This window comes from Perognathus longimembris, chromosome 2, assembly GCF_023159225.1.
Source record: "Perognathus longimembris pacificus isolate PPM17 chromosome 2, ASM2315922v1, whole genome shotgun sequence".
In the NCBI taxonomy this organism is placed as follows: Eukaryota; Metazoa; Chordata; class Mammalia; order Rodentia; family Heteromyidae; genus Perognathus; species Perognathus longimembris.
In genome coordinates, this window is record NC_063162.1 from 91,345,338 (window position 1) to 91,489,516 (window position 144,179).

General features: G+C 36.6%; 2 protein-coding genes across 3 annotated transcripts; both read left to right on the forward strand.

The window, feature by feature from the left end:
• Nucleotides 1–24,803: 24,803 nt before the first annotated feature.
• Tmem196 (transmembrane protein 196) lies at nt 24,804–77,656 on the forward strand. 2 transcript variants are annotated; one of them, XM_048337825.1, is made up of 4 exons: nt 24,804–24,968; nt 69,143–69,199; nt 73,473–73,727; nt 77,597–77,656. In XM_048337825.1, the coding sequence occupies exons 1-4, from the start codon at nt 24,804–24,806 to the stop codon at nt 77,654–77,656; spliced, it is 537 nt and encodes a 178-aa protein (XP_048193782.1). The 2 variants fall into 2 exon arrangements, with proteins under 2 accessions (XP_048193782.1, XP_048193783.1); XM_048337826.1 differs by having other exon boundaries at nt 24,804–24,950.
• A 15,142-nt stretch (nt 77,657–92,798) lies between these two features.
• Polr1f (RNA polymerase I subunit F) lies at nt 92,799–101,187 on the forward strand. The gene is made up of 4 exons (XM_048339724.1): nt 92,799–93,074; nt 95,391–95,532; nt 98,997–99,205; nt 99,637–101,187. Exons 1-4 carry the CDS (start codon nt 92,821–92,823, stop codon nt 100,043–100,045), a joined length of 1,014 nt encoding a protein of 337 aa, XP_048195681.1. The 5' UTR covers nt 92,799–92,820; the 3' UTR covers nt 100,046–101,187.
• Nucleotides 101,188–144,179: the final 42,992 nt, after the last annotated feature.

Sequence of the window (144,179 nt, forward strand, 5' to 3'; positions counted from 1 at the left end):
TAAACAAATGATATAACTTGGAAATAAAATTTCACTGTATAAGAAAGGCGTACATTTTGCTGGGCCGTTCTTCTGGACTCCACCACTTATCCCAAAGAAAATAATCAGTACATCCACTAAAAGAAAACCAATGCATACTATCACTGTAATTTCTTTGGGTATATTTTCACTTGAAATCTTAAATTATGGCTGATTTGTAGCTTTGAATCCAATATTTCTACTTCTTTAGATTTTACAACGCAGTTTAAAATGTTTTATCTTTGCAATTTCATAGCTGCCTCCTTCTTCCAACTATTAGTTCCTTTCCATGCCCTGAGTAAGTAATGTAAGATGACAAGCTACATACCAAAATTATAATTATTAGAACAGGTATCAGTAAAGTTGAAAACACAAAATAAATAAGAATACCAATAAATCAAAATCTAGTCCTTTGGAAAGATCAATAAAATTGATTCAGCAAGACTAACCAAGAACTAAGAGATAAGTACAAACACAATTTTCAGAAATAAAAGATGTATTAGTCTCTGTCCCACTCTACATGCAACTCTCTGCTCACACACTGATAAATAAGAATAAATTATTCAATTTCTTTGGAAGACATGAGGCCTGAAAACTCACACAGGAATTAAAAATCCATCTGAATATGCTTATATCTTAAATGATTAAATAATACTTAATAACATTTCCCCAAGCCCCAGTAGGCCCAAATAGACTCACTGTGAATTTTAACAGTATTTAAAGAAAAAATACCCATTTGCCTCCAATCTGTTTCAGAAGAGAAGCAGAATAAATATTTGCTAACTCATTTAACAAAATAAATATTGCTCTAATACTAAACTCAGAAAAAAAAAGACTATATGAGAAAAGGAAACCAAGACCAATTTCCCTCATAAACAAAAATAGAGAAAAAGCTTGCCACATTTCATCAAATCAAATCAAAAAAGGAATAAAACTACTAGCTCAACATGACAAAGCAAGATTTATTGAAATTTTACAAGCCTAATTCAATGTTTAAAAGTCTATCTGGGGGGCTGGGAATATGGCCTAGTGGCAAGAGTGCTTGCCTCCTACACATGAAGCTCTCGGTTTGATTCCCCAGCACCACATATATGGAAAACGGCCAGAAGGGGCGCTGTGGCTCAGGTGGCAGAGTGTTAGCCTTGAGCGAGAAGCCAGGGATGGTGCTCAGGCTCTGAGTCCAAGGCCCAGGACTGGCAAAAAAAAAAAAAAAAAAAAGTCTATCTGTATGTCTAGCACATCTACAGCCAGAGATAATAATCATATGATCATATCCTTTAATGTAGAGAAAGAATCTATCAATACCCAAATCCAGGTAAAACAAAAGCTCTAAACAAACCAGGAACACAGTAAAATTACCTCAAGTTGATAACAAATATCTTCAAAAAGCTTTCAGTTGATAACGTAATTAATGAAAAAGAATGGCATCATTTTTCTCCAAGACCAGGAAAAACACAATGGTCTCTTCATTTGCCACTTTATATTCAGGATTTTATCAGAAGTCTTAGAGGAATGGTACCAAAAAGGAAAATAAAGGGAACAACTGAAGGAAAGAGGGAAGGGGAGGGGAGGGGAGGGGAGGGGAGGGGAGGGGAGGGAAGGGGAGGGAAGAGGGGGGAGGGGAGGGGAGGGAAGGGAAGGGGAAGTGAAGGGAGGAGGAAACAAGGGAGGAGGGAGGGAGGGAAGGAACAAGAAAGGAAAGAAAGACATATAGCCTAGGATGGAATAAAAAACTGTTTTGTTGCCAAATAGCTGTATTTTTTTTTACCTTTATTGCCAAAGTGAAGTACACAGGGGTTGCAATTTCATATGTTCAACTTGTTAAGGCCTCCCTCATTCCCCTCTCCCCGCTTCCTCCCTCCTCCTATCACACCACCCCCCCACCATGAGTTGTACAGTTGGTTTACACCAAATGGTTTTGTAAGTATTACTTTTGGAATGGTCAGTCATTTGATCCTTTGTCTCTCGATTTGGGTATTCCCTTTCCCTTCCCTAGTACACGTATGTACAATATCCAGGGTACTAAGATGAGATACAGTGATAGCAGGGGTAAAAACCCAGGAAGGGAATGTGAGAGGGGGAAAAAAGGGTACGGTTTCACATGGCATGTTTAAAATAATTACAACAATGATTTAACACTTGTTTCCTTAATGTGGAGTTCATTTCACTTAGAATTATCTTAAGTGTTGGTCAGGGCGTAGCTATTGGGCTGTTGTGATCTTCTGCTGTGACTACCCTAAACATGTATTAATTATCCGCTATGAGAGAAACCATAGAGTCCGTGTTTCTTTGGGTCTGGCTCACTTCACTTAGTATAATTTTTTTCCCGAGTCCTTCCATTTCTGTATGAATGGGGGGATGTCATTCTTTCTGGTAGAGGCATAGAATTCCATTGTGCATATGTACCACATTTTCCTGATCCACTTATCTACTGAGGGGCATCTGTGTTGGTTCCATATTTTAGCAATGACAAATTGTGCTGCTACGAACATTAGGAATCAATGAAGTTTATTTTATTAATAGGTTATTGTGACAAATTCAAGAAATAAAGTCAATTGCTTTCTTACACACCACATATCAATAAAGAATTTAAAATAGAAATATTGTAAAATAGATAACATTTCAAACAGCACCCTCAAATACAATAGTTGAGTATAATATAAAAATATTAGATGTTCATTACAGTGAATTATACAACTCTGAGAAACCAACTTCACAGATTTAAAAAAAAAGAAATACTTTATGATCTAAATTGAAAGACCCAAATAGTTTGAAATACTATACGCACAAGGAAACCCACATATGAGTGTTTTTTCAGTAACTTCAATAATAATTTCTGAAAGATAGAAGTAATCTTATATAGATCAATGGATGGATAAACTGGTCAAAGTAATTTAGACATAATTTAAAAGTAATCCAAATATATTGTTTTTAGGTTAATGAGTCCAATATAAAGACTCCAATACATTTAAAGTCAGGTAAGGTAATACTGTGTCCTAAATATATAGTGATAGGCCTCTGTGTTTGTAATATTCTATTGATTGATTGATTGATTGATTGTCAATCACAGGGCTTGAACTTTGGCTCTGGGTCCTGCCCCTGATTTCTTTTGATGAATGCTAGCATTCTAACACTTTGAGCCACAGTGCCACTTCTGGTTTTCTGGTGGTTAATTTGAGTCTCATGGACATCTTTGTCCAGGCTGTTTTGGAACCAGAATCCTCAGATCTCTACCTCCTAAGTAGCTAGGATTACAGGGTGAGCCACCAGTGCCCAACTGGCTGATGTATTTTTACTTGTGTGTATGCAGCATCCCTCAATCTCTTTTATAAAAAAAAATTGATCTCATTCATGAGAGTGGAACCTTCATAATTTAATCACCTCACAAACAGGTCACCATGGGATAGTGCTGTATTTGCCATTAAGTTTCAGTAAATGAGTTTGAAGGGACATCAACATCCAGATCAGACCCACAATAAAAAGAACAAGGTAGCTCACTGAAAGAAGCCATTCTTATTTTCCTATCTTAAATAAGCCATTCCAAAAGGCTGCATACTCTGTGGTTGCAAATAGGTAGTACTGTGAGCAAGGAAAAATTAGAAAGATAGAGTGGTAAAGTTACAAGTCCCAGGAAAAAGTCAAAGAAATGAAGCAAAGTGTTTGTTGGGAGCAATGAAGCTATTCTATGTGATATTAGTAGATATATGATCTTGTGAATCTATTAAAACTCAAAGAACTTTATAGCATGGAGAGTTAAGCTTAATGTTCATAATTGGATAAAAAATATTTGGAGCCAGGTGCCAATGGTTCATGCCCATAATTCTGGCTACTCCAAAGACTGAGATTTGAGGATTATGATTTGAAGCAACTCAGGGCAAGAATTTCCCTGAGACTATTGTATTCAATTAACTAGCAAAAAGCCTAAAGTGGAACTATGATTCAAGTGCTATCTTTGAGCAAAAAAGTTCAAGGAGAGCTTCCAGTCCCTATGTTCAAACACAGAAGACTACTACCAAACAAAATTATTTGGGAGGCTAGGGAATCCCATGAAATTATGATAAATCGATCTAGTGCTTCCATAAATAGAAAACAATCTCACTGATCAAGAAGGCAAAACAGGGGTCTGGGAATATGGCCTAGTGGCAAGAGCGCTTGTCTCGTATACATGAAGCCCTGGGTTCGATTCCCCAGCACCACATATATAGAAAATGGCCAGAAGTGGCGCTGTGGCTCAAGTGGCAAGAGGGACAGTGCTCAGGCCCTAAGTCCAAGATCCAGGACTGGCAAAAAAATAAATAAATAAAAAAATAAGGCAAACAGGTGCTTATCTAACGAATGAGTTCTCTAAGAGGAGAGGCAAAAGGAATCGCACTTACACAATGTAATCTAGATGTTAACAATCTCCACAAGTGTGCTGGTTAGAAATTCCAATGCTGGTTAGGTATGAACTAAACAATTAGTTAATGCATGGTGGATAGGGGAGTCCTGATTGTTAGTAGTATATAGGAATGTGTAAACAAGTTCAGGAAAGAAGTTATAATAATCAGTATGTTAATGATTAGTTCTACCATTTTATTCTTAATGAAGACACTGAAATTTGGATGATATATTTGTAGAAACCAATTCAAACAAATTGGTATATAAATTTAACCACATGCTATCTCAACTGAGTAGATCTATAAGTAGTGATGCTCATAGCAACTAGTACACAAAACATACAGAATTTTCTCTGATAGCACATTTTAACATAGGAAGCAAAGCTCCTTAGATAAAAGGCTTATCCTAAAAGAAAGGTTGACAGAGCCACTAAAAGGGCTCTTGCTAACCAAAGTTAGAACAATTTAAGCACCAAGTTAATTGTGTAATATTGTACTTTGATCTAAAGCATAAAATAAATATCTGTAAGTATATATTCCCTAATATATCCAAATACATTATATATAAAAATTTGAAATTCTAGGGGCTGGGGATATAGCCTAGTGGCAAGAGTGCCTGCCTCGGATACACGAGGCCCTAGGTTCGATTCCCCAGCACCACATATACAGAAAACGGCCAGAAGGGGCGCTGTGGCTCAAGTGGCAGAGTGCTAGCCTTGAGCGGGAAGAAGCCAGGGACAGTGCTCAGGCCCTGAGTCCAAGGCCCAGGACTGGCCAAAAAAAAAAAAAAAAAAAAAATTTGAAATTCTATAAAGTCATAAAAATGAATGCAACTATAATGAATATATATTTAACATAATAAATATATATATACAATGAACATATATATAGACAGAGAGAGAGAAAGGAAGAAGAGGAAAGAGAGGAAAGACATGTTCCTATAGAAAATTTTAGATATGTTATCTGATACTTAGGTATAAGATATGATATTAAGAATGACCGTTTACTACTAAACATAAAAAGGTCTGAAATAGACCTCTCAGTGGATCACAATAGCTCAACAGCTATGTATGTACGATCATATAAGACAAGGACAAGCAAACTCTATTGTTGACGTTATATTTAAAGTTCTAGGTTAATTTCCTTTGGCGTATGCCACATGGCTACTATATATGATTTTGGTACACTGGTATTGTATATATGCCTACCTGATCTAGGGAAGGGAAAGAAAAACAATGGTGTAAGATATCCCAAGAAATGTACTCTGCTCTATTATGTAGCTGTACCCCTTTTGCACAACACCTTGTCAACAAAATTTAATTAATAATAAAAAAGAATGACAGTTTACAACTCTATGCAGCATATTGTTGAATTTTGCAATCATAATATAAAAGAAAACTGATTAAAAATACAAACATAAGTAAAGTGTTTATTACTAGGATTCAGGACTGTGGTTACTGCTGAAGGCTGTGGGAGCTTTTGGGGGATCTTAGTCTGGGTGCCAATTCTATGAATGTGTTTAGTCTTCAAATCCTCATAAATCTGTACACTTAGGTAAATTTTCATGTGTGAATATTATACTTCAAAGTAAGTTTAAAACATATAGAGACACTATATTTTTTGTAGAGGATATGGCATCTGTGAGAGCCAAAACTACTTAACTTCTAAAGCCAAGTTTCCACAGTGTCAGTATGCTAAAGAATTATTGTCAAGATTAAATGTAGTGAAAACAATCAAAACAGATAAAAGCATAAAATAATTGCTGGGGCTGGTGATATGGCCTAGTGGCAAGAGTGCCTGCCTCATATACATGGGGCCCTGGGTTCGATTCCCCAGCACCACATATACAGAAAATGGCCACAAGTGGAGCTGTGGCTCAAGTAGCAGAGTGCTAGCCTTGAGCAAAAAGAAGCCAGGGACAGCGCTCAGGCCCTGAGTCCAAGCCACAGGACTGACCAAAAAAAAAAAAAAAATTGCTAAACAATAGTGACTATATGCAATAGGTTTCAGCCTGCTAAGTTGTCAATATCATTAATGTGGAGACAAGAATAGCATATTATTCATTTCTCATTAATTTCTGAATTCTTTATCCAGAGAATGATTATCTTCCAGCTCAGACATCCTGGGGGTCCTGTGTTTATGAACTCATGTCACAGGTCTGCTGAGAGGATATAAAGGGAAGAAAGATAAATAAAATTTGCTTCCTCCTGGTGTCAGAGAATGTCAGAGCTATTTTGGGCAGTATGTCCTGGTGAGAAGATTATTATCACTATCAAGATGCTGTTCGGGTGTACCTGGAAAAGATTTTGTTTCATTCTCATTTTGGGCAGTTTGGAAACCTCCAACAGTGGTTCATATGGCAGGGGTCCTAGGATATAGTTGAAAGGTAATCCATAACTTCTCATGCCTGTGAGGATAAAAGCAAAGAATGATGAGTTAAAAATACATCCAATATTTTTTCTCAGTGGCAATGAATGTAAGTATCAGAGGGGCATACAAAAGAATAAATATATATGGTCATTTGTAAGAGTGTATTGAGTTTTAGTAGAACATGAATTTGGGGAGGGGTTAATGCCTGTCCTGAGACTTGAACTCAGGACTAGGTGTTGTCCCTTAGATGCTTTTGCTCAAGGTTAGTGCTCTACCACTTAAGCCACAGCTCCACTTCTAGCTTTTTGGTGGCAAGTTGGAGATAAGAACCTAATGGACTTTCCTGTCTAGGCTGGCTTTGAACCAGATCCTCATATCTCAGCCTCCTGAATATATAAGATTACCAGTGTGAGCCAAAGGCGCAAGGCCATTTTTTCAAAAGAGAATTGTGGATAAATGTTGAATAAACACCAGAAAAACTCTTCTAGTATTCCAAGAAAAACAACTAATCAACCATGGCTTAGTTCTTTTACAGAGGAAGTATGATTTCTTTTCTTCCAGACAGTGCAAAGAAAGACAAATTCTACAGCAGGACATTGTGTGACAGGCCTGGAGGGGTGGGAGGGTGACCTTTAAAAAGTTATTGTAGTGAGTGTGACAGGTTTGGGGCTTAAACTCAAGGCCTGGCCACTATCCCTGACCTTTTTGTGCTCTACCACTTGAGCCACAACTCCACTAATATATTTTATGTTAGTCAATTGTAGATAAGAGTCCTAAGGTATTTCTTGACCAGACTGGCTTTGAACTGTGACCCTCAGATCTCAGTTTCCTCAGGAGTTAGGATTATAAATGGGAGCTGCCAGCACCTGGCAAAAGGTAATTCTTTATTGGCATGAGGGTTTGAGGATTTGATGTAGAACCCAAATCCCAAAATTGATCTCGTTTACACACACACACACACACACACACACACACACACACACACACACATATACACACAGTTTGGTTTTATTAATTTTTATTTGCTATTCAGTTTCTCATTACCTAATTTTTGTCACCCAGAAAGATAATAGATCTGTTTTATCAAAAAGATAAGGAGGTCCTTGCCACCTAATTTAAACTATATATTTTTTAAAGAAATTAAGTTTTGAAAAGCCTACTTTTTCCTATTGCCCATTCATAAAATAGTATATGGCAACTTGTACACTGGCAATATTTTTTTAGGTAAATGAAAATGTTTAAAGAAATACTTATACACCCAAATTAGGCCCATTATATAACCATAAAATGAATAAGTCACTATGAATGAGAAATCAAGTTTTCAAAACATATTGAATTCAAACTTTTCTTGGAGTAAATACTAAAACTAGTTCAAACCTTAATGTTTGAAAATCAATTCTTTCATCTTATTTCTTTTTTTGCTTGTTTTAAATTTATCTATTTATTGTCAAAGTGATGTACAGAGGGGTTAGAGTTTTGTAGGTAAAGCAGTACATACATTTCTTATCCAACTTTCTAACTTCTTCCTCATTTTCCTCCACCTGTCCACCCTCCATATCACCCTTCCCTCCTATGAATTTTACAGTTAATTTACAGCATATAGTTTTGTAAGTATTTCTGTTGCATTTGTTTGTCTTTATCCTATCTCTCTATTTTGATATTCCGCTTCCCTTCCCTAGTTCCAGTATACGTATATACAATACACAGGGTAACAAAGTCAGAGTGACATCAGGGGTAAAACCATGGGGAAGAAAGACAAAAGAAAAGGTTATATTTTCACATGGTATGTTGAACATAACAACAATGATAAACCACTTGTTTTCATGACTTGGAGTTCTTCGTAAAAATCACACTAAATGAAGTGAGCCAGACCCAAAGAAACTCTATGGTTTACCTCATCAGGAATAATTAGTACATACCTAGGATAATCCTAGCACAGGATCACAATAGTTCAATAACTATGTACATGTGAACATATAAGATGATGCTAAGCGAAATTCTTTTGTCTTATTTCTAAAAATGATTTGCAGGACTTTTGAAAGCACTCCAGGATGAATTTCCAATGTAGAAGTGACATTCCAATACGAATTTCAGATTTTACTGTTTCTGCCTACTGAAATTTTTGTAAACATAGTATTCCATATCCTCTGGGTGCTGATGGTTAATGCCTGTAAATCCTTGCTACTCAGGAGGCTGAGACCTGAGGATCACAGTTCGAGGCCAGCCTGGGCAGGAAAGTCCATGAGATTCTTATCTCCAGTTAACCACCAGAAAACAAGAAGTGGAGCTGTAGCTCAAATGGTAGAGTGCTAGCCTTGAGCTAAAGCACTGAGGGACAGCTCCCAACCCCTGAGTGCAAGTCCCATGACTATCACCACCACCACCAACAACAATATATATAGAACATATAAATAACATACAGAACATATAGAACAATAACATATAGATCTATATAACATATAACATATAGATATAAATAACATATAGAACAATAAATAACACCAAGGTTTTCATTTTGTTCAGGTACTAGTGTTACTCAGAGAAGAAATCTGTTTTCCTGCATTTTCCACCATCTCCTGTAATGATTACTATACATTTTATACAAAGCATGATAATGAAATAGGTGACATTGATCAAGATGCTCTGTATTCGTAAACTGCTCCTATGAATGGCAATTCATTTGTAGTACTACTGAAAAATAGTAATTAAAAAATCAGACTCCTAAAAGGCCAGTTTATACCTTCAGAGATAATTACGTTCTTGTGACAGTAATTTGTTTACTCCTTTTTCTCTTCTGACTTATGAATTGTCCATGATAAGTCACTGGTAAAAAAAAACAAACCTCTTTAAAGCTGATATAGAGATATCCTTCCCCTTCTGATGGGTTTATATCTCAATTAAGTTGATGTGAGCTCAAAATGGTATAAGTCAAAACTGCATTTAGTACATATGACTTCTAAAGGTTCATTGTTTGGCAACACCATAGGCAATAGATAATTATAGGTTATATATTATGATATTATATATGCTATATGATATGTTGTAGTATAGCACATTGATCATGTGCTCACTGGGACTTCTGGATCACTGCTCTGTTCAGTATATTGAAAAAGTATCCTACCTACTTCATGTCACTATCCTGGGGGGAAAAGTCAAAACTTAAAATATTGAATTACTTTTTAATTTAAATGCTCTGATTTAAATATCCAGAATTCCTGATAAAAGCCATTATTGGCAGAGGAGGACAGAATGGAGATATTTTTCTTGCCAAGAATTATTGCATTAAAATTCAAGAGAACATCTATAATGCAACAATGTTTCTTTTTCTTTTCTTGAACATTGTCCACTAAGAGAAAACTATTGTCCTATTACCCCCTATAGAGAATTCATTATATTTAACATCTAGCTTTACTTCTAGAGTGCTACATATAAACTATATATAAACCATCATAGGATCAATACAATAGGATCAATCAAGGACTTAATACTTTTGAAAAATTATGCTCTAGTGATATGAATTCATGCATTTTAGGTTAAGCCTAATCCTTGGCTATTCATGGCCTCCATTCATCTCCTCTCAGCCCCTGGGACATTGTGACATGTCCAAAGCTCATGCATTGGCAAACAGACTTGATGCACCACTCAGGTGCCTAAATCTGTGGGCACTACATGAGCACAGGGACCAAATTTTATAAGTCAGGGAAATTAATTCCTCTATTATGTCCTTAATCTTAAGAAATCCAGTCCTCCTCAACCTTTTAGGACTTCGAAGATCTCGCTAAATCTTTCTACCAGAAGAATGCCTCTTGCCTCTCCATTGGAACAAAGAAAAGTTCAATCACAGTTTATTCCTTGAACTAGGGAAAAAGAAATTACCTCTTTCTCTTCTTAGCATCTACTAAGAAAAAAGAGTGCAGTACAATTTTTTTTTTTTTTTAGTTCATCTGCTTGAACATGAGCATCTGAACTGGCTCCATGGCCTTCACTGTTACTTCCTTTCTGGATTTCTTCAAATATGACAGAGAAATGAGAGGACATATATGCTGCTGCACTGGGGAAAAATAGAGGTAATTTGGAAAATGTTAGAAGCTTGAAAGTTGCTTGACACAGAATAATTAGCATTAAAATGATATGAAGTGCTTATAAAATATTAAATTTAGATTTGTATACATTTGTATAAAATGTACTAATAGAATCTAAAAGATAATTTAATTTTCCTTAACATGAGTTCCTAACTTCAAATCAAAACTTTGTTAATATGATGCTTTCAAATTTTTGGCATGACATTTTATTTGGATAGAGAATTGATCATTTTAAATGATTTCTGTAAATAGTATGAATAACATTTGAAGTTTTAAGATTTATGTTAGTTATTTGTTTTCTGTATTTTACATGTTGTTTCAAAAAATATTTGTCCAGCATTATTAAATTAAAGTTTACCAAAACAAGTTATATATATTTAATGTGCACATTGTGCTGTTTTAATAGATTTACACTGTGAAATGAATACCATAATTAAAATAATTAACATAAGTGTCATATCTTACATGGTCAGCAATCCTCAACAAATGCCAAGTATATGATACACTACTGGAAACAATCATGCTATACATTCGGTCTACAGATCATCTCCAGAATACCTTCAACTCAAGTTAGTGAAACTTTACTTCCTTTTATCAACATCTCCTTTTCCAGATCTCCTACTCCCTGGAAAATACTATTTGCTGTATATATGTGAATTCAATTCCTTTAACTTCTGCAGATAAGTAAAAAAAAAAATCTAATATCCGGGCTGGGGATATGGCCTAGTGGCAAGAGTGCCTGCCTCATATACATGAGGTCCTGGGTTTGATTCCCCAGCACCACATATACAGAAAATGGCCAGAAGTGGCACTGTGGCTCAAGTGGCAGAGTGCTAGCCTTGAGCAAAAAGAAGCCAGGGACAGTGCTCAGGCCCTGAGTCCAAGCCCCAGGGCTGGCAAAAAAAAAAAAAAAAAAAATCTAATATCCATCCTTTTGTGGCTTATTTTACTTAGAATAATGAAATTCATGTGTATTTATATTTTCACAAATGGAAGGAATCCCTTCTGTTTAAGGCTGAAAAATATTCCTTATTCTATGGGAATAGTGAAAGATAGCCATTTGTGTTGGTGCAGTTTCCATTTATTTTCATCTGATGACCTTACCTGGAGTTTTCTTCAGGAAATCACCTCTCCGCTACTGCTACTTTCTATTCACATGATGTTAGGGAAGAAAATACCCCCACACTTCATGAATAGGCACAATTTGGGTGCCTTATATTTCTTTTTCTTGTTACTTAGAATAGCTAGGATTTGTTATACAATGTTGAATAGAAGTAATGAGGGGAATACCTTGAAGACAGCATGCCACAGTTAGTCCTATCAAAATGCATATTGACATTTAATGCTGAATGGACTAATAGGTGAGGCCTTTGGGATGTAATTAAGTTACAAGGGCTTTACCATCATGAATTGGAGTACATGCTTACAAGCTGAAGAGATCATGCTCTTACCCTCTGTACCTTCTATCATGCATTCTTTCCCTGGGGAGAAAGATGCAATGAAGCACATTCTTGGTAGCCCACAGCAGCTTTCATTGTTTCATTGAACAGTGACCATGTGTTTCTTGTGTTCTAGGATTCAAAAACATGAGAAACCATTTTCTGCTGCTTACAATGTACTCAGCTTATAGTATTTTGTTTAAACCACAAAAAGAAAGTCTTTATGTATGTTCCCCCCACTGATTATGTTGTAGCTGATGGATTTTTCACATTTGGCCTTTACTGAGTCTAGTAAAGTTTCCTCTATACCTGCCTTGTTCAAAGTTTCAAATATTAATTGAATTTGAACTCTTTCAAATATTTTTCCACATTTATTCAGATGATCATATTCTGTTTTGTTTTTCCTTTAATTTTGTTAATGTATGTGTTGAAGCAATTTAAAATGGAGATCAGGCCTAAAGTTGTCCCTGGAAAAAGCCAATTAGATGTGTTCATTAACCTTAACCTGATGTATACTATAAGAAGAAGTGAAACATAACCTGTTCTTGAAAACACATTAAAGTGGGAAACCAAGCTGACTTGAAAGAAGACAACTTATAGTAATATACAACAGATTTTTGAGTTATTAAGAAGAAATCAAACTCTATGACTAAGTTCGTCTTTATTTTGCTTTGTACTACATCTATAAATGATTGAGTTCTTCCTGATTCATATATGACTACTCAATCATGTAAAACTTTCAGAATTTTTATGGTGATTTATTTTTAATTCTAACAAATGTATTACTTTGATTCACTTGGTTTTGTTGAGTCATGCTTGAGCCGCAGAACTAAATTTACTTGTTCCTAGGGTACAAATCTTTTAGGTGTGATAAATTTAATCAGTATTTAATGCATTTTTTGCATTTACATTTACAAAAGCTATTGGCTAGTAGTTTTTTATTGTGATATTTTCATCTGGCTTTCATTTCAGGATGATACTAACCTCTTAAAATTATTTCAGAAGCAGTCCCTATTCTACTAAGAGTATAAGAACTATTGCTGTGAATACTTCTTTGAAAGTTTGGGAAATTTTACCCCAGATTCCATCTGAATCTAGATTCTTCTTTGTTCAAAATTGCTGGTTATACTAATACAATCTTCCTGTTTAGTATTGACTTTCAAGGCTTTCTATTCTGATGCAGTTTAGGTATAGTGTATGTTTCCAGAAAATTATCCATTTCTGTAATATGTATTTGTTGATTTTGGTGTTGGGTGCACATATATTTTTATTTATCGTATCTTCCTATGGAGTCAATCCTTTTATAATTATTAAAAGAGTCAACTTCTTGACTCATTTATGCACTTTTTAGTCTAGAATCTATTTGGATCTTTTTTCCTTCACTATGAGCCTATGTGTTTTCTGAAAGCTAAAGTGAATATCTTCTAGGGAGCTTATTATTGAAAATTTTTGTTGCATCTTTTTTCTTCCACCTTACTTTATTGTTGTTTTAGAGGTGACATACAATTGGGTTAACTTCCCATACATCCAAGAATAAGACCATTTCCTTTCATATAGTGTCATCCATTTCCTCATTCTCTCCCATTCTCTCCCTCCCATCTCCAGCCATGAGTTGCATAGTTCACTTTCATCAATGTCTGTATATGAGGTAAACTATACAGAGTCAACAAAAAACAAGAAACAAATGAAGAAAAAATTCCTGTGATTTCATATCTTTGAAGTTTGTTTCAGTACATATTTTATTTTATATGCATATGAGGAGGCACTTGGGTGTTGCGCCTTTGTGATTCTCTCCTAAGACTATCTTCTTTTGGTCCCACCCTAAATGGGTATGTAGAATCCTGTATAATTTATCATATCCCAGTGCCATTAAGATCTAATTTCCACCTATCAGGGAGAACATGTGCCATTTATCTCTCTGATTTTGGCTTACCTCACTAAACATGATTTGTTCTAGTTCCATCCATTTCCCTGAAAATGACATTATTTTATTCTTTCTAATGTTTGTGTAAAATTCCATTGTATATAGGTTTAAAAATCACTCATCCCCTTGGTGTTTTTATGTAAGGAAGGATAATATACTCATATTTGGAGTAATTATTGACAGGTAAGAACCTTACCTGACACTTTCTTGCTTTATGCTTTATAGATCTTTTATTACATTTCATCCCTTCTTGCTATCTTGTCCTGTGATATAAATGTGTGGGTCTTTATTTTGGTGGTGGTATGTTTTTATTTCATTCTCTTTACATTTTGTGTATTTAATACATGTTCTATATTTGTAATTCCCAAGTGGCTTACAGAAAACATTTTACATTACAGTAGTTTATTTTAAGATAATGACCATAATTGCACACAAAAACCTTTACATTTTAACTATCTATACATTTTATATCATTGACATCACAATCTATACCTTTTATTTAGCTTACTAATGAACTAAAGTATTTTACCTACAGACACTTTTATGTTTCTTTGAACTTTTACATAACAGTAAAAAAGTGGTTTAGCTTGATGCTGGTGGCTCATGCTTGCACTCATAGTTAGTTACTCAGGAGATAGAGCTCTGAGATCATGGTTCAAAGCTAGCCGAGGCAGGAAAGTTTGTGAGACTCAGATCTCCAATTAAGTACCAAGAAGCCAAGAGTAGAGCTGTGGCTCAAGTGGTAGACTGACAGTCTTGAGCAAAACAGCTAAAGGACGATGTCCAGGCTGAGTTCAAGCACAATACTGACACAGAAAGGAAAAGTAGTGGTTTATACAGTTATTTTCTGAACTTACTTATGTTTACCAATGAGCATTATAATTTTGTTATGTTTTCAAGTTATTAATTAGAGTCCTTAATTCCAACACTAAATTCCTTAGGATTTCTTATAAGACCGTCTGGTGGTGATGAGCTCCCCTAGCTTTTTATCTTCTTAAGATAGTCTTTACATCTGAGAGATAGCACTGCCAAATGTAATATTTGGGGTAGACAGGATTTTTCTATCATTATCACTTGGTTATTTTATCTCTCACTTTCTCGGTTTATGAGACTGCTGCTAAGATATTTGCAGGCAGTCTTGTATACCTCTCTTGGATGTGATGAGTTGCTTTCCAATCTCTGTTTTCAAATTTTTCTTTCAAAATTGACTTTCAATACTTTAATTACAATGTGTCTCTGTAAAATCTCCTGTAAATTTTTAGCTGTTGATATCACTTCCACCATTTTCTGTGCTTTTAAGACATTATACTTTTAAATATGCTTTGGGATTTTTTTTTCTAAAACTCCTGGGATACACATATTAGTTCACTTAAAGGTGTCTCATAAATCCTGAAGGCTTCTTTATACTTTTCATTATGAATAATTTTGAATCACTGTTTCAATTCACAGATACTTTCTTCTGCTCGCTTGAGTTTCCTGTTGATACTCCCTTTTAGAATTTTCATTTCATTTATTGAGCTACAGAATGTCTTTACATCTTTCTATATCTGTGCAAACATTCATATATTGTTGATGCATTATAATTCTGAATTCACTGTCTTTCTTATCTTATAGTTCACTAAGCTTCCTTAAAGCAGTTATTATGAATTCTTGCCAGATCATGTATAAGTTTCTATTTATTTGGGATTGATAACTAAAATTTTGCTAGCTTCATTTGGTGGTATTATGCTTGCCTGATTCTTTATGACATATGTAATATATGGCATTATATTGAATTTCTGCACTTTTAAGGTACGCATGCTCCTTTTTCTCTTCAGAGACTGGTTTTGGCAAGTAAAGAACTTAACTTCTCTTGTGACTTCCCAGATTGATGGGAGTGCCTCTTGAATAGCAGTCAGATGGAGCTAGTGGCATGTGACCACTTGCGTGTTCAGAGTGTACTTCCTACCATAAACAGAGATGAGACAGCTCACTTTAGCAAGCTAATATCAGTTCCTTGAATGCAAAGGTGGAACTGCATCTAGAACCATAGTAGAATGAGGCTAATGCCAGATCACAGGGTTGCATCAGGATCTACAGTGTGGTTTGAGGGCAATAGATCTGTAACCAAAAGCACAGATCAGCATGGCTCCTCCCAGAGACCCTGATAGGTAGAGCTAGTTGTAGAACTCTGGACACATGGGATCGAAGCCCAGAACAGTGGGCTGTTTTCATTTGGATGGAAACTACATTCAGTAATTCTTCCACTATAGCACAGGCCTTACTTCTAAAAGCAACTTTGCAGTCTTGAGCTTTGCAATCTCCTGGGTTTGGTAAAAGGATCCATGGATCCCAAACCTTCCACAAGGACACATTTTCTATTGTGGATTGTGATACTTGCTTGTGGAGAGACACATGAGTTGTGAATTTGAAATTTATCCCTGGGATATGAATGTTCTCTATATTAAGTATTTATTTTTAAAAACTTGGTGTTTTTAAATGACCTGTAATTGAAGAAATGCTACAAATTCAATTTTACAGGAAAAGTGATAACAGAAGCTTAGTATTGTTACCTCTAGAAAATTCTGCATCCTCCAGAAAATTCTATCTGCCCACTCGGCCAACACAGTCACCTTATTGTGATTCTTAGGTACCTACAGTTTTTCCAAAGGCCACTTTTGTCTATGGAGTATGTTTGTAAGTGACTTCTAAAATTAATTCACAGCAGAAAACATATTCTTGATAGTACTCACTACCACACAATGTATCAACAACTACTGGAAGTATACTTCTGACTTTAGTGACTGTCCATTGTATATAATAGTGAGAAGTATATAATAGTGTTAAGTATCTAGATCTGGGCATGGAGAAAGTGATGGGAGTTTGAGGGCAGTCTTCATCCATCCTGTAGTGTATCTTAAAAACCACTCTGAAAGTGGAGGAAATAAAAAGTTGGTGGCACATGAGTAGGACTATTATAATTCAATTGCACACCAGAACCAACTTCTGCCTTAGGCAATTTTATAGGAGCCTCTTTTCCTAATTGTCCCCTGTTTGGTTCCTTTGCCTGGTTTCAGTTTCTCAATCCTGCAATATATAATAAGATGGCATGAATATGGTACTCCATTGCATGATATTGTCAAAATGTACTTGCTACCAGCTTCGACACTACTTTTCTACAGCAAGCTGTCTTTTATTATCATAGAGGATTCTGTTTTTTTTCACTTGTGCTTCATTAGGGGTATTAAAATAGGGCTATTAAAATGTTAGGATTTTTAAAATATTAGATCATGTTATTCATCATATCAAAATATTTAAATCTATCCATTTAGAAGTAAGTATAAAATATTATCATGCTCAAGTGATCTTAAATAATGTGGTCTCTGACTACTTCTTTAATATCAATTCTGTCTCTGTTACACTACTTCACTAGACTTTTGCCATTGTGAAAATGTTCAATAGCCCTTTCTGTGCTTTGCTGATTAACTTTTTTTCCCCTTCACTCACAAGACTTCTCTCAGTTTCACCAAAGTCATGTGACCACATGTCACTTGTTCAAATTCTAAAGTTCTTATATATAATGTCTTTATTCTTGTGCCCTGATTTAATTTACTTTGCAGTCTGAAATTATATAATACTAGTTGTATTTTCTTTACTTATTCATCATATAAATCCACCTCAGAAGGTAGTCTGTATTACAGCAGATAAGTCTTATTAATGTATTATTTTTCATGGTTAGCATTATGCCTAGCACACAGGAAGTATGCCATAAGTAATATCTTGTATTCCTATTTGGTATTATCTCCTTAGTCAATCTTTTTTTTTTTTTGAACTCTTGCTCAAAATCATTTTAGGGTCTGAACTCACACATAGGACTCCATAAATATATGATATGTGTGTGAGGAGAAAAACTAATTAGAAAAATTCAGAAGAAATATTATTTTAATCTTTTTTTTTTTTTTTTGCCAGTCCTGGGGCTTTGACTCAGGGCCTAAGCACTGTCCCTGGCTTCTTTTTGCTCAAGGCTAGCACTCTGCCACTTGAGCCACAGCGCCACTTCTGGCCATTTTCTGTATATGTGGTGCTGGAGAATCGAACCCAGGGCCTCATGTATATGAGGCAGGCACTCTTGCCACTAGGCCATATCCCCAGCCCCTATTTCAATTTTTAATCTAACAAACCTTAGGTTTGTTATTAGTGAAGATGTAGCAAGTAAAACAGAGTGTCAATTTTATTTATAACTCAATGGCCTCAAAAAACTAACTATACCTCTGGTGTTTCTTTTGACTCACAACAATTGTCATATGTGCTAAGAGAAGGTAGAATTGGCTGAGCAGATAAAACCATCTTTGAAATCAAGAGAAATTGCATTTTCTCAAGCCCTGTGCATATGATCAAGTACAACTATAGCCTATTAGTGGTGGAATGAGCATTTCATACTATTATAATTTTATTATCTCCTTATTATTAAGAGCCTAAGAATATACATTCCTAAAAAATCAAAATGTTTTTTTCTTAATTCTCATGATTTTCTAAGCAAGTAGTATTCAGCATAACTTAAAATTTCAGATATTATTATTATTATTAATTAGTATTTTTCTCTAAATTTTAGTATGATGTTCCCTGGCGGTATTGAGATTCAAAGGCACTTCCCACCAAATTAAATGATCCTAAAGTAGTGGGCCTTTGTAATTCCTATGTCTTATTGCAATTTCTAATTAAAATATATTCTACATCTAGAATCTAGATATTATATTCTTTTTGTTCACAAACTGGAAAAATACAGAAAACCTGAAGATAAAAAGATAGTCCATAATCACTCCCTAATATTTTCGAATATTATTATATAGGACTGTATTAGGCCATCAATTTGTGTTTTATTAGATTAGAAACACAAAAGTTACATAACTGAGTCAAAGTATAAAAGTTTTAAACTCTTGTTAATTATTTCCAAATATTATGCCAATCTATATTCTCTAATGTGTTTATGAGAAGTGCTTATTTACCATTTTGAAATAAATATTGTCTGGCTCGAGATGTAGTCACTCTTATACTTTTTTTATTACTGAACGTAATATTTGTCATATGTTATCTAGCCATTTCTAATATTTTTATTGTGCTATAAAAGCTCATTATGGTATGTGCTTGTCCACCAGCTTTTCTTTCCTGATTTTAAATTGCTACTGTGGAAAATAAAACATAAATATATTGTGTTCCTTCCAAGTTTTAATATTCTCATTTAAGATTAAGAAGATCTCTTGGATGTAATCTATTGTAATAAGATGTAAGTAATTGATGAGGTTGAAATGGAAAGAGTCTGGGAAAAGTATTTGGACATGGGATGGATTGCAGTTCTCATGTCTCCAGCACAGTGCTATTTGGAGACAGTGGAAATTTTCAGGGATAGGAACTCATGGAAAGACTTGTGCAAAACAGGATAAAGATGTCTGAGATAGAGTCTCTTGTGCTCTTTCCTTTCTAGTGCTTTTGACCCCTCTCAGAACCAGAACTATAACTATGAAAATAAATTATCTATTTTTGGAAAGATAATTTATTATAATCAATTAAATCTTGCACCTAGGTATATACTAAGATAAGCATGTATTTTGAGGTAAATATTAAGAGATGAAATGTAAGAGATATAGTAAACAATAATAAACACAGGAATGACAGGAATCTAGAAATATAGAAAAGCAAGAGTCATAAATGAGCAGAGACTTGTTAAAAATGCCTTAAGATAATAAAAATGACAGCTTTAGAAATGTTGCACAAGAATGAGGTCAGAATAGGCCCACTGCTTGAGGGCTTATGACAATTCTGGAAGGAATAGCTAGTATGTTGAATAACAGAAAGAAGGTTCAGAAAGAACTCAGCAGGAAAAAATAGGGGGTCAAAGATAACAAGATGAAGTTAGATAGTGATAAATGATTTAACCTGTCTTTAGGTTAAAAGAAAATCCACTATACAAGATTGAAGGAACAGGACAGACCACAGGAAAAATACTCTAAGGTTTCTACTGATTACAAGCTCAGTATGAAACAGAACAACTGAAAATGACCACCACAACCATCAAGGAAACATTTACACAAATTTTGAATTAGATATAAACTCCACTAGTTTGTCCTTTTCAGAACATGTCATTGTACATTTATTGGTACATGCTATTACTTTAACACACCATTGCACAATATTTATTTATACCTGCTATTACTTTAGCGAAACAGATACTTTAGAGTCACTCATGGAAAGGGCATGAACATTTAATAGAATCTCTCCAAAGGACTTGGAATATTCTCCTGTAAGTGATGAATTCAATCCAGGGCAATAAAGTTTTAAAATGATTGAATGACTAGCAGTTACATAAAAATACTTTTTTATTTTCTCTCTTCTGGTCCAAAACATAGAACTGAAAGCAATGGGTGGAATTCAATATATATATATATATATATATATATATATATATATATATATATAATGAAGTGTGTTCTTACTTATTGGAGGAGTTGAAGAGGTTGGGAATAGGATAAGGTTTAAATACAGGGTTGAAATCTAACACAGGTTTTTCTATCCCTTTCAATTCTACCATTATATGTTAATCTACTTCTCATTTGGGCTAATAAAACCTAATAGCTTGTTCTTCTATCTCTTTTAATAATTATGCAAGTGATTGCTCATCTAATAAATAAATAATGCAAATGGTCTTAAATAGTCTTAACATTCACTTTAAAAATAGATCAATAGCTTTGTACATATGATTGTATAAAATGATGCTAAGTGAAACGAACTACAAGATATGGAAACAAGATTTTCTTTGTTGTTTTTAATGTATTATTTGAAGTTATTTCTTTTTTCTTTTAATTTTCCTATGGTTTATTCCTTGTTGTCACTGTATTTGATTTTGGTACTGTATGTACATTTTGGTATTGTATATACATTTATCTGAATTAGGGAAGGGAAGGGGAATGACAAAATGATGAGACAAAGGACTAAGGAAGAACCAACAGCAACAGTAATACTCATAAGACATAATTATATTGGAAAATAACTATGCTACTTGGGGGTGGGGTGGGGGAAGGAGGGAAAGGGGAGAAAATGAGGGAGGGGATAAAAAGTTTGACAAGAAATGTACTCACTACCTTAAGTGTGTAACTGTAATCCCCCTGTACATCACCTTGATAATTAAATTATTTTTTAAATGAACAAGTCAGTATTAGAAAAAGATGTAAAATACATTCCTTTCTGACTACAGGATCAGCAGAACACTTTAAATATCTGATTCTTATTATAATAAAAAGAACAGATATTTTTCATCAGTGATGAAACATAAGAACAGATAACACAATTTCTTGGTAGTATTTGTCCTACTTTTATGTCTTTGCTATCTTTTCAACTTATTATACCAATTGGACTTTAAAAATCTCCATACATGACTGCAGAATTTTGTGTATCTTTCTAATCCTATCAAATTTCCTCTCAGGTTTGAAATTCTGTCACTGAGTGAATCTCACATTTGTCAGTGTTCATGCCTTTATATTACTCTAGTAGACCAAGCAGTAAGATACTCAAATGGTATGAGTTGAAACAGCCTTCATTATATCAGTTTTTGAATGCTGTAGTCAAGGTGTTGGCTAGATCTGTAATCCTCTCTCTACTTGATTAGGCAAGGATTTGTTTCCAAGTTCACTGAAGTAGTCATTGGCAGGGGACCAAAAAGTCTAGTCACAATCGTTTATAAAGAAATTAGGGTAAATAAAGGCACAAGGAAAGTGTAATTTTTTATATCCAGCCAGAATTAGCCATTTTTTGGTGGTTTGATTAATTTTTGCTCCTGAGTATCTTTCACCTTGAAGACTGTGCTAGCTGTGTATAAACTTCTGGGCTTAATTTTATGTTGCTTTAAAAGCTTAAATGTCATTATACATTTTTCAGGTTTCTATGACTTCTAATTAAAATGATTACTTTTTGCATGCAATATGCCATTTGTCTTCATTTTGGATTTTAGGTAGTTGGCTTTGGCATGCCTTATATTATTTTAATGTCTTCACTGAAATCCATTAAGGTCTCAAAAGTTGAATTTCTTTCTCCACTGTTTGTAAAACTTTTAAGCATTCTCCTAATATATTTATTTTCTAATTCAGGTGCTCTACCACTTGAGTGACAGTTCTACTTCTGGATTGTGGGTAATTGGAGATATGATTGTCATGGACTTTTTTTCCTCAGCCTGCTTTGAACCATGATCCTCAGATCTCAGCCTTCTGAGTAGCTAGAATTACAGATGTTTGGCATAAATGAAAGCTTTTAAAGACCTAACAAGCTACAATTCTTCTTCCTTGCATTTTTATACTTAAAGGAAAAAGACAAACTTGATACATGTGGAGCAACTATATAAAAAGAAAATGAATTATAGCTCAGAACTGTATTTAAACAATCAAACAAATCCAAATTGGTTTTTTAAATTTCAACTTCACTCATGCCATGGAACTTAGGTTGTAAGTTATTCAGCTTTTGTGTTTGTAACATTAGGATCTCAAGACTAAGAACCTTCTAATCACAGAAAGCACCTCTTCTCAACTTGTTTCCACATACTCAGAAGTTAGAATGCCCTGGTCTTGTGCCACTCCTTCCTAATTTGAAGTCCTTTCCTTTCACTTCCTTCAATAAATTCACCTCTTATTGGAGAATGTGTGTGTGTGTGTGTGTGTGTGTGTGTGTGTGTGTGTGTGTTGCCTATCATGGGGCTTGAACTCACCTCCTGAGCACTGTCTCTGAGCTCTTTCACTCAAGGCTAATGCACTACTACACAGCTCTACTACCAGTTTTCTGGTGGTTAATGAGACATAAAAGTCTCAGGGACTCTCCTGTAAAGGCCGGCTTTGAACTGTGTGTCTCAGATCTCGGCCTGAGTAGATAGGATTCACAGGCGTGAGCCACCAATATCTGGCTGAGAACATAGTTTTTGAGAAAAATAATCCATGCCTCAGAACCTTCCTGAATCCCTCCAACCTACTGAATATCCTTGATATTTTGTCATGGGGTAAAATCAGGGAAATAAAAACAGGATGCAGGTCTAAAGATTCCCAAACATTTAGACTCCCACATGTATCAGAGGTGACTACTCCCTCCCCCCCAAAAAAAATCCAAGGCAAACTACTAGAGCTCCTTGCCCTAAAGATTTCTTCAAGAGCAGATTTCAAACGTAGTTACCTCTGGAACCAGTCTTCTTTTTTTAAATAATGTCTTCTCTAGTGTACTACTTGAGAACAGAGAGAGAGAGAGAGAGAGAGAGAGAGAGAGAGAGAGAGAGAGAGAGAGAGAGAGAGAGAGAGAGAGAGAGAGAGAACACTGCTATAACCATCTGAATATGCATATCGGGATGGGTGGCAAAGGGCCTGAATTTCAGGAAGCAAGAATCTCAGAGCTGGGAGTGGGGTTGGGGGCAGAGGCCAGATCACTGTGGAAATGTAGGCGCTTCTAGCCACAGCTCACAGCTCCTTTTTCCTCGTGAAAGCAGGTGGACAGACTTCCTTCATCGGGGTCCTAAGAGTCTTGGTGACCAGAGTGTTGTTTTTCTGCATCGGCCGCGCGCTCTCCCTTCCTTGGCTCTCTGCTCTCCCACACACTGGCGTACACGCAGAAGAAAGTTTTACACAGCAAGAGCCCGCGCTGACGTAGGCATCACCTCCCCTCCGGCTGGAGAGAAGCCCGGAAGGGAGCCTTGGGGGGCGATGTGGAGGTTGCGCTGATGGGGGTTACTTCGATTCCTATGGTTAGGGTCCAAGGGCGCAAGCAGATCAAGAGCCCCCCCAAGAGTCTTGGTTCCTAGACCCACAAATACATCAGGGCTTCTCCCTCCTCCGTCAAACACCTAAATCCCAATGAGGTCATAGCAATGAGAGAGAATCGGATCAAGAGAGAGGGGGAGGCAGAGGACGAGGACGAGGAGGGAGAAAAAACCCAGACTGAAAGAGGCCATCAGACAAGGTCGCTTTTTCTGGCGACACAGCAACTGCGAGGAGCGTGGTGCTGAATATCATCCGCGGCGCTGCTCTGGCTCAGCCTGGGACCCGGGACTCACAAAGCACTTTGCCTTATGAGGAAAACAAAGGAGAGGAGGCGAGGGGGAGAGGCTGGGAGACGCTGGGAGCCGGCTTCCTGCTGTCTTCTCAGCCTTGCAAGAGAAGGGAGTCTGATGAGTCTGGAAAGCTGAGCAAGGAGCGGATTTCCCTGCGGAGGTCTGAGACGCGGCAGAACTCTGGACAGCGCCCCAAGAGCCAGCGATGGGGCTCCAGCTCCCCGGGTCCTGCAGGTCTCTGATCCTTGAATGTTGGGCTACCAATGTGCTGTCTTGACTCGCACCACCCCTTGAGCCCAGGACCATCCATCTACGACTCCCCGAGAGCGAACGTGCCAGGAGGAGAGTCCTTCTTCTACCTCTGGCCAGACCCAGGAAGCCCCGTTTCCAGCTCCAGAAATCTAGCCCTTGTGGATATTGTGTCACCGTGAAGAAAGAAAAGTTTTGGGATCTGGTAGGGGGTGGAATGGGGTAAGAAGGATTGTGGAAGACACGAAGGTTGGCTTTCCTCTCTGATCTGGAAGGGATGATGACCCAAGAAGGATGTGCACCAGCAGCCAGATTATTGGGAGCCTCTTGGTGCTCTCCGTGCTGGAGATAGGGCTAGGGGTGTCCAGCGTGGCCGTGGGGGCGGTCAGCTTCAGCCTGGCCCTCCGAGAGCACAAGCCGCAGCTCGGAGACTCGTCCCCGGTATGGAGCGGGGTGTGTGTACGTTGAGCCATTTCACTCTTTACCTATTTAGGATGATGAGCAGTGTGCGTGCTTGCTGTAGTCACTGGGTCACTGGCTCCCCGGGAAACAAAATAGTGAAATCTCCTCTGGCTTTGCATGTAGGTCCCTGTCTGCCAGCTTTGCTTCTTGATGCCGTTCTGTTACTGGGGGTGGAGTGGGGGGGGGGAGGTGTATGCAGGGGAGAGGGGATTGTTCTGCTTACTTGGGTTTAAGAGCAAATTAACTGGCTTTTTTTTTAACTTGAGGGGAAGGGGTACAATCTCCACTGGCTGGTTGGGGGAGGGGTCGCACCTGTCAATAGCAGACTCACTTTTTAGTCTTTTGTGCCTTTGATGAGGAAAGTCAAAATGAGTGCTATATCATTTTCCTGTACCGGAACAAGCATGGCAGTTATCTGTTCATAAAGCTCTGTATAACAGTGCCCAGGGTAATCGAAGCAGCCCCAAGATCAGAGAAGGGGTGGCTGGTGTGTGTGTGTGTGTGTGTGTGTGTGTGTGTGTGTGTGTGTGTGTGTGTGTGTGTGTAAAGAAGGTGGATGAATATCACCCCAGAAATCATTGCTCTTCATTTTCCTTTGCTGGTTTTCTCATTCTTCACCTCTGCCAACTCCTGTAAGTTCTAAGTAATACAGTGATGAGAAAAGGAAAAACAATCTAATAATAGAACACCTCACCTTAAAGAATAGCTTGGGTAAATTCCATAATTTTCTTTAGGTCAAGTGGTAGATTCAACTAGCTTCTTGTTTAGTTCTTAGGATACATCTCAAGGACTTTTTTTGTACAAGAACAGGACTCAAACTCAGTACCTGATGCTTATCTCAATGGCTAGCACTATACCTCCAACCCCTCAAGAAAGTCATGAGGCCTTTTCCCTTCACCACAGACAACAATTATGCACTGTTCCTAATGAGGAGATAATTGTTGAAAAAAACAAAAAACAGCTTCTTGTTCAAGTTATATAGCCAGCATGTGCTTCTGGGTCTCTGGTCTTAATTCTAGATAAGTTATTAAGGGGTTATTCTGTCACTGTCAGATTATCCATGGTGTACTTTATAACCATGGTATCAGTGTGTAAGCTTTAACTCACTAAAGCAAAAATAACCATCTAGGAGTTCAAGGAAAATCAGTACAAACTAAATTGCTTTTGAGAGATCGTCTGGCATGCTTAATTCCAATAAAATTGTGCTTTGAATGGTTAGTTTTCACATTTTATTTTTCTGGCTGTAATAAATAGTTTTCAATTGCAAGATCTGTAGGGTATAATGGTGTTGAATTTTACTAACACTGAGTTTCCCTAAGAATCCTTGTTCTGAATTCAACAAGTTGTCAATAACCACCAAGTAAATCTCTTGTTCGTTATTATGTAGTTTGTGTCAATACACATATCAAATGTGAGTTTTGGAAGGATAAAGGTGCATCTTTAATCTGATAATTCTACATCTTATATGTGGCTACAACTATTTTGAGAATTTTTATTGTCATATAGGTATAAATAAGTTAAACCTCACAATGGACTGTGAAAGTGTAATACCAACATGTAGAGAAAGGGGGAGAAAACAAGACGTTTTGATGATATAAGGAGAAACTCACATAATCAAGTCACTTCTCATTGATTACAGTCAAGAATCTGAGTGATTAAATGTGTTTTCTCTAAGTATACTAAATTACACAGTCTATTGGTTTATTTTCTATATCTAAAAATTAACTTCACTAGCTTGGAATTGTGTAAAAGTATTAAATGATTTTTTCTCTTCTCAAAATAGATCAATATTGTCTAGATGAGTATGTACCAAAAAAATAAAATAAAGGAAAGAAAATTGGAATCAGCTCAGGGAAAAGCAATTGAATCAGTTATACTGTCATATAGTCATATATACTGTTATATAATCATTTTATAAAGAACTGATTCTATTTCAACTGGATGTTTATGGTAAGCAAAATTCCTGGAGCAATAGTTTTGAATGCTATACTGTCTGCTTCAGTAAAATCGCACAAGAAATCTGACTGAATGATTGCACTGGAAAGAACAATGCCCAAAGAGTTGATCACTTTCATGAATCTGGCATAGAAAGATCACATTTTGAAGAAATAAATAGCCAGTTGGGATCACTGTGTTTTTCATATTATAAACAAGATAGGTAAATTAATGAAATTACTTTGTAAGTCCATTGTGGCACCATCTAAACTATCATTTAATCCCTTCATTGATTAATTCATCTAGCCAATAATTATTAAGAGTTTAGACTCTTTCCTGCAGAGGCCATAAAATGATTCAGAGCACTGTTTTCCAAAGACTATAACATTGTAGAGAAAACAAGATGGGCACATCTCTGACTTTGTCAGAGGTAAAAAGTTGGAATGTGACATCAGATAGATTGTATGCAGAAGAGAGAGAAGTAGGTATGTCAGTAAAATATCTGGTGGATTTACTCTTGGTATTGCAATGCTATTGGAATCCACGTATCTCAGTATATATAACAGAGTTAAGGTGTGAATTCACACACATGGTTACAACACTCAAGACTTAACATTCCTTGGCTGAGTAGCCAAAGTATCCTCATTCATAAAATAGGATTTTTAAAAGGTACAATTTAAATAATGTTGTTAGGAAAGTATGTGGGCTGCGGGCCTCTGGTGGCTTACACCTGTATTCTTATCCACTCCAGAGGCTGAGATCTGAGGATCGTGGTTCAAAGCCAGCCAGGGCAGGAAAGTGCTTGAAACTCTTTATCTCCAATTAGCCACCAGAAAACCGAAAGTGGCGCTGTGGCTCAAGTGGTAGAGTACTAGCCTGAGCTGAAGAGCTCGGGGAAAGTGCCCAGGTTCAGAGTTCAAGCCCCATGACCAACAAGGAAGAGAGGAGGGAAAGAAGGAAGGAAGGAAAGAAGGAAGGAAGGAAGGAAGGAAGGAAGGAAGGAAGGAAGGAAGGAAGGAAGGATCATGTGACTGAAGAAGCATTGGGTAATTATGGGCAGCTAGTTTTGGATGCAAGACTTGCAGTGGAAAGGGTCACAGGAGAGCCTTTGGGGCTGCATGAATGGAGGCAAAGTACTGGGCTGGGAGGGCTGTGTTTCCGAAAGAGCAGGCTCTTCTGTCTTTCTAGGACTTAAGTATGTTACAGGAGGATCAAGATTCAAGAAGAGTGACTTCAAGAAAGCTAGATACAAAATGAATCTCTGTGGGAACTTATGAGTAAAAAAAAACTGTTTTATTTATGAATACTAAATGAGATCTTGCACTAATTAACCTGTCAGAATACACATATAACCAGACTGTGTTTTGATTAGTGCCAGGAAGATTTCTTCAACACATTATCATTATTACAAGATTTCTGAATTAAATTGAAAACTCAATGAAAGTAAAAGCTTCACTATGGAGGATTAATTTTCCACAGTGAGTCTCTGAAATCATAAGCTTTTCACTAGCAAAAATATATTACATTTTTAGTCAGATACTTTGATTATTTGGTCTCAAATTTGCAAACATTTTAAAAAGTGGCTTTAAAACCAAGTAGTATTAAAATAAAGAGCTTTAATTCACAATGTGGGGGCTTTCATAGATTATTTCCAGCCTATTTCATAGTCAGGCAAGGCGATTCCCATGATCAGTCTTTAAAAGGTGGGCAATTAATGAGAAAAAAATCATCCGATAAAATTTGATAAATGTGTACAGCTTTTGGGTTTTTTGTGGTTGTACTTTTGTATTGCTACCTAGTCACTTACAATGAAACCACAAAATCAGAAAGTATAACTGTTAGATGACAATGAATGAACCATTGAGTAAACTGCTTTGGAGAAAACATAGCCATGTGAAATAAAATCAATGCAGAAGATTTATTGACAAGATATTAATATACAGCACTGTGTTTCCAAGTTACTGTGAGAAGTCAATTTTCTCAGTCTCCAGCGTACCTTGTATGGTGAGAATGCATGCATTCGTCAGAAAGGCATCCAGGCAAATCCTTATATCCTTGATAACTTTAGATTATCCTTTAGTTATCCTTGATAACTCTAGGAAGTTGGCAATTGAAAATCTAAAAATTCAGATGGTGATGTTAGGAGTAGAAATGAATGCTGAGTTGTATTTTATTTATATCATGCTGCAATTACTTCCATCTATATCTGGTAATTATTCTGTAAAATTTAATTCATAAAAAGGAATTTTTGGAGTCCAATTCTCCCACATGTAAATCAAGAGTTAGTCTTTTAGAGTAATTAAGGCTCTCCTATATCCTAAAACATTTAAAATTTGAATGATTTCATGGCTTATTTTCCTGGAACACATATGACATGTATATCATAATTGTATCTGATTGCTAAATGTAATGTTTTGCTTCAGTGAAATTTATAGCATAATCAACACACATACCTGTTCAGTAGGCCTTTGACTCACCATGGCAACAACTCAGCCAATTTCAGGAGCTTGAAGAAATTCAAGCTTTCACTGATCCATAGCACAGCAACAAAAGGGAAGGGCAATCACTGCTCAATACATTCGTACTAATATTTAAACCTTGCAAATTTATTTAATGAAAGACAAAACAATAACATTTTAAAAGTGCTTCAGTTACTTCAAATGTAAAACATTTGTATCCAGGGTCAGAACACACCACAGAAGATCCATATTCCTTATTAGGGAAGGTATCACTTCCCTATTCTCAGAAAAAAATAATATAAATATGCATGATGTCCCATCTTAGCCTTAATTGTAGTCATAGAAGTAGTCCACAAATATATAACTATACTCTGAGAAAAAAGATGAAGTCATCTTTCTTACCATCTCATAAAGATTAGTTACCATTATTATCACAGTCTTAGAGACATTTTTCCATGTATAACTATTTTAGTGAGGAGGAGTGTACTGTACAATTGCAACCAAGTTTCTTGAAATAATAAAGACTATCCATAAATTCGGTAGGGCACCAATCAAATATAATATGTGACTCATTCTCATTCTCAGATGGGACTATGTATCTGCCTGGCTTAGGTAATTTGATAAATTAAGTAAACTAAGTATGCTTACTATTCAAGGAGCCATATCATGTAACTAAAGAGGCATAAATGTAAGTGAGATTATCTCTGAGGTTTACTGAAATGGTAAAATGATAGAAAAATGATGTTGTCATTATTGATGAGATTTTCTTAGTCAAAATTCCATCCCTATATAAGACGTATCTGCTGGAATAACAAATTCATCTCTGGAATTATGAATTTACACAAAGGTAGAACTTACCAGAAGTCTTTGAGTCTCAGGATTTGGGTGATAATATTTGCATCAGTCACCTACTTGATGATGCTCTAATAGAAATATGTCTGATCAAATTAAATACTCTTCTTTGGTTTTGTTTTTTTGCCAGTCTTGGGGCTTGAACTCAGGGCCTGAGCTCTGTCCCTGGCTTCTTTTTTGCTCAATGCTAGCACTCTCACTTGAGCTACAGTGCCACTTCCGGCTTTTTCTATATGTGTGGTGCTGAGGAATCGAACCCAGGGCTTCATGTATACAAGACCAGCACTTTACCACTAGGCCATAGTCCCAGTCCTCCAAATTAAATATTCAATATTTGGCCACTTAGCCTAAAATGTTTGAGTTGGCTTTTTGCATGAACTTACATAACAAGTCTATCTAATATGAATTTTAATCCTGCTAAAGCAATTAAATTTTTTTGTCCATTTGCTTAGTCCTCATATAATAGTTAATCCTACTGGGAGAGGTAATCTCAGTGAAAACTACAATTGATTTTATTGTTGTGTGAATACATATGTGCACATGCGCACTTGTGTGTACATACACACACATTTCCCACAATACACACTACATCTAAATGGGGGAGAAACCTCAGTAGCTTAATGTTTAAATTATGTTGGGTCAGAAGCATACCTTCACCTGTGAAATCTACCAAATTTTATTTTACTACTGTATTAAAAGCAACAAAAGACATAAACACGTATTAAGTATATCTTCCCTAAAATTTTTGGGACTAGTTTTCAGACTGTCTCAGATTTTGAAATAATTGTGTGTATGTCTGTTTGTGTAAGTATGTGTGTGTGTGCACTCACTCATATGTTTGTGTAAAACAAGCTATCTTTGGACAAAGGTCCCAAGTCTTAACTTGGTATTCACTTCTGCTTAATACACTCTTGTACACATAGCCTGAAGATAACTTTATGTAGTATTTTATATGCACCAACCATTTGGCTATAATCAATTACATAAGGTCCAATGTGGAATATATACCACTTATGTTGGCATAGAAAATGTTTTGGATTTCAGAGAATCTCAAAATATCAGGTTATGGATATTCATCTTATACATCAGTATACACACATACACACACACACACACACACACAGTCCCATTTATTAAAATAGTTCAAAGTTAGGCAAAACACTTGAGTTTACTGTTTGAATAACCTAGTGAAGCTATCTGGTGATGACTACATTTCTGTGCTAGTTATCACATGACAAATTCATAGTGACCAGATATTAGGAGGTGACAGTATTTCCTTTATTGGATATACTTCTGTGTAAGAAAAGAGAAACTGTGACCAATCTCCTCTAGGTTATTAAAAAAAAAAACTTTCTCATGATTGCAAACTGAATGTATATAAACATTTAAATTAAATGGCAGTCAGGCTGAATTTATACATCTCTAGATAACTGTTTCAATAGATGTCATGTTTTATCCACCAATTTATAGTTTCCTTCTCTGAAAAGGGAAGGAAACCCTAGCTAGTATTATTTCACCTGTTGTTATGAAGCTCAGAAGACCACACTTATAAACTGTTGATATTGAGCCTGGCAGAGAAAAAGTGTCAACTGAGCACTAAGCACTAAGCAAGCGTTAGCTGCTGCCTTACTCTGGATATCCTTATAGGTCCATGACTGCCCAGATCCTACAGTCTTATAAGTAGAGCACGAAGGAGAGAATCTCAACATTTTCTGATACCTTTAATCAGCCCTTATTTAAATTATTCTTTTGGTCATTCATGTATGAGTTCAGTTGTTTGCTTTTTTTTTTTTTTTTTTTTGGCCAGTCCTGGGCCTTGGACTCAGGGCCTGAGCACTGTCCCTGGCTTCTTCCCGCTCAAGGCTAGCACTCTGCCACTTGAGCCACAGCGCCGCTTCTGGCCGTTTTCTGTATATGTGGTGCTGGGGAATCGAACCTAGGGCCTCGTGTATCCGAGGCAGGCACTCTTGCCACTAGGCTATATCCCCAGCCCTTTAGTTTGCTTTTGATTTTATTTGGATATGTAACATTAGCAGATATAAAAGTACATCAAAATCTCTCTAGTAGGTCATGTTAATATGTATCATGAACTGAATGAAGAAACATATATTCCTGTAAGATATCTTTCTCTCTTTTTTATGAGCCAAGAGGAAGACTCAAAACTACCAAAGAGATCATCAGTAATCAGATTAGACAATTACATAATTACATGCATAATACATAATTACATTACTCAAACAATGGGAATGTCATGACTATGACTGCTACTTCTATTATAAAATAAAGTTGTCCGAAACACAGGTTTAGAAGCATTGAAGTCCCAGAAATACAAAACAAAAGTACAAGTTAATATCTCAGCTAAACATACTTATTATTTTGTAATCTTGTGTGAGTTTTGTCTATATTAAGCAAGTAGATCTTGAGGCAATACATATTACATCTTATATATTTTGAAAATTCATTAATTAAATATGCAGATCTCAAAAATGGTAAATACAACCTCAATTAATGTCCATGATTGTTTGACACCATTATTAAGGCTACTGAGAAATAATTGTAAGTCGTTCCATTAGTTCATGATCTACTACTAAATATTAGGCAAAATTGTGGGATAAAATCACAGAAAACATTAATGGTTAAGTAAGTAAACTATGTGAGATCTGTTATTCTGTTAATCTTGTAGAAATAATATTAGACATGGCTTACTAATTTCCAGAAGTTACCATATCTATTGTTATTTCTACATGTAATAAGTTTGTATAGGTGGTATCATTTTATAAAATTTTAATTGAAAGTGAAACTCACCTATAAAAGTACCAGCAATATTTAATCCACTAAATTAGTACTAAATATTCCATTTCAAAGTCTTTACTTTTTCTACTGCATTGTATGGAGTTTTGGAAATTTACATGAAAAAGTCATATATTGGGCCCTGTGTAACTTCTTTATTTGTCCCTATACCTATGAAATATATGAGTCACACCACATGATTTAAAGCTTGATCTCGATTATTTATTTTTCTGTTTTCTAGAATACACTGATGCAGTCAATCCATCAACCAAAACAACCCACATTTTACCAGAATTGTACAGTGTCAAGCTGTATCACATAAAATTTCCCATCCTTAGCTTTAAAAAACAAGCTAAATTATTTACCTTAAATGATTCCTAAATATTTTAAGAACAAATCAGAATTATGCAACTAACAAATCCAATGTGTTCAAACTGAGAAGCATCGTTGCCTGGGCAAAGATGACTTCCTATTAGAGGGACTGGAGGAACCTTCATATGGGATTGGGATTGGCATGTTTCCCCCAAGCAGAGAAACCATGTGCTGAGCAAAGCTAAGAAGATGCATAAAGGAAGGCTAAATGGAAAACAAAATGGAATGTTTGTGATAGCTGAGTGAACCAGCCTTATTAGGGAATAGGTTCATGTTAAATTCATAAGTAAAATTCTACCTTGGGGCTTGGAATGTGGCCTAGTGGTAGAGTGCTTGCCTAGCATGCTTGAAGCCCTGGGTTTGATTGTTCCGCACCATACAGAAAAAGCCAGAAGTGGCGCTGTGGCTCCAATGGTAGAGTGCTAGCCTTGAGCAAAAGAAGCCAGGGACAGTGCTCCGGTCCTGAGTTCAAGCCCCAGGACTGGCAAAAAAGAAAAAGAAAAAAAAATCTGACTTATGTAACTAATATTACTATGTCCCTAATGGAAATATTAGTCTGTACTTGATTCCTAGCTATGCCGTGTTCAACTCTGCTAGGTAGAAAGTTCTAGATGTTCACAAAGCCAAGGCTGCGGGCTCCAGCATCACTACACACTTTCTAAGCTGTCCCACCCAGTCTCAGGTTCCAAGAAGTACATTTTAGATTAAAAAAAAAGACTTCAGAAAGTCTTGCTCTCTGAAGGAAGTGTAAAGGTACATCACAAATCTACCTGTATCATAGAGTACCTCTCCAGTTGAGAGTGGATTTATAAGCTCATAACTTCCTTATGTTCATATATTTTCACAGCTGCTTGACAATCAGGAATACAAATCTGTACATTTTACTGGAGGTATCCATAAAACATAAAGGACAATAGGTTTGGGAGCTACAAAATCTGAATTCAAATTCTAGATTTAGTATTTTCTAGCTGCAACATTATCTTAATTACCAATTAGGTAATTATCTTCAGGAAAGAAATACATCTCATCTTCCCTCTAACTTACCTTTCAAATAAAATATACCATTTGTACAAAAACTTCAGTACTGTGTTGCCTAGATAATAGTTGGTAACTATGTCTGATGCTACAATAGTGACCAAATACTTTTGCCGTTTTCTTTCAAATTCATAATCTGTGCATCATCTCTGTGATATGGAGGAATATTTCATTTTTATCCACATTTGAAGAAGACTTTATTATAAGACTACGGATGAATGTGTCCTTGAACTCTAGACTTACTATCGTTTAGGTTATATGTTCTCATCAAAGTTATCTTACATTGACAGTATTTGGGTCACTTGTAATGGTTGTGAGTTATTGTGCATGTTTCTGGATTTCAGGAACAATGACTTCAGTTAAATATGAGGATAAAAAGTTGCATTTTCATTTTTCCTACCAAATAGAGATTTGTGTCTGACATTTTTATTACTTTTTGCTGGTTTGATGGGGAGTTCTTAAGTGTTATTTTTTTCCTTGTTCTCAATTGCTTTTCTACATTTCTTATTCTAAGAAAGTAAAATAATGATTATATTATATTAACACCAAAAAGAGTTTATATTTATAACACAGTACATTTCTTAAGCAAGTGGTTTTGCTATTTCATTCATTTCATCCAACAAGTCACTTAAAGAATGCTAACCTGAGAGATTTTGATCATAGTAATTAGGATCAAAGAGTGAAATCAATGACAAGAGAAGGAAAAAAATCTAAGTTACATAAAGGAAGCAGTGGAGATGGCTGAGCGTGCACACTCTTCAAAGAGCAAGTAGAAAAATAAGCCACTCCTAAGAGGAGCATGATGAACTCTCACTCATATAGGATATGGGCTGCATTTAGGCTTGGCGCCTCTGCATTTCAGGATAAGCTCATAAGGTGACTCCTGAGCAGTCGCAGTGCATTTGCTTGACTGATGAGCTTTCAGAAACTGCCATTCATGTTGGATGCACATTCATCTCTTATGTTGTTCTAGGGATTCTTGGGAAAATCATAACTGCCATCTCCTTTTCTCCTTCTTTCAGTGGTTATTTTCAACTCCCTAACAACAGGACATAAATCAAGATTCCAAGTTGGCACATACTCAAGAGTATAACTCTTTCCTTTTCTATCAATAAAGCTGTCAACTACATTTAAATTCACTTATAAACACCATACATATCATGTTGAGAGTAGTGCATTTGAGTGCTAGCATGTTACAGTGTCTAAGTTATTTTTAATCCCAGTTGATGACAGTATGACAGTATTTTAAAGAGAAAATACAAGCAAAAAGTCATGGGAATTGTGAAAGCCACATTAATATTTATGTTACATGTAAATGTGCTTCGTAGGTATATATATACATATATATGATTTAAGCTACTTTAATACATGGAGTGCTATCGATAACATTATCTATTATCTAAAGAGAAAAATGATTATACCCCTTACTTTCCTCTAAAAATAATCATTCTCATATGTATATGTGTGTGTGTGTGTGTGTGTGTGTGTGTGTGTGTGTATTTAACTGTAAAATTGACCTATGATGTTTGGCTAAGTAAAAAATTTTCAGGAGATAAATTCTTCTCATTTTGTTGCTACTACCCATGAGATAAAGGTTATTTTGTTTTGTCATAAGAAGTAATGTGACAATAAGACTTATTTAAATAATTGACTACAAATAATGCTGCAAATTTAAGGTCTTTCTCATGAAAACTGTGAGTTTTGCTATAATTTTCATCATCACTTTTGAAGTAGAAATAGCTCTAAAATCAAAAGGTCTTATTTACTGAGCATGCTCAAAATACTCAATAGATTATATTTTCGAAATTGTAAATTGTATTGCAAAAGAAATTTGGAGCAGAACAGAATGCATAATGTATTACAAACATGAATGATCACATTACATAAAGAGTGATGTGGTAAGGGATGTGAAGAAATGGCATTCTGGGAGTTCAGGCTCATTCCTTCTCTATGTTGAAAGATCTGGGTCCTGGTGGGAGTGGTCCAGTGGGAAGTGTCCAGTGGGAAGTGTCTAAAATTTTATGGATAGGGATTTATTTAGATGTATTTAACATGCAAATAAGCTACAACTAGGCCTGATTATTTCTTCACTTCTTGTGTACATCTTTCTTTCAGTTACTTTATGGTCATTTAAAAGGGTTTTCCCTGTTACTCATCCTCAATACAATAACAGTATTTCCCCCTGCGTGATGTTGCTTTTAAATTTCTATGGTTGCTTGTGGGTACCTCTCTCGCTCACACCTGATCTCTTAAATGACCAAGATGACCTAGTGCTAACTGAGGAAAGCATTTCCCACCAACACATCTGTTTTGCATTGCTTCCTCTTGGGTTTTGCTTTTTTCCAATATGGGTAATTCTATTTGTGGGAGGTCGTGACTCTATTGATAAAGATGCATATTGGGCTGGGGATATAGCCTAGTGGCAAGAGTGCCTGCCTCGGATACACGAGGCCCTAGGTTCGATTCCCCAGCACCACATATACAGAAAACGGCCAGAAGCGGCGCTGTGGCTCAAGTGGCAGAGTGCTAGCCTTGAGCGGGAAGAAGCCAGGGACGGTGCTCGGGCCCTGAGTCCAAGGCCCAGGACTGGCCAAAAAAAAAAAAAAAAAGATGCATATTTACCCTTTCCAGTTAAACTGATTATAAAAATTTCTGAAGTGGAAGAAACGTGATACATGGAGCTGTCAGCACATCATTCTGTGGTAGGAAAAATTAGTTTAAGCTTTAGGGAAAAAGAACACTGCATAATTAGCAAGGTTTTCCATGCACTAAGAAAAGAAATGAATATAAATAGGAAAGCAGAAAAGTGGCTTCTTTTAAAATGAACATTGTTAAAAATACAGAAGAGTTGGGAGAGGGGAAAGCTAAGACCATGGTGGAGATCGATAGCACACACACACACACACACACACACACACACACACACAGAGAGAGAGAGAGAGAGAGAGAGAGAGAGAGAGAGAGAGAGAGAGAACACCCAGGGAAGTGAGTGGGAGATGGCTCAGGACCAGAGTGTTCAGTAGTTAGACTTACAGTTATGGGGCCAAGTTATCGTTGAGGTCTGTGGCAAGGCTCCTGGATGGGTCTGAGTAGCATGGTCTCTGCTACTCAAAAAGCTCACTGTTAAGTGAGCCAGCATGGAAGGAGATCCTTGAGAGAAGCCAAAAAGGCTGGTTCCTGCTCTCATTCTCATGATCTAGTCTCTCTCACTCCTCAGTTTTCTTTCCTGTCAGATATATTTAACAAATATTGATTTCAGAGCTACCATCCTATGTGCTGAATATCTGGCAGTAGGCGTCCTGATTTTCTGAAGTTACATTTTAAAGATAGATAGACAGACAGATAGACAGATATACATACATGCACACATACATTTGAATGAATGATACACAGATTTAAATGACAGCTTGTGCTATATTGAACAAGACAAATATAGATATTGAGGATATAAAAAATTTTCACTGACAACAGAGTGATCAGGAAAAGAATCTTTAAAGACAAAATATTTACTGAAGTATGATCAGACAGTACTTGATGAAAACAAGGGAATAAAGGTGTTCCAAGCTGGGAAAGAGCCTAGGTAAAGGTTCTGTGATGAAAAAAGTTCAGTGAGTTTCAGAAGCTGGCTGGAAACTAGAGTGAAGAGAGTGAAATGCAAGGAAAAGGTAGAAGGCACTGGGTGAAATAGAGAAGGAAACAAATAAAAATCTCTTATTTTATGCACGTCACAAATTTGACTGCACTCTATTTTTTTTTTTTTTTGTGACAGGATCTCACTGTGTTGCTCAGGCTGACCTCAAAGTCATTATGTAACCCAGTTAGCTTCAAATTCACTATTTTTCAGCCTCCATCTCCTTAGTTGCATGTACTAGCAAACCCAGAATGATTTTACCCTGATTTTTTAAAAGAGAAACTTTTTTTGGCCAGTCCTGGGGCTTGGACTCAGGGTGTGAGCACTGTCCCTGGCTTCTTTTTGCTCAAGGCTAGCACTCTGCCACTTCTGGCCTCTTCTATACATGTGGTGCTCAGGAATTGAACCCAGGGCTTCATGTATAGGAGGCAAGCACTCTTGCTACTAGGCCATATTCCCAGCCCTAAAAGAGAAACTTTTAAGAAACAGAAGAAAATTGTATTTCATTACAAGAATAACAATCTGGGCTTCAGTTCAGAAATCCTACTGGGGTCAAACAAGTTAAGAAGCCACAAATCCACACAAGAGGCTAAAATACATAACTCAATGGTAACTTGGATGATACTGGAGGTGGCAAAATGCATTAAGCATGGATATTTAAAGACGGAGTGTTCGATCTGTATTTGATCATATACAGGAAGTATAAAGAATGGCCACTAAATTTGGAGATTAACTAAATGATAGTATATATTTTTGTTTAATCATTTGAGAAGTAGATGATTAGAAAGGAGAGAGGAAAACTGTGTGTGTGGAGGGGAGAGGGTTGTGAATCCATTTGCTCCAAGGTAGAGATTATTGTGAGATATCAACATGGAGAGATACTATAGTCTTAGATAAAAGTGGGTCTAGAAAGATAGCTGTTCAGAAGTAACAGCTGTATTGGAATCTAATGTGGGATTAATTTGTAAATACAAGATATGGAAAGCTACCAACCATGTAGAAACACCCCAATGAAAGCCCTTCCTTACTAAGCATTCACAGAACTGATAATAATGAGCGACAAGAACACACAGACTATCTTCCACAGACAGTCTCAGCATGACCTTCCCAGTGCTTTATAGACAAGGAAGAAAATGGGAGCTCATTTTTGAGAAGTTAGGTAATATATTCAAACTCACAAAAACTATTGATCAGTTTACCTAAGTAAATAAATTGCTTTCAAAAATGCTTTAAAAACAGAGTCTAAGTCTCATTTATCAAACAGAATATTCAAAGAAGTTGGTCTGAGGATGTCTTACAGCCATGATTATCTGTCTCTAAATTTCTTTTCCTTTCCTTTTTTTTTTTTTTTTCCTTTTCGTCACTATTGAGTTTTGAACCTGAGAGTCTCACACTTGCTAGGGAAGCCCTAGTGCCACATCCCAATCACTTTATGCATTTGTTATTTTTTAGATAAGGCCTTACAGTTTGTGCCTGGCTGAGCCTGCTTCATGTTCTCCTGACCCACACCTGGGATCACAAACATAATATGCTTATTCCATCCTCTGTGCCCAATTATTTGATTTTTAATTCAAATGTGTGGGAATGAAGATTAACAGGTCTATTATATGATTTGTCTCAAGTACTTAGGAACAAATACATGTGTAAATAGTGTTTGCCTTCCTCTACCTGTTGTTTGGTTTGGGAGGTGTTGTTTGGTTTGGGTTTGGTTATTAATTTGTGTGTGTGTATGCCAGTCCTGGGGCTTAAACTCAGGACCTTGGCACTGCCCTGCTCAAGGCTAGCACTCTACCACTTGAGCCACAGCTCCTCTTTGGAGGGGGGTGGCTAGTTAATAGGAGATAATGAGACTCATGGAAATTCCTGCTCAGGTTGGCCTTGAACTGTGATCCTCAGATATCTGCCTCCTGAATAGTAGGATTATAGATGTGAGTCACTGGCATCCAACTAATCCATCTAAGTTTGTAAAACTTAGTGAAATATTTCATAAAGGTAAATAAATAATTGTAAATGTTAAAAATATGTTTTCCATAAATTAATGAATTTTCCTGATAATGACATATTATTTAAATTTGTGTGTATACAAATAAAAATGTATACACAAATCATGTGTATACAAATCATGTGAATGCCATTAAAAACGTGACATATATGTAATCAAGAAAATGTGATCTATATTATATATAATATATAATAGGAATAATAGCATAGGTAACAACGTACAGAATTAAAACCAAGGCTATACATATTTTAATATCCAAAATAAAATTAAGAGCTGGGATAGTGGGATTATCAGTGAGAACAACAATGAATAAAAAAGGCCTTATGTGAGAAACTTTATGGAGAAAGATTCAACAAGACTGGATGGGAGGCAGGCTGAGAAAGGCAGATGAAAAAGTTTTGAAAATTGTGGCTTGGGTTATAGAGAATGAAAGAGTGTACTGATTAGAAAGCAAAAATGAAGATTATATTTGGGAACGTCAAGAAAAATAATTTTATACAACTTATGCTTTGTACAAAATTCATGATTCATTTACTTATAAAGTATCCATTCATTTCCTATGTACTAAACATTCAGTGTGCTTTATTATATTGAGATTTAATGTAGAATGATAACACAGGTCTGTCTTTTCCTACATTTATATTCTCTAGAGGACAAGATAATTGTTTAATTACAGTGTGATGGGAGGGGGGAAGGATGATGTAAGTTGGGAACTCCATTCAGAAAGCTAATGATGTCTTCTGTGAAAAGGCAGAAAGTTGATCCATGAATAGGACTTAGTCAGGTAGAAAAGAAGGAACATTACAGGAAAAAAAAACAATGTATGACCCAACAATCCTTGAGTTGGGAATAATTTGATGTGTTTTGAAAACTAAAGATGTGGTCCATGAAAACCTAGGCTGAAAAAAAGAAATTGAACGTGAAATACTTTGTAAGCCACATACAAATTTGGGAAAGCATTGACAGATTGTTTTAATGTGGAACTAACCAGTTCAGAGAAAAGTGGGTTTGATGAAGGCAAGCATGAAAAGAACAATTTAGAAGATTTGGCTGTAGCTCTGGTGAGAGTTGAAAGTGATTGGAATAGAATAGAGGCAATGATCATGAAGATAGGAGGGTATATTTCAGAAATACTGGAGACAAAAAAAGTACTGTGTGAATGACTAAGTATAGTACATGAGGGTCTGAGAAAATTATCAATATTTAAGGACATAAAGGGAGAGAACAGTCCTGTTAGCAGAAGTGAGAAATATTAGAGGAGGGAAATGTAGCTATCAGGGAAGAATAGAGTTATTGGGAAACCCTGAGTGCAAAGGAAATTTTGTGCGGAACTCTATAATTCTGCTACCTGGTTTTATTTCTGGAAACATTGTTTCCTATCAGTTCAGGCATCATACTATCACCACATGGTCAGTGGGTGGGAGAGTCTTCTTCCTTAACTAATAAAACAATAGTTGTACAATTTATATCTGATTTGTCTTATGTGATCATATGTGAAACAGCTACTGAGACCAGAGGCGAAAATATTCTAATACATTTAATCTGGCTTACATTGCCGTAGGATGAGGAGCATACGACCATGAATGAATGGTAGATGACTTTTTTTTTTCCACAGAAAAAAACTGAAGCAAGATTGCTAGGAGATACATTAAAAATTTTTATAGCAAAATGACAGCTACCTAAAACCACACAAAGTGACTGATATCATCCAAGTGGATAAGTAGAATTTAAAAATACATAATTTGAAATAGAGGTGTTAAGGTGGCAAGACAGTTGGAACATTGTTTCCGATAGAGGTCATTACTCAACACATAGATTGGAAAAGTTACTGGGACAGAAGCAATAGCTAAAGTCACAACTTGCATGGAGGGAAAAAGAAAACTTAAACTTTAGGAATACTTGTCTAAAAGATGCTTTGGGGAAAATGCAATAGTAGGATTTATTGAGGAGTGATTAGTAGAAACACATATTAATCAGGAGAGCATCTCATAGAAGCCAGCAATGAAAGTATCTCAGAAACAAGGAAAGTGATCAATAGGGATAATTTCTGAAAGGACAATTTCAGTGGAACATCAGCCTTAACACTATTTATTACTATGTAATCTTACCCTTTCACTCCAACATTTCTATAAGTGCCCATGCTAAGTCATGAACTATGCCAAATGTCCCTCATGGAAGTTGTATACTGATAATAGACATAAAGAAAAGAATGCTTTTCTTCTTCAAGAGCTTAAGGTCCACCAACTCAGATAATAAAAATAATACAAGGCAAACTGTAATAAGACACTGAAAGAGGTCGAATTACAAAGAAAACTGATGGCATTGAATCAGACCACAGAATTTGAGATGAGACTTGAATAGGAAAAAAATACAAGCAAAACTTTCCAATGAGATAATTGGAATTAAAAAAGGTGAAAAATCAAGAGTATGTATGATTATTTGAATTCTTCTTAGCCATGGAAAATAAGCAGAAGACTAATTGGTTAACTGAATTGTAACTCTTTCTGGGTCAGCTAGGCCAAGTGTGTAGCCATTGAAAAATGATTGAACAAAGGATTTGGGGTGCTTTAAAACCATGCTTAAAATTTTGGTGATCTGGTGCTAGAGAAACATGAGCAGGGGATTCTGGCAGGCTCTTTGAAAATACAGGCATGGGCTTGATGAGACTCTGTAAGGCAGTAAATGAGAAGACCTCTGTATTCATAGTGAATGTAGGATAAGAGGCATACAGTGACTGATTTGATGGAAATGTCATGAGAAGGGGAGGAGGGGGAAAAATCAATAGTACCTCTGAATTCTGGGAGAAGAGTACTAAGATTGATAGTCATAGCAAAGGATTTAGTGGCAACTGAATCAAGATTCATTTCATGAGTTTTTGAAGCTGAAAATATCCCTGCTGGATCTCTTTTCATTGACTGCTTTACATCTGGTTCCACACATAGTGAATTGCAAAATGATTGTAGGCTGAGCTAAAAATAGACAAAGCTGTCAGGATGACCACCACCCTGTGTTATTCTCTAGTCTCTTGAGTCAGAGGCATACTGAAGACATGGCATTTCCTTTGAAACATCATATTCAGAGGAAAGAATTATTGGCAACATTTAGAAAACTCCCATTGTATCAACCATAAATTAATGCATCTGAAAATTATTAGTCTAGAAGGTCACTTATTTACAAGCTTAGTAGTCTTGCTAATCGAAACTCCGTGTATCAGGTCAGAGGTTATAGAAAATCACAGTGTTCAAAACCCAGAGGTGAAGTAAAGACTCACATAAGTTTGTCATAAAGCAAGATTCAGTGAATGAGGAAAAAATAGAATGGATAAATGTTTTTTTCTCTTATATATTTTTACCTGAAACTCACATATGGATCTGAATTTCAATATGAATAGATGAGTTTTAGCAATTCTTACTAAACAGAGCCATTATATGTGCTCTATATTAGAAACATAATCCCAAACATCAAAAGGATTATTTTCATTAATTCTCTTAACAAAACTCTCAAGTAACCATGAGTGTGGGTGTCATGCTGTATCCATTTTGCAGATGCAGGGTTGAGATTCAAAGCTTTTAAGTAAGTCCTCTGATTCCCACTGATAGGAGACATAGTCACATGGTCATGAGTCTGACTTTGAAGAATGTACTCTTCACCAATGTACTACATTCTGTCCATTTTTTAAACTGCTCATTCTAAATTGCCTAATTAGTCTTCTATTTCGCCCTGCATAGAAAGCACCGATCAGTTAATATACCCCAGAGTGAAAAATGTTCTGAAGTCTCACTCTAGCTCCTCTAGTATTTCAGAAACTAGAAGCTCAAGTTGACAAACCATTTTTTATGCACACTGTGCTCCCCCACGGTGAGTTCAGTCTGCTAACTGATGAACAGCCATCTTTCTCTCTAGCATGTCAAAGCAAAGCAATTACTTATCCTTCCTATCTTGTGTTTCCTCCTCATATTTCATAAAGTTTAGCAGCAAAATCATGCCAACATGGCTTTTCCTTGTTCTGCATTTAAACCAACAAGTGTAAAAACACTATCTTTTCACCTAAATCAGGTTCTCTCTCTGTTTCTCTCCTGAAAATAAGAGAAAACTGAATTGCATTACATTTTTAATCATTCCTCTGAATTTAGTTCAAACATTACAATTACAACTTACAGACACCTTTGGAAGCAAAATGCTGCTCAAATAAATGGGACTGGGAAAACTGAAACCTTTGGAAAATATGTTTAATAGTCACAATACATTACCCCCCCCCCACCCCGTGATAATAAATACGTAGTTTCTGTCTAACTTGTGTAAGTCTCACTAGTTCTGGGAAGGTGACATTGCTTCATTGAGTTTTGTGCAGTACAGATCTGCTGAAAAGGAAAGAATTGAATAATACACAATGTCTGCTTATAGACTTCCAAAATGTCACAGAACCCATGTTTTTATCTTTTCTGTCCTATGAGGTAGTAAAAATGACTTGGAATAGACAACAACACAAGGCCTTTCCATAAAAGTATCTACAGCTCCAAGGCAACTTTCTACCAGTTTACAACTGATCTTTATTTGGAAGTTCTGATAGAAAACTGCCCATCATGGAGATGGAGACCAGACCCAATGACCCAATGATTCCTCGGTCTTTACATTTACTAGAAAGTAATCCTCTCCTCGCTGAAAGAAGAAAGTTTGACAACTCATTGATTTGCTTCTCAAGTAATTCCACTCTTTATATTCAAAAATAAACTTTTAATATTTGATAAATAACAAGTATATACATTTATAAGGTAGAATGGGATCTTTAAATACATATTTGCATTGTAAAATTATTAAATCAAGTAAATAACACTTCCATTATCTCACATGTAAAATCTTCTTTTAGAGAGATGGGGAAGAGTTTGCTGATGAGATAAATTTCTTGAACAGCATGGACAAAAAGAAAGCAGGACATTGATGAGAGTGTAATCATGAAAGTGGTTGAGAAACTAGAGCACACTTCTAGAGAAAGTATGGTGTTATTGATGTAATTGTCTTAACTTGCAGACAATGTATAAACACACCAGACACAGCAGAGATAAATGTTTTGGGGCTAAGTGAATGAAAGAGAGACAGAAGAAAGGAAGAAAGAAAGAAAGAAAGAAAGAAAGAAAGAAAGAAAGAAAGAAAGAAAGAAAGAAAGAAAGAAAGAAAGAAAGAAAGAAAGAAAGAGGGAGGGAGGGAGGGAGGGAGGAAGGGAGGGAAGGAAGGAGGGAGGGAGGGAAGGTAGGAAAGAAAGAAGGAAGGAAGGAAAGAAGGAAGGAGAGAGGGAGGGAGAGAGGGAAACTTGAAGAGATCTGTTTAATGATGATGTATTGCTTTTGTCAGTGGAGACTTATCCTAAGTTGGAAAACCTCTTGTTAGAAAGGCATGTACACAGGAAAATTATGTTGGGTGAGTAATGGTTCTATGGTTTACCAACACCTGCAGCAGGTTCAGCTTAGCGCCAGTAAGTATGAGAACTGTGCTTTAACTTGAAGTAGGAAAAAAAAGCGAGAATAAACAGAAGAGAAAAATCTAGAGTAGGCATAAATGAATTCAAGGCTAACCTACAAACAGATATTCCTTATCTTTTTTACTGAACGAATTGAATAAATTCATTTGCTTTACTAAAAGTAACCATTTTGCTATCTACCTCTATCGTTTAATGTCATATTGTACACATTAAATATATGTGCAGTAAATGCATACAATAAAAAGTCACTCTGGAACTTTCGACACACTGTCTCAATATGTAGCTCAACACTGGGCTAAAACTCACTATGTAGCTCAGGCTAGCCACAAATATGTGATCCTTCTGTCTCAGTCTCTCCAGTTGCTGACATTACAGGAAAGAAGGCAAAAAGAAGAGACCAGAATTCTTCAGAACATTACATAAAGTGAGATGGTGATATTTGTCCACACAGATACTGATTTTGTATGTTAAATCCCACTCAGATTATTAGTCAGATTTTAAGTGGATGCCCAGTGGAAATTGAGACATGTAAATCAAGTTAAGCATTCACATAAGATAGATGAACTTATTACCAGTGACCTTTGCCGCATATGTATGAAAATAATAATTTGGCCTTATAAGAACAAAATATATTCTTTTTACATTCCATCATTTTGTTAAGTTGAAAACAGTCTTAGAATTCATTGTTAATTTACACATCAAAACATAAAAATTAATGGGTTACCACTAATGGGTTACCATGTGCTGTCTAGATACAAGTGTGTTTTGTGTGATGTTTAAATCAGGGTAAGCATCTCTATCTCTTTTCCATTCTTATTTTTCCTTATGGTGAAAAGTTATTTTTCTAGATTTCTTAAATGTACAGCAAATAATTAATATCTTTAACTTACAGTACAACAAAAAGCCAGAATTTTTTACCTCTTTGTAACTATAACTTCTACCTACTCTCTCTAATCTCAGGTAAACCACCCACTCTCTACTCCCATAAAATCAACATATTTTAAGTATTTCACATAGGAGTGAGACCATGGGATGGTTGTCTTTCTGTGCCTAGCTTATTTCAGTTAAGGTCCACCTCTATCCATGTTGTCATCAATGACAGCACTTCAGGACAACATTCATCAGCAGGTGGACACTTAGCTTGTCATCTCTTAGCTACTGGGAATAGTGGAATAATAAACATGAGAACACAAAGTTTTCTTCAATACACTGATTTGTTTCTAGGAGTGAGATTGCTGCTGGATTACGTGGTAGCTACAGATTTACTAGTATGTTTTGACTCTTTTCAGTACTAGAGAGCTTTATATTTTCTTGTGTTTTCCTTTATTCCCTTCAGTTTGTAGGAGACCATGTAATATTGTTTGCAGGTCAGGTCTGATAGAACTATGTTCTCTCAGTTTTTGCCTGGGAATACCTTTCTCTTTATTTCATTTCTTTTTCTTTTTCCAAACTGATGTACAGAGAGGTTACATTTTCATATGTTAGGCATTGGATACATTTCTTTCACTGTTTGTTACTTCCTCCCTCATTACCCCCTCCCCCCTCCCCGTTTCCTTTTCCCCCCCAAGAGTTGTTCAGTTCATTTACACCAAACAGTTTTGCAAGTATTGCTTTTGTAGTCATTTGTCTTTTTTTTTCCTGTGTCTCTCGATTTCTTTATTTCATTTCTAAATGAGCTTTGCTGAGTATAATATTCTTGTTGGACAGTTCTTTCATGCATAATTTGTTATGTGTTGTGTTTTGATTTATTGCTGAGTTGTTTTGTTTGTGTATAAGTGTGTGTGTGTGTGTGTGTGAGAGAGAGAGAGAGAGAGAGAGAGTCTTGTAGTGTTGGTTTTGAACTTCCAATTCTCCTGCCTCAGCTTCCTGACTGCTGAGATTTTAATCATTATCATTCAAGTATTTGTGTGTTAATGAAGAATGAACCTCCAGCCTGCTTATGAGCAAGTGCTGTCCTTCTGAGCTATATACAAAGCCTACGAAATTTATTTTTATTTTTAGGACAGGGTCCTGCTATGCAGCTCAGGCTAACCTTAAACTCATAATCCCCCTCAGAATATCCAAGTAGTTTGGAAAAGTTTGTGCATCTTTCCTCAGCCTATTGGGGTTCCTGTGAGAACTCTATCTCAGGTTAATTGGGAAACCTTTGTATGATATTTATTTTGTTTTATTGTAGCCTTGTCATTCAATGTTCAATGTATGTATGATGTATGTATGTATGTATGTATGTATGTATGTATGTATTTTTTTATTTTTGGTCAGTTGTGGTGCTTTAACTCTGGGCCTGTGCGCTGTCCCTGAGCTCTTCAGCTCAAGGCTAGTGCTCTGGCACTTGAGACACAGTGCCACTTCTGGTTGGTTTTCAGGTGGCAAATTTGAGATACAAGTCTCACAGACTTACCAGCCTTGGCTGGCTTTGAACCGTGAACCTCAGATTTCAGCTTTCTAAGTAGCTCAGATTAAAGGCGTGACCCATTTTCTCCAGGCTTCTATTTTGTTTTGTTTTCTATTATTGTAGTTCAAAAGTATGTTAAGGGTTTGATTATAAGTTATCTTAGCAGTAGACTGGGTAGAGTTAAAACTAAATTGTGAGCTTTGTCCTACCTTTATCCAGATATTTGTATTGTTGCCTAGATTTGGGAAGTTTTCTATTATTATTCATTCCATATATTTTTATTTTATTTTCCTGTTGTACTGTGGTAAAACTCCCATCTTATTTGATAAGCAAGGGCCCTGCCTCTGGGGCCACTTCTCCATGCTTCTTGACTGGCCATCTCTTCCTTTAGCATTATCAAATTCTTCTTGGTTCCCAAAAACCCATGTCCCCTTTATAAAGCTGTCTCAAAGCTTTCTTTATTGTTGCATTTCTTTTTCACTCTTCCATATTTTCAAACAACCTGTCAACAAGCTCAGAATTTTTTCATCTGTATGATCTATTCTGCTATTGACGCCTCCTATTATGTTTTTAATTTAAGTTCATTCAATATATTTTTCAGCTCACAAGTTTACATTTGGTTTTTAAAAATAAATAACTGTTAAACTTCTCTGTCAGCTTACTGACTCATTTCCCTGAGTTCCAGTGAAGGTCATTGCATTTTCTTTAAACATCCATTTTTCACTATGCTAGTTTAGTTTAGTTTCAAGCACCTTATTTTGGATATAGGTGAGGTCATAGTTCCTCTAAAGTTTGGGGGTCCTTGATTGCTGTTGATTCACAAATGTTCTCTGAACAGGGAAGAGCTAGGTGAATATTGTGGTCTTTATCATGTGATCTCCTTCCTGTCATCTCAGAAGCCATGAGATGGTAGCTTGATTTTACTGAGCCCGTGATCACTTGCAGATTTTCAGTGGGAGATTTTGTCCTATGTTCCAGTGTGCTACACATCCATTCTTGGTGTACTGCAGCCATGTTGGCACTAAAATGTGAACCAAGCCCAGTATGGTTCCAGATCCACAGTTCTTGTCCTGTTCATGAAGTAGGAGTAGCACATAACACAAGCGTGTACCTGGAGCTAGGGTGCATGCCACATCCACAGCCACGTGCCTGTGTGAGCACTGCAGGGATTGCCCTGGCTCATGAAAGAATTACCATGGAGGGGTAAGCCTGGCCTCCTATGTGACACCTGCACCCTCCAATTCATCACTGTTGTGTCACATCTGGAGCCCAGAGGCCAAAAGGACCAGTGATGCAGTAGGGTAGATTTGAACCTATACTGATGTTGGCTGGTTTCTAAAAGGATCTTGCCCCTATATCCCCTAAGACTATTAAAACCAAGCCAGGTCAGGTGCTGGTGGCTCATGCTTGTAATTCTAAAGCTACTCAGAAGACTGAAATCTGAGAATCATAGTTCAAAGTAGAAAAATCATTGAGACTTTTATCTCTAACCACCAAAAGGCCAGAAATGGAGCTGTGGCTCAAGTGGTAGAGTGCTAGACTTATGGAAAACAAAATTAAGGGACAGTGCCAAGGCCCTAAATTCAAGCTCCAGGATCAGTGCACATGTGCACACACACACACACAAACACACACACAGACACGCCAAAGTGACACACACAACAGGGAGCCTGTCATGGAACATGGCAAAGTTTTGTGTTTGTTTTGGTGTCCAGTTCCCTAGCAGGTAAGGGGCTACTCTTCCTTCTGCTGCCAGAGGTTGGGAAGCGAGTACAGGTTGCCATATAGCTGCCTCACCAAGGCAGGTTGAGTGGCTCAAGTGGTGATACTGGATCAGGGGCAGAGTTTCAGAGTTCTGACCAACACTTGGTTTTCCTAGCATGGGTTTGGGTGTGGAGTTTCAATTCTAGTGCCTGGACTTAATCCCTTCTTTCTCCACCAGGTAAAAGGTGCCTCTCCCCAAGGTGTTTGGAATTAGGAGAGGCAACTCTTCTCTTTCTTCCTTCTTCAGTGCATCTTTCCTTAGGATACTAAAACCAAGTGCCATGGTTTCTCCCCTACTTTTCGTAGCTGGTATTAATGTAGTGTGATGAAGGACTAAATATGTAGGCTGGTGTATCTATGAATAGGAAATCACTGGAAAACATTAGCTGCTGTTTTGTTCTGCTTCTGAAGATAATCTTACAAGCATCTTAGTACAACTTCATGGATTTTAAGAGAACAATTGCTGGGATTAAACTTTAATAATTCATGAATCTAGTCTTCTGCTTTGAGATAGTTCCATACAATTATTTAAGATAAATTTATATATAATAAATCCCAGAATGAAATTTATACTTACCTTACTTAGCCCATTATAGTAGAATACCAACTTTCTAAAGCTAAATCAATTATATTCTTTATAAACTCATTTCTTCTTCTTGAGTGAGTTCTCATCCGTTTTTGAACTTTAGGATTAAAATTCTTTCTTAATCTTCCTGTCTCTTGGGAAGGGTGGTGCCATCATCTTAGAGCAGCAGGTGACAATGGAGCGTGGACATGCTGTGAATCAGGCAGTTCTGGGTTTTAATCCTTCCTAAGATAGATGCATTGTCTAAATATATTTTAAGCAAAACAAACAAACAAAAACCCTTATGCTTTCCTAAACCTGTTGCCTTTGTAAACTAGACTGGCTCTGTGAATTGAGATAGCAGATTTAAAGCTCCTTGATTAGGAGAAGATTATAATAATAATTTAATATTTAATTATTATAAATTTCCTTCCAATTTTAGTTTCAGAAGACTTCATTCTTTCCAAAGAATACCTTTACTGTCTTTTGGTCAGGCAGATATTACAATGAACATCTGTAAATTTATAAGCTTGAATGAAGATAACATTTTTCTGTTGTATTATTTACATTTTTTATGATAAAGGAAACATCAAAGAAAAGGAAAACATTGCTAAGTGATATCCAAAATAATAATAGTATAATGATAGTAATAATAATAACAATAACAATATAGTGATCATGGTACTAATTCATTCCTGATTAAATAAATGTATTGCATAAAAAGGCTAATTGAAAAAACATTTTTAAAACACCATTCATTCCAGCTAGAAGTAAAGACTGGTACTTTAGTTGTAAATTCAGAAAACAGCCCTGCAGATTAATTGGTTGCTACTGCCCCCAAGTGGTAACAAAATTCATTTTTGGAGACTAGACCCTTACAAGCTTTAGGGGGCAAAGCATCCTTTCCACACATTGTTGCACCTAAGTGTATTCCACTCTATTCAATTGTATCATTGCCACCAAAGATCTGCTCTTCATAAAATGGAAACTGTCTTTGATTTGTATACCCAAATTTCCAAAATAGTAACCTTTCAAAATATGAGATGTAGAAGTTTATTTTGATCTCTGCTCTCAAACTTCTTCTAATAAAAAAAAAATTATGCAGGCAGCATAACCAAAATGAGTAAGGAGAGAGTTGAGGTAATATTATGGCTTAGAAGTACTACATTATTCAGCCTTGAGAGTTAGAAAGATTATTGCTGATTTGTCATAGTACACTGTATCTCTCCATGGGATTATGACAATGAAACTTATATTATTAGTAGTACATGCTAGTTTACAAAAGGTACAAGTGTTCAGATACCAGTTCTGCCACTTACCTGCTCTAAGACAAACAAAATATTATTAGAAGATTAGATTCCTTCACTGAACTATGAGGAAAAACTTAGGTGATGTGTAAAGTGTAACCCAGAACCTGTCAAGTATTCAGTAAAGGTTTATCATTAATACTACTAGTACTACTACTACTATTACTACTACTACGGAGATACTTTCCCTAAACTGAAGAATTAATAGACTATCAACCTGACCCTGTAAATGCACATTTGGAGAAGGTCGGCAACAAGCAGTTCTACAAGAAACTTTGCCAGCGTGATAACTATGTTTTGTGATTTTTCTGGTTTGAAGAAGCATGCTGTAGAGTGAAACGAAATCAAGACATTCTCTGAGCTGTAAATCTGATCAGGCAGTCATGGTTCCTTCTTGTAGAGGCTCTGGGAAAGACAATTAAGCCTATTTTAGTTTTCGTCACTCACACAGTGCTATAAAGAATATGAATCAGTCAATGTTTGTGGGAAATGGCCTAAAATATAAAGTCTGTATGTTAATGCCAAATATAACTTCATACAATATGAACTATAAAAAATCACCTGCTATTAACTTTAAGTAACATGAAATGTGCTTTTTTAAAGTAGTACGGTTAATTCTTCAGTAAATTTCACCAAACTTACACTATTAACTGATTCTTCTATAGCAAATTGTCTCTGGTAACCACGACATCTGTACCCAGGACACTGAAGGAGCCTAAATTGACTTGTGCATTATCAGAGCTAGATTGCATAATACCCCGTGTGTGACACTGAACCCCAGTTCTCTGAAACTGGGGCACCTAGCCAAATGGCAAGTTGCTCTGAACCACAAGGTCAGCATATTTCACAGGATTCTACTTCAGCTCCTTGTCAGAGTTATTCCAACTCATCATTGGTGTCCTGTCACCTTCTCCCTAAGGATTTACAGTTAGAGAATGTTACAGTTAAAGAAAGCCCAGGTTGCTCTCTGGTCATGTCCATTCATTAGGGAAAAAAAAATAGCCTATCAGTGGGTTGAAGTCTTCCTATATGTAACTCAGCTCCAAGACCAATCAGATTTAACATCGAAATCCAGAAATAATAGCCCACATTTTGAAGTACCTACAGTTTCCTAGATAGGCCTTAGAATAGATTCACTTTGTGAATGCAACACATCATATAATTTCAAACACAGGAATGTTTAAGGCCTCATCACTTTAAAGTAAATAAAATACAGGTTCTCTGAGTTATTTGGTCTTAAAACATCTGGGTAGAAATATGAGTGACATGCAAAAGAATCTTCTTTTTGATAAAATAAACCTAGGATACAACAAAGGATGGCACCAGTTGATAGCAGATGACCATGGAAGTGATCTCTGGCCCTTCATCTCCTAAAGTTTGATATCCTCACAGGATTCTCAGTACAGGACACTTGGCAGGATGTGCAATGGAGCAAGGCTGGAATATTAGATGAATTCATTGTTAGTTTTCCTTTGTGTCCCCTTGTATTTCAGTCATGACCCTTTGAAAGTAGCTGAATCTAAATGAGATACATGGAAAGGGACTTATTTTAAGTTTTACTGCAACTGAGCAAGAACACCAAAGGAACTCTGAAGTATGATAGTGTCCACAAAGATTTAACAAAAGCTTCTTCATCTGGATGTAGTGGTCATGCCTGAGGTCCCAGCTACTTAAGAGGCATAAGTAGGAGTATTGCCACCTGAGACCTGGACCCAGGTAAAAACACAATACCCTACCTAACTTATAGCAAAATGAGTCTGGAGTTATGGTTCAAATGATGAAGCACTAGCAAGTGACAGGACCTGAGTTCAAATCTCAGTATAGCCTGCCCTCAAAAAAACAAAACGTGAGGAAGGCCTTGGGAATGTGGCTTAGTGCTAGAGTGCTTGCCTAGCATGCATGAAGCCCTGGGTTCAATTCTTCAGTAAGAGATAAACAGGAAAAGCCAGACGTGGAGCTGTGGCTCAAGTGACAGAGTGCTAGCCTTGGGCAAAAGACGCTCAGGGACAGTGCCATGCTCCCGAGTTCAAGCCCCAGGACTGGCAAAAAGACGAACAAAACAAAAACAAAAACCCAAAACCTTGAAGAAGAAGTTTGTGTTACTGTGATAGGCATAAAACCTTTAACTGAGAACATTTTGCAATTTACTTTTTAAAGAGAATATTTAGTCAGGTTTTTTCTTCCATAATAAAAGGCACAATGTTGATGACAGGAATCACAAGCTACCATTACTAAAAACATGGCCATGTGAAATTTTTGGCATCATCATTTCTCTACTCACAAAACAGAAATCTTAAAACAGAACTTTTTGAGCTCTAGAAATGTTGAAGGATAGAATCTACATAGTAAATGTTGAACATTTTTTGAATTAACTACAGAAATTAGAAACTTTCTTTCCAAAGAATACTCAGGAAGTCATTTCCTTCTTGGGTCCTTCAATGAGAGTCAAAATGAAAAGACAGTGCCATGAGTGCAAAAGCCTCTCTGCTAAGCCATCCTGCAGGCTGTTTTCCACTGAGACAAATGAAGATTATGCTGAAGCATACTGATGAAGAGTGCAGTGGTTAATAGTTTCTCCAAAAACCCATAAGCCAAGTCTTTTTTACAACCCCACTTTTTTTTTCTTTTAGCCACATTATTATTTCTTCCTGTAACCTTTGTGGGCTTTTCAGTAAGGCACACCTCAGCTTCAGGAAATAGAAAACCTGTCAGGCTTAATCTTTTTGTTATTTTATGAGCCAGTACCTATTATGTGGCAGCTCTGTTGAGAGTACAAGTTATTGCTTATTCATTGTAATAACATCTTACATAACACTAGGAAGGCAAGTGTCAGGTCCTCTATGCAACCTAGCTGATGTGATACAATTGTTGGGTCATGAAGAAATTAGCTAATGAAAGGTCAAAAGAAAAGTTCCCAATGATTTTTATGATGTTTGTCATGCAAAGGAAGCTGAAAACTGCCACATTAATAACATAAATCGATGAGGCTCAGAAACCACCATTCAGAGCTATTCTTAAACAGTCTAAAAATGCAGCCTCTTCCCTGGGTCCTTAGTTCATAAATCATCCGCAATGTTCTTGTACTTCAATTACAATGCTTCCGTCCAGAATCTAGTTCTTAAAAACCTCACTCTCCAGATTCATTTCCCAGAATCTTATTTTAACAGCCTGATTCATGTTCTTGTAAGGTCTTATTTTAGACTCATGGAGACAATGAGGAATTTATAATCTTAGAGAAATTTATGGTTACTTTTCAATTTTATAATTCTGTATTGTTCCTTTTTGAAATGAGATGTGAAATCTCCCTTTTGACCTAGGGAAGCCTTTAGAATGCTGACCATCAAATAGAAGGAATGATTGGAAAGAGGCCATACATGTTTGCTGTTGCATATAACCAGTTTTAAGTTAACTGGGTAGATATGTGGACAGTGGAGACATTTCCCCTCTCAGAAACCTCAGGTGAGATAAAAATAGCATTCTGCTAATCATTGGTTTTCTATGGAATTTGGAAATACTTCATATGGTTTACTTTCTAGTCCCTTGGTTTTCTTGTTACCAATTATGTATACAGATGGGATCTAGGAGAAACATATTCAGAAAGAAAATGATGCTGATCCAAAATATGCACAATAAAATTTACCAGAGCGAGAAAAAGCACACATAGAGTGAATATAAAATTATTTCCTGTGTTTGTTTCGGAGTTCTCTAATCAACTACTGCAGACTCCCAAAACAGGAGAGCAGGAGAGATAGAAACACTTAGGTAAGAAAATGTCCATTCCTTCATGTCTCTTGAAGAAGGAATTCCCTCAATCTTAGAGACTGTGTTTGGAATACTGTCAGTAACCCCTTCAATGTGAATTTCCAGGTCCCTAATAGTTCAACATAATTGGGAAACAGAGACCCAAGTTAAGCTCAAAGGAAAGTTTAAAACTCTTCTTCTACACCCAGTACTTTTATGAAAGAAATCATCAAAAAGAAATTGGCATACATTGGCATAAAATGTCTAAAATCAGGTCTAGAGAAAGCAATTTTAATTTCATTCTCCTATGACTGATGGGGACATATGAATGAGACACTTAACTTCTGCTTGAATATTTTGTAAAGTAGCTTCACACCTGTAAATAGAAAGATGAAAGTTTTGGGGGAAGAATATGGGCTTTCAGAAAGGACATTGACTCTTTCTACAGGTCTAGAGGGTCTCTGAGATCAAACCCTAGGCTCCAATCAAGTAGCCAGCCTACAGTCCCGACTAACTGAAACAGAGGATCGAATCTCAGGAGCTGAAGATTCCCTAGATTCTATGGAGAAAGACCAAAAATCAATACAAATCCAGTCTAATCAACAAAACAGATCACTACAGGAGATTCAAGACATGATCAGGAAGACCAATTTAAGGATAATAGGTATTGAGGAAAACTTGGAGAAAGAAGTTAATGGGATAGGCAACCTATTTAACAGAATATTAGCTGAGAACTTCCCAAATATCCAGAAGGAAAGGCCTATACAGATACAAGAAGCATTTAGAACCCCAAACCGACCAGAACAGAATAGGACATCCCACTGACACATTGTGATCAAAACAGGATCAGTAGAGTACAACAAACCCTAGGCATCTATTATTTCCCTCTACTGGTTACCCCCCAGGCTTCCACAGCCTCATCAGCTCACATATCTGTCCAGTTTGGGAGGGTTACCCCCACCTAAGGCAAAGTAGATAATTAAATCAGTGTTCTTATCCTCCAGGCAATATTCTCACACCAAAGACAACATAACAGTTACCTTGGGAATGACCCAAGTACAGATTCTTAAATTTGATTCAACAGGGGCCTATGAACCTGAATTTGTAGCAAGTATCCTCATGTTATTCTGATTGAAATAGTCTTCAAAATCATTCTTTGGAAAATTCTTGTTAATGATTTGTAATTTGGGTTATTTGGGCAAAAGTAGGTCTACTTGCTAAAACAGACAAAGTAAGATTCTCAAAGAGAAAAAATGAGCAAAAATCATGAAGATGTAGTGGACAGACCTTATTTAACCCAAGATTGCTGAAGAAATTTTTGCACTGTATGGACAAATATGTCCAGATGTCCAGATGAAATTACTGGTTAAAGACTTGCTTTCAAATGGAGAGATCACTTCACTTTGAATAAGATCTCCTAAAGAATTCCTAGGTGGATTAATAAAGCCAGGACTATTATTGATGTGGCAGAAACCCTAAAGTAAGATATTTCCAAAGATGGAAAAGATGTTAACAACTTATGGTTTCTTTAAGGCCTTTTAAGATCAGCCATTTATCCTCATCAGATAGTGTCCTGAACACCTTCTTCCTTTAGAACATTTGCTTTTGGACAGGCATGTTTTACCAGGAATGGCTCGTGACAACCACAAAACTAAAAAGAAAAAAATTGAACTTATTTTTTGCATAGTGACATTTTAATGTCGTGAAGCTCTTTCTGATATCTTTTGATAATTTTAAAGCACTTATCACAATTGCATGAAAAGAATCTGAAGTTCTTGCAGAATTAAATTTTGCAATAGGACTGAGATATATGAGTGGCAGAAAAATCAGAGAACTGAACTATTACCCTCAGAGCCATGTGCCAATGGCGAGTAACAACAGGATTCCAATGATAGTGCTAAGACCTTGCCTAACTTGTGTGTCTATTCTTGGGGGGTATGGGCAGTTACTGAGGCAAGAGGCTTTAAAGCCTCTTACTCTACCTTAGCTTTTTCTCCCTTTATGGCTAGCACTCTACCACTTGAGCCATACTTCTACTTCCAGCTTTTGGCTGGTTAGAAATAAGCATCTCACAGATTTTCTAGCTATAACTGGTTTTGAACTGCAATCCTCAGATCTCAGCCTCCTGAGTAACTAGAATTGTAGGTATGAACTGCCAGTGCTTCACCTTGTTGTGTGTACTCTTAGACCATGCCCAGCTTTCTTTCTAAGAGAAAGCAAGAGAAATATAATACTAGAGTATGTGGTTATAGGTAGATTGTCTGAATTATTTGGGTTATTTTTGTCTTAACTCAAAAATAAGAATTTTTTTTTATTATTTTCAAACTGATGTACAGACAGGTTACAGTTTCATAGGTTGTGCAATAAGAATTTTATGTCAATCATAACTCAGGGCCAAAGTAAAATCCTTTTCAGTGACATTGATATAGAAAAGTCTGCAATGATGACATATCAAGAGCATCTGAGAATTGAAAGGGAATCTTTAAAAATCAACAAAGGAGTTGTCACAATACTTAAAGAGTCAACAACATCCAGATTATTTTAAACTTTTATGAAGGAGAAGATGAGAAGGTAATTAGTCATCTGACCAATTAAGAATGCTTCTGAGAATAGAAGCTAACTAAATATCATTCCGTAAAAATATAAAATGCATTCAGTTTTAAAGTTTAGAATTGGCTAGATTGAATTATTCTGTCTTCATGCATGCTGTAAATCATCCATACATCTACAAATGCATTCATCCAGTTTGAATTTCTATTAAGTTACCTAAATACTTTATTCTAAAAGTATATTTTTGTAAGCCATGCTATGTCAGAGCTGGATGTAAAACAAACAGATGATCTATCCCTTGAACAATTCAAGAAATGGCAAATGAGACAACATTGGATTCCATTTCTATATTTGGAGGATCGTGTTACTTTCATAACTTTCTTTGTTCCCTTCCTTATGAATCTGACCATTAGAGAGCAAATTCCTCTTTTCAATCTTTTTTTCCCTAGAAGGTTAAAAAAATGTTAATATACAAAGTCAAGACCCAGCAGTTCACACAAATAATCCTAACTACTCAGGAGGCAGAGATATGAAGATCATGGTTTTAAACCACCTGGGCAGAAGTGTCCACAGACTCAATCTCCAATTAACCAGCACAATACTGCTTGACTGGATGAGTGGCCCAAGTAGTAGAGCATCAGCCACTAACAAAAATGCTTAATGAGAGCTCCAGGCCCTGAGTTCCATCAACACACCCATGCGCTTGCACACACACATACACACACACACACAAACATATACACACACTTTTCAGTTAATTTCATGAATGTAATGAACTATGAAATCCTTTCTACATAAAGATGAAAGATGTTGGTCACTAAACATGTTAGCTGCTCCCACATGAATATGTAGTAGCTTACAATCTTTTATATGTATGTGAAAAGAAAACCTATTTCATTCTCTACTATAGGCTTTATTTATTTCAAGCTATTTCTTTGGTACTTCTGTGCCTGAACATTCTGGACCTTTCAGATACTGGACATAATTCATTCATACACACACACACACACACACACACACACACACACACATTTTTCTAAACATAATATGTTGGAGAACTTTCCATATCAATGTACAGTGATCACTCATTTTATTTTTTGCTATTATTTCTTTTCTGTGCCAGGCCTGGGACTTGATCCCAGGTCCTGTACTGTCGCTGAACTTTTGTGCTTTAGGCTAGCACTCTACTACCTGAGTCACAGCTCCACTAATTGCTTCTTTTTGGTGGTCATCTGTAGAAAAGAATCTGTAGGCTTTCCTGCCTGAGCTGGCTTTGAACCACACTCCTCTGATCTCTGTCTTCTGAGTGACAAGGATTATAGTCATGAGCCACCAGCACCTGATCATTCTCATGTTTTTAATAGGTGCAGGGAACTCCATTGAATGTAACCAGTTTTCTGCTGGTTGACATTTAGGATTGTCACTTAGAATTCTAATATAAATAATTTAATCCACAGATCATTCTGTTAATGTGTATGTACCTATTAGTAAGATAAATTCTCTGATAAATTGCTAAGGCAAAGATGCACATTTATGTATAACTATGTTTAATACACATGATATTTTGAAAGTTGCTGCCAAATTCCTGTCAGTAGCAATACACAAATATCTGATTATCTAGGTCAAACATATTATTAAACTTTACGACATCTGGTGATCAGATAATTTGCAGAACTTCTCTGAAGTAGTTTGAAATGGATTTTGTGCCATTCTAGGTGAAGTAGCTTAAATGATGGTGCTTGGTGAGTCTTGGTTCTAAAGGTACCAAAAGAGGAAGCCAAAGTTCTCAAACTGCTGCCTACTTTGACAAGGAATCTATTTTTGTCTTCCGATCTATATGTATGACCTAAGTCAGGTAAATTATACCTGGTTTACTTCTTTAACTTTTTTTTATGCAGACGGTCTGTTATGCACTGTGGTTTCAGATATGCAATAATTTGTACAATGGTTTATTCCCAAGTATGCCTTAAGCAGAACAAATGTGTTTTTTCTACATAGTTCCTTGTCTTAATAAATATGTAATATACATTTAAGCAAACTTCTATTTTGTATATTTGTAAACTACAAAGTAAAAAAATTGAACATTTTGTGGAGTTTGTATTTTGCATACTCAAGGTGAGAATTAAGTTTTAAATAAACCTCTAATATTTTATCTGAAAAAAAAACTTCTTTACATTTAAAAGTCCCTTGCATTTCAACAATCATCTGCTCATATCTTTGGATAATATGGATTGATCATTAGTACCTTATTGTTTCTTCAGAGTTCATTTTACATTAGGGATTCTCAACCCTTGTATTTAGCTGCAAATCATTTCCGCGTGTGTGTGTGTGTGTGTGTGTGTGTGTGTGTGTTTGCAATGCAGAAAATTTTTCATATTTTTTAGTTCTTTTTAGCTTATAGTACTTTAATAAACAAAGCTTTCTTCATGGATCATTACTCCAAAGATATTTATCACTTGAAAGTTATAAATTCTATTTCCTACTACCACTCTTATTTTATTGGCAAATTAAACCTATAGACCATAGGCTATTACTCTAATGTGGTGCAAATTGTAGATCTAATTTTGTTTATTCCAGATTGATATATAAGTACACAAACACAATCTATGAAATAACTAACTTTTCAAAACTGATTAGAGATGCCATTTTATTATATGCTGGAATATATATGTATATATATCTCAATTCTATTCCTTTGTTCAATTCTATGCACATGCAAATGCCTTTCTATTTTAATTATTCAAGTTTTAAAATAAGTTTTAGTGTCTGTGATTAACATTGAACAACTTCATAGCTCATGTTACTCAACTTTTTCTCAGAAAGATATTTATTTTTAATAAGAATTATAGACTCGTTTTTCTAATTTTTTAAAAGCATAATTTGGGCTGGGAATATGGCCTAGACTTAAAGTGCTAGCTCATATACATAAAGCCCTGGGTTCGATTCCTCAGCACCACATAAACAGAAAAAGCCGGAAGTGGCGCTGTGTGGTACAGTGCTAGCCTTGAGCAAAAAAAAGCCAGGGACAGTGCTCAGGCCCTGAGGTCAAGCCCCAGGACTGGCAAAACAAAAAGGCATAATTTTCTGGTGTTTAATAGAATCATCTTAACAAGTAGAATTGAAAATGATAGCATACTTTACATTTCAAACTTTGTCCATACATTATAATATTCTTTTGGGAATTATAGCAAAATATCTTTCACTGAATAATTTACAAACAACAGAAATGTATTGCTCACATTTCTGATGACTGGAAATCTCAGAACAAGTTACAATCAGCTTCAGTATCTGGGGATGATTAACTCTGCTTTATAGATGATGTCTTCTTGGAGAGTGGTGAGAATACAGTGCAAATGTATGGATATATAAAAATGAGTTATGCTCACTATGTAAAAAATATAATCCAATAATTAGTAAATATTTTAAATGGTGTGTTCTGGTATGCCCTATGGCTGGAGCTAAAAACATATTCTTTCAGACTTCTTTTAGAAGGAACAATTCCCATTCAACAAACACACCATACTAAATGTCATATTTATTTCCTTTTGTATAAATCAATTATGTTCTTCATTTTTTAGTTTTCTCCTTTTTGGTTAACATCCAGATTATAAAATTTATTTTAGGTAATTATTTTACATTAAAAATGGCGTTTCTCAGCTGGGCGCCAATGGCTCATCCCTGTAATCCTAGCTAATTAGGAAGCTGAGATCTGAGGATAATGGTTCAAAGCCAGCCCGGGCAGGAAAGCTGGTGGGACTCTTATCTCCAATTAACCACCAAAAAATTGGAAGTGGTGCTGTGGCTCAAATGGTAGAGTGCTATTCTTGAGCTGAAGAGCTCAGGGACAATGCCCTGGCCCAGAGTTCAAACACTATGACCGACTCCTCCTCCCCCTCACAAAAAAAGTGTTTCTCCAATTATATCATTTCCATGTTGGTTGTATGCACCAATATTATTAATCTCCATATATTTTGTCTTGCTACCTTCCTAAATCACCTCATTAGTTATAGTTATAGTGAACTTTAGAGTTGTTTCTCTTGGAAATGTTTTAGATCAATCACTTTATTATCAAATGATGATATTCCTCCAAATTAGCAATTTTAGTTGCTTTCCTTTCTTCCTGTTATCATTTGTCCATTCTGACGTTGAACACAAATCTTGTCCATGGGCATGCTTACCATTCTGATGGCCCCATATCAAGGGTTCTGATGATTATGATGACTTATCACTATTGACATTGACCTTGCTTACCTGCATGGGGTAGTATTTCTTTGGTCTCTCCATCCTGAGGTTACCCGTTCTTCCCCCTCTCCATAGGATACTGTATGGAAGGAAATCATTATGCATTAGCTACATATAATGAGGGAAGGAACTATGCTTTACCTTCTTGAAAACCAATTATCTACATGAAGTGTTTAGAATTTTCTGTGTAAAATATTTTTCTTGATTCCTCATTTATTGAATTATAAACATACATTCTTCATCTCTAAAAACTCATACTTCAACAAAAAGAGTAATAAAATAAAAGCAGTAGAAAGAGATTTAAAAGTTGTATACTGGACAATTAAATAGCTATGCAAAGATGTCTTAGGCAAACATATGAAAACCTGTGCTTACATGTAGTCTGCTATTGAAAATAGCACAGATAGATAGAAGATAAAACCTTCCAAATCCCCCCTCAAAAATACTTATCACAAAACAAAAAGGCCCAATATAAACCCAGGAAGAAGTATAAAAGACACAGTTTTTTTTTCTTTCTTTTCTATTGGAGTTTAGCCATTGATCCTAAACTTGCCAAACTTCAGAGATGGTTTAGGGGGCTGGTGGCTGGGGGCAAGGGAGTAGTGGGTTTAATAATAAAGGCACCTGGAGAATGAGCCCAAGGGAAGGATGGCATGTGAGGGCTTTCCAGTGTTAGACTCAGAGCACAGATGAGTCTTTTCCATGTTGGCTTAAGGAGAGGCTGAGTGTTTCATTTCTATAAAAAATAGAATCACTGTCACATCATCAGCCCTCGACACCAGTGGGAAAAATACAGCAGAGGTTTTTACTTATTTAAAAATTGCACATTCCAGTACCACTTTAAAAAAATGTCTTATGTAGTATTTTAAAGCAGTAGCATTCGTATCTTTAAATATTGAATATTAGTTTGTCAGATGTTATGGATATTTACAGTACTGCTGGGTATTAAACCAATACTTCTTATTTTATTGCTCAAATTGTTTCAACTTTGGTCATTGGATTCTCTTTGTTCTTTGGCCTTTTAGCAAACTTCAGTCAATTTAGGCTAGTTTGTTTGTTCAGGCACTCTATAATATGCTTCAAGCTCAGGTTCTGTATGCCCTTTCCCACTGTTTCTCCAGGGATAAATGACTTCTTTAACTGAAGAATAACATTAGAAATTAGATCTGGTGATAGGTGTGCACATTACTGTTGGGGTCTTTCTCGTAGGTTTTGTCAGCTGACTGGGGATAATATATTGAGATGATACTAGTGTGTATGTAGACATAGCTCTAAATATTTCTATATGTAGCCATCTCTATATTGAATTTAGAATAACTTAATACTGGCAATTCAGTTCTAATTGCTTACAATGTAGGTCATTCTACTCATTCTTTCTTCATCATGGGTAAGTTCTTACTCCAATGCTATATATAATTAAATTCATTGTTTAATTTCAATATAAATACATAGTTATGTCAGAATTGTTGGTCAGCTATGTCTGTGGGAAACAGCTGTATTAATACAGTACCTAGGAACATGTTTGGTTTGGCTTTGTTTTTCTTTAGTTTTTCAGACCACTTTCATAATTACCCAAGTCATTATTAATCCCTAGCCTGCTGCAGTGAAATTATCTCAAAAATTGAAAAAAATATTATTTGGTTATAAAACATAATCAATATTCTATCCTGACATTCTTGACACTCCCTAGGTAATTTTTTAAATTTTTCTAAAGTTTGCATATATTGAATTTTTGTGCTATGAGGTTTTAACAAAGGCATAACCTCATTTGTTCACAATTACAAAGTCATACTGAGCAATGTTACTGCCTTAAAGATATTATCTATACTTCAACTACTCAATTTCTTCTCACCTGCAAGCAACTATTCTTGTTTCTTTACTAGCTCTATTGTTTATTTCAGAATGCCATATAACTGACATTATACTGTATACAATATTCATCTTCTTTTGTATTTATCGGTATGAATTAAAATTTTTACCCCTATCTTCCAATCTACTTGTGTTGTTCTTGGGGCTTGAACTCAGGCCTAAGAACTGTCCCTGAGCTTTTGTGATCAAGTTGGACTCTCTACCTAATTTAAGCCACATCTCCACTTTCAGCTTTTTTAGTGATTAATTGGAGGTAAGACTCATGAACTTTCTTGCCCTGGCTGGCTTTGAGCCGTATTCCTCAGAATTCAGCCTCTTGAGCATCTAGCATTACAGGTGTGCACCATTGGTACCTGGCTTGATTTCATATTTTAAGAATCACTGGTGGGGCTCTTAGTGTGATTATCTCATAGTTCATTCATTCACCAATGAGAACAATTTCATTTGCTTCTAGTGTTTGTCAGTGATACATAAAGCCATCTAACATTTTGATTAGATGAGTGACACCTGTAAGATTTACTAGTTGTTTTACTGTATATTTTGCTACTTGATCTCTTCTTAAAGTCATTCTATTAAGAAAATTGCCTATTATTGTGGAGTTTTGTAGAAGGTATTGGAGTTATATTTTATTTCCTCTGTACTGAGTACTCTCATTTAATTATTTAAGACAACAAATTTTAATCCATCCTCTCACAGGAGGTCTAAAATGGGTGCACAGAGCTGTATTTCTCCCATGTGCTCTAAGGAGAATCTATTTCCACTCCAGTTTGCAGAAACTGTCCACATCCTTGGACTCAAAGTTTTCTTCCCCTGCGCTTAAAGCCAGATCTGTAGGATTTTCATTCCAGTTTCATTTCTGTCTCATTTTTCTGTTTCATTTCTGTCTCATTATATACTTTTCTTCTTGCTTTTATCCTAAAAGACCCCCATAATTACCTTTAAAATGTAGTCTTTCCACAACAGTCTCCCCATCTCAAGACCCTTAGCTTAATCACATTTGCATTTTTGCCTTATGAATGATATTTCCATTTGTTTCATTTGAACATAGATATCTGTGGAAGATATAATTATGTCTACCTACATGCTGTTGACCAAATATGGATATCTTTCTTAAAATCTCATCTGAATAGCATATGGACTATTGGGTGGACAATAAGGCTCAAAGTACAGCTTCTGTTATTTCAGAATTGTGTGTTTTTTTTCTGTTCTAAAATGGAAGGTGTTGCTATTACTTTGCCAGGGACTTAATGCTATTGCTTCTTAAAAGAAAAGTGCTCAGGATAGAGCAGCATTCTGCACATCTCCCCTCATACACACAGTGCATATGACACACAACACACATACACGCATGTAACATACACATACACAGACACTTGCAGGATCACAGTATCTCTTCCTGCCACACTTTGGGACCTATGACACAATTTCCTTCCTCCCTTTCATATTTCCTTTGGAAGAACTTGACCCTCCCTGAGGTACTTGTATCCATGGACTTCAGTTCCCAGATAGGTTCTAGAAAAGATTGCATTCTGCAATTTATCAATTTTGCCTTGTTCATGTGGAAGCCATATGTTTGTATCTTTGAACACAAAAGCAGTAATATTCTCCCTTGTACAAGTATTTGACAATAATATAGCAGAAATCTTTATAATACTTTCATAAAGGAAATATGCTCAAAGTGGAGAACACTTTCCCTAAAAACTCCATTTTATCCCACAAATCCAAGTCTTAGTTATCTATTGAATCTATTGTAAATTGGAATCCAATACATTTTCTTTTGGAGGACTAATCGAATTTCTTTTATTCTGTAGTATTTCATTTCTTATATCTGTACTGGCTGGACCGGTACTGCTTCAGAATAAAAGCAAAGCATATAATCTTTCTTGGAATTACACAGCTCATTGTCTGAGAAACAAAATGCTTTTTCTCATGTGAGACTGTGTCTTTCACTCATGGTTTGTGTGTGGGTGTGTCCATGCACATACCACACACACAGAACCAGTGATCAGCTATACTTCCTTTTAACTAATTATTGTTGTTGTAGTTGTGTTGGAACAGGGACTAGAATTCAAGGCATGCTTTATTGCTCAAGAGTGGCCCTCTATTACTTGAACCACACCTTCATGTCTTGCTCTTTGCTGGTTACTTGAAGATAAAAATTTCAAAGTTTCTGCCTTAGTTTGCTTTGAATTTAGGTGTGAGCCACGTAGTACCTGGCTGTAAATTCAATTTTTACTTGCTAAATGATTTTCATGATGAAGATATGTTCTATGAACTCTAGATAAAGTTATGAAACAACAAGATGATATTTTGAAATATTACAAATTCCCTTATAAGATAGGAACACTTAACGTTAGACTATAACACAATGGTTTACTTTCAAATTGGTTTATTACAACAAAAATTAACCATGACAGTGGCAAAGAGAATAGCCATATGTAAGCAGATGTCCACTGAATGCTCCTGGTTGGATTTCCAGATATATTGTACACTTGAACTAAAAGTCCTTTTTGAAAAGCATTTCATTATATTCTTAGAGGCAAATTAACTCAGACTCTTAACAAAATCTTCACTTCTATGTATGATTGCTGACTTTCTGAACTTATAGTTCTGAGATCCCCATATGTACATTGTGAGATCTGACTAACTTTAGTCAACATTCAAAGTCCCTAGCCAATGGAATAAAAGGCCAATTTCTACTTCTCATGTGGAGTGTCCCCTTTTTCTTCTCTATACATTACAATGACTACATTTAAGCCAAGTGTTCTTAAATTGTACTAAGAAATTTTACGATTTTATATATTTCCTGTAACATGTATCTATTTTTTTCTCAGTTTTCCTCTAAGAATGTGGAATGTAGAGCTTGAGTACCCTAACAAAAGTAACTCTTAGTTTTGCCCTCCAGAGCCAAGTAAAATGGAAAAATACTGCTTAATTTCCTTACTACTCTACCTTCTCGTTCCCAGCCCTGAAATCTTATCCCTTAGCTCCCCCCAAGTGAAATGGGACAGTAAGAAATTACAATTATTGCTTCCACTTACATGATTCAAACAGGTGGCTAGAATGTAGATCTCTGCTTATGCTCCTGTCATTATTTGAATTTTACTGCAAATAAATATTGATTATATTTATAGACAGGTCCAAACAACACAAAACTATACTGTATTCATATTATCTCAAGAATGAATGCTAGGTGAGTGAACTTTCTGGCTGAATAATGATTAGATACAGAAAAGTAAAGAGAAGGATGTTTGAATTTTTAATCTAAAACTTGGTGCACTAAATACATAATAAGAAGTACTTAGGCATAACTTTGAAATTTAGGAGGTAGAATCAGTAAAAAAGACTCCACAAGAGGTCAAACAGGTTTATACTTCTGTAACAGAGGGTGATGAGAACATACTCCCTCAGAAATAGCTTCATAGGACATTTTAAGTATTCAAGATTCATCAGGTTCTGGGCTTCTATCTTTTCATAATTGTATACTACTCAAATTATTTTGGTACATGCACCTTCATAAAGTGTTGTCTTTCTTGTTATTTTTATACGTTGGAGAAGGTTGAAAGAATTATCCAGTTTTGTTGATTGAATAAATGATTGTGATTCCTTCCTCACTGATTTTAAATGTCATCCAAATTATGTACCAAATTCTCATATCTCCTTGTGTGCTTTGTCTTTTTGCACCACTGCCTAGCCTACAACCATCTTGCTCTCTTTCTTTCCTTTTTTACTCATTTTTGGTTTTTTTCCTTCAATTTTTATTGTAAAGCTGATTTACAGAGGGGTTACGTAAGGCAGGTATTGAGTACATTTCTTATTGAATAGTGTCACCTCTTCCCTCATGTCCTCTCAGTTTTCATCTTGCTGTCTTACAGGAAAAACTATGTTACAAAAGTTTCTCTTACTTACTATTTTTCAGCAAATTTTATGGGTGCTTCTTACATGCAAATTAGTTCAGATAATTTATAGAATATTTGATGTATTTAAAAAATATACCCAGGGGCTGGGGATATGGCCTAGTGGCAAGAGCGCTTGCCTCTTATACATGAAGCCCTGGGTTCGATTCCCCAGCACCACATATACAAAAAATGGCCAGAAGGGGCGCTGTGGCTCAAGTGGCAGAGTGCTAGCCTTGAGCAAAAAGAAGCCAGGGACAGTGCTCAGGCCCTGAGTCCAAGGCCCAGGAATGGCAAAATATATATATGTATGTATATATATATATACATACATATATATGCATGTATATATACATATATTTTTTTATATACCCAGGCCTGAAATACTTAGTTGAAGCCAGTTACATTGTTAGTTCCTATCTGAAATAGCAAATTTTTAAAAGTCATATGGAAATGAGTTTCTTATTTACATATTTTATTTATATATGCATATAGATGCATATATATTCATTTATATATTTTATACAGTTAGGCCAAGTCAGTGATATGTGTAAATTTAGAGTTGATGGCCTTATATGTTTCTATGCAAATTTAACTAGTTATCATTTTTATGATAACCAGAATGTCTATATCATTGGTAGATAATGAGTTGTAACTGCTTTTGCAAAGCACTTAAGTCATGAGTTTCCTGGTTTACGTGAAACCATGTGACAATAAGTTCCTATCTTCAAATGTTTTTACAGGTATGCACAGGGGTCCCTTTTGGTAGGGTAAGTTTCCATTTCCATTTGAAAGATAAGAATGATGCACCTGTAGAGAAACAGCTCGTGTTTAGTGCCCTATCTTTTTATTGGTACCAGATTCCCTATCTTTTGCATAGCCTACTAAGTTCTAGCTGATCAGCGTGAATGAGTGTATCCTTCCATTTTTCCCCCTGAGGAAGCAGGAAGGGAGAAAAAAGCAGTGAAACAAAACCAGAAAGGACAAAGCTCTAGTGTCCTTGATGTTATAATTTTCCCTAATGCTAAATTAGGCAAAATGGGTTCGTGTCGATGAAATCCCACAATTACATTTAGTGACATTGTAAACATTTTTTCATAAAGTATGAATGTACTTTCAGCCCTTACACTTTTAGAATGAGGTATTTTCCTTTCCTAGTTTTTGATGGTGAAGTAAAATCATTTGGGCTTCCCTGGAGCAAGTGTCATGAATGAATTACAGTAGGCCAGGATCTAAGAGTTCTCTTACCTTTAAATAAAAGAAAATAATTGTCTTTTTTTTCCTTTTCAGTTTCTTCTTTGTGGTGTGTGTGGAATATTGTGCGCCAAAAAAAAATCAGGACTTGTCGTAAGTTTTTGCCTTGTTGTAAGTTTTTTACTTGTTTGTGTTGTGCATTGGAATATTTGAAATATGGGAATTCAAAAGCAAACTTGACAACTACCAAGTAGTTTTACAGAATGTTACAAACTTGGAATGAGAAGGAGATTGAAATATACTGGTTTTCTTGTTCAAATAAAACTAGTATTAAAGTCTGTGACAAAACAGCAACATAAAAAAAAATGCCCTGAGATATTCTTTAAAGACTTGAAAAGGCTAATTTGAATGTATGCTGTGGTTGAAAGTCTTTCTGAGTTTCCACTAAAAACCTTCCCAGGCAATCACCTGAACCCTTCAGTGAGCTGAAGGTAAAGTTTGAGTCAATCGCAAATTTAGCTTGTTAAGTATAAACCTGCCCTTAAGCATTACTGGCTTTCTTTGACTGAATCTAATTTTGCAAAGCACCAAGACTGCTGTGTTGCTAAGGTTCTATAGTTAATTCTTTTTTTTTTTTTTTTTTTTTTTTTTTTTTGGCCAGTCCTGGGGCTTGGACTCGGCCTGAGCACTGTCCTTGGCTTCTTTTTTGCTCAAGGCTAGCACTCTGCCACTTGGGCCACAGCGCCACTTCTGGCCGTTTTCTGTATATGTGGTGCTGGGGAATCGAACCGAGGGCTTCATGTATACGAGGCAAGCACTCTAACCACTAGGCCATATCCCCAGCCCCTATAGTTAATTCTTAAAGATTTATTTTATTTTATTACTGTGCATGCGCCCGTAACTGCGTTCAGATGTTTTCTGGTCCTGCCGTGGGATTGTGTGTTGTGGAAAATGTTCCAGTTAACTGAAGCACAGGCTGGAGGAGACCCACACAGGCTCCAGTGAAGTTTTATGAGCATTTTCAAAGAAGGAAAAAGCATGGTTATTTTATTGAGTCCTAGAGGAAAGATCATAAAACGTTACAAATTGGTAAAAATCAGTGCTACACAAGGCCTCTAGGAAGAAACTTTTTATATTAAAAAGAAAAAGGGTTGTTAAGAGAGAAGCCTGATATAGGAGCAAGGCCTGGAACAAGGAGGACTGTGATTATTTTTCTTTCACTTCTTTCTTTTATTATGCTGTTTACCCCTCACTGTCCCTCCTGGGGAGTGCACCCTGGCTAAGCAAATACTCTACCACTGCCCTTTTCCCACATTATTGGTAAAGATGTTTAGCTGTTGTCTATGATTCTATCATTCTTTAGACTTGCCCTTCACTCTTTCTACATTTTTTCTCTACCAAGATTCCTTATGGCTTTGTATTTAAAGAAAAAAAGAAGGAAGGAAAGAAGGAAGGAAGGAAGGAAGGAAGGAAGGAAGGAAGGAAGGAAGGAAGAAAGAAAGAAAGAAAGAAAGAAAGAAAGAAAGAAAGAAAGAAAGAAAGAAAGAGAGAAAAAGAAAGAAAGAAAGGAGGGAGGGAGGGAGGGAAGAAGGAAGGAAGGAAGGAAGGAAGGAAGGAAGGAAGGAAGGAAGGAAGGAAAAAGAAAGAAACAAAGGAGGAAAGAAAGAATAATCATTTTTCTGTTCTGCTTTTCTAATTCTGTTCTAAATTTATAGGGCCTGAAGATTTTAGATAAGTGTTAGTTCTGTGTACTTTGAGAAGGTAGACAGCATCCTCTGTACTTTCTTTCCCATTGATGGAAAGGATCCCATTGATGGCATTAAGCCTCAAGCAATCTATAGTCCCCAATCAGTCTAGAACCTTCTGCCTAGTGGCATTCAATAATTGCATATGGTTATGAGCTTGCATACAAAATGTAATGTTTAATTCTTAGGTAAATTAAGAACATATGTTAATAAAGTACCATGCTTTTAAAGAATTAATGAGAATAACTCAGTAAAGATGTGGGCTTTCTTGTGATGGTAAATTAAAATGAATATTAATTCATTATTTGAAGGCTAGAATATGTCTCTTCATATTTTATGAGAATGTGTAAAGTATTAAATACATACTAAAGAAACAGCACATCAGCTGTCAATTAAATTCATAACTGTTTAATATTACTTAAAATTGTGAGCTATGAGTTGCTATATTGGGGGGAGGGATGATTCTACCATTTGGTAGCCAATTTTCAGCAATTTACTTAATCAAGTATAAATAGATTTTACTTTTCCATCAATGGTTTTCAGCCCTGATGAAGCAGTGTTGGAATAAGTTGGAGAAATTAAACCAACTACTGTACCATCACCTTTCTTCCTGGTGCTATTTCATTCATCCATAGCAATATCCTGTAGTATTTCACTCATCCATCCATTTACACAGGAACTTTATGCACTGAGCTGAGATATACTGAGTGTGTCACAATACACTCAGGGAGAATCATTATAAATCATTTGCTTTACTGCAATGCCAGCAGTTGCCTCAAACAGGGATAGCAGATGCTAAGTGCTCAGTAAACACTTGCTAACCTCAACTATAAACAACGAATAATGCCTGCTAACAGAAAGGTAAATGGTAAAGTAAGTTATAAAGCTGTCTGCCATGGGGAACTGTAGCACAGGATGTAATCTGTGAAGTCTAGGAAGCCTTTCAGGAAAGTTTGAGATTTGCAGTTTGCAAGAGTCCAAGGAAAATGTGAAATTATTTGCAGTGAACTAAAGATATCCTTGAGTGGTATGGGTCAGAGGGTGGGGCATAGGGAGAGGGCAGGGAGAGCAAAAAGAGGTAGAGAACAAGGAATATTAGTATGCATTACTATACAGGGAAGGTTAGGACCAGAGGTGTGGTGGTAGACTGCTTTCTTAGCATGAGGCCCCAGGTTCCATCCCCAGCAAGTAGGTGTTGGGAATTGGGTGGAAAAGGGTGATTGGATACTATAATACAGAGAATAGAAATAGGATTGCATCATTAAATAACTATTACCTTAGAAATCTACAGGAATGATTTTGTCAAAACAAAATTATTCAAGTTTTTAAAATAGTCAATTGAGTTTCTCAAGTTAATGCTTACAGGGCATTTATTGTAAAGAATGCGTTGTACTTCATTCCAGTGGGGATCCTATTTAGGTTGCACAACTCTACAGGTTTAAACTATTGCCTATCCAACAATAAGATCAAAAATCAAACTTTCAGTACAAGTAAATGGTATTTTTGGAATACCTATTATATTTATTTCATTGTGGTGCCACAGAATGTTACAAAAGATTTGGAATATAAGGACAACTCATAATTCGTTCAGAAGATAGATAATGAAATAAACACTGAACAAGAAAAAGAATTTAAATTCTGCGTGTTCAGACAGTAGAAAATTATAAATATTTGAAAGTAGGGAAAATGAATGAAAATTCAATGAGGAGGTATTAAATACTTGGAAAGAATTGACAGGGTGGACTGGATTTTGGTCAGAAAATCCCTAAAGATCAGTGTTACCTGATCACTATTCCTTTTTTCAAAATGTGTACTAGTATCTCTCTCAGAGGACAACTAAGGCAGCTGACACATTTGTTACTGTTCCTAATGTAGGAGCATATCATAGTTATTAAATAAATATTTTAATCTGAATCTAGCTAAAAGATAAGTTTGTTTACTTCAGAAGATATAGCCTTGACTTCAAATTATTTGTTTTTTTTCTTTATATTTTGGGAGGCAGAGGCGAGCATGAACTTAGGAACTTAAATTGAAAAGCAAGCATGCTACTGTTTAAGCCACACCTCCAGCCTTGTTGCTTTCAATTATTTTGTGGGCAGGATCTTCCTGCTTTTCCTCCAATAGTTACCTTCCTCCCTCTGCCCCCACTGAGCTGGGCTTGCACATGGACCTTCATTTCTGGCTTGTTTTTGAACCGGTATTTTGTTATCTTCTTTCCCTAGGCCAGCCTCTATAATCTTCATGTTTTTGCTGTCTCAGTAGTTGTGATTCGAGGAATTTGCCACTATAGCAGGCTTCAATTTCCAAAACACTATAGTCTTCGCCCTTCACCCATGAGTGAGACTTTAGCAGAATCTTAGCTGATAGGCTCTCTTGCCCTCTTTGAAACACCAAAAACACTCTCTCTCTCTCTCTCTCTCTCTCTCTCTCTCTCTCTCTCTCTCTCTCTCTCTCTGTAGTTGATTGAAGAGTCTTATGAACTATCTTGTCCGAGCTTTCAAACTGCTATCTTCATGTCTCAGCCTCCTGAGTATCTAGCATAACAGGAGAGAGCCACTGGCACCCAGCACCTTCTGTGTTTTGTAATTTAGCAGTCCTTGACAGGCGACAGCACTGGGGTACTGAGTTCTGGGTGGTTTTTGCCATTCCAACGTTAATGTCCCCTTTCTTTTCCTTATCAGATGATCCTCTTTTCAGCCTGTTGTATCTGTGGACTCATTGGGGGCATCCTCAATTTTCAATTCCTTCGGGCAGTCACAAAGAAGACCTCCTCCCTGTACCCTCTGCATCTCGCCTCCATGTCTCTGGCGTGCATTGGAATTGGGGGCTGCACTCTGTCTTCCTGGCTCACATGTCGTCTAGCCAGCTATGAACAGAGAAGGATGTTCTCAGAGAGGGAGCATTCCCTGCATCATTCTCATGAGATGGCTGAGAAAGTGAGTTTTGTACCTTTGCCTCCGCTGCTGTCCCGTGATGAAGACTGCAGTCTAGGTGAAGCATTTTGCAAGCTTAGATGACAATTTGGAGGGATGAGCTTATATAAGGTTGGCCCTATTGGGATAAGAAAATAGTTTTCAATTATTTTGTTTTATTCTCAGCCATTTGTAGGTGCACCTATTTTCAACAGACCTTCGTTGCCTCTCTGTCTATTCAAAACCACATTTCCTAAAATAGCATTTCATGAAATATTGAGTACCTTATAAATATGGATTTTGATGTATCAAACTGAAGCAAAACACACAAAGTAAATACAATCTCCATTCAATATATTGCCTGCTTTAGAAATCACACGAATTCCTTTTGCTAGCTCATCCTTATGCCTGTAAGGAGATGCATTTGATTATGTAAATCAGATCTTCCGGTACAAAAGGGGCCCTTTAATAAGGCAACAAAAAGTCCTGTCTACCAGTGCAGATATTACAATTCATATAAAGCTTCATTTAAGTCTCATCTAAACACGTGCACATTTGGCTAGCTTTGCCTGTGTTTTAAACAATGATCCTTGCATAATTATTTCAAGCAGAAAGTTAAAATAATTGTACACTATATAGGGAGCTAACTGTCTCTATCTCTCCATTTTGTTGTGCATTTCTTCATTCAATTTCTGCTAGTGGAGCTATTAAAGAAACTGGATTTCACTGTAAAATGAACTCACTAGGAAGCAAATTCCTTTGTCAATTATGATGGAAATGAAATTGTACCATGGCAGAGTATAATAAAAAATAACAATAGATGCTAATTCTGTTAATTTATTTTGAAATTTCAAAAAATATATAGTTTGTATGTGGTTGCTTTGTGTAAAATCTATAGAAGAGAGGAGAGTTTTTCAAATTATTCCAAGAAAGCAATTGTAAACAGATCTAGAAACAATTTTAAACATATCTGTGCATGTTCTTTCAAAAAATAAAGAATAATGTAATTAGCTAGCTGGTAAGAAATAAGTCAATAAAAACACATAATCCTTATATATTTGACTACTGGTTGTTTGTGCTCTATTTATGATACTACTATGGTTGAGCTTTTTGTCTGTTTGTGCAATATTTATTGTATACTTGTTATATTTATATTAGAGATTGAGGGCTATTGAAATAACCGACTTGCCCAGCTGCCCGGTGGTGCCCCCGACACCAGAGCTACCTGCAAGGTATGCTGACTCCCAGGGAGTTATCCTGTTGTGATGTTGCTGTACAAAGCAATACCTCCTTTAGAAAGCCATGACACCAACAGGTTGGTCTGGACTGATGCTATCATGTCGCTCCTCAAAGTATCTCTTTCTTAAAGGCTACTTTGAAGAGTTGATATAAGCCTTCATGGCAGAGTCTTGCAGCTTGAACATTGGTTGAGTATTTAAAATATTCAGCCTGCTTATGAGCATCTAAACACATTTCTGCTTGGATGAGTCATAATTGCTCTAATTTTTTTCTCTGCTACATTCTAATTCGGATTGAATATCATCATTCACAAAGCAGAGTTTTACTTTGAACAATAGACGAGTCTGATTAAAAACAAACAATGTGGGCTGGGGATATAGCCTAGTGGCAAGAGTGCCTGCCTCGGATACACGAGGCCCTAGGTTCGATTCCCCAGCACCACATATACAGAAAACGGCCAGAAGTGGCGCGGTGGCTCAGGTGGCGGAGTGCTAGCCTTGAGCGGGAAGAAGCCAGGGACAGTGCTCAGGCCCTGAGTCCAAGGCCCAGGACTGGCCAAAAAAAAAAAAACAAAAACAAAAACAAAACAAAAAAACAACAACAATGTATCTCTATCGTGCCATAATTGCATGAACACATAGCCAACATCTTACACTAATTTAGTAAAAAAAAAAAAAAAATCTGCATGGAATGTTTCTTCCGGTGAAATCATCTGAGATGACACATTTCTAATTGATTTCTGTAGTTCCAACTGCTGAAAACAAATAGTTGGTGGGCTTGGTTTGTTTGAGTGGCAAAATTGAGAATATAGGAAGTCATACAGCCACTGTGGCCCATTTGCTAGATGTATGTCCATTCGTACACAGCCATGCTTAGACCAGCCCAAATTAAGAGAATAATCTTCTTGTTCAGTAGGACATGCCTATTTGCAAATAAACCAACATGACTCATCTATTTAAAAACTAATTTCTACTGTTATTGTTTATGAGTAATTTTGCTGTCCGTGTTGTAGGAGTGAATTTAGTTAAGAAAATTCTTTGAATGTGGTGCTGGTGGCTCCTGATTGTGATCGTACCTGTTCTGGAACTGAGACTAATTTGTTTGGTTCTAAGCCAGTCCAGGTACAATAGTCCACAAAACTCTACTTTGCATTATCCACAAAAACACTGGACTGGAGGTGTAGTTCAAGTGACAGCCCTGAGCAAGAAAGCTTAACAAAAGTGTAAGGTTCTAAGTTCAAGCCCCAGTACCAGCACAAAGAAAGTTCTTCGATTTTTTTTTGTAAAATTAAAAAAAATCCAGCTTTATTTAAATCCTGTAGCAAAATATGTGTACTTTAATCTCTTTTATGGCAACATTTCTTAGGAGAAAGGAAAATGTTTCTTATTTCTAAATCTATTAAGAAATTTTTATTTTAGCAGGATGAATAATAGAGATGTTTATGTAAATATTATTGATGATCATTTGAGGGGGGATGATTTCTGATTATCTTCCCATCAATTGTGAGTGTGTCAAATCCGGTTTCCAAGCAACAAATTTACCAATCCAATAGTTCCAGTGTATTTTCAGACATGTTTTCAGCCTGAGTATCTCCAAATCCAAACAACATAGAAATGGCTGGAAAAGAGATAATTGCGAAAATAACTTCTGCTTGAAACACATTTTGATTTGTTTGTTGTTTTGTTTTTGTTTTAACTTCTCTTTTGCAAATAGGCTTGTTAAAGTGTGGAAAATGCTATTAACCTATTGTAAGATAATTTTGATGTCATAGTTATTTGGTGTACTAAATATGAGAAATGTGAGTGGGCCTCATATCTCATCACCTTTTATTACCTAAGGAAGACTGTAATATTTAATAAATAATGAATTCAAAAATCCAATTTTATTAATGTTTTTTCTATAATTGCAAATGGGATTTTCCTATTTATTTGTATTGCCTTTCCGTGCAGTTCATTTGCTAATTTCTTAATAATTATTCCCTTAAAAATATACAACCAGGTTTCACTGATTATTTTTCCTATGTAAGTAATAGTATTATTTAAAAAAAAATAACCAAAACTTTCCAGCCAGGCATGACGGTACTTCTATTGCTCAGGAGGCTGAGACAGAGGATCTAGAAATTGGAACGAGCCTGGGATATGTAGTGAAACGCTGTCTCAAATAGTCTTTCCTATTGTAATTTTCTACTGATGCATAATTACAAATAAGCATTGATCCCTTTGTGAGTTGGTAGTCAAAAGGCTAGATGCTTCTCTGTAGAATAAATGCTATTCATAGACTGTGTTAGGATATTTATGACATTTTCCCCAGAGGCTGAACATTGAGAGAACGGGCGCACGGGGACACTTCACCTTTTTCTAGGTAACATCCTCCAAAAGAAGGTTGAATGAGGAAAGAGCAAAACCAGAAGTGTTAAGTAGGAATGAACTGATTTTTTTTGAGTAGAAGATTTCAATCAAAAAGACTGTTACGGTCTGCATGTTCATGAGCCACGAAATTCCTTTTCCTCAAACACAACAACAGAATCAGTTCATGAGATTCCTCGACCCCCAAAAAAGTTTTTACAGTGGTTTGAAACTTCAGTTTTGCTAACCTAATTACCAAACCCATGCCTTACTCAGAGTTTTAATTAATTCATTTTATTTTCCTAACAGGAAATGACAGACAACGTGAGCAATGGGAGACCACAGCTGATATCTAATGGAAGAGTATAAGAATGCTTTATAAAGAATTGAATGTGTTTTAGGATGTTTCGTGAAGCAAACAGATACCAAAGGACCAGGAGATGAAATTTCAAGTTCTTGCATTTGCTTTTACCTCTCATGAACATCCACTGAAATTACTCTTCCTGGATTTTGCCTCCCTTATTTTCCAGTTTTTTTCTCTGGAGAAACAAACTTTCCAGAAATGCTCTAGTTTAGACATTTCAACAGAAACATATTATTTCCCTGAAGACTTTTCAGGAAAGGAAAGTAATAAATAAGACAAGGAGAAGACTCATATTTGACAAACACTATTTGACTAGCATGAGTATTAGATTCGTAATTCCATATTTCATATGAGTAATTGAAAAGTAGAGATATTAAGAAATAACAATACTTTATTGATGTCTTTTTTTAAAAGACAGATGGCTTCAAGAATGCCACAATTATAAAAAAAAACTCAACAATGCCTTGTTATAATAACATTGTAATTATTTCCAATTTGTGAATGAACTATATTTCATAATTTATTTGTACATGGCAAAACCATAAAACATAAAAAGGGTTTTTTAGAGAGAAGATTAATCTGTATGATATTTTTGCATTTTTGCACAAGAATGAAAAATTGTAAGTGAACATCATGTATAAAACATGTATTAAACATGTTTTGATCATGCTGTGTAGCTTTATCTGCATGTTCATGAATGATCCTGAGAATAAAATATGTTGTGTATATGTACATATATATATACTGTACATATAGAAGATGTATATGACATATTTATAGCTACATGAATATAGTTGGTAGTAGAAAGGAAATTGTGATAGGGTATTCCAACATGTATAAAAGGGAGCTGCTCAAAGCTTTTATATGCCCACAAAAATCATATGCTTAATTTCTACTAAACATGTCCATTTTTCTTTTTTATTATATATGTTATATGTAAATATTGTTGTTGATATTTATGGAGTTCAGTGATTAGAATAATACAATATAAAGGTAAATTAGTTTTCTGGTTATCTTACTATGCCTATAATGTTTTTGTAATAATTATTATTAAGATTGATATGTAAACATAACTTCTAATCATATACTTCCATATCTATAAATGAAAAACCTCATGATTATACATGATATGTTTGTATTTTGAACATCTGTCAACTCAATTAACATACAGATGACAGACAATTTAGTCATCAAATGAAGTTACATTTAGCTTTGGTATTATTTCAGTGTTTGTTTTCTCTTGGCAATTAACGGGAAGTAATATAAACATTACTATCCAAAAGAATGTGCAAGAATGATTTGTAAAATAAAATCAAAAGATAAAGTGACATCCAGAGGGCTAAATTCATTCTTTCTCTTCCATAATGGAATGTTAAAATACCAAACACAATCCATAGATACAAGAGAATAGCATGGTCTTTTAAAATATTTATGAGAATATAATCTCTGGCAACAGACAAATGAATCTAGTATTTTGAAATCAACAACTCCTACAGTACTATATATTTTATTACTTCCCAAAGTGAATCAATTTTCAAATAATTTTTATGAGTTGTTTACTGAAATACTGGTAAATTAAAATCCTTAAAGTCCAACCAGAGAACACATTACCATGAATACACAGGATTATTAATTTTAATTGTGCTAAAAGTAACCATCACTAGAGTTCATCTGAAGCTTTTTAGCTTTGTAGCAATATGGTCATTATTTAATGTATTTAAACTGGCTTCTTAAACAATTCTGGCTGGTGTGAGCTAACTACTCTGTTGAGGATAGAGTTTTAAAGTGTCCCAAATCATTTGGATAACTTTACCATCTAGTAATTACAGATCTTTCCCATAAGTGAGGCCTCAAGTGGTGAATGAGCATATCGCCATTCATTTCATGCCACAAGCAGGCAGAACACTTGCCTCTACAAAAGTAAAGTCTACAGTGCAAATATGTTGTGTGTCCAGGGTTCTACTGAATTTATGCAAAGAAGTTTTTTTTACATACTAAATCACCAACTGTCAGCTGCATTTCTCTACAGGTGTGTTTGTACAATAAAGAAATGCCACTAAGGTATTTCAATGCCTTTTGGATTGATAAAACTCGCACATTAATTTACACAAATAGGCACATCTCTGCTTTGACATAGAGTTAAAAAGAGATACAATCTCACCACAGTTATCCAAATAGTCCTCAGTGAATGCTTAAACCTATATAGATATATACTTAAATGCAATTAGTTCAACGCAGTGTTTTCTGGGTTCAGCTGGGGTAATTTACATGGAGGAGGGCCATGTAGTGACCCTTGAGATAACTGGAAGAAGGTAAGAAGACATTCAAGTAGCTGAAAACTTATTTTTCACAACACATTGATTATAAACTATGAGTTTTAAGGGACTACATTATAGTTCTCGTAATAGACTACCCTTGAGGAAAAGAAATGAGACACCATATTTTAAAAATATATGAAACTGATGTGTGTACAGGTGTGCTTAGCGACTAGCAGACAAGAAGTTAAGCTTATAGTAAGTTGAAAAGTGAACTTTCTTTGAAATTCTCAAACCTTTTTGTGTACACTATGATTTGAAGTAGAATGTGGTAGGATGACACTATTGATGTCCATGTAATAAAATGGTGTGCTTTGAAACTACAGATTGTATTGGCTTTCTTTTCATAATACAAAATGATTTTCCCTAATAGCTGTATAAATAAATGTGGTTTTCTAAGACTGCTGTGAATGAGGGGGAAAAGGGTCCAAGCTGGAAGGCTTGAAAGTAAGAAAGGATATTATTTGAATATGTTCAAATGCAGGACGGGAGTGGGTGATGATACAGAACAAAATGGGTAGTAACACAGTGAAATCTCTGAGGTGCCAGGAGGATATAAGATACAGATCATTGAGTCACAATTAACTGTAGGTGGGCCTGAGACTCAAAATCTCACAAATGAAACAATATTTAAGAGCCTTCTAATGACCTGCTTGGGTTTATCAAATTGGTTGTTCTCAAAATTTGGCCTGGATAATGACCCATTTTTAAACCTGTCCTATGAGCTTAATGTCATTTAGCATTTCTGTCCTCACACACTAAATGCTTGAAGGACATTTCACAATTCAGTTAACTGAAATATCTCAATAAATTTATGTCTGTGTCTTTGGTAGAGAAATATATCTTCATTTAGAAACACTGAGAATCCTGAAATATGATACAGAGCAGCCAATAGTAATATGCCTTACAAGTGTAGAACTGAATTATTTAAAGTTATAAAGTCACTCTTCTAAGGTATTGTGGTTTAGGTCTTAAATGTTCCCCCAAATAGTTTATGAGCTGATTGAATGGTTCCCAGAGGGAGGTAGGAGGTTCTGGAACACTGAGTGAGTGGCAGGACCGGAGTCACTGGCGGTATGATCTTGATAGAGATATTGGGACTCCCAGCCCTCCCTTTTTCTCTTCCTTCCTCCATTTCTCCTTTCTTTTCTCCTTTCTTCCTTCTCTTCCCCTCTGCCTCCTTTCCTTCCTTCCTTCTTTCCTTCTCTCCCTCCCTCCCTCCCTCCCTCCCTCCCTCCCTCCCTCCCTCCCTCCCTCCCTCCCTCCCTCCCTCCCTCCTTCCCTCCCTTCCTCCCTTCCTTCCTTCCTTTCTTCCTTCCCTCCTCTGGGCTCTCTCTCTGTACATCTCTCTGTGCCCCTCCCCCCCCCACCCCACAATACCTTCTCTCTCTGCCTTTGGGTCACCATGAAGTGAGCAACTTCCTCCACACATGCTTGCCTTCATGACTTTCTATCTCACTCTATGCCCAAATAATCAGAGCCAAGTAACAACACACTGAAACCTTTGAAATTGTGAGCTAAATTGTTTACCTCGGTAGTTTGTGACAACGATGGAAACCTAACTAAAACACAAGGTCTCCATACCACAAGTAATATGGTAAATTTAACTATAAATTAATTTTAAATTAAATCTTCAATGACTCCACCAAACTAATCATGTCCCAAAGGCTAAATACTCACATATGGACAACAGTTTTAGAACATTTCCATTATTTCAGAAAGTGCCATTAGACAGCATTGGTCAAAAGCACACAAAATGGAAATGTTCGCTGGCTTTTTTTTTTTTTTTTTTTTTGCTCAATCCTTGTAGAAGTTCTTCTACAGTTGAGCATTCATCATGAGCTAGGCACCTGTGGCTCAAATCTGTAATCCAAGCTACTTTGGAGGTTGAGATCTGAGGACTGTGGTTTAGAGCCCACCTGGGTAGAAAAGTCCATGAGAACCTTGTCTACAATTAACCAGCAAAAGAAAATAAATGAACTGTAGGTATGGCTCAAGTGGTAGAGTAACAGCTGTTAGGAAAAAAGCTGAGCAAAAGGAAATGACTCTGATTTCAAGTAGTGGTACATAGGAAGGAAGGAAAGAAAGGAGATTTGTAGACACTGTGGAATTTTAAAAAGGACTGAGCAAGGGGCTGGGGATATGGCCTAGTAGCAAGAGGGCTTGCATCCTATACAAGAAGCCCTCGGTTCGATTCCCCAGCACCACATATACAGAAAATGGCCAAAAGTGGCGCTGCGGCTCAAGTGGCAGAGTGCTAACCTTGAGCAAAAAGAAGCCAGGGACAGTGCTCAGGCCCTGAGTCCAAGCCCCAGGACTGGCAAAAAAAAAAAAAGAGGACTGAGCAAAACTAGGTATAACTAGCAAAAGTAACTGTAAATCAGCACATAGTGAATTTCAGAACTTGTTTTAGAGATTCATGATGCACAAGTTCTCCCCATAGAAAATGCCACTGTGTCACTAATTATTTCGCATTTGATAGGAGAAATAAATTGAGTAACTCCTCTTGTTTTGGAGAAGTGTATTTGGCTTATTGATATATTTCGATGTATAATCCTGGATTTTTGTGCTGGGAAAAATGCGAATAATAGCACACTGCCTTCTGCTTTATTCTGACTTAGCTAAAAAAAAAAAAAAAGTGGTATGTTTTAATACCTTATGTCCCAAACTATATTTTCAGAGATATTTAGCAAACATTTTTCAGAAATGTAGAGAGATCATCTTAAATAACATTTGGTTGGAATACTGTTTCCAAATAAAATTTTAGAACTTGGCATTGCTTTACTCTTTTCTTCAAGTCATTTTTTTTTCTGGAAACATACGTAATATTTCTTACAGCCAAGAAATTCAATTGTTACAAATCCATAAATCACAAGTTGCCATTGACTCACAGCAGAGGAAGCCATTTTGGATTGGATGCCTAGTAAAATTATATAGATTTTTAAAAAAATATAGATTGTTTTTGCCAAAAAAAGCAATGTACAAGAATCTTGATGAGGAATAAATTCACAAAAATATATTATTATTGAAAGGTCTAGCTGTAAATAGAAGAAATGTTTTATTAGTTTAACAGTTTAGTGTTATCTAAATCAACTGACCATAGTGAAAGGACACTCCTACTTTTAGGCAGATAGCTTTCATGCAGTTGGAATTTTTGGAGTGTGAAGAACTGTCTTTATTTCCCTTGATATCAGCCAAAGATTATTTTTAAAGTTTTTCTTCATTACCAACCAACACTCAACTTTCTCAACTACACAATACACTGCAGAACTTTCTCCCAAACCAAAATGTGGTATGTTACTGATAGTTGCCAAAAACACTGTAGAACTTGGCTGACACTTCACAGGACAACTTCAAATCTTGCTAGCATCGTACTTGCAAATCACAAGGTCCTTGCAAATCACAAGAAATCAGGCTTATGATCAATCCTTACAATTAATACATGATGGTCCTGGCCCTTCCTAGGACAGTGTTTCTCAAGCAGCTTTCCATCACACACTGGGAGAAAGCAGAAAGAAATCCCTTGAAACGCCATGCTTAATGCCAGGAAAGAAAAGCTGCAGATTCTTTTGTGAGTGACTACTAAACAACACTGCACTCACTCTGAACCATGTGTCAGCCAAGGAATGAGGAAACACACGCACACACACACACACACACACACACACACACACACACACACACAATTCAAAAAGCCCTCTTTGGATAGCTCTCCAAATGTCCATAATCTTTGATACCATTCAAAGTTTTCTGAGATACAGTCGATTCATTTGCATATCAGTCTTCAAAGAATATCAGTAGTCATACATAACTCCCTAAGAACCTAAAACTTTAAAGGTTCTATTTTCTCTCTATTAACATAAATTAGTTAAAAAATGTTATGTTTCCAAGTCACAATATAGTGAATACTGAAAATTTTACCCTAATTCTATCTCTTAACCCAAAGGATAACTATGAAGCACATGAAAGATAATCTTTTACCAAAAACTATTGTAACATGTTATCTATAAATTTTAATTTTCCCCTATCCTTTCTTTAACCTAAGAAAGATTGATAGGCACCAATATTTTAAATGGTGAGATCATAGCTGGTGAAACTTCTGATTGTACCTTTTCAACCAACTCATATGATATATGCATATACTAGTAAGAACCTATGACAAACCACTATTATTCTTCTTTATTTGATCTGATCTTGTGATTTCATGTATGGCTTTGTGGTCCTGCCCTGATTTCAGTTCTTGATCCATTCACTTGAACCTGAAACTTCATCTTTACAGTTGTAAAGCTATAATAGCTATCTGACTTCATTCTCCTTACTCAGGATTGTTGAATAGGACTCTCTCCTCCTGATGTAGCGCAGAACGTCCAGTGTTGGTTATCAACCAGGCATACGGTTATAGCTGAAGCGTTTGCAAAATTGTAATCATCTGGTCAACCTGGATTTGTTCAAATTAGAAATAGGGACTGGATAATCTCAGACATCTGAAAGACAATACAAGCTCCAAAGACCTTGAATGTAGAAAGGATGGAAAAGCTAGAAAACTATTGGAAGCAAGCAGGTTGCTCTGAGCAAGCAACCAAAGTAAGATCATTTTTCCTCACTTGGGTTTTACAGATAAAGGGATCTGCAAAGCCTAGAGAAACTTAAATTTCTAGTGAACAAAATTCTTCATTTATATCTGTGTCTTATAGCTGGTATTTTTGTGGTTTTCTTCTTTAAGCTTGTAGTATAGCCTACTCAAATCTGCCAAAGAATATCAGAACGAAAAGGTTTTCCTTAAGCCAGAGCTAAGAATATCAGAATCATCCTACAGCCAATATGGTACAGGGTAGCCAGAATGAGGAAATACCAAGTGGGTGGAGGATAAAGGCTTAGAGTTGATTTTATTTGGTATTTGGCCACCCACTCAAAAATACGCTTTTCATTTCAAGTGTTTAAAATGAGAAAAAAATGAGGATAGCTAGGCATCAGTGCCTCATGCTTGTAATCTTAGCTACTCAGGAATGATGTGAAGATCATGGTTCAAATCCAGCCCAGATTGGATAAGTCCATGAGATTCTTATGGCCAATGAACCGTGAAGAAGCCAGAAGTGGAACTGTGTGTGGATCAAATGGTAGAGAACTAGCCTTGAGCAAAATGCTCAGGGACAGAGCCCAGGCCCTGAATTCAAGTCCCAGGATAAGCATTAAAAAATGTAGATATTAAAAAATGTGCAAATCCCTTTGAAACTTCTGTAACTTACTGTTTTGTTACTGGGCAAGTCTACATTTTTCTCACTGGAGAAAGATCATTCATTACTTTAGTAATTTCCAAAGCATAGATAGTACTAAGAACATCCTTTGGCCATAAGAGGGATATAAAGGCTAATTCATTTGGATGTTTTTTCCTAGTCACATCAGCATAAATCATTTACCAAAACCCACCCTATAGCTGGACATGGAGACATGTCACTAATCTCTGCACTTGAAGGCTGAGGGAAGATGATGGTGAGTTGGAGGCCAACCTAGGTTACAGAGTGGACGCCCTCTCAAAACAATTATATAATAAGCTAAGCAAAGCATTGGTAGTTCACATTTATAATCCTAGCTCTTCAGAAAGCTGAGATCTGAGGATGGCAGTTTGAAAGTAGCCTGGCAAGTAAGACTCTAATCTCCAGTTAACCTGTAAAAAGCTGGAGGGGGAGCTGTACCCTACAGTGGAAGAACACCAGCTTTGAGGGAAAAATAAAATTAAAAACCTTACATAACAAAGAAGAAAGCAACATAACTAAATTTCATTTTTATCTATTTTTTCACCAAATTGTCCATGCCACATTTCTTTGAAAATATGTAAAGATAATGACCTTTGAACTCCCACCTACACTGATTCTGCAGCCAGCAGGTGGCTTATTAAACTATAGTTTTAATGTAATCTTCAAAAACTTTAAAAAAGTAATAGTTTTCTATTTTTTCCACAGTGAGCTGAGGACAGATGGGAGTAAATGAAATTTCCACAGTTCTCTTGCAAACACTGTGGCTAATTTTAATAACCAGATTTCTCAGAATTGAAATGTGAGATTTAAAAACAGTATTAAAACCAAGTTGCAGCACAGGTTGACTGGAAAGGAAATAAGTCCTTAGAAGAAATACTGAAGCTTCTTTTCACAAGAAAACAGTAAATTATATGAAGATGGCATATTATCTCTCTAAGCCTCACCCATTTAGGGCTCCTTCTTCACTCCTTCTCAAACTTTGGAAACATTGAATGGTCACAGTTGCACTGAGCACATACACATATAGCACATCCACACATATCTCAGAAGTTTGTTTTTTTGTTTGGTGTGTTTTTTTGTTTGTTTGGTGTGTGTGTGTGTGTGCGCACACACACGCATGTTCCTATACTAGGACATTAAGGCCCAAAGCCTTAGTTCTTTAGCTGTCCTTTAGCTTTTTCCACTCAAAGTTGTTGTTCTACCACTTGAGCCACACCTCTACTTCATACTTTTTGCGGATTAATTGGTGATAAGAGCCTCACAGACTTTTCTCTTCCAGCTGGCTTCGTACCACAATCCTTAGATCTCAGCATTCTGACCAGCTAGGATTCCAGCCATACACTTACTGTGTTTAGCTTTCAGATTTGATTTCTTAAATTAATCTTTTATAACTAGGATCTTGCATCAGAAATGTGTTGTTGCTATCCTTTTGGCCTTCCAAGGGCATGTTTATTCTCAAATGAGGTAGTTAAATTCAGCCTCAAGTAAGCACTGCTAAAAATTGACATGACTTTATTTAGGGCTAGATTTTATTTTATTTTATTTTTTTCAAATTTTTATTATCAAACTGATGTACAGAGAGGTTACAGTTTCATACGTTAGGCTTTGGATACATTTCTTGTACTGTTTGTTAGATTTTAAAGTTCAAGTTAAACCATTTATTTACTCTGTTTCTGTCTTCTCTATCCCATTATGTGGGGCATTTTCCTTCCTTAATACTCTCTGAAGGGCCTATTGTGATTTACAATCATTCATATCGTAAAACTGTATTTACACACAACAGACAAGGATACATGTTACACATACTCTGAGGAAATTGAATCTACTGTTTTCCTTTTTTTAACACCAATAAAAATAGCCATAATGAACTGAGCACCCCAAGTTCATGCCTACCATCCTAGATACTCAGGAGGCTGAAATCTGAGGATTAAGGTTTGAAACCAGCCCAGAAAGGAACATTCATAAGACTCTTATATCCAACTAAGCACCAAAACAGCTAGGAAAGGAGCTGTGGCTAGAGTGGTAAAGCACTATCCTTGAGCAAAACAGCTCAAGGACAGGGCTCAGGACCTGTGCTTAAGCCCCAGGACCAGCATGCATATGTGTGTGTGTGTGTGTGTGTGTGTGTGTGTGTGTGTGCAAACACACACACACACACTAATAATAATACAAATAAGCAAAGCTTATCAAGAAAATTGCCTTTTCTCCCTGATGATAGTACTATGCTGCTTGAAAAAAATTGTATTTTGTGTTCATTATAATTTAATTACCCTCGAATGAGGTAAAATGCCCATAATTTTATCCTTCGCAGTATAATCAAAGGGGAACATAAACTATTGTTTTCTTATTATATATAAGAACCATGTGGGAACTTAGTAATGCCATGCTGCCATTATGAATCTAATAAATTACACAAAATCTTATGAACACCATTTAGCAAATTTTATGCACCAAAACAAATGAAACAAAAAATCAATTACATAGTGTGGGTGTATCAATTATAGCTGAACAATAAGTATCTTTTCTGTGCATCTACTCTTACGCTTCAAATCTATTAGACTTACACAAACTTGAGAGGGCATTGTAATCCCGTGGAGGCCTTGTTCAAACAGAGTTCTGGCTCCATCTTCAGATGAATGAGCCTAGGAAGAGCCCGAGAATACTCTTCTCTAACCGATTCCCAGATGATGTTGATGCTTTGGGGTCCAAAAACCTGATTTGAAGTCAATCAATAGAACATAATCTGATCAAATGAATTGAGTTTTATAGACAGATTCATTAAAGGCTCTCATTTCTGGCTCTACAGCATATGCTGTAGATTGGAAAATGTAAATGCCACTGTGTTTAATGAGGTTTAATATGCTGTTATTTTTCTCCAAAATCATCTGTAGGCAGTATTCATCTATTAGTATTAGGAATCTAACAAGCAAGTAGATAGAGCTTTAAGAGTGAACAACTTATACTAAGGTATCAGGATTACACATAAAAGCAAGCAAGCCATCAATACATAACTGTGGTATGTTTGTTTGCCATTTGTACAATGTATTAAGCTTAAGCAAAGCTCCAAAATAGTAAAGCTCATGCGTGCCATCTGCTGACAAATTTGTGACTTACAAGTGGCCTGCCTCAAGGGTGAATTCTTCAATGTGTTAGGGCTTGACATCTTTTTGTTTCTTTATTTCCAAAAGTATAGTAGGCAAATCTTAAACATGTATTTTTCTCTAACAATCTTGTATTTCACATCTTAGTGAACCACTCAAAGGAAACCTTTTCCTTATCTATTGTTTATTTCAAATAGCCCATTTGTTTGGAAACAAATATTTTAATTCCTTCTACTGACAGTTTAATAAAAAATTTTATCTCAGTATTCATACTTATGACTGGAATTCTATCTATACTTATTATGGAATTCTATCAATAAAATATTTTAAAAGGATACTAAATCGAAATAATTGTGTTAAGCTGAGTCAAACTCCCATGTATATCATTTGCTTATAATTACAATATAGTGAGCTGGACTTGAAATTACTCATGGTAATATCATAAAGGCAAAAAGAAACTCAGAAAATTAGAACCAAAACATCCTTCAGTTGTTACTCGTATTCTTTTGGTTTTGTTTGTTTGTTTGTTTGTTTGCTTGCTTTTTGAGCATCCTGAGGAGGAAGGGGGGAGTTTAACTTATGGCCTCACTCTTACTAGGCTGGCACTCTACCACGTGAGCCATAGCTCCAGCCCTGTCTGTCAATAGTTATTTTCAAGACGAGGTTTCTTGAACTTATGTTGCTTGGGCTGACCTCACAGCATGATCCTTCCACTTAGTTTCCAGCATAGCTCATTACTGCCACGACTCACCATCACCTGACTTACCCCAAACTGTTATATATGTTGCACTCTTACACTCTGGCATTGTCTTGTTCCTCAAGAAAGTTACATGCTCCTGTTCTCAAGGCCAGCTTCACAGACATATTTATGTTGAATGAAGCATATCAAACAAATCATGGTCTCAAAGAAATAAACTAGTGAGTGCTTACTATAGAGGCAGTGTTTACGATTGAACTGTGGTTATCTTGTTAAGACATGAGTCTTCACCCTACCATTATGTCTTCTAACCTAAGATTCAGAATGTGAAGTTTATAAACACTAAGCAATCTGTCCAAGATGACAGTGGTAGGATTGGCACCTGTGTGGCCTGATTCTGGAAGCTGAGCCGGCACTCTCGCTTTGACTAAAGCTAGTGCTTGGTTTTTACCAAGCTTGTTTCCATTTGATCTGATTCACACTTCAACATTTTTAGGCAGAGGCTGACTAAAGCTAGCCATCTATCTTCCTATTGTAATTTCTTCATTTGCAGGAAGGAGCTTTTGAGATCCAAAGCACCAGTTTTGGGGGTAATATTTGTGTCCTTAATACTTGTGTCCTAAGTGATCAATAGTTTTGTGTCCTTGAAATGCTGATTGTTCTTTCACTCAAGAGTCATGTGCTAGCACCCAGCCACAGGATTGCCACATGGTGCTGCTGTGTTATTGTTGTTGTTAGCCATACTGAGATTGAACTCAGAGCCTCACGCATACTAGGCAGGTGCTCTTCACCTTGAGACAAATTCCCAGATTTTTTTGGCACCAATTATCTTTAAGGTAGGGTGCTATCTTAGGCTAGAATTAGACTGGGCAACTATTCTCCTAGTTATTCTTCCCCATGTCACTTGGGATGACAGCCCTCATACTGCTAAGCATGGCCATCATTCTCCCCCTATAGCTTGAATGATAGCCACTGTGCCAAGCATTTGGTGAGATGGAATCTCACAAACTGCTTTCCCTTCTGTATCTAGCTGACAACCACTTCTCTGATCTCTGACTCCCAAGTAGCTAGGGCTACAGACTAGAGCTGCCATGCCTGAGAAGGACTGGCTTTTGAATATGCCCTTGGATCCAATCTCTTATTCCTTAAGTAAGCAGATGATGATTCTATGTTGGTGACCTACACAGACACTTAACACAGTGCCTAGCAGGTTTGAAATGAAGTTTTGCCATGATGATGATCACATTGATTGTTGGTTGTGATGTTGATGGTTCTTATAGTTCCTATCTCAAATGTCCCCCAAAGGCCATGAGTTCAAGGCTTGCTCACTACCCTTTCCTGGTATTCAGAAGAGATGGAATAGTGAATGGGTGTGGCTTAGGCAAAGGAAGTTAAATCAAGGGGGACATGTCTCTGAAAGGGGATATTGACCTCAGTACTATCCCCCATCTTGAGTTGATTCCCAGTGGCCATAAAGTGAACCACTGAAGTTTGTATATTTTCTCCTACCATGTTTTGCTTTGCCACAGGCACCAAATAAACAGAACCAAATGGACTGAAACTGAAATGGAGACTTCAACAAGCCTTCCCTTCTTTAAAGTTGACTATCTCAGGAATTTTGTCACAGTGATGGAAAGTTGACTAACATAATAATCATCACTCATGGTACCAATCTGATAAAACCAGCCAAACAGGGATGACAAAAACCTTTCCTGTCATTACAAACATTGCTCTTTACCTATGGGGGGGGGCAATCAAGGAGTTCCAATGCGTACTCTATGACAGAAGAAGGTAATGAGCCTCTTAGGCAAAGTGCTTTAAGTATATGAGACCAGAAAGATTGCATGCATTGGACTGACAGTAAATCAGCCACAGAATCAACACAAGGGGCTATCTCTTTTTTCAGTTGCCAGGCTGGAATAAATTAATGACTGTTCAATAGGCCACTAAGTGTGGAGATATTTTTAAACCAACTAATACAATGCTGTTTTTATATGGAATACTCTTTATAGCAAAATCATTACATATAATTTAAGATTCTTTGTGGTTCTATTTCATAATAAAACTCCACTCTAATAGACTATAGTTTCTTAAAACTCTAAGAAAGCAAACATGGGGGCTTATGGATATATAGAAGCGTTATCAAATCATTTCATAGTTGGGTTAGACTTTTCATCACTGTGACACAATACCTAACAGTTCAATTTTTAAAAGAAAAGATTTATTTGGGTTCAGGTTTTCAGAGATGCGAGTCCATGTTTGCCTGCTCTGTTTTCTGATCCTGGCAAAGAAGGTGATCCTGGCATGAGGTCATGTAGAAGAAGAGTAGTCCCTCTGATGGTAGTCAAGAAGAGAGGAATGACAGGAAGTGGTCAGGACTAGGATATGCCCTTCAGGGTCATGCCCCAATGACCCACTACGTCCAGCTAGGTCCAGTCTTCCATGGCAATCTCCTAACAGTCTATTCAAGCTTTGAATTCCTCAATGGATTAAATTACTCAGTAAGTCAGAAACTTCATGGTTTAAGGTTTAATTCTGGGAATGCTTTGCAGACACACCCAGAAGTGTGCTGAATCCATCTCCAAAATAACTGGCAAAATGCCAGGTTGGAGTTGTGGTTCAAGCAACAGAGTGTCAGCCAAGCAAGCAAAGGAAGTTTAAGGAACTGAGTTTTAAAAAATCATCATAATGGTATGTCATTTTTTTGTTTAAAATTCTTACTAAGGTATTTGCCTTCAGGTAAGGTCTTTCATTTAATGTACTATCTGTTTGTTGTATTTTGTTTGTTTGTTGTTTTACTAAATTGTCTTTTGGACAAAATATTTTCAATCAAGTCACCTGCAGCCAATCTAGAACCATCTTCAATGTAAAGTATAATCAGTACTTGCTAGTTTTGACATAAGTGGTGTAGTAGGCTGCCTCAGCGTTAGAGATTATCAAAACTCCTCAAACTGAATGTTTGATGGCAGTGACAAACATATACAGGGAACTAATTCGTACAGAGAAACAGAGAAGGGTACAGAATGTAAACTTTAACATAAAATCTGACATGAATATATTTACCTATTTGAGAGAAAGTATCTAATTATTCCCTGATAGAATAAACTTCCCTAGAGTAAAGGGTAGGGAGGGGGAGAGAAGATAGGAGACAGAGAGACAGAGAGGAGAGAGAGGAGAGAGGAGAGAGGAGAGAGAGAGAGAGAGAGAGAGAGAGAGAGAGAGAGAGAGAGAGAGAGAGAGAGAGAGAGAGAGAGAGAGAGAGAGAGAGAAGAGAGGAGAGAGACAGAGAGAGAGAGACTTATAAGTAGTGGGATTATTTCCTAATTCAGCAGCTGCAGAAAGAGGAGAAAAGCTGGCTGGAGCAGGAGATAGAGGGTGGGTTCGTGCTCACATGTTGTATTTGGAGAATGGGAACTGCCGATTAAGATAAAATATACTCCGTAAATATTTCGGGTTCATTATTGTGCAGTCCAAGCTTGCAAGATTAATAGAATTAATGAAAAGACCACGTCGCTCCTGCAAAATATTAATCCAATGAGGTTGGGTGTAAAGATCCACAAGTTTGCCAGACAGAACCTGTTTGGGTTGAGCGCAGGCTCAAAACATCCGTTGGTTCTCAGGCCGATCCCCAGCGCTGAAAAATTAGCCCCCTGCTGGTCAGACCCGAATATTACTCCCGAAGGAAAGAAATTAAACTCTTAGAGGCGTGGCAGAGGGCTGATTACGTAAAACACGGGCGTCGCCGGCGAGGCTGTTGCGCTAGCGTCAGTCGTGCGCGCCGACAGAGACCTAGCCAGCCGCATGGCTGCTGACGGTACGGAGTCATCCGCCCCGAAGGCGGTTTCGGATGGGCCTGCGGTGGGACCAGCCGGGGTCCTGCCTTGCCTGGAGCTGCCGACCTACGCTGCTGCGAGTGCGTTGGTCGGTAGCCGCTACTCGTGCCTGGTGGCCGGGCCGCACCGCCGGCACGTCGCCCTGTCGCCCCGCTACCTCCAGCGGAAGCGCACGGGGATCCGGGAGCAGCTGGACGCCGAGCTCCTGCGCTATTCCGAGAGGTACTGTGGCCCTTTGCTTTCCTTCTCCCGGCGGGCGAACCCCCAAACACGGCCTGGGCCCCTCGCTTTGGGCAAGGAGGACGTCCATCCTAATGGCGCGGCGGCCAAGAACAGAATTGGTAAAGGTCTCACCGGGCTCCCGGGCATCTGGAGTCTCGGCCCGCCCAGCGAGGTCCCTGCCCCCCCGGGCCGCCTGCCTAGCCAGGCCTCAGCCTCCCAGGCCGGGGTCCTTGTGGGGACCCTTTTATGGAAAGACAGGGAGGGATTTATAGGTCAAATGTCCTCAGCAGTAGTGGAGATCAGAATGCTGTCGGAATAACCAAAAGGCCCAGTTTTATTGGAAGCAGTGAACATTTCAGTTAACTCCTTCCGAGTAATTTTGTCATTTGACAGTGAAAATGTGGTATCGATGCTTAACCAAATTGTTTCCGTGGAAGATTGCATGTAAATATCTGTACGACCGTTGTTTGGGTTAAACATGGGAGGCTTTTGGATTGTCTTGGGCCCTGGTAATTTCTCGTCTTGTAGACCTGATTAGTTAGAGATGAAGGAGTAAGTACCATTTGCCATGTTTCTTTTATAGGAGCAGAAAATTTATTCAGCCTAACTAAGCCTTTTTTCCTGGTACAGTTATATTAAGGTGTTCAGAGTAACTTGAAAACTCTTAAGAATTACAAGGGGGGAAGAGATGTTCCTTTACATTACTCTAGACCACTTTGGCCCAAAGAGCGATTGTGGAACTGGAATAGATTTCCCCAGAAATTCATGATTGTCCTACAATAATTCTGTGAACCCTAAGAAATTTCAAATATAAATTTCCTTAGATAAATGATTCAAAGCTATGTCCATTTACTTCTCGGACAACCCCGCCAAGAATCAAGTATGTCCTGCTGGGTATTTGATTTGGTTGTACGTCACTGACCTAGCAAGCCTCAGAGTTTGTGTTTCATCCTCAGTACTGCTCCCTCCGTTAAAGAAAAAGAAAAAAGTAGAATCATCTGGAATATTCAGCTAAGCACCAATGCATACTTGTTTATATTTATGTATATGTTATATACTAAGCATTTGATACAATTACAAATTGGATTGGTGTAGGCAAGTTACATTGATAACAAACAGTAAATGTTAAAGTGCCATATGAATGTTTCCTCTTGAATTTACATATCACTCCAAGAAATTCGAATGTTAAGACTATGCAAGGATGACTTAGTATCATTTATATTTGTTTTTTAAAAGATTCTGTGCCAGCTAGTTACAAACAGGTCTGTCCCCTTATTCAGAATTCCAACAGAGCCAAAGATATTTTGTCATTGTGCAGTACTGTCCTGTACAGATCTTCTCTCATCCTTACTTGGCTTTTTTTGTGTTTGTGACAAATAGGTCTACTAAAACAAATTCCCAAGGGCTTTTTACAAAGCAGCAGTTGTCCTTCATTTCAATCAAAAGTGCTTTTACAGGAAGTGGCTCGGGTGTATCATTTTCCTAATTTGGCAGTTACCTTTGGTTCTTCTCTCATAGCTCCTGGCAATTTTACCAAAATAAAGTTTGTTAGGCATAAATTCTTATTCTATATGAATCCTGCTAGTAGCATAAAGTAATCTAAGAGAAATATTTTCTGCTGTGAATGTATTGCTCAGTGGCCTTAGAATTGTGTGTGAAACAGAAACAGATTCAATAAAATTAAACTAGGAATAGTGATGCATTTTTACATGCATTAGAAGGTTGATTTAAGCTTTTCTTTGAAGTCACAAGGTCTTTCTCCTTGGTTGTTGATTAACATTTTAAAGTAGGTGCCTGATATCCTTTGAAACTGTGGGCTAAAGTGTCAGAGCCAGTTCTCAAAGTGCTACAGTTATGTTTCTACACATTTCCATTTGCTAGCAGCAGGTGCAGATTGGGACTTTTCCAAGGTAAATCATTGGTATATTATTTAGGGGCTCTAGCTTTGACCCTAATGCTTCTGTAATGGTTGATAATGTCAAAAATACTATGTTTGGTTAGAAAAAAAAATACACAAACACTTTGCTTGCCAAGACTCATTATTTCTCTGACAGTCATGATAGTTCATTCAGGGAAGAGTGGTCAATTTGTTGCTGCTATAAAATTGTACCTTTTGTTTCTGAGCAGCTGTCTTCAATAATCATTTCAACTTAGCCAACATATTGTAACCTTTTGGTATATTGGCACTACCACTAGTCTTACAACAGTCCATAAGAGCAGGTATACGCTGTGATGGTTTTGGCATCCATGAACTTTCTGAACTCTTAGTCTCTGATCAGTAAAGACAATAAAAGATGGCTTTTTATTTTTTAACAGCCTTTTAGGTGTTCCTATTGCGTATGATAACATCAAGGTTGTAGGTGAACTGGGAGATATTTATGATGATCAAGGACATGTTCATCTAGACATTGAAGCAGACTTTGTCATTTTCTGTCCTGGACCAGGGCAAAAACTTATGGTATGTATATCATATTTTCCCTAACTTACTTTGCATAATTTTTTAATTTAGAAAATGCCCACTTTTTTGTCCATGATCAGGATTCAGACTCCATACCTGACACTTTCACTCATTAGCTGGTGCTCTACTACCTGAGCCATGCCTCCGTCCCCAAGACTGCCTATTTCTTAGGAATCAAATATTATTGTAAAATAGAAATTATTTTAATAGAAAATATAAATAAGCTGCATATATGCATATATAGAATACCATAGTTTCCATGTTTTAATAAGAGCATATTAAAGTGCTTTTTAATAATCTGTCTACCATATATCAGTTGTATATAAATGGGATTCCCTGGTATTTACATATATACATACATACCTGCATACACCAGACATTGATTATACCCATCCTTCTTTCTGCTCCACCCCCACTCACACTCTTTCCACTTCCTAATAATTATTCCATTTAGGTATACCTCCCCCACACATACTTATGAGAAAAAAAATACAATACTTTTCTCCCTGTCTTACTTATTTCACTGAATGTGCTGTCCTCCAAGCTGTCTATTCTGCCACAAATAATAATATATTCATCTGTGACTGTGAGAAAAGTCTAGTCTTTCCATCAGAGTAGGTCTTTCTGTCAGACTTGTGAGGGTTGTTTTTCCAAAAAGTTCCTGCTTTGGTCCTTGATTAAATTTTACATCTTATTCCCGCTACACTTTAATTAAGACATCCTATTACAAGTGCATTGAATTTTACTTACATCCTGTTCCTATTAATTAAAACATCCTGTTGCACTAGTCCTAGCAGAGGGGCAGGGTCTGCTACATTATACATAAAAGGGGAACAGCCTCCTGCTCTGTTACCTTGCTAAATTTTGGCTGATGGCACACCTTCTGAAGAATTAAACTGCCAAGTTCCTTTCATGTTGGTGTCCTTGTTTCTATGTGGCTTTAGAGCTGTGAAAATCTCATGTTATTCTTTCCTGGCCTGTAAGGTTTCTTTGAGAAATCTGCTATCAGATAGAGGGTACCCCAGTATGTATCTCTCTTTCATCTTTAAGAATCTTCTATCTTACCTAGAGGCCTTGATTATGAGATGGTGTGGAGTACACTTATTTGAGTTAAATTTGACTGTTGACTCTTTTTTTTTTTTTTGCCAGTCCTTTGGCTTGAACTCAGGGCCTAGGCACAAGGATAGTACTCTACCACTTGAGCCACAGTGCCACTTCCAGCGTTTTCTATTTATGTGGTACCGAGGCTACCACTAAGCAACATTCCCAGCCCCTGACTGGTGACTCTTGAACTTTCTGTACCTGGATATTTTTTTCCTTTTTCTAAGTTTGGAAAGTTTTATTCATATTTCTTTGAATGAGCTTTCAACTTCTTTGGCATTATCAAGTCCTCCTTAAAACACAATAACCTGAATGTTATCTTTTAATCCTGTCCCACTATTTCTTTCTTTTCATTTTTCTCCAGCAAAACTGTGTATTTCAAATTGCTTCTTTAAGCTTATTCTTCTGTTTGGTCTATTCTGCTACTGATGCCTTCTAGCATATTTTAAATTTTTCTGCATGTGTTTTTCAGCTCAAGAATTCCTGGGTTGTTGTTTTTAAACATTTCTTTCTTTTCTTCAAGCTCATTGAGTTTCCTTAAAACAGCTATTGATTTCTCCGCAGGGTTCATTTATACTAAGGACTGTATGGTCAATTTCTGCCATCATGAAGTATATGAAGTCATGGTTTTCTATAAGCTCTTGAAGCTTGTTGGCTTGTGTTGCTATGTGCACATTGACAAGGCAGGGGTTCATTCTAGTCTCCTAATCTGGCTCTTTGGTGCCTTGGTACTTATATCCTCTGAGCTTGTAGTCCTGTCCATTATTTCATTACCAGATTCAGATCAGCTGTTGATATGTTGTGACTGAGTACAAGGCGACAATTCAAGCCAGATTTGTCCCAAATATTTTGTTGGTGTGTTGTAACAATCGAGTGCCTAGTGGGCCTCTGTTGTTGAGGTGGACTCATGGCCCAACAGCCAGCCCCGAGTGATGCCCAAGAGTTGTGGTTTGGGGCTTACCCTTCACTGAGCTTCACTGTGGCAGGCCTGGTAATGAGTTCAGGTCTAAACCTTGGGCTTAATTTTTAACTCTGCCTCTCCAAGATTGGAGGCAGCTTTCTATTCCCTGCCTTCTTCTATGCATCTTTTCATTTTGTTATACTAAAAGTAGACAAGATAGTCTCACAGTGGTTTCCTTCATTTTTGTGCTGTAGTCTGGTGTCTCAGCCACCATCTTGACCATGTTAGTTTATGTGAGAGGTTACTTGGTTGTGTACATTCCCTGTGATTTCATGAATGTAGAGTGGCTTCTACTCACTGTCATGCAGAATGGTTTCACTGTCCTAGAACCCCCATGTTCCATCTCTATTCCTTGTCTTTCTAGCTAATCTTACCATTTTCCAGTAGTCTTTTTCAGAATCTCAAATGATTAGCATCATAAAACATCCTTTTCAAATTGGCATTTAGGTTCCTCTCTTTTTATTTTTTTCCAGATTTGTTATTTCATTGTTTTATTGTTGAATAATAGGCATTCTATGGACAATCATAGTTCATCAAGCCATGCAGAAACTGGCATTGGAACACCAACAAGCAGAAAATAACTGTAAGGCTGACAGATGAAGGAAAGTTTACTCTGTCACAAATGTAAAAGATTGCTAATGTTAAATTCATTTTTGTGAGTGTGTATGAATATTATTTACAACTCTAAAAAAATACAGATTTTTAAAAACGCATTTAAGGTTTTCATGCATATACTTTGTGCATACTAATTTGGAGGAGGCTTTTTATTAATGGAAAGTTTGATCCTAAAGCTTGAAAGTTACGTACCACTTATATTTTTGTTTTATTGTTTTTCTGATTTAACCAAGGGACCATGCTAGAGATTTACATATAAAATGTGAACTAACTTCTGATAAGCCTAGTAGGACAGCTTATAGCATGATAACTCAAATCATTAAAGAATGCATTTTTAAGCCTTGAAGTGGAATCTGTTTCTAAAATGTATTGTGGGTTCCAGTTACAAAATGCATGTATATATGCTTCTTGCCTTGAGATTCTTTTCACATGTAGCTCATATCAGAGTATTTGCTACTTGGTTTCAGTGCAATTAGTAACCTCTTCACTAGGTAATCTTGCAGTGGGGCTAAAAGTATTGTTTGACCTGATTGATTACTGCTGCTTAATCCAGATAAACAGTTGACTTACAATAACTGAACAAAGTTTGGGTTTTCTAGAAACTCTGCAGTCTTCTACAGCTAAGTCTGGTATAACGTGGCAAGTTGAAATTAATGTAAATTTTGCCACATTAACTCATACCATTAATCTGATTTTTTTTCTTTTGAAGATGATTTTGAAGCTTAGGAAGTTTCATTCATCTTTTAACTTGAGTCTTGATGTTGTTTTTTTTCTTTTCTCTTAACAGGGTACAGTTAATAAAGTATCATCTAGCCATATTGGCTGTTTAGTACACAGATGTTTTAATGCCTCCATCCCTAAGCCTGAGCAGATGTCCTCCGAGCAGTGGCAAACTCTGGATATAAATGTGGGTGATGAACTTGAATTTGAAGTTTTTCGTCTAGACTCGGATGCTGCTGGAGTATTTTGCATTCGAGGAAAACTAAATGTCACTAGGTCAGTTCAACATACTTGATAAACAGTTTGAAAGAAGGGACAGGAGACTTCATTCTTTTCTTTACCAAATGTTCCTTGTATGGCTGGTAAGCCTGGGTTTGTAGTCAATGGCCTAAGATTTCCTGATTCAACCCAAAATTTAGAAGCTGTGTTTTAACTTCTGGAGAGGTACATTTATGTATTAGAGGTAACAATTTATGTTAGAGGTACATTAAATGTTAGATTTAACATTGAGATTAACATACAAAAGCCCATAGACATTTCAGTTGGCCAAAGGAGAATAGAATAGAACATTTAAAACATTGCAGTAGTTACGTATCTTATAATGCCATGTGGAAAATTTTAGAATTTCAAGATATTCTTAATCTCCTACTTATTGTTCCTGTGTTTTTGCCTATTGCTGTTAATTGCTTTTAACTTTTAACTTACAGTTTGCAATCCAAGTGCTCTAAAGTTTCTGAAGAAATAGCAGAAACCACAACTGAAGAAACTGTTGAAAAACATTCAAAAAAGAAAAAGAAAAGGAAGAAAGATGCAGAAACATATGAAGCAGATGGTGGTACCTCAGAGCTAGCAGATTCTGCACATTCCACTGTGAAGGCCGACACAGAAGACCTACGGATTAGTAGTATTGTGGAAAGCATCCAGGAGGAAGAGCCAAAGATGAAGAAGAAAAAGAAGAGAAAGCACCAAGAAGACCAGGATCCTATCTTCCAAGGCAGTGACTCTAGTGGCTACCAGAGTGACCAGAAAAAGAAAAAGAAAAGAAGGAAACACAGTGAGGAGACTGAGCCCATGCCAGACTTAGAAGGCTCACCAGAGAAAAAGAAAAAGCACTAGCCTGTAGTGCATCTTAAATACGGTGCACTCTTTAAAGTAGTTACACTGGATACATACATGTTTTGAATTATACAAAATTCTACACAGAAGTAGTTTAAAAATAGGGTTTTGTACTAGAATTATAAACCTGACTATAAATTATTTTTGGTAAAATATATTATTAAAGTGCTGTTTTAATGCATACAGTATAAAATGGAAGTACCTGATCTCTCTTAAATTCTTTCAGATGTTTACACTATATAAAATCATCTTTAAACCCTCAAGACATGCAAAAGGAGAAGGGAATGGAGTTTTCCTCAAATGATAGAGCACCTGCTAGCACTCATTAGGCCTTGAGTTTAAGCCCCAGAACTGCTTTAAAAAAGTTTAAAATGGCATTATGACAGTGTTAATTCAAATTATTATTCAGATTAAGTAAAGAGTTGACTTTATTTTTACCTTTTTCTGATAATAGGTTCTTCTTTGGTCATTACATGATATTTTACTTTGCTTTTTAAAAAACTCAGTGAATTTGCTAACTTTCAGTTTTTCTTTGTTGTGACTGCTGTTTATTTCTGTTCTTTACAATGCATTGCCAAAAGATTTTCTGAAGCCTGTACAGTTCTTCAATGCCATTTATCTAGTGCTAGACATGAGCTGGCATCAGTTTAATGTTTGGTAATGAGTAAGTTCTGCTAGGGGCCTATCTTGGATGATCTAAGGGCTATCGAGCCTGGAGAGTGCAGGAAGTATGGATAAATAGGGATGCACCCCAGTGCCTTGAAGTACAGTTGGAGATGTGTCCTCAATGTAAAATGCATCTACATATTTTGAAGACATACAATAAAAATTGTAAACTATCTCAGTTTTTATATTGGCAAAATTTATTTTTTTCAATAGTAGGTTAAGTAAAAATAATTTTGGCCTGTGGTTCTGTTTCTTCACAAGGACGAAGACTACACGTGACATTTATATTACCTTTCCTTGGACGGTGCTATTTGGAACAAAGTGAATTGAAACAAGTTGTGATGTACTCAAATGTTTGAAAAAGTGTTTCCTTCAAATTGATCCTGTTTTCATACCCCAAAAATGTCACGTTTACGTTAGTCACAGAAAAATGCATTGTGGCTTACCAATCAGTAAATTTCCACATAATTGACAAATTCTTTCAAGTTTATTTTGGTAGTTCTGTGGTTTTTACTTTGGGCCCTCTCAAATGCTAGATATGGGCTGGAATTCTTGAGCCATGCTGCCAGCCCTTTTTTGATTTAGCTATTTTTCCAATATTGTGTTTTACACGTAGGCTAGCCTGGACACTGTCCTCCTGCCTATACATATAATTGGGATATGGGTATGGACCATCATACTCAGCCTTTTTATTCAGATGAGGTCTCACTTTGTGCACAGTTGGCCTCAAACTGCAATCCTCTTGATTTCTCCTGAATATCTGGAATTTGTAGGTATGAGCCACTGTACCAGCTGGAAACGACAATTTGATAAAGGGGTGAATTTCCCTTAGAGGGAATCTTGAGGACCTAAATCACCCCTGGCTGTGCTTGAGGAAAGCAGTACCACGTTTACAAGGAACTCCATTTTGCCAATCGTAATGAGGCTAGGATACCACCTAGCTTTGGTTCATTTTGATAATCTGGCTAAAATGTTCTTTATTCTACACTTTCATAAATTGACTTAATCTTTTTATATGTTTTCCGGATATCCTTACAAATGCACTTTGTCAAGCTCAGAAACACATTTTGGTGTGATTGGAATCGCATTCACCTGAGATGTTAATGAAGCGAGGTCATTTCCATGAAAGAAGTTTTCTGAGCCAGTGAATCATGTTAACTTGCATGTTATATCTTACTGCATCATTAAGTAGTGCTAAATTTTTCACTTTTTTAATCTTACATATAATTTTCAGTTATTTGTTCCATTCCTTTGTTAATGGGATTTTTTTTTACTTGCTCTAACTAGTTCTTACTGACATTACATACAGGTAATTGATTTTATACATTAACCTACCTGGGAAGATAAACCAATATTTGTGTAGTTTATTGGCCTTGCGTCATGAATTTTCTTATTTTGTTCACTAGTTGTCTTTACTAAGTATATATGTATATATAGAGATATATTTATGCATATAAAAAGTACATTTGTTTTTACTTTAATGCCCTAGGCCTTTTAGTTAAATTCATTTAATTCCAAGATTTATACTTAAAGAAACAAAATTATATTTTTTGGAAGTATGGTGTTCATATTTTTTTTCTGACTTCATATAATCTACCTTTAAGCACTTTGATTCACGGTTTATTTAGAAATGTTAAAAATTAAAGTTCTCTTAATTGTCCATTTTTAGCTGTAGTGGGTACTGTGATCATTAAAGGTAATCTTGACTTGTCTTTGTTACAAGTTGAGATTTTCTTTGGGGCCACTGCATTCTTTATCTTTAAAAAAAATAAAGCACTTATAAGACATTTAAAATATGCAAAAGACTTTAAAACATTTGTATACCATGCAAAGGAACAAGATTTAAATAATATAGTCAGAACTTGATTGACATTTTGGGGACATTTCTTGTGGATACTTCATGGAAAGTTGAACAGATGTTCAGTGTATCCTTTCCCTACCCCCCTCCCCCACATACACACACGAAACAGAGATGACAAGATGTGCCAGATAAACTATTCTCTCCCAAATCTGCCTTGGTACCAGTAATTAACTCCATAATGTTTTGTCTTCAACTTCTTTAAGTAAATATTTGGTACACAGGATCATCCTAAAAACCAGTTTCCTTTTATCAGCCATTAGAAGTATAAACCTACTCTTTTTTTTTTTTTTTTTTTTGGCCAGTCCTGGGCCTTGGACTCGGCCTGAGCACTGTCCCTGGCTTCTTTTTGCTGAAAGATAGCACTCTGCCACTTGAGCCACAGCGCCACTTCTGGCCATCTTGTATATATGTGGTGCTGGGGAATCCAACTCAGGGCTTCACGTATACAAGGCAAGCACTCTTGCCACTAGGCCGTAGGCAAAAATTAGTAAGTTACACTGGAGTAATTAAGAATAGAAATAAAAATCAGCAGACATTTGCAACTAGCATTTCAAAAGTAAGCTGTACTCTACAGCTGTCTAATTATTTCCATGTTCATTGGGTATAAATAAATGCTTTGATACTTACTAAAACAGACAAATGCCTTGCCAATTTTCTTAGTACACAGCTGGGAGTTAAAGGTAAGTGACAAGATCATTTTAGAAGTGAAAATTAGAATGCTTTAGTAAACAGAGCAAGGAAGGGGAGATCTGAATAAAATATGTCCAACATATTGTTGCAGTATATGCCACTGTATTTTGCTAATCTTAATGTGAAATTCACTTAGTTACAAACTCTTGTATTATAGATGGCATATTTATTGAGGATTTCACTTTACTTTGTAACTTAAGAACTGAAGGGTATGAATTGTACTACATTTGCAAGTTGGTCTGTCTGAATGCTGATATGGGAAATAAGGTCAGAGATAAGTAACATTCAGTATTCATCAGAAAGCATGATGCTCCTGACCCCTGGCAATGTCAAAGGTCCCATATACATGCTTTGCCTGCGATTTTATCACAGATTTAAAGGAAACATTTATCAGCTTTCTATGTGGGTAACAAATAATGGAGATAAGTCAACTTTCATAAAGGAGTATTTCTGTAATCCTAGCTCTAAGGCTGTAGACACAAAGATTTCGAGTTCAAGGCCAGGGTAAACTTCAAGGGAATTTCTAGGCCAGTCTGGGCTTCAAAGATGAAGTCTCAAGTGGAGCTGGGGCTCAGGTGGTAGAGTGCTAACCTTGAGCTGAAAAGCTCAGGTACAGCACTCAGGCACAGCGTTCAAACCCCACAACCACCACCACCAAACTGAAAACATACTCAGAACCAGATGACGATTCGAGCCAGAGGGTAGATAAAAGTTGGTTGTGGTTCATCTTATTTGGTGGTGGTAGCCATGATCACTCTACCTTTTGTTTTGGGGCTTGTTACAAGCACGTATCCCAGTGTGTAGAAAGGGAGTCATTCACTTCATGACAGCAGAAGAAAAAGGATGTGTAGGGTTTTGGTACTCTCATCTCTTCCCACTGTTGTCATAGGTGCTGATGACTCGGAACATTTACCTAAACCACAACAAGTCACTTATTTCTGATTGGTTGCAGCTGTATCTGCAACTGTGGTTTGGATATGATTTGCCCTCCAAGGCTCAAGTGGTGGAAGTCTTGGTCCTCAGGTGATGAGTCATCAAGGTGATTAGATCATGAGAGCTTTGTCCTAATCAGTGGATTGGCTCAATATTGTCATCAGTTTGGTAGTGTTCATTGGAGATATTGGAAATAGGAAGTAGGTTACTGGAGTTTTGCCATAGAGGCTATGGCATGTTGAATGCCCCTTCCTGTCTATTCTGGCCACAGATGAGGTCAGGAATTTTGTTCCACCATGCCCTTTCACCATGGTGTTCTGATCATGGTCCAGAAGCAATTGGACCAGACCCAGACTCCAAGCACTGAGATGCTGAGTTAACAGGCTTTTGTTTTGGCCAGATATTTTTTGACAGCAACAAGACCTGACCAGTATACCAGCCTAACTTTTATCCCAAAGGAAGATATCTTCATTTCACTAGGCAATAAACCTGTTTATTGGATTCTGCTGTGGAGAGAGGCACTTTTTATTTTCCAAGGCCTTTCTAAATATTCTTGAAAAGTTAGTCTAAATGTTAGTCTAGATCTAAAGCTATGAGTGGCACTGTTCACAAAATGCTCAGGAATCTTGTTAAACATTGTCTCTTGGGGCTGGAATATGGCCTAGTGGCAAGAGTGCTTGCCTTGTATACATGAAACCCTGGGTTAGATTCCCCAACACACACACACACACACACACACACACACACACACACACACACACACACACACACATCCCAGAAGTGGCACTGTGGCTCAAGTGGCAGAGTGCTAGCCTTGAGCAAAAAGAAGCCAGGGACAGTGCTCAGGTCCTGAGTCCAAGGCCCAGGACTGCCCCCCCCCCAAAAAAAAATGTCTATCAACATCATTTCAGTTTAAGATTTTTTTTTTTAGTATCACTATAAAATAGTTTAATCAAATATGTGGGATATACTAACGGGACTATATAATCCATTTCAAGTTTAATGTTTAGTAGGTTTTGATTTATGTACTGAAACATTTGTCTCAAGTTGCTTTTTTTCTGTAGTTTTCTCTTAAAATATGTATTCATCATTAAGTGAACTGCCATCTTATTAGACTATACCCACACTCAGAAACATATATTGCTATATTTGCACACTCAACTAATCAGGTGTGTGCTAATTATTCTGCATAACACTCTTTTTAGAAATCACCTTTCTTCCACAACATTGAATCACTATGGGGCTCTGACATCCCTGGGCCCACATCGTGCCAAATTACCAAAATTTGATTTAATGAATAGTGAGGGAAGCTAGGGGAATTGTAGTTTTGATCCTGTAGGAGAGTGTACTGTGTTCCTTTCTCCTGTTTCATTCACCTTCAACTAGCACACACATGTCAGACCTTCCAACCAGTCTGATAAATTAGCTGTGGGCCTTGGCTACCTACCTCTGCCACTCACCGCATTCCATCAAGGCCATGCTTCCCACTGCTGCTCACAGAAGATGTTAAGGTGCAGCACAGATACAGCAGGCCTGAGAGACAGAGCTCTTCTCATGACTGGACCCCAGTGGCCTGGGCCTACCCAGCAGCCTAGAATGCTTCTGCCTCATTTTCTTTCCCTCCATTTCCTTCCAGATCAGACTTAACAGTGTAAACTGACCCCAGTGCCCCTGGAAATCCGAGTTTCTCACAGGCATTTTACCTAATAAAATTCTTACATGCTTGGTTATATCTCTGTGGCAAAGGTAAGCCTGACTATTTTTTTTTCTGATTATATAAAATTTAGTCAATTGAGAATTAGAAAATTAGCTGGAGACAAAAGAGCCAGCAAGATGGAGGCAATATGCCTCCACAAAACCTAGTCAAAGGAAGACATCCATTCACATCCCTTCTTCTTCCTCTTCCGCTCCCTGTGAGAGCAGAAGCCTATGTGATCCAGATTTTCTCTGCATCCCTAGCACAAGCACAATGCAGACCACATAGTAGATAGAGATTTTTAAATAAATGAAAATATTAACTTTTTCTAGTGACCTTTGAAAAAGCCAGAGTATTACAGAAGTACAGAGAAAGGCTGCAGTACCAAGTGAATTGCTTACTCCAAAAGATATTATAATTTTGGTCCTATTACATTTGGAATAACGGCCCTGGGTCTTAGTGATCCACTCTCAGAAAGAGGAGAGCCTTTTTAGTTTTAAGTTATAATTTTAAAAAGCTCTAATTTCCCCGTCTGAAATTATTTGCTGTTTTTGTTTTTGTTGCTGTTTTGCTTTCTCTTTCAGAAAGTTATTTTCTTGTTCCATCGAAGTAATATTTCTACTGGAACAGGCTATGTTTGAACAAAAAAATTGTTATACATTTACCTATCTCCTCCAAGCTCACATTTTAATTTAGCATTCTTTGTTTGCAAATAAACCTACAGAACTTAAGCCACAAAACAAACAGGGGAGCAAACAGGCATAGGAATTGTTATGAAAATTTAGGGGTGTCAGGAATTAGAACAAGACAGGAGTAGCAGTTACTAGAAAACAATTTTTTCTGGCTCATTCATAGGCATTCCCAGCAGTCATCTCTGGGTATGAATTATAAATTCTCAGGAGAGAATGTTTGGGCCATTCTATTGCTGAATTACTGTCATGACTGCCCAACACCAGATTTATGAAAGAAGTAAAAGAGAAATTTTCAAGCACACTGAGGGATAAAAGGTGTCATTATTTATTGATACTCTAGAAGGTAACCTCTAACACCAGGTACCTAGTGGGTATAATTTCAACTGAATATTTGCAATTGATGACTTCTTTTTCTTTCTTTTTTTTTAAAATTTTTATTGTCAAACTGATGTACAGAGAGGATACATTTTCATACGTTAGGTATTGGATACATTTCTTGTACTGTTTGTTACCTCTTCCCTCATTCTCAACTGCGTTACATCTGCTATTTTATGAAGTAGGATCTCTGTATGTGAAGGAGCTTGATCCTAAGCATATCAGCAAAGTGCAAGCAAAAGCTACTACTAAGCAGTCAGCTTGGGAACATCACCCACAAGGTGACATGCTTGTTTATATAACCAACACCTCATATGTCTGGCTTATGGTGTGAGCCCCAGGAGGATTGGGAAAGGCATTTATAAATTTTCTTAGTTGTAGTACTAGAAGATTTTATTTTATCATAAGAGATATATAACTCATTCATTTATTCCTTCAGACATCATAAAGTGGAAGGATGCATTGTTTCAAAATAACTCAGTCCTGGGAGAGCAGAGCTTATTCCACTTCCCATCCAATTTGTTCAAGTACCCTAGAGACATTGTGTTGTGTCCTGTAGGAAATGGGCTGCCAAAGTGCAAAACGCTACTTCCAGCATGCTCAGCCAACCAAGCCCTGGGAGGCCGGGCTGTGTGTTTTACTAAATACAGACGACTATGAGGAACACTATGCAACCTAGATGTGGCTTCTTCATTTGAGTTTATTTCAAAATATGAAAAAAAACCATTACTAACACTTTTTAAAAACAAATGTTGAAAAGTCCTTTATCTCTAAAACCAGAGGCAACTTCAGGGGTGGAGAAGAAAATAGTGATTTACTTTGGACACATTTTGTCTTGAAAGTAATTATGATATGAGATTTACAGTTTCTACTGTATTTATGTGCATATTTCCTTCTCCATTTTAATAACACTTAAATACCTATGATTTAAATGTTATTCCCCAAGTGGATTTTGAATTTTTTCCAACTGGAGTTTATAGACCGAAGCAACTCAGCTCATAAAAGTGACTATTGAAACCTCAAATAGAGAACATCATGGTTCTATAAATCATGACCAAAGAGTTTGTATCAATTTTTCTTTGAGACATCTTTATAATGCAATAAAAATGAAGGGCTTTACTTTTAATTTACGTTAATATATTTGGGGGTGATAACTAAAATTTTATTTTCTGTTAATTTTAGTTTCAGACTACATATCTTATTTTTTACCACATTTACAAAAAAGACACAGGCTTAAATGTCTCTGGTGACTCCAGGTAGTTTCATGAAATGAATATGAATGCACATACATATTCAAAAGCCCTTTGCTTTTTAGAAACTTAATTTTGTTGGCATTTTTCCTCTGAGTCATTCATTCATGTAACACACACACACACACATTTGGTTGACAAATTCTGACATGGAACCTGGAATTTTCAGAAAATAAAGCAGACAATGTTACCTATCAATACAGGGAATGGTTTAGTAGCAGGAGGGAGAGGTGAAAAACAAAGAAGCAAATAAGTAGTAAGATAATGTTATGGAGGAAAATAAGGCAAAAGACATGCTAGTATATCGAAATAAAATAGGGCAAAATAGGGCAAAGAGTTTCACTAAGTGAAAGTGAAATCAGAGCAAACACTTGACGGAGATGGATTCTGAAGGAATGGAAAGTTGGGGTGAGGGCAGAGACTGAAGGGGGGATAGCCTTCATCTAGATACCTTTCAGAAATTTCTAGAGCAAGAAGATAGTCATAGCAAAGTGAGAAAGGTAGAGAGCAAGACGCGTGTCTTTGAACCTTTTACAGTTAGCCTTTCCAAAAGTGTGATGAAGCTCTTTTGATGTAATTAAGTATATTTTGTACTAAATTATTTGATGTCGGGCTGGGAATATGGCCTAGTGGCAAGAGTGCTCGCCTCCTATACATGAAGCCCTGATTTCGATTCCTCAGCACCACATATATAGAAAATGGCTAGAAGTGACACTGTGCCTCAAGTTGGCAGAGTGCTAGCCTTGAGCAAAAAGCCAGGGACAGTGATCAGGCCCTTAATTCATGGCCTAGGACTGGCAAAAATCATAATAACAATAAATTGATGTCAATTACATTAAGGATAACCAACGTCTTGTAAATGGGAAAAATACTTAAGATGTTTGTGTATTATTTTTTGTATCATATCTATGTTTCAAGTCAAGAGGACATCAACACAGAGGAGATCATCTCACCAAATGAGAAGTCAGAGAACAATCAGTGCATAGGCTTGCTCTGAAATAAATTTGTGGTCAAAGAACATTCTGCAAAGACCAGAGTTTTCTTTCAAGGACAGCACATGATTACTTCTACAGTCCTGTCACTCTAGCCCCAATCTCCAAAAGGCAGACTTTGAATACTATGACTACATTCCCTAGCCATGCGGATCTGAGCAAGATGTACAATAATCTCTACTGGAATAATTATATTCCATAGTATAGTATATTAGATACTGCAGCTAGTTGTAAAGTAGTGGGGAGTACAGATAAGTCTATTCAAGTAGCCATTCAGACACACCATTTAGAATTAGGCTAAAATCACACCAGATGTAACAGAATTGCGAAGAGAATATCCTGTACAGAAAGTGGGAGAAAATGAGGGAGGGGTAACACTGTTTGACAAGAAATGTACTCATTACCTTACTAACGTAACTGTAACCCCTCTGTACATTACCTTTACAATAAAATTAAATTTTAAAAAAGGTAATTGTACCCCAAAGGGTAGAGTTTAAGAGACCAGTCACTAGCCAAATAACTGCTTCATGTAAAGCCTGTCTGTTATGTGGCTCAGCTTTCCCTTTGTAATAAAATACATTTGCAAACAAAGTAAAGAGAGGAAAGATTTATTTCTGCCCCAAATTACAGTTTTCAGGCTATACTTGGCTAGTTGCATTGTTTGGGAGCCTGTGGCAAGTCACAAAGACAGTGAGGAAGGAAATGATGGGTCCATTTGGTAAAACCAAAGTACTCACTTGATAATGCACAGAAAGTGAAGAGAGGTTGTGGGGGCAAAGGTTCGAATCTCCCTTCCAAATGACTGCCTTCCCACTCACTCCCATGACCTAAATCTCTTCCAACTGGCCCCTCTAGTTTCCACCACCTCACAATTGTGCCACAGACCTACATCAATGCCGTATACATGTGGGCCTTTGTCAGACATTTATCCAAACCATAACCACCAGCCTACATTGCCTACTGATGAGTTCTAGTAGACTATTTAGGAAGGTTTGATACGTGATAAATATCTGATCACCTACAGTCTTAGATTCCATTGCTTTCAAAGAGTCCATTACTGTTTTGTGCAGTAGAAAAACCAAAGATCTGATTTGAGTTAAAAGCCTTAAAAATACTTTTAAAGTATAACAAGAAATACTTTGTATTGTAGTTTAGTTATGCAAGATGCTACTACTGAGGGATTTGAAACTTCCTAACAGTCTTCATCTCCTAATAAAAGATATAAAGACATTGATCTCAGAAAATAAAACAAAAAATGTATAACAGGAAGCTGCTCCTGTATGTGATAGCTATCCATAGCTGAAATAAAAAGGGCATGTTCTCTTAGTTTAAACAGGATTGAATGTAGTGCCTGCTTCACTGCAGTTGAACACTGTAAGGATACAGATGTGTATAGCTTATTCAGTTTTTGTGGTATATCCACTTAAAGAATTATTTGTATCTGAGCTGGGAATGTGGCTTAGGGTAGAGTGCTTGCCTTGCACATGCATGAAGCCCTGGGTTTGATTCCTCAGCACCACATAAAAGAAAAGGCTGGAAGTGGTGCTGTGGCTCAAGTGGCAGAGTGCTAGCCTTGAGCAAAAAGAAGCCTGGGACACTGGCTCAGGCCTTGAGTCCAAGCCCCATGTCTGGCCAAAAAAAAAAAAAAAAAAAGGATAATTTGTATCTACAAGAGTCTATCTCAATATTTTTTTTTTTTTTTTTTTTTTTGCCAGTCCTGGGGCTTGGACTCAGGGCCTGAGCACTGTCCCTGGCTTCCCTTTTATTTTTTTATTTTTTTATTTTTTTATTTTTTTTTTGGGGGGGGGCCAGTCCTGGGCCTTGGACTCAGGGCCTGAGCACTGTCCCTGGCTTCTTCCCGCTCAAGGCTAGCACTCTGCCTCTTGAGCCACAGCGCCGCTTCTGGCCGTTTTCTGTATATGTGGTGCTGGGGAATCGAACCTAGGGCCTCGTGTATCCGAGGCAGGCACTCTTGCCACTAGGCCATATCCCCAGCCCTTTTATTTTTATTTATTTATTTTTTTTGCTGAAGGCTAGCACTCTACCACTGGAGCCTCAGCTCCACTTCCAGCCTTTTCTGTGTATGTGGTGCTGAGGAATCAAACCCAGGGCTTCATGCATGCAAGGTGAGCACTCTACCGCTAAGTGTTTTGTTTTCTTTCTTAAGTTATGACTTGTGTAAGTCAGGGTGCCTGTAAGCAAACTGCTTGTACCGAATTCCAGATCTACAAAGAAAGCTCTCTTGCTGGCTGGTGGGTTTTCCTCACCTCCCAGAAATTAAAGAGGGACTCCAAAGTTACTGAAATCTCAGGGCATAAATGAGGCAAATATATATACATATAATACAAATATATATACAAATATATATACATATAATATACATATTATATATACTTATTTGCACCCATGTCTATATATTTGAACCTGTGCTGTATATTTTGAATATTTGTGTGGATATGTTTGTATAGCCTTCCCATTACTAATTATATTGTCTAGCCATAATTATTTTTCAATGATAATCATTCATAATTTATTATACAGTTTATCATTCAAAGAAGCAATAATTAAAAAATTACAATGACTGGAAAAAAAGTCTTCTCACTTTTTCCACTAATTTGAAAATATCTATTTTCTAACTATATTATTTTTTCCATATTTCCCAACATTTGATAAGCAGACACCTGTGGTGTACAAACTGATGCACTGTCTGGCACTTTTAGTTTTAAATCTGTGAGAACAATGTATTAAATGTTTGCTATTAGCAGGTTTTCTGTTAAGAACATTTACAGATGTGGTTATCAGACAGTGAATGCTCATATCATCACATGCTACCTAGAGGAACTTTTTGAACTAGAGACAATCTTTGAAATCCAATGATGCTCTGGATTATGTCACTGTAATTCAATCTGATCACCAACTGGACAAAATATGCAAATAAGCTTAACTTCTTTAATGGAAACTCAACTTTACATGGCTGATGACATCACTTTTCTCACAAAATAGGAAAGGATTGATAGAGTAAATCTGGAAGTGAATGTAACATTACATTTATTAAAAAAATAAATTTCTCTGAGAACCAACTAACTCTTTACTCAACAGTAAAATTTAAGATTGTTTTTGCAATTGTAACTCAACAATTGGATGCATACTGTGAGCTATGCTACAGAAATATTACAAGCTTTCTGAAGTGAGGGCTATGTGAGTTATGTCAGAGAAAATGTTTATACTCATGTTTATTCTCATGCTATGTTAAGACATTCTAAGAGAGCTTGTCTGTACCCTTCATTTTATTTTGGTCCTAAGACTTTATTATGTAGCATCAAAATTTATTTATGATATAATAAATGTCAGAGGGAGAGATCCTTCAGTGAATGTTTTGGCAATCATCATTGTATGTATGATTTTTCTAATGCACACAATAGCTTGATAAGAAAAAAGATCTTAAAGCTTTCAACAAGTTTTATAGTTAAAAGTAAAAGGTAGACTTTTATGGTTAAAAAAAACATAATGCCACAAGTCAGATGTAGATCCAAATGACAAATTGAGAGTTATTTTAAGAAGAAATAATTAAGGAACAGAGAATTTCAAGCAAGATATTTAATAACTCAATAATAAGGTTTAATTACAGCTAAGTGGATGAAAAAGCAATCATTAGAATAAGTTGAACATGTAAAATTTTAAGGCAGCAGTAAAATGAATTATAATAGTCTAAAATTGGCAAAATTACACATGCTATTAGGTAATGATATAATGATGAGTTTAATTGGACTGAAGTCATTTCCCATTAGAAATGATTGTATCTGTATGAAGGTGAGAATATTTTTATCCTTTCTGAGATCTGAAATAAAGTTAACAAAATATGTAAGCTTTTTTTGGAAGAAACCAGGAAACAAGTCCTAATAGCTCAAGTTTTCTAATAAATAGAATGAAGCTGTGGAAAGAGAAGTGGTCTGGGGCTCTCCTGGTGATATGAATGACAGGAGATGAAAGATCAATAAGAACAGTTATTGTTGCCAAATTCACACTTGGCAAATGCATTCCATCCTTTTCTTGTCTTATTTTTTTCTTTTATTGAGATTTAAACATTATGGTTATGCCATTCATGAGGTATAATAATAACTTCTTGTCTCTTGCTTTGAGATATAGTCTTGCTGGTAGCCCAGGCTGGACTTGAACTCACAATTCTCCTCACTCTGGCTTTTGGCCCACTAAGATTTTAAGCTTGCACCTCACATGTCAACTTCTCATGTTCTTCGTCCAGCTTCATGTTCATGATATAGAAATTAACCCTTTCTTATGTACCTGCTTTCTGTCTTTGGTGCAAAATGCCTGAGTAAAAAAGAAAATCGTCTTAAAGGAGGAAGGGTGTATTTTGGTTCTGGTTTTAAGAAATTCTAGTTAGTTCATGGTCAACTGAATTTATTGCTTCTGGACCCTAAGAATGTGATGGCAGGAATGCGTGTGCAGCTGAGAGCATCTGGGAAGCACAGCACAGGAAGACAAAGAGGAAAGAAAACAACAACCACCCCAGAAAACAAGTTTTAGTTTCCCAAGATACAATGGTAAAGAGAAAAAAAAATCCCATTGCAGATGAGAGAAATAGGAAATAGCAGATAGGTTCTTGAGCAAAGCAAGACCAAAACCAGGCAGGACAAATATTGCATCTGCTAGCTGGTTCTACAATCAGGTGGCATAGTGGTGGATTGTGGGTCCCCAGCAGTTTGGCACCCCCACACTTATGTCTGTGCAGATTGCAGCCCATATGGGCTCTCCCTTGGGCTGACTCTGCTCATGCCCTGTTGCTATTCACATGTTTAAGTTTGCAAGAGTAGTATCTTTACTCTGCCAGTTGGAATTTTTCAATCAATATCTAAAAATTAATAATTCAGTCAATACTTCACTTGAACTGGTGCCAAATGGCAAATTTCCCTTGCATTTGGATTTTAAGTGTATGTATGATTTTATTAAGATCTTATTAACATGCATACAAGGTGTGGTTCATTGGACATTTTCCCCCTTTATAGTAAAAGTGAAGTACAGAGGGGTTACAGTTTCATATCATTGGACATTTTTACAGTGCAGCCCAATCCACTGTACCTATTCATCCCTCTCCCTCATCCTTCTTTTGAGGCATCACTCCCCCCACACATTGAATGTATTATTAATTAAATGCAGGTTTAGGATACCAAGCAGAGTTTAAGATACCAGATTTTTAGGCGGTCTTAAACTGTTGATCAAAGCTTTCCTCATTAATAAGTTTCTTTTACAGGACTTTTCTTGCATAGAAAAGCCACTCTGAAGTACACCTGGCAAGGACATTTCAGTGTTTTACAAAGTGGTTCAAAACATCTCCAGTATACTTGTCTGAGACTTTCCCTTAGTAATCACTTGGGAGAAAATCATTGAATTAGGAGACTTTTCCCCAAAGGAGCTGTCTTTTCACTCCATCTCATATTGTTGATACAATTGGAAATTTGATATCTTGGTAGCTTATTCCCTAGGTAAAATCATTTCTTATCATTAAGCATTTTCTCATACTCTATTCCAAGGTAGTCCATTTAGATTCACCTGGTATTTACGGGTACATTGGAATACAAAGAACAGTACTGCTGCTTGATCTTCAATGCATTCGCATGCACGTGTGAGTGAGTGAGTGAGTGAGTGTGTGTGTGTGTATGTGTGTGTGTGTGTGTGTGTGTGTCTGTGTGTTTCAGTACTGAAGCATGAACTCAGGGCCTGGTCTCTGTCCATTAGCTATTTTGCTCACATGTTGTAACACTTGAGCCAAACCACCACTTCTGGTTTGTTCATTTAGTTTCCACCATGATATTTTAAATCAGACTTAACATGTTTGTAACAAAAGGACCAATTTATCCTAGTCAAAAGTATATATTTGTATTAGAACTAGGGAAGTGAAAGGGAATATCAAAATTGAGAGACAAAGATAAAAAGACAAACGACTCCAAAAGCAACACTTACAAAACCATTTGGTGTAAACCAACTGAACAACTCATGGGGGGCGGGGTGGGGGGGAGAGGCAAAGAAAATGGGGAGAGGGGAGGGAGGAATGAGGAAGAAGGAAACAAGTAATACAAGAAATGTACCTACTGCCTTATTATGAAACTGTAACCCTTCTGTACATTACTTTGACAATAAATAAATAAATTAAAAAAACTTACCTTCTAACTCTTGCATTATTAGAATAAGACATTGTCAACTCATGCATTTCTATCCAATTAAGCTGTGTAAATTTTCTCTGAAAATAACCATATATATGTTTAATCACACACTTTATAACTTTAATGTCATTTCTTATTTGTTTGAAAAATATATCAGCCTTCCTCACACAATCTGTGAAATATTCTTCGTTACATAAATGAGTCATTTTGCCCTAAAACTCAGAATAGCTGTACCAGGAAGAGCATATCTGTGAACTGTGGAAGACTTAAGTTCAAATCCAATTCATAATAATTTTTGTTTAATTTATTTTTATTACTTTTAAATAGTTATACAAAGATGTTTTAATTCAACCCCTGCATCTGGATACATGTTACCCCTTCCTTTGTTCTCCCTCATCTGTCTTTTTCCCTCATATTTCTCACCCTTTTTCCTAGTCTCTCAAGAGGGCATAACTGGTTCATTTCACAATAGGTTTAAATTTAGACAGTATAAGAAAAGTATAAGAAAAGGACAGCATAAGAAAAGGAATTGTTCAGTGTTTGGCAATCATTGTCTCAAAATTAATGATAATGATTTTATCACCAATAAGGCCTGCAACTCACAAATATGTTTATTTATTTTACTAGTTCTAGGGCTTGAATTCAGGACCTGAGTGCTATTCTTGGGCTGCTTTTGCTCAAGACTAGTGCTCCACCACTTGAACCACAGCTCAAGCTCTGTTTTTTTTTTTTTTTTTTTTTTTGTTTTTTTGGACAATTTATTGGAAACAAGAGTTGCATGGACTTTCCTGCCCAGGCTGGCTTGAAACCATTATCCTCAGATTTCAGCCTCCTGAGTAACTCGGATTACAGGCATGAGCCATGGTACCTGGTGCTTTTGTATTTTATTTTTGTAACCAAAGGGAAGTCTGTTCTTAGTAGTATTCTTTGCTCCAGCATCCAAGGAAACTGTGTTTATGTAATCTATATATTTTTGTATTGGCCCGGGTGGAATCTGGAATGTTCTGTAGGAGGCCCATGTGTTGATAGCTAAGTCTTAAATATAGTGCTATAGGTCATGGTGGACTTGTCAAGGGCTGGCAATGAGTGGGAGGTTTCAGAACATGGTTGGGAAAAGGGCTGCCTTCCCTAAAGCAAGATTGTGATACCCTTGCTCTTTTCTCTTTCTTTTCCATTTCTTCTCCACTATAAGGTGAGTGTTTTTTCTCTGCCACACACTCCACCCTAATGTGTGACCACAAACTCAAAACAAGTGGGTCACTAAGTCTGAGACTGAAGCCCCTGAAGCTATGAACCCAAACAAAACCTTCTCATTTTAAATGTATATATCTCAGGTATTTGTTACAGAGATGGAAAACTGACTTATACAGATACTTTAAGCATTTTCTTCCTATAACAGCAAAAAAGTTAAAAATGGCCATCTTGAAAAAAACTACACTTAAAAAGTCAAGATGAAATACTTTTACTATTAACCTTCAAAATAACTAAGATCAGATTTGAAGTTTAAAAAACTGTAATGACTAGAGATATTTCAACAATATTTTATGTGTCCCATTTTTAAACATTGGTTTTCTTTTCACCATAAACACGTTTTTGTTGTGAAGCATATTTCCCTATGGAATATTAAATTATCTATTAGATAATAAAAGCATATTAATTTTAAATTTCATTCTGTGTTTTCTAAACTTTTAATAAGTATGCATCATCTTCCTTTTCTTCCAGGAAACAAACACAACTCCTGTTATAAACTTAAAAATCTACTTTTATTAAAATATGTACACTAAAGTTAATTATGTTACCATGTTACAATTTTCTTCCTTTCAATTTTTTTTTCTGTGAATAGTATGGAAATTTTAATTTTTAGTAATTACAGTTTACTTTTTAAATCTTTTTTTTTTTTTTTTGGCATTTTCTTCCAGGAGAAAAAGTCAAGAAGAAAAAGTCCATTTCAGAGTCAGCAGATTTGAAAACATTCTTTGTTGTTGAGGGAAATTTCTGTGCATTTCTCATTTGCTACCACAAGATGGAGTAGAGCTTTAAATATGGATCTTAGTTTACCTTGCTTGCCTGATTGTTATGAAAGTAAATACTAAAAATAAAGTTTTAGTGAATATTGGAAAATTTGAGATTCAGAACTTTTAATCACTATAGGATTTATCTAAATCACTATATGGATATAGTTTAGATAATTAAACACAAATCTTTCATTCTCATGGTCCCCAACTGACTAAACAAGCAAACATATTCCAGTCATGTAGAGAGTTTATGATTCAGGGTCACGGGATGGCATTTAACTCTCACATGATTGTGTATTTTCTCCTTAAAAACAAGAGTCATGACATAGTGTGCTGTTTTATCTTGTGCTTACCGTCTCACTTTTGCTATTGTATAATTCGTATTACAACATACTGGTGAAAGTCCTGTGAGCTGTTTTGAAGAGATCGCTGTTCTCCTGAGTTCCTTTAGGATTATCATTCTGACAAATGAGCAGACTAAACAAAGTCCTTGAATTGACATTAAATAATTCCTAAGAGAGATAAAAACAAAAGTGATCAATCTCCTTTCAAATACTCAATGCTGGCACAAAAGAACTCTCCAGAAATTAAGAATATGTAAGGGAACATTTATAGACTCAGTGGTCATGAAACTGTAATGTCATAGCTTCTCTCTGCCTGAACACCAATGCCATTCAATGTACTAGTGAGGGAGCTGCAATTGGGCAATATCTATGGAATGCTGATGACAATTATATATGAAAATGAAGAATGCAAATTTATATTGTATCCAGTGGTTCACATCCCCAACCTCTAGAAGAGTGCATTACAATGTTTAAAGTACTGAACATGAACCCCAAATGCTTATGCACCCCATTATACCATAACTCCCTATTTTACCTTATATCCTGCATGGCTGTAGAGCCAAAATTATGGCAATAGATGATCAATTCAAATCTCAAAAGAAAGCAATGATATATAAAGCCATTGCCGGTAGCCAGATGTTCATGGCTGTTATTGTAGCTACTTGGGAGACTGAGTTCAGGAGGATCATGGTTCAAGGACAATCTGGACCAAAAGGTCACTCAACCTCCATTCTCAACCCGTATTTGGATACAGTGACATACATCTGTCATATTAGGTATCAGGAGGCTGGGACTATGAAGTCTGTGTACAATATAATCTCACACTTTAGAGTCCATGAAAAACTTAAAACATAATCAACATGAAAAAGGAGTGTTGGACAAGGTAACAAACAGTACAAGAAATGTATCCAATGCCTAACATATGAAACTGTAACCTCTATGTACATCAGTTTTATAATAAAAAATTTTAAAAAAAGGAGTGTTTTTCTAAATACCAATAATACAGGCTCAGAAAAAAATCATTAAAACACTGCCATTCACAACAGGAGTGGTATGTTTATAAGGATATTAGAATAAAGTAATTTTTTTTAATTTTGACCATACTGGGGTTTGTATTCAGGGTTTTATACTTGCTCAACTTGCTTGGTTGGTGCTCTACCACCTGATACATGCACCCATCCTTAATTTTTTTTTTTGCCCATTCTTGGGGCTTGGACTCAGGGCCTGAGCACTATCCCTGGCTTCTTTTTGCTCAAGGCTAGCACTCTGCCACTTGAGCCACAGCTCCACTTCTGGCCATTTTCTGTATATGTGGTGCTGGGGAATTGAACCCAGGGCCTCATGAATACGAGGCAGGCACTCTAGCCACTAGGCCATAACCCCAGCCCCCATCCTTAATTTTTGCTGATTATTTTGCAGATAGAGTCTGGTGAACTCTTCTGACTAGCTAGCTTCAAACTGCTATCTTTTGGATCTCACCCTCCTGAATATAGGATTACAGGCATAAGCCACTGGTGCCTGACAGAAGAAAGTTTCTAACATTACCTCATAAAAATGACTACATGAAACAAAATAATAAAATTACTACAAAAAGAACGTAAGAGGTAGGTATTACTGAGAGGATGATTTTCTCTGTCTAAATGGTCCAGATTCTAGATAAAAAGTAAGAAAGTAAGAAAAAAATCTGAATTATTGCAGCACTACAACATAAAATCATTAATCCTTATCAAAATAATTTTCAACGGTGTATTGGCTGATCTAAAAACCAGAAGAATAAGCAACTTGTGAGATGACCTCGAGAGAGGCTATCCTGATTAACACCAACTCTGAGAAACCGTACAGTTCATGCAGTAGTGGAAGTAATCAGTTTGATGACCAATTAAATATGGCAACAGGGAAACACAAGTCTGGTGTATTGGTGTTCACCTATAATCCCAGAGCTCAGGCTGAAGGCAGAGATATCATGAGTCTGACCAGCCTGTTCTACATAGTGAGTCTGTCTGTCTATCTGTCTGTCTGTCTGTGTGCCTGCCTGCCTCCCAGTATCTCTATTTCTCTCTGTTTTTCTCACTCTCCCTTTCTTTCTCCCCACTTTCTGTCTCAGTCTCTCTCTCTCTCTATTTCTCTCTCTCTCTTAGAAGTACTTGCAATTAATCTTATCTAGGAATCTACCAGTGGTACTAATTTCTATTGTGTTAAGATTTTGAAAAACCTTCTCACTGAAAAATGTGACAGGTGTGTAAGATAAACTTAAATATATATTTCCTAGTGGTGAATTTAAGAGGCATGTGTGAGTAAGTAAAAGAGATTATTATTTGCCTAACCAGAGTTCCAGTAAAGGCTAATAATGGGATACAGATAATAAAAAATCAAAGAAGATGGTGCAAAATTTGAACTTTCTGGCTATATATTTTTTAGGATTCATGATAAATATCACTTACATATAATTCATATAAATCAGTGATTTTTTTTTCTAATTCTTATGTACTATCTCCATTATTTTCCCATTTTCAAAGTTTAAGTATTTGTACTTTCCCCAAAATATATTATATTGACATAGTATTATCCTTATTGTCCTCATCTGAAGGTAAAATCACATTTCTGAATGTAGTTTGTAAAGTGTGAATCTCTATGTGTATATCAATAAGTTCCTTTTCCCTTATTTCAACTGTCCTTCTCAGTCTGCCCTCATGCAAGGCATAGAGGCCTATGCCTCTAGAAAGCTCATAGTCCTTTCTCTGTATTCAACTTGTTGATGGCTAGTTGTTGATGCCAGTCATTAGGTCCTTTGCTCAATGATACATTTTTCTGTGTATAAAATGCAACTTATTTTTGGAATGAGTTACAATCTGTAAACATACTGTCTTTACCTAGAGAAAGAATGAATCAATTTATCTTCTTATTCCCTTCCAATTCTCATGTCCAACAAATCCTCAGTATCTGATTGCTTTTCTTTGAACAGTCTCCATTCATTTTCCCCATAAACCCAAGATAGGATTTATGTCATTGTTCAGACTGCAGGTGGCACTGACTGACTTAATTTGTCAGTTCTGCTCTCAGTTTTTCTTTCTTAACCTGGAAATATACAGAGGGCTCCACATCATGAATCACGATGAAAGGAACAGCCTGATAGATATTTCCTTTGAGGGAACAGTTTTCATGTGGGAAACCATTTTATCTTTTTATCTATTGTGTCACAAGGAGTTGAGCCAGAACCACATCTGTTTAATTTACTTGATATATCTTAGTGTCTATTATGGTGATGTGAACACATAGACACAAGATAAATGCTAGATCATGATGATTGTGACTATCATTGTTACAGTGGTTATGGAATCTGTTTTGATGCCATGCATTCATGGTAAGATATGTTTTGTCCGAAGATTGCTAATGTAAAGAAAATTTAAATGTGCTATATTTACTTAAGCATTTGGTTGGCCATAGGGTCAACTGGATTGTAGGCACAGTTTCATGAGGGAGGATTTTGAAGAACAGAGAGATTCAACTTGTTTGATATAAAGGGTGTGGTTAGTTTCTGATCTGGAATAGAAAAAAATAAGTCTTTTGATCCAAGTGTTCTATTATAATACAACTCAAAGTTGCTTTTACAGATACAAAACTGTAATCTACAGCTCTTACTCAAAATCTTATTTTAGAGTGATGCTTTAAGATTCATACCAGAATGCCAAATATACATAAATGAAGATAACATTGTATTTCTCACGCAATTTAGGTGTGTCCCTACAATAATTTCCTACATGTTTTTGAGTATTAGAAAATAAAGAGCTAAGAAAAGAAAATATAATTAAGTCTAATTTGGGAACCAGTTTCCACCCAGCTGACAAAGGAACTAAGAATTTAACTGAGGATTTCAGGGTTTAAGTTATTACTTAGTGTTTGGAGAATTAAAAATAAATTAGAGGGGCTGGGGATATGGCCCAGTGGCAAGAGAGCTTGCCTCCCATACATGAAGCCCTAGGTTAGATTCCCCAGCACCACGTATGCGGAAAACGGCCAGAAGGGGCGCTGTGGCTCAAGTGGCAGAGTGCTAGCCTTGAGCAAAAAGAAGCCAGGGACAGTGCTCAGTCCCTGAGTCCAAGGCCCAGGACTGGCAAAAAAATAAATAAATAAATAAAATAAATAAATAAATAAATTAGAAGCTAGCTTCGCTACTAAGATGGTCAGAATGGAAAGCAAAGCTGCACTATGGTGATCTAGCATCATTCACAATACACCTTGTCATGTCTATTTGGCAGTCTTGATTTTCATTAGTTGGTGCAAATAGACACAGTATGAGATGAGAATCCACACATCCCAAAGAAGACTAGATTCTAAATACTTTTACGAGAACAGACCTCGGTAGAGACATTTGTTCAGTTTGGTGAATTTTGTAGCCAAATGTTTTATTTAATAATTCTGGAAGTCCACCAATTCCCTGTTCCCTTGCTGCATTTCAACGCTTTGTAAATACAGTGCTAGACTTGACCTACTGAAAATGACCTGCTATCACTCATGCAGGCAAAGCCATGGATTCGGGATTGATTTGGTCCTCCTTTTGGATTGTGGTAGGGAAAATAAACGCACCGAGTGACTTATGACTGTTTCTCCAGGTGACTTGCACCTTGGCTGACTTGATTTGTGCCGATGGGACCACAGAGCAACCTTCATCTGCTTCCTGGCCACCATAGGGCAAGCCATTTTCATACTTTTCTGTCTCATTTCCTTCCTTGTGGGATTGGTGCGCTTCCTGCAGGTTTTACATTATTGTCACACCTACTATTTTTATTTAAAAGAAACATGTTCAATTTTATTTCATTATTTAGAATCTTTAAAAAACAGTACAGACCTTTCTTACATTATTTTACAAATGAATAATTCTTCAGTAGAACCTTCTTTTTCCTCTTGGTACAAGGACTACCTGCTCCTCTGAGAAGTTATAAGGCTCTTTTCTCTTTTCTTTATCTTTTTTGAGTGTATGTGTCTTCATTTTCTTAGAATGGCCATTCACCTCTCCTGTCCCTGGATAATTTCTGTTAGCCTTAAAGATCTGTGTATGATGAACCATCTTGGTCCATTCATTCTTATATGGTACTACTGTTATTTTTTCCTAAGGCAATGGTGTAGGGCATATGATTCCATAACTCATGTCACAATGCTAAGGCCATTTTGTTACTCTCAGTTATGTCCCCACAACACACCTCTTAAGCCAGCCCAGAGTAATCACGGAGTTCTTTTCCATTCTCTTACCTGTGCCAAGCATGAGGCACTGTAGGTACTTACCACCTGGCAGTAAAAAAATGAGCAAATAGGAATTTAGAAAGTTTCAGCCTGTAAGTTATCTTCAAAATTCTGTGTAAAACCTTTGTGTAGTATACATGCAAGAAGCTTTTATACTTTAAAACTTTATGACTCAGACAAGACTGATCTTCATTTCAATTATTCTTTGGTGATATGTACAAAACACATGTAATTGAACAGACCAATCCTTAAAAATAGGTTATAATTTTTTCTCATTCTAGGGCTGCAGTAATTTGGCAGTGTGTGTGTGTGTGTGTGTGTGTGTGTGTGTGTGTGTGTGTGTGCGTGTGCCAGTCTTGGGGCTTGAACTCAGGCACTTTGCCCAAGGTTAGAGGCTCTATCACTGAGATACAATTCCACTTTTGGCTTTTGGTGGCTAATTGGAGATAAAAGTCTCATGGACTTCCTGCCCAGGCTGGCTTCAAACCTTGATCCTTAGATCTCAGCCTCCTGAATAGCTAGGATTACAAGCATGAGCCACCAACAGCTATGATTTGACAGAACAATGAAAAAAGTACATATTGATTGTATTCAATATATTTGTCACAATGTACAATGTATAACTTTTTGAAAATAATATCCAGAGTTGAGCTAATATTTAAATGTTTATAGGAATAAAACATACATTTTGATCTTGCCAAAATCGATTTGTCAGAGGTCACAAATTCACATTCATAGAGACAGGCAGCAAGTGGACTGTGGTATGGAAAGGGGCTTTAGGAAATGCCACAATTTGAAAGATGACAGCCAGCGGAGTCATGGGTTTTACAACAGGTAAGATTCTTAGAGTCTCTAATTTAAACAAAATGCTTAAAGTAAGTTCAGCTGCAGGCATGGCTCAGCAGTACAGTATGAGCCTGGAAAGCAGGAAGCCCTGACTTCAAACTCCAGTACTGCCAGAGAGAAGAAAAGAAAAAAATAAATGGATACATATCCCATAATAAGCCCTATTAAAGTTTAATGGTTTAATGGCAAATAATTCAGTTGTGCCTGAATTCAGGATTCTCAATTTGGTAAGACTGTAAAAATGACTATATCTGACCTTCTTCATAATAAATTGAAGATATCCACCATTAGAGACAAGGCATACAGAAAGCCAAATGTAAATAAAAAAGAAAGATGATCAACAAATTTGGAAAATGTCATACAGACACAAAAGTTCAGGTGGATTTTTTTATATAGATACTTCCAATACTATACAAAATAAATGTCTGCTTTTTAAAGATTTTCCTTATTTTTTTTCTTTCTTTTTTTTTTTTTGGCCAGTCCTGGGCCTTGGACTCAGGGCCTGAGCACTGTCCCTGGCTTCTCTTTGCTCAAGGCTAGCACTCTGCCACTTGGGCCACAGCACCACTTCTGGCTGTTTTCTGTATATGTGGTGCTGGGGAATTGAACCCAGGGCCTCATGCATACAAGGCAAGCACTCTTGCCACTAGGCCATATCCCCAGTCCCTTTCCTTATTTTCTTTTGATGAAGAAAACTGCCCCCCAGTTTCTAGAATCTGAAACTGTGGGGAAACTGTACAGAATCAATTTATTTAGCAACTTTTTGAAGGAAGTAGTCTCTCTGTCTCTCTTCCCCTCCCCCTCTGTGCTCCACCTCCCTTCCCCCCTCTCTCCTCCCCTTCCCCCATCTCTCCTCCCCCTCCCCCTCCCTTCCCTCTCCCCTCCTCCTCCCCCTTCTTCCTCCCCTCCCCCTCCCTCCCTCCCTTCCCCCATTGTAGATTGTGGAGCTTGAAAGTGACAGCACTGTCCCTGAGCCTCTTTATACTCAAGGCTAGTCACCACTTTGAGCCACAGGGCCAGTTCCGGTTTTTGAGAGGATAATTGGAGAAAAGAGTCTCACCAGAACTTTCCTGTGAGGGCTGGCTTTGAACTGTCATCCTCGGGTCTCAACCTCCCAAATAGCTAGGATTATAGGCATGAGCCACTAGTGTCCCGTGGCCAAGATTTTTTTTTTTTAAGAATTAGGCTTTGGATTGGTTGTGGAAGTCTATGAAGTGAAGGTCTAAGTGTATCCATGGAAAAATTATGGGGCATCAAAGCTGTAAAGTCAGTGAAGCTGCAGAATAACCCTTCCTGGCCAGTAACCAGGACAGTGATGTGCAGGAACCCCACGTGTTCAGGGGGCAGTTGCTATCACCTATGCTTGTCTAAAAGCCTGCAGCAATGCTCAGAAAATAATGACTTTACCTTTCTCTGCTGCCCAAATCGCAAGCATCTGGTCTTCAATGGGACTTTCTACCTGGAACACTATTAGGGAAGGTGAGTTGATTTGCATCCCCACCCTCCCTCCATGCCCTACTGAAGGGTGCAATTGGGATGCCGAAGGGCAGTGGATAGTACAGCCTAGCTGTGCTTCAGATGTTAGCATATTGACCAAGATTTTATAAACAATCCACTCTTTGCAGTCGCAGTGCTTGGTACTTCATACTTCCTCATTGATGCTTAACAGCCAACCCAGTGGTAGGGAAGGTGATAGGGAAGGTGGTAGGAAGGGAGAAAATTTGGGGAAGGAGGAGGTGAGATCCAAGTGAAAAAGCAAGCTTAGAGGGATAGTCAACCCATAGCTTCACAGCTGCAGTAACAGTGAGGATGAGATTCAAACAGATGCCTCTTTTCACAAGATCCATTACTGATCTGAGGGTGCTGCAGCCCTCTGGTCTAGTCGCTTTTCTGCATAATTGTTGGTTGAGGCTAGAGGAACCAAAGCAAGGTTATTTTCCATGCAAGTGACATTTCTCCAAAATCCTAAAACATAAAATGGAAACTTAAAGGAACAGCTAGCAGTTGTGAGAGAAATAATGGTGTGGGTAGATGGGATTCCTTCTCCAAAATTATATGAACTGCAACACAAATGCATTTGGACACGGCTTATTGATAGGTATGATACTTTTACAAATAGGCAATAGCTACACTAGTGAGCAAATGGGGGAAAATGTACATACTTATCAACTGTAACTTAGCATGAATATAGGCTGAAGTTGGGTTTTATTCTGATGAAAGTGAAAGGTGCTTATAATAAAGCACGAGACAAAGAACTAGTCAGAGGAATGTGCTAGGCATTAAGAGAGAATGACTTAAGAAAGGAAGGAAGAAAAGGATATGGAACATGAGGGACGGGGAATTGATTGTATTTGGAAGATTTAAGGAAAGAACTCTGAACAGTAAAAGGCAGTAATTTGTAAACAAGGCAGAATGCAAAGGTCTTAAATGAAGAGACGTTCAACCATCCAGTCCTTTCCTATGACCTCACACTCCAAAACAATCTCTGCTTGCTAACTAGATTTCTCAGTAATTTTACATTGGGCATGAGGTTGATTTTCTATAAAGTAATTGTACACATACGTATCTGGAATTGGCTTTACCAAGGCTTTTCAGATGCTTTTAGAATCAGGCTCAAAATTTTCCAAGGATTTAACTGTGTAAATTTGTACTTACATCTTGGATACAGAGAGCTGGGAGTCAACATATAGACTACTAAGAAAGACTCCACCCAAACTCCATGTCTGTCATCACAATTTGCTTTACAGATAGTATCTGTATTGTTCAGATGCAGATGAGAAAATTATGTCAAATATGTGCTACTAGAAGTCACTGTGATATGATTTCTGTTTCTCAGCCTCTTTAGGAAATTGAATTACAAGACATGCCTCATTTGATATCTGTGAAGATTTAAGCATCAGTTTTTCTTAAAAATGGTAGCCAGCCAAAAACTGGTGGCTTATGCCTGTAACCTTAGCTACTCAGGAGGCTGTGATCTGAGGATCACAGTGAAATGCCAGCCCAGGCAGGAAAGTCTGTGAGATTCTTATTTTCAATTAGCCAGCAGAAAGCCAGAAATAGAGTTGTGGCTAAAGTGGTAGAGTGCAAACTTTGAGCAACTAAAGCCAAGTAAGTGCATGAGGCCCTGAGCAAAGCAAGAAAGAAAAAAGAAAGGAAAAAAAAGAAAGAAAGGAAGGGAGGAAGAAAAAAGTAAGTAAGAAAAGAGAATGAAAGAAAAGAGAGAAAGAAAAGGAATGAAAGAAAGAAAGAAAAAGAAAGAAAGGAAGGAGGGAGGGAGCAAGGGAGGGAAGGAAGGAATGAAGGAAAGAAGGAAGGAAGGTAGGAAGGAAGGAAGGAAAGAAAGAAAGGAGAAAGGATGGAAGCAAGGAAGGGTAGCCGCATTATTCTCTATGTGCAAGAAGATACAGTTTAAATTATAGGAAGATAAATTTTGGATGATAGATTTTAAAAAATAGGAGGAAGTTTGAGCAAATGCAGTTAATATACTCCATATATTATATAAACAACAAATTAAGTAACTTGAAGATAAGGATGGGGGGAATGAGAACAAAAAGTGGTGACATTATCAAGATGCATTGTACTTACAACCTGACTTACATAATTTTATCCTCTTTGTAATAACAACTTAAAAATTAAAAATAAATAAATAAAGCCTATCCTTCTAAAATGTTTCTAAAGCACAGCCAACAAGCTGGCAATAAATTTTATCTGTTAATTCTTTTGATCAAATGAACTAGTGAGATAATAAGCAGTAATTTAATTTAGTATTTCTGTGGGTTTTTACTCAAAAATTTGAGAAGAAATAGGAATGGCCTTATTAGAAGGAACAGATTGCAATTATTGGTTTATAATCACTACACTGAACTGTTCTCAGAAGAACAAATACCTAACTGGCCCTCGGTATTATCTTCAATCTTTAAGCTTCTTCCTAGTCACATAGTAGAAAGCAATGTCATACCAACCTGTCATCATTCTATCACTCCTCATCACTGTTGTACAAAAGAAAAGTTCTTGTTGAAGTAGCATGGAGGAAACAAAGTTGTGAAAGCCCTTTTGCACGTAAAGGCCCTGGCTAGCTGTCAGGCAGTACGAATTCACTGTGAAACTCAATGCACCTCTAAATATCTAGGCTGTCTCCTGGGTTCGCTGGAATGAGGTAGATGAGAAAATGAAAAATATAAATAAATAGGAAGATCCAGGTGGCATGGGGATTTGGTAAAGCAACCTTTCATTTCTGGAAGACTAAGTAGAAAAAATAGAATTTCAAAATCCAAATCCAGAAGTGTTGGTTAGAATTAATCTAGTCTCTGGGTAGCTGGCTGAAAAAGCCTTCCAGCCAAGTGTGGTGTGATTGACAGCTTGTAGAAGTGGCTGGGATAGAGGTAGCAGACATGCTGATCAGGGTGGAGGTGAGGGAAAAGGAATGCTTCTATCCCTGGAGGAAGAGTGTGGCTAGAGGAGAAATGATACGTATTTGGCACTCAAGGAAGTGTCTAGATTCAACATATCATATTGAATAAAGGACAATGTGCAGCTGGCAGTAGAAATGAAACTTAATGACTTATTAGTTGTGATAAATGTGATTCTTTTTGAAAGAAATTTTATCTCAGGTTTCAGAATGAGTAATTATATATGGCAAGAAGCAACTTATTTAATTATAAACCGGAGTGCAGAAGAGTTTACATTGTAGAAAAAGGAAAAATGGGAGAAGTCACAATGAGAAGGTCTTTGAGTTGGGTCTTAGTACTTAGACAGGGGTTATGAATTGCTAAGGTCCCCAAATAACAATCTACAAACATATAATGAATGATTCTGATAGAGTGATTTACATTTTATCTGAGTTAGTGTTCCCATAAGTAAGTCATTTTATTAGCCAATTCCAATATGAAAGGAAAAGTTCACATTCACACAGACCTACCTTGTCATGAAAATTTATGTGTTAACTATGGACCCTGAATATGCTCTAAGAAGCTATGGAAATGTCTGTACACTGAAATGGGATCAGTAGCATATGTCTGTGACACCGTACACACAGCTGTTTATTTCACCATATGATTGTTAAGCTATCTTTGAAATAAGAAACTCATGACCAGGTAAGGCCTTATCTGATATTGATCTGGGACCACAAAGATATGTATGTTATAGACACATGTTTCAGAAATGTTCCAAAAATGTAGGAAGGAAGGAGGCAGGCAAACAAGAAAGGCAGTAATTCTAATATATTTATCACTAATAATATTATCTAAATATATAATATTTAAGTACTCAACATGTTTGGATTTTTTAAGAAGCTCCGTGCATTTGCGTGTTACTATATGTCAATGGCTCAAAGGTAAAGACTGGATTTTCATGGAAAGATGAATGTGTGTGTATGTGTGTGCTTGTGTGTGTATGTGTGTGTGTGTGCATGTGTGTGCATTTTTATTTTTCTTTTGGAATTGACTGATGAGAACATCAAATCAGGGAAAATGAAAATGACTGCAGCACAATCATATCTCATATATTTGTGTTCCACTTATGAGTTACAAAAATGGACCAGTCGTTTTAAAGATCCCCAAGCTGTACACATTCCATATAGTAGTAAAATTAGAGGGATTTTCTCTGGATAATGGTATAGAATTATAGGATGATCATCTGTACTGCACTGAGGAACAACTAACCTTTCTGTGGAACTGGAGTTAGTGTGGGATAACAGGTAGGTGACTGTAACGCTCTACAAATTAAATGATAGAAATATTTTTAAAAATTTCATATAGATCACTTCTAACAGAAAAACTGGCTGATTTATGCTTTTCATAATAGAGAAGTTCAAACATAGCATATTTTCAATAGGTTGCAGTCTTGGAAATCTTAATTTTTCTCTTCTACCCACAAAACTGAATTGAAGAGTACCATTAACATGGTCATTACCATACCTTTGCTGCCTTTTAAAAAAATCTAAGCAGTAAATATGGTTAAGCAAATTCTCATTCTGATTTGCATTTTCCCCATTTCTATTATGATAAAGTACACCAGACACTTAACTATCACAATCAATTCTTCCTTTCTTTCTTTCTTTCTTTCTTTCTTTCTTTCTTTCTTTCTTTCTTTCTTTCTTTCTTTCTTTCTTTCTTTCTTTCTTTCTCTTTCTTTCCCTTCCTTCCTTCCTTCCTTCCTTTCCCTTCCTTCCTTCCTTCCTTCCTTCCTTCCTTCCTTCCTTCCTTCCTTCCTTCCTTCCTTCCTTCCTTCCTTCCTTCCTTCCTTCCTTCCTTCCTTCCTTCCTTCCTTCCTTCCTTCCTTCCTTCCTTCCTTCCTTCCTTGTCAGTCTGGGACTTGAAACTTGAACTCTGGGCCTGGGCACTGTTCCTGAGCTCTTCAGATCAAGGCTAGAGCTCTATCACTTAAGCCACAGTGCCACTTCCAGTTTTCTGGTGGTTAATTGGAGATAAGAGTCTCATGGACTTTCCTGCCCAGGATGGCTTTGAACTGCAATACTCAGATCTCAGCCTCCTGAGTAGCTAGGATTATAGGCATGAGACAAGGGTGCCCAGCTATCACAACATTTTTGTGTGTGCAGGTCACTGTCATTAAACACATCCTCAATGCCCTGTTATGATTTAGGTCTGGAATGTACCCAGAGACACATGATCAATACATGACAAGGCAACAATGTTCAGAGGTGTGGTTTTAGAAAGTTATTGAATGATGGTGGCTCTCATTAATGAGTTAATGCATTCAGGGAGTCATAATTAAAAGCAATATTGGGAGGTAGCAAAATTTTTGGCAAAATTAGAGGGGGTGGGAGCATAGCTGGAAGAAGCAGGACACTGGGAAAGGCCCTTAAAGGGTCTCACTTATCTCTTTCTCCTTAGTATTCTTTCTGTTTCTGTCCACCATGAGTGAAACTATTTTTCTCTTCCTTGCTCTAATACCATGGTGTAATGACCTGAGTGAGAAGAATGCACAGAGGCATGGCTAAAGGTGGCAAAGGGGTTTTATTTACAACCCAGAACTCAGATCTAGAATAGCCTCGACCTCCAATACTGGCCTGTAACTACCTTGTCCTGGGCTAACTACCCAGAACCCAGAACCAAGAGCAGCTTCGACCTCTAAACCTTCAAACCTCCAAGGGAGCGAGCTGCTTTCTAGTCCTCCTTCTTACAGGTCTTGCCTGTCAGCAGGCCTCAAGGTCTCTCCAGAAGCTGCAGGCCTCAGGCCTCAAAACTTCTCTGTAGGCCTCTCCATAGGCCTTAGGCCTCACCTCCTCATAGGCCTCTCTACAGGCTAAGGCACTGCTCAGCTCCACTCCACTCCTCCAGCAATTTTCACTGCTTCCTTGCTCTGCAAGTGTGGATTTGGCCTCTACATCATGCCTCCTGGGGCTCCTTGTGTCTCTCTTCCTCTCCATTTTTCCTGAACCTCAGCCTTCTTATGTCCTCCTCTCCTGCAGTGGGAGGGCTTCACGGTGACCTTCCTCTCCCCAAGTGGGGGCATGGCAGTGACGCCAGCGTAGGGCAGGACTTCTGCCCCTCAGGTTCTCTCAGTGGTACTTTGGCCTCACCACAGGTCCAAAAACAATGGAGCCTGCAACTCTGAGCTAAAACTTGCAAGATTGTGAGCTCAAATAGACCTTTAGTGACTTTACATTTGTTTTCTTTGGTAATTTATCACAGCAAGAGAAAGTTACCAAACATACCATGCAGCCACCATTATCCATCATGTTGTAAAATGGAGCCTTTCTACATATTAAGCAATAATACATTTTCCCACATTCCCAGCCCTGAGAGGCACCATTCGACTTCTGGTCTCCATAATTTTGACCATTCTCAGTACTGCTTTAAAGGCATATTGCATATATTTGCTTTTCTCTGACTGACTTTCCTTCCCTTATATAATATTCTCCATGTTTATCACTGTTGTAGTAGGTTGCCATATTTCTTTGGTAGATTGGCTTTTGTTCTATTGCATGGACATACTATATTTTGTTTATTCATTAATTTGTCCTTGGATATGTATCTTCTTTCGGTGTTTTATCTATTGTGAATAAGGTTGCTATGAGTGTATGGATATCTCTTTGATATTGCTCTCAAATTTGGTGGATATATGCCCATATGTTGATTTGCTGTGTCATAGTGTAGTTCTTTGTTGTTGTTTTTCTCCTTTTATCTTTTTGAGGAAATGCCATTCAGCTTTCCATAATGACTATCATTTTACATTCCTTCAAACAGTACAGATGGTTGCTAATATTTCTATATACTCCATAAAATTTGCTTCTCTATCACCCCACAACTCTCTTCCTCTACCCTTCCTTCTTTTGTACCTGCCAACTTAGTAGGAGTGAGATTGTATCTACTCATAGTTTTGGTTTGCATTTTCTAACCATTAGTAATACTAACACTCATTTCCCTTGTATTGTTCAGTATTTTCCTAACTTATTTGGGAAAAATGTCTATTGTTTTATTTTAGGACTTTTCTTGAGATTCTGGACATTAACCTCTTAGTAGATAGATGATTGAAACTGTTTTCTATCGTTCTGTGTTGTCTTTTTACTTTACTGAAAATACTTTTTAAAAAATTTGTATTGTCAAACTGATGTACAGAGAAGATAGTTTCATATGGTAGGCATTGGATACATTTCTTGTACTGTTTGTTACCTCCTCCCTCATTCCTCCCTCCCTCCTCCCCCTTTTCCTTTCCCCCCATGGGTTGTTCAGTTGGTTTATACTGAACAGTTTTGCAAGTATTGCTTTTGTGGTCATTTGTGTTTTTACCCTATGTCTCTCGATTTTGTTATTCCCTTACAGTTTCCTAGTTCTAATACCTGTATACACGGTTTCCAATGTACTCAGATAAGATACAGAGATAGTGCAGGTACAACCACAGGAAGGGGATACAAGAGGATCATCAATAATAGAAGCTACGGTTTCACATCGCATGTTGAAAGTAATTACAACAGTGATATAACAGTCGTTTCCATAACATGGAGTTCATTTCACTTAGTATCATCTTCTGTGTTCATAAGGGTATAGCTATTGGGCTCTTGTGATCCTCTGCTGTGACTAGCCTAAACCTGTGCTAATTATTCCTTATGAGGGAGATCATAGAGTCCATGTTTCTTTGGGTCTGGCTCACTTCACTTAGTATAATTTTTCCAAGTCCTTCTACTTCCTTACAAATGGGGCAATGTTATTCTTTCTGATAAAGGCATAAAATTCCATTGTGTATATGAAAATACTTTTGATGTGTGAAATGTTTAAATTTTCCTAAAGTCCAATTTTTTTCTTTTTCTTTTTTTCTCCGTGTGTTTGATGTCATATTCTAGAAATTATTGTCAGTTCTCAAATCTAGTATTGTGAAGCTTTTGGTTTATGTTTTATTCTCACAAGTATGTTATGAAACCATTTTGAGTTCAATTTATATAAGGTTATACACAGTGTTCACATTCATTATTTTGCATGTGGATATCTAGTTTTCCCAATACTGTTTATTGACTTTCTCTATTGAATGATCTTAGCTCTCAGTAGTAGTATTTCATTAGTCCACATGTCTAGTTTTTTACCAGTACAATACTGTTTTGTTTACTGCACCTTTATAATAACTTTTACAATCAAGAATGTCTGCCCTCCAGCTTTAGTCTTCTTTTTCAATATTATTTTTTAGCTATTTGTCTTTCCTTAAATTTTCTATGAATTTTGGAAAGTATGTGTGTGTATATATGTGTGTTTGTGTGTGTTTGTGTGTGTGTGTGTGTATGTGTGTGTGTGCCAATCCATTAAGATTCTGGAATTAAGAAAAGGATGGAGTAAAGTTAAAGTTAAAGTTTCTCTGCTTGAAATGAGATATTCATCTTCTTGTACCTTGAAACCTTGATGCTTCTGATTCTTAAGCCTTTAGATTCAGCTTTACACTTACACCACTAGATTCAGGTTTGGGGATTGGAATGGAACTAAATCACTCACTTTCTCTGGCCTTTAGTTTACAGAGTGCTCTCTTTTTTGTGTAGCTTTCAAATCTTCATGTCTCTCTCAAGTGTACAGTTTTCAAATTTTAATCTCTCATCTCTGCAGCCTTGTTAATTTTTTTCTCTCTCTCTTTCTCTCTCTCCCTCTCTCTCTCCTTGGTTTTGTATCTCTGTAGAACTAGTAGTAGTTCTAAACATTTCATTGGTGCTTCAAGAATGGCTCTGCCAGCACACCACAAACTTGAGATTTAAACACACACATACACAGCTATATAAGAGAAATTAACAGCATGTAAAGACTTTAAGATTTAAATGCATACTTTTTTAAAATTTTAAGATTTAACCATATACTTTTTATAAATAATGTGCTGCTTATGTTAAAGATCCATACTCTACACAGGACAGAAGAAATTGAAGGTCAGAAGCCTTAAGCTTGTCTACTGTGTGGGAGAAAATGTTGTACTTTGGATAAGATACTTTAGGCAAATACTAATAGTGTAATAATAACAGAGTATTACAGGAGCTAAAGAAGAACAAAAATTATATATTTATGTGTGAATCAGATTATGACCTAATATATCTGTATATTTATAAGAATGTTTATTATGTAAGGCTCTTTCACAGCTGATGTACAATTTTCATTTTAGCATGAAGATCTTCATTTTATCATTATTCTTATTGACTATATAACCTAAATTACTGTGTCATTTCATAATCATTTATTATTATGTTCTGAATCAGGCATTGGGCCAAGTATGAATCTTAATACCTAAATCTTTACAATTGTGTAACTCACCAGAGATATTAAAATGCACAAAATGATATTTAATGCTGTTTAATTTGTACTTTAAGAGCAATATTTATCATTGTATTACAGTAGAAGAAAGAAAATTCAAAACCACTGACTTCCTTTGCATTTCTAAATTTAGGAACAAGGCAATATATAAAAATACTTTACAATAGAAAGGCCCTGGAAACCTGTTTCTCAATTTAAAGTATATCATGAAAGGGTATGATTTTCTTAGATTTCACAGAAGGAAATACCAGAACACACTTCTAAAAAGTTACTTAATGTTAATATACTTTGATAAAGATTTATATTCCTTTATAAAACCAGATGGAAAAATTACATATTTTGATATAAAATGGATAAACGTGACATGGTAGAAAAAATGGATTATGGAGAGAACCTTGATCTATGAAGGTGCTAGAAACAATTAAAGCTATGAAAGTGGTATCACTTGTCCCAGATGGAGTTCCTGTGAATTTGACTAAGTGTTCCAAGACTGTTTGACAATTACTCTAGCAGATGTTTTTAATTTTCAATTGAAGGCCCAAGTGTTACCTGTATCTATGAAAGGCTTGTTGGGGAATGATGGCAGGTAGAAGATCAGGATCGTGATTCTGGCTGTTCATTTTGAATGTTTTTCTGGATAGATATCAGTTACATCAGATGATGACTTCTGATTCTTGGTGACAATCTATGTAGAATGTGTGAGAAAGGATGTGGTTGCCTGGCACTGATGGGTCATGTCTGTAATCCTAGTCACTCAGGAGGCTGAGACCTGAGAATCACAGTTCGAAGCCAGCCCAGGGAGAAACGTCCCAGTGAGGTTTGTATCTCCAATTAATCACTCAAAAACTGGAAGTAGAGCTGTGGCTCAAAGTGGTAAAGCATTAGCCTTGAGCAAATCAGCTCAGGAACAGCGCCCAGACCCTGAAGAAAGAAAGAGAGGGGATAACAAAAAGGATGTGGCCATCTTGACATCATTTGAAGGATATGGTTAGAAGCAACCAAACATGAACATATATTTTCTATAAGAATTCAAACTTAAACAGTAAATTAAATGTTTATAATAAATTATGCAAGAGACCTGTAGATGATTATGTATGGGTAAAGTTAGAGATAGCATGTTACTTATCTAAATGGCAAAGCAAAGGATCTCTTATCCCATGGCCCAACATATAACTCAGTTCGAGGGCTGCTAGGAAATAACTATGGGAGGAAACATTGTTATACCCTAAAGACTAATGTCTGTTGCAGCACATTGTATAAGTAGAGACTAAAAATTCAAGAAAAGACACCCTGAGTTTTGATGATATCTGATTATATGACAAACAAACAGACACTCCTACTTATTATTTAGTAATTTGAAAAGAATCACATGTCTAAAGAATGGTTATGAAGAATGATCTGTAAATTTTTTTCCTTTGCTTTACTGAGTTTTTCTGTATCTTCCAATTTTACTTCACGAATCAAATATATTCTCAGGTAAATGAAAACATAGAAAGGTTTCTCCCATGAGTACTACCAGAGAAATGACAAAACAGCTAGGAAATGTCAATGGTAAACTTTAAAACTGAAAATTTTCTTTCTTTCTCTCTCCTTTCTTTCTTCCTTCCTTCCTTCCTTCCTTCCTTCCTTCCTTCCTTCCTTCCTTTTTGCTCAAAACTAGTTCTCTATCTCTTGAGCCACAACTCCTCTTTCAGAATTTTGATTGTTAATTCGATATAAGTGTCTCATAGATTTTCCTTCCCTGGGCTGACTTTTAACCATGATCTGTAGATATCAGCCTCCTGAGTAGATAGGATTACAGCCATGAGCCACCTTCTCCTTTCTTTACTTTTGATAGGCAATGTTTTGACTAAACAAATTATAACAACAAAAGTGATCATTTACCAAGAATCACCCTGCTTCTCGTTCTATTCATCTTTGCCCCCTTCTTCCTCTCTCTCTCTTTCTCTTTCCTGATCTTTACACATTCTTTTATATATTCTTTCTATTCCAGACATAACCATTTAGAGACTTAGAGAAATAAATATTTCAGAGAGGAATTCCATGCTTTCTTTGGAATGAAAATTCCCCAAGAGTTCAATAACACTCTATAGAAACAGTTAGTGGTGGGAGGCCTTCCCTACTAAATTTAAAACAATATTATCGAGCATGTCAATTAAAATCCTTGTGGGATTGGGTGTGGTGATAGAACCAACTCCAGGTTTCAACAGAACACAGAAAAAAATGTTCAAAGCAAACCTCTATACTGAGTTAGGTCTCCTTTTCTTCTATTTTAATAGAATGATGGTTCATTCTTTTACTGACTCTGTTATTGACATAACCTTAATGTTCTGGCAGAATGTCTCAGGAACCCTGACCATATCCCCACCTTTTATTTTGTAAAAGATTGAGAAATGCTGATCTGGATAAGTTCCTGAGGAGACACAGAGAAGTTCATGAACCTGAGGATTATTAGAGTGTTGATTGCAGGATCGTTCCAAGAACAAGTTTGGATAGTTGAGCGCACAATGATTTTCCATCTTGGAACTCTATTTTCTTCTAAGTTTTTGTATAACTGACCACCCAGAATAATAAAGTATTGTTATAGATTAAATGGTTGGTTTTTATATATTTATGAACCTGTATGATTTAATAGCATGTATAGTAAAAAAGTTTCAATGTGTTAAAAAAAAGTACCATGTTTCCGTGATTAGAAACTTTATTTTAAGATTTCTAAAATTGGGATTTTTTTGCATTGATTGATTAATGTGTGCTTTTGCACACCTTAAAAAACTACTAGTGAGTAAAAATGTTAAGGGTATTTGATATACTAAGAGGATATTGTTATTGCATGGCAGTCCTTCATTTCTAATGATTTATTTCTGTCTCATATTAATGACAAATTATATACAAATCAAAGGTATTATAAAATCAGCTTTGGAAGAATTTCTTGTATACACACATGCAATCCACATATACACAATTATAAATAAATAGAATTAATCATCTTCAAATATAGAAGACAGCAACAGACCAACACTTTTGATTATGAAAGGGCAGCGAGAAGCTAGATTAGTGTTTTAGACCACACAGGTTAAGTGTTAGAAGGTTGATATCTCTATTTTGTGCTGTGCTGTATCATCCCAATTGTTTCTGTTGATGTAAAGGCAATCGATATAAAGGTAAATATTTGAAGTAGAAAGAAATAATCATTTAGATTCATTTCATAGTAGAAGAGGGAAAGGGATGATATTCTTATCTTACTTTATTATGTGTTAAAGGATCATTCTCTATGAAAACATTTTTTCCCTTTTTCTTTACTTATTTTAACTTATTTTTTATTATCAAGGTGAAGTTCAGAGGGGTTACAGATACATACATTAGGTAGTGAGTACATTTCTTGTCCAACTTGTAACCCCCTTCCTCATTTTTCTCCCACCTTCCCTCATCTCCAATCCCCCTCCACAGTTTTACAGTTAGTTTATAACATATTGACTTGTAAATATTGCCGTTGCATTGGTTTGCCTTTTACGCTTTCTCTCACCACTTTAATGTTACCTTCCCTTCCCTAATTGAGACAGACATACATAAAATACCCAGGGTACCAAAAACAGTGACAACGGGAGCTAAATCACAGGGAGGATGAACAGAAGAGAAAAGAAATAATTTCACATAGAACATGGAAAATAACAACATCAATGATAAACTACTTATTTCCATATTTTGGAGAAAAATTCTCTTAGAGTCATGTTATGTGATCATATGTACATCACTACTGAGCTATTGTGATCGTCTGCTAGGACTATACTAGACATATAGCAATTATTACCAATAAGGGAGACCATAGAGTTTAGGTTACTTTAACTTATTTTTAAGAAGTTAGAAACTTTCAATATGTATGATTTTCTCCTATAGCTCATATACACTATATAATTTGTTGGTAAGTTAATGCTGCATAAAATTACAGTTGTCTTCCAGGAATTTTTCCTATTTGCTCATCCACTACAAGTTTAGTGGAATAACTAATTCTCTATTTAGTAGATTCATTCCTTTTCATTTTACCAAGATTTCCCAGTTGTTGTATCTAATTTGTCCTGAGTCCTCTGTAGATAATATATATGAAGTTTAGATATAAATAGATAATAAATTATTATATACAAAATATATTACTTATTTATATAAAATATAATTTTCCCTGAGTCCTCTGTAGACAACATATACATGTATATATATATACATATATATATGTTGATTTGAAATTTCACTGTGGATTTTGTTATGCACATGAGAAATTAGGTAGAAATAATTAGGAAAAGTACATTCAATCCTAGGGAGTTTTACTTCTAGAGGTGAATGGTCTCATAGTTAGCACTGCAGTAGGGTGAAGGGTTAATCAAGATGAGGAAAAAGACTTAAATTTCCAGGCAGCTTTGGAAAATTATTTATAAACTCATTTTTCACTCTAAAAAAAACCCCCAGTATATTTTCTACTTTTAAGTATCATTTTTTGAAAACACTAAATTTGGAAAGTGTATGTTCAAAAAGCAATACGTTTCTTCTTTACTCTAAATATTTTTTGAGATCTTATATACTTACCATTAAAATTTCTTTATATATCGGTGGTTTGGAGAAGATTTTTAGGACCCTGTCTCAGATTTCCAGTAACTATCCATTTTAGAGATGAAAACAAAGGGCTATTGCTCAAGATACCACTACTGGGAAAGAAGACATCATGAATGTGATTAATTAAAAAATACAGGAATACATATCCAACCACCTTAAATGCATATAAAACAGAAGTTATTGTCTCAAACTGAGAAACTTCATCAATAATGCCAGTATGCTTCCTCTTAATTCTAAAGTTCTTAATTCATAGAGCAGAGAAATTTCACTTGAGAGTAGAAAGGAGAGGTGGGAGAGAATGATTTGACGGATACACAGAAGCTTTCAGTTGGCCATTCCTTTTTTTAAGTCTTTTAAAAATCTGAATTTAAGTAAAGTTATGTGCATATAAACACAACTCTCCTCTCATGCAAAGGAAAATTTTAATTTAAAGATATGAAGAGGCTATAGTCCTATGCCTGTTGTAATTCTTATTGTACATTTCACATGATCTCATTTGTTCTTTGTCTCTGTATACTGTAAGCTCAGACTGTGGTTAGTTCAGTCTCTCAGCTTTGTGTGCATATACAAATCTGATGTCAGTCAGGTGTTGAAACACTTGACCATAGAATGCTTCTGATCAAATATCTGGATTCTCAACCCATAGCTGAACTAAAGTTACTTAGCTAGTTAATAACTAGCTATGAAACATATACTATGGCTAGTTGTTTTGACTTCTATAAAGGTAGAGCCTTGAGAACACAAAGACTTCTTTTGAAGCTGGCTCAGTTTGTAAGAAAAGCTTACCTGGCTCTTAGTACTTTTTTTTTTTAAGTCTTGACAGAAGTGTCACATCCACCCAGACATGTCTAAATTATCTTGTCATGATTTCATAAAGATAGTGGAAATCTTTCAACATTGAAGTTCATGAAATTGCAACCAGGCTGATAATTTTTTTTTTTTAGTATGCCCTGGTTTTCATAACAGTTTGTAATTGTGCTAACCAATGGCATTACCCCAGTCTTGATTGTCTGATTCTCCATCATTCTACCTTCTCTGCCAAAAAACTTATTCTGTTTGGTTTCAAAATTTGTTTCTCTACCATCAGAAGGCTAATCACGAGACCTGGCTTGAAGGCAGTTTTGACAATTTTTTTTCAAATGCACTTACTTTGATAGCTGAGAATGACCTCAAAGAATGATTAATACCTTGTGGGAGTTGATGACATAAATCTGCTCCAGTATGCCTAATGCAAGTTCTCTCCAAAGGAATGTTACAGCTATATTGCTGTGGAAATCTGGTGACACTAAGCAGACCCCACCAGATATAAAATCTTCAAAAGGCGTAACTACTTAACTTGGACACGAATTTATGTTTACTTGACTTGTTACCAAAAAGTATGCAATGAGCTATGTTCCTTAGAAATTGCATAATGTACTGAAATACTACCAAGAATACCTTTTCTCTTAAGAGTTTCAAATGTGCTACTGGTACAACAATGGATGACTTTTAGATCCCTTCAATTACTTGAGTCACTTAAATATGTCATGTTTTAATCATAGGGCAAAAGAGTACAGTGGGTGCCATGAACTTTGTTGGGCAAAGCCAGAATCAGTCATTCACTGAATGTCTACGTAGAGTGGTGAAACAAAATAATAGGTTTGGGTTAAAATATTCATGGGTACAATCTTTAGCATAGTTGAAAGAATGACTTTATGAGTTCCTTATACATGTAAATTAATAATAAAAGTCCAATCAATTGATAAATTATCAGTTATGAAACATTTATGGTTAGAGTTACATATTCAGCTTATTATAGTGATTAAAAATGTGAATCCTTAGCCAGTTACCAATGGCTTATGCCTGTAATCTTAGCTACAGGCTGAGACCTGGAGGATTGTGGTTTAAAAACAGCAGGGCAGAAAAGTCTGCAAGATTCTGTCTGCAATTAACCAGAAAAATGCTGGGTGGAAAGTGTGGCTTAAGATTAGTAGAGCCTTGACTACGAGTAACAAAACCAAAGCAAGAGCTGGAGGCCTTGAGTTCAAGTCCCCCAGCTTCCTCCCTGCTCCTGCCCACCCCACCTTGCAAAGTGAATCTTTGAGATTTATGGGAGTAAATCCTGCATGGCCAGAAGCAAGCTAACTTCCTGTGACTCATTTCCTCCAACTCTACAATGGAGATTGCAGTAGCTATCTCATATGATTATCCTGAATATTAACTGATTTAATTTTTGGAAATGGCTTGAAAGAATAGCTAAAAAGTGCTAAAAACTGATTATTATTTTTTATTATATTCAGATATAAAATGCGTCTGTCAATGTGTAACGACAATGAAATGTAACTGCAGTTACATGGCACGTATTGTATGTGTGTGAAATGATTTCACAGATGTTTTAAAACATAAAATAATATTTAAAAGTTTAACTATAGCATTTGATGTTTAATATAACATTTGATGCTTGAATAACACACTTCAAGAGCACAGTGTATTCATATATGGTTAAGTCCATACCCATGGAGCTGCGGAAGCACACAGAGCAGGATCTTTGAGATGGAAGAGATTTTATTGGCAATTGATTATGATTTTTCAGAAGAAGCACCTTAGGTCCCAAAATTTAACCAGCCCTCAAGGCACTATAAATTATGTTTCACCCAGGAAATATAAATTGATGGTATAACTTAGTCTTGAGTTCAGGTCTTCTGACTTTGTGTCCATGTGGGAAATTCATGTATGAGGTATAACTTAGGGACATTATGGGGTTTTTTTTGTTGTTTGTTTGTTTGTTTTTTTGCCAGTCCTGGGCCTTGGTCTTAGGGCCTGAGCACTGTCCCTGACTTCTCTTTGCTCAAGGCTGGCACTCTACCACTTAAGCCACAGTGCCACTTCTGACCATTTTCTTTTTCTTTTTTTCTTTTTCCTTTTTAAAAATTTTTTATTATTAAACTGATGTACAGAGAGGTTACAGTTTCATACATTAGGCATTAGATACATTTCTTGTACTGTTTGTTACCTCATCCCTCATTCCCCCTTCCCCCTCCCCTTTTCCCTTTCCCCCCATGAGTTGTTCAGTTCATTTACACCAAACAGTTTTGCAAGTATTGCTTTTGTAGTTGTTTATTGTTTTTTACCCTGTGTCTCTCGATTTTGTTATTCCCTTTCAATATCCTAGTTCTAATACCAGTATACACGGTTTCCAATATATTCAGATAAGATACAGAGATAGTTTAGGTACAAGCACAGGAAGGGGATACAAGAAGATCATCAATAATAGAAGCTACAGTTACACATAGCACGTTGAAAGTAGTTACAACAGTGATATAACAAATGTTTCCATAACATGGAGTTCATTTCACTTAGCATCATCTTATGTGTTCATAAGGGTATAGTTATTGGGCTCTTGTGATCCTCTGCTGTGACTTGCCTAAACCTGTGCTAGTTATTCCCTATGAGGGAAACCATAGAGTCCTTGTTTCTTTGGGTCTGGCTCACTTCACTTAGTATAATTTTTTCTAAGTCCTTCTAGTTCCTTACAAATGGGGCAATGTCATTCTTTTTGATAGAGACATAAAATTCCATTGTGTATATGTACCACATTTTCCTGATCCATTTATCTGCTGAGGGGCATCTGTGTTGGTTCCAGATTCTCGCTGTGACAAATTGTGCTGCGATGAACATTGTTGTGCTGGTGGTTTTAGTGTGATTTTGTTTGTGGTCTTTTGGATAGATACCCAAAAGTGGGGCTGCTGGGTCATAGGGGAGTTCTATGTTTAGCCTTCTGAGGACTCTCCATACTGCTTGCCAGAGTGGCTGAACCAGTTTACATTCCCACCAACAATGAAGTAGGGTTCCCTTTTGGCCACATCCCCTGCAACAACTGTTATTGTTAGTTTTTTTGATACAGGACATTCTTACTGGAGTGAGATGGAATCTCAATGTTGTTTTGATTTGCATTTCTTTTATGGACAGTGATGTAGCGCACTTTTTCATATGTCTCTTGGCCATTCTCATTTCCTCATCAGAGAAGTCTCTTTTTAAGTCTTTAGCCCACTTGTTGAGGGAGCTATTGGTTCTTTGTGGTTTTGTTTTGGAGGAATGTAATTTTTTTTAGTTCTGCATATATTTTTAGATATGAGGCCTTTGTCCGTTGTATGGTTGGTAAAGATCTTTTCCCATTCTGTGGGCTTTCTGTTTATCTTGCAAGCTATGTCCTTTGCCCTGCAGAAGCTCTGCAGTTTGATGCAGTCCCATCTGTCCAAACTTTCTTTGATTTGTAGCCTTTCTGGGTCTTTGTTAAGGAAGTTTCATCCTGTGCTAAGGAGCCCAAGTGTTTCTCCTACTCCTTCCATTAGTGTTTTCAGGGTATCGAGGTCTTTGAGGGGTGCTCAGGAATCGAACCAAGGGGGCTTCATGTATACGAGGCAAGCACTCTTGCCACTAGACCTTATTCCCAGGCCCTAGGGACATTATGTTTTGAACACTGCATTATAAAATGAATATTTCAAATTAGCTGGGGTAAGCATACTGATTCCCTTCAATGGCTTTTCAATAAGTAAAGTATATAAGATGAATGTTATGTGTGACTTCAATGATATGATTAGCATTTGTATATGTAGTTAAAATGGAAAAACCTGGGCATTCATATTGTCAACACTGCTAATGTATATTGTTTAATATAACACATGTATAGCATACTCAAATGAAATTTACATCAAAGAAGAGATAATTAGTTTTAATTCTATAATGCTAATTCTACTCTTCTCATGTAATTCTCATGACAACCCAACAAGAAATTATTATTGAATTTATTTTATGGATTGAAAAAATCCTAAAGGTCAAGTATATTTAAGTCACTTTACTTGGATTCACACAACTAGTGAGTATCTCAGATAAATTAGAAACTAGATCTGCAGGAACAAACATTACATATTTCTAATGTACTGAATGAATTTATGCCATGTATCTCTATTGTTTGAGACTATAAAGTTTTCTTGGAGATGATTTCTTGACATAAGCTAAATCCCTTTAAGTGTCAATATA

Coding starts and splice junctions, on each gene's coding strand:
- Tmem196 (XM_048337825.1), top strand. CDS start 24,804: ATGTGCACCAGCAGCCAGATTATTGGGAGCCTCTTGGTGCTCTCCGTG. Junction 24,969..69,142: donor CGGTATGGAGCGGGGTGTGT/GTACGTTGAGCC, acceptor TTTCCTTTTCAG/TTTCTTCTTTGTGGTGTGTG. Junction 73,728..77,596: donor CTCATGAGATGGCTGAGAAA/GTGAGTTTTGTA, acceptor TTTTCCTAACAG/GAAATGACAGACAACGTGAG.
- Polr1f (XM_048339724.1), top strand. CDS start 92,821: ATGGCTGCTGACGGTACGGAGTCATCCGCCCCGAAGGCGGTTTCGGAT. Junction 93,075..95,390: donor CTCCTGCGCTATTCCGAGAG/GTACTGTGGCCC, acceptor ATTTTTTAACAG/CCTTTTAGGTGTTCCTATTG. Junction 95,533..98,996: donor GACCAGGGCAAAAACTTATG/GTATGTATATCA, acceptor TTCTCTTAACAG/GGTACAGTTAATAAAGTATC.